The 131,648-nt window shown below is 54.6% G+C and overlaps 43 protein-coding genes across 43 annotated transcripts; 23 read left to right on the top strand and 20 right to left on the bottom strand.

Moving 5' to 3' along the window:
• Nucleotides 1–902: 902 nt before the first annotated feature.
• CGCS363_v008378 (uncharacterized protein) lies at nucleotides 903–1,671 on the top strand (the record flags this gene model as incomplete). Its single annotated transcript, XM_036640227.1, has 2 exons — nucleotides 903–958; nucleotides 1,020–1,671. 2 exons carry the CDS (start codon nucleotides 903–905, stop codon nucleotides 1,669–1,671), a joined length of 708 nt encoding a protein of 235 aa, XP_036494488.1.
• A 293-nt stretch (nucleotides 1,672–1,964) lies between these two features.
• CGCS363_v008377 (uncharacterized protein) lies at nucleotides 1,965–2,771 on the bottom strand (the record flags this gene model as incomplete). The annotated part of the gene is made up of 1 exon (XM_036640226.1): nucleotides 1,965–2,771. One exon carries the CDS (start codon nucleotides 2,769–2,771, stop codon nucleotides 1,965–1,967), a length of 807 nt encoding a protein of 268 aa, XP_036494993.1.
• A 719-nt stretch (nucleotides 2,772–3,490) lies between these two features.
• Nucleotides 3,491–5,148, bottom strand: prlL-22 (MFS transporter prlL; the record flags this gene model as incomplete). The annotated part of the gene is made up of 5 exons (XM_036640225.1): nucleotides 3,491–4,027; nucleotides 4,097–4,530; nucleotides 4,590–4,837; nucleotides 4,916–4,971; nucleotides 5,023–5,148. 5 exons carry the CDS (start codon nucleotides 5,146–5,148, stop codon nucleotides 3,491–3,493), a joined length of 1,401 nt encoding a protein of 466 aa, XP_036494991.1.
• A 1,483-nt stretch (nucleotides 5,149–6,631) lies between these two features.
• Nucleotides 6,632–7,582, top strand: lxr1-3 (NADP-dependent mannitol dehydrogenase; the record flags this gene model as incomplete). The annotated part of the gene is made up of 3 exons (XM_036640224.1): nucleotides 6,632–6,731; nucleotides 6,791–7,212; nucleotides 7,274–7,582. 3 exons carry the CDS (start codon nucleotides 6,632–6,634, stop codon nucleotides 7,580–7,582), a joined length of 831 nt encoding a protein of 276 aa, XP_036494989.1.
• A 2,146-nt stretch (nucleotides 7,583–9,728) lies between these two features.
• CGCS363_v008374 (putative ribose 5-phosphate isomerase) lies at nucleotides 9,729–10,285 on the bottom strand (the record flags this gene model as incomplete). Its single annotated transcript, XM_036640223.1, has 2 exons — nucleotides 9,729–9,818; nucleotides 9,878–10,285. 2 exons carry the CDS (start codon nucleotides 10,283–10,285, stop codon nucleotides 9,729–9,731), a joined length of 498 nt encoding a protein of 165 aa, XP_036494987.1.
• Nucleotides 10,286–10,960: 675 nt separating this feature from the next.
• CGCS363_v008373 (putative fructose-bisphosphate aldolase) lies at nucleotides 10,961–11,898 on the top strand (the record flags this gene model as incomplete). The annotated part of the gene is made up of 2 exons (XM_036640222.1): nucleotides 10,961–11,553; nucleotides 11,628–11,898. The coding sequence occupies 2 exons, from the start codon at nucleotides 10,961–10,963 to the stop codon at nucleotides 11,896–11,898; spliced, it is 864 nt and encodes a 287-aa protein (XP_036494996.1).
• Nucleotides 11,899–12,018: 120 nt separating this feature from the next.
• On the bottom strand, nucleotides 12,019–14,014 carry AHR1 (Adhesion and hyphal regulator 1; the record flags this gene model as incomplete). The annotated part of the gene is made up of 2 exons (XM_036640221.1): nucleotides 12,019–13,843; nucleotides 13,929–14,014. The coding sequence occupies 2 exons, from the start codon at nucleotides 14,012–14,014 to the stop codon at nucleotides 12,019–12,021; spliced, it is 1,911 nt and encodes a 636-aa protein (XP_036494995.1).
• A 1,047-nt stretch (nucleotides 14,015–15,061) lies between these two features.
• Nucleotides 15,062–16,908, top strand: DAK-1 (Dihydroxyacetone kinase; the record flags this gene model as incomplete). The annotated part of the gene is made up of 2 exons (XM_036640220.1): nucleotides 15,062–15,545; nucleotides 15,605–16,908. 2 exons carry the CDS (start codon nucleotides 15,062–15,064, stop codon nucleotides 16,906–16,908), a joined length of 1,788 nt encoding a protein of 595 aa, XP_036494168.1.
• Nucleotides 16,909–17,240: 332 nt separating this feature from the next.
• Nucleotides 17,241–19,681, bottom strand: CGCS363_v008370 (Interferon-induced GTP-binding protein Mx; the record flags this gene model as incomplete). Its single annotated transcript, XM_036640219.1, has 5 exons — nucleotides 17,241–17,960; nucleotides 18,096–18,386; nucleotides 18,464–19,102; nucleotides 19,155–19,259; nucleotides 19,313–19,681. The coding sequence occupies 5 exons, from the start codon at nucleotides 19,679–19,681 to the stop codon at nucleotides 17,241–17,243; spliced, it is 2,124 nt and encodes a 707-aa protein (XP_036494610.1).
• A 710-nt stretch (nucleotides 19,682–20,391) lies between these two features.
• CGCS363_v008369 (uncharacterized protein) lies at nucleotides 20,392–25,390 on the bottom strand (the record flags this gene model as incomplete). The annotated part of the gene is made up of 3 exons (XM_036640218.1): nucleotides 20,392–21,047; nucleotides 21,101–23,415; nucleotides 24,939–25,390. The coding sequence occupies 3 exons, from the start codon at nucleotides 25,388–25,390 to the stop codon at nucleotides 20,392–20,394; spliced, it is 3,423 nt and encodes a 1,140-aa protein (XP_036494846.1).
• Nucleotides 25,391–28,286: 2,896 nt separating this feature from the next.
• On the top strand, nucleotides 28,287–29,886 carry CGCS363_v008368 (uncharacterized protein; the record flags this gene model as incomplete). Its single annotated transcript, XM_036640217.1, has 2 exons — nucleotides 28,287–28,310; nucleotides 28,372–29,886. 2 exons carry the CDS (start codon nucleotides 28,287–28,289, stop codon nucleotides 29,884–29,886), a joined length of 1,539 nt encoding a protein of 512 aa, XP_036494847.1.
• A 131-nt stretch (nucleotides 29,887–30,017) lies between these two features.
• Nucleotides 30,018–31,409, bottom strand: kdm8 (Lysine-specific demethylase 8; the record flags this gene model as incomplete). Its single annotated transcript, XM_036640216.1, has 1 exon — nucleotides 30,018–31,409. One exon carries the CDS (start codon nucleotides 31,407–31,409, stop codon nucleotides 30,018–30,020), a length of 1,392 nt encoding a protein of 463 aa, XP_036494009.1.
• A 380-nt stretch (nucleotides 31,410–31,789) lies between these two features.
• Nucleotides 31,790–33,950, bottom strand: mdv1 (Mitochondrial division protein 1; the record flags this gene model as incomplete). Its single annotated transcript, XM_036640215.1, has 4 exons — nucleotides 31,790–32,065; nucleotides 32,113–33,125; nucleotides 33,174–33,783; nucleotides 33,876–33,950. The coding sequence occupies 4 exons, from the start codon at nucleotides 33,948–33,950 to the stop codon at nucleotides 31,790–31,792; spliced, it is 1,974 nt and encodes a 657-aa protein (XP_036494011.1).
• Nucleotides 33,951–34,953: 1,003 nt separating this feature from the next.
• ARO7 (Chorismate mutase) lies at nucleotides 34,954–35,816 on the top strand (the record flags this gene model as incomplete). The annotated part of the gene is made up of 2 exons (XM_036640214.1): nucleotides 34,954–35,024; nucleotides 35,087–35,816. 2 exons carry the CDS (start codon nucleotides 34,954–34,956, stop codon nucleotides 35,814–35,816), a joined length of 801 nt encoding a protein of 266 aa, XP_036495172.1.
• Nucleotides 35,817–35,870: 54 nt separating this feature from the next.
• BCP1 lies at nucleotides 35,871–36,769 on the bottom strand (the record flags this gene model as incomplete). Its single annotated transcript, XM_036640213.1, has 2 exons — nucleotides 35,871–36,641; nucleotides 36,689–36,769. 2 exons carry the CDS (start codon nucleotides 36,767–36,769, stop codon nucleotides 35,871–35,873), a joined length of 852 nt encoding a protein of 283 aa, XP_036495173.1.
• A 3,808-nt stretch (nucleotides 36,770–40,577) lies between these two features.
• CGCS363_v008363 (UNC93-like protein) lies at nucleotides 40,578–42,154 on the bottom strand (the record flags this gene model as incomplete). Its single annotated transcript, XM_036640212.1, has 4 exons — nucleotides 40,578–41,644; nucleotides 41,693–41,900; nucleotides 41,947–41,986; nucleotides 42,039–42,154. The coding sequence occupies 4 exons, from the start codon at nucleotides 42,152–42,154 to the stop codon at nucleotides 40,578–40,580; spliced, it is 1,431 nt and encodes a 476-aa protein (XP_036495174.1).
• Nucleotides 42,155–45,455: 3,301 nt separating this feature from the next.
• Nucleotides 45,456–45,854, top strand: CGCS363_v008362 (uncharacterized protein; the record flags this gene model as incomplete). Its single annotated transcript, XM_036640211.1, has 1 exon — nucleotides 45,456–45,854. The coding sequence occupies one exon, from the start codon at nucleotides 45,456–45,458 to the stop codon at nucleotides 45,852–45,854; it is 399 nt and encodes a 132-aa protein (XP_036495175.1).
• A 116-nt stretch (nucleotides 45,855–45,970) lies between these two features.
• On the bottom strand, nucleotides 45,971–46,708 carry CGCS363_v008361 (uncharacterized protein; the record flags this gene model as incomplete). The annotated part of the gene is made up of 1 exon (XM_036640210.1): nucleotides 45,971–46,708. The coding sequence occupies one exon, from the start codon at nucleotides 46,706–46,708 to the stop codon at nucleotides 45,971–45,973; it is 738 nt and encodes a 245-aa protein (XP_036495176.1).
• Nucleotides 46,709–47,162: 454 nt separating this feature from the next.
• CGCS363_v008360 (uncharacterized protein) lies at nucleotides 47,163–47,749 on the bottom strand (the record flags this gene model as incomplete). The annotated part of the gene is made up of 2 exons (XM_036640209.1): nucleotides 47,163–47,203; nucleotides 47,257–47,749. 2 exons carry the CDS (start codon nucleotides 47,747–47,749, stop codon nucleotides 47,163–47,165), a joined length of 534 nt encoding a protein of 177 aa, XP_036495177.1.
• A 1,466-nt stretch (nucleotides 47,750–49,215) lies between these two features.
• On the top strand, nucleotides 49,216–50,494 carry csn-6 (COP9 signalosome complex subunit 6; the record flags this gene model as incomplete). Its single annotated transcript, XM_036640208.1, has 2 exons — nucleotides 49,216–49,492; nucleotides 49,542–50,494. 2 exons carry the CDS (start codon nucleotides 49,216–49,218, stop codon nucleotides 50,492–50,494), a joined length of 1,230 nt encoding a protein of 409 aa, XP_036494534.1.
• A 563-nt stretch (nucleotides 50,495–51,057) lies between these two features.
• SORD (Sorbitol dehydrogenase) lies at nucleotides 51,058–52,483 on the bottom strand (the record flags this gene model as incomplete). Its single annotated transcript, XM_036640207.1, has 2 exons — nucleotides 51,058–52,230; nucleotides 52,373–52,483. 2 exons carry the CDS (start codon nucleotides 52,481–52,483, stop codon nucleotides 51,058–51,060), a joined length of 1,284 nt encoding a protein of 427 aa, XP_036494533.1.
• Nucleotides 52,484–58,320: 5,837 nt separating this feature from the next.
• Nucleotides 58,321–60,257, bottom strand: vps17 (Vacuolar protein sorting-associated protein 17; the record flags this gene model as incomplete). Its single annotated transcript, XM_036640206.1, has 3 exons — nucleotides 58,321–59,207; nucleotides 59,266–59,719; nucleotides 59,781–60,257. The coding sequence occupies 3 exons, from the start codon at nucleotides 60,255–60,257 to the stop codon at nucleotides 58,321–58,323; spliced, it is 1,818 nt and encodes a 605-aa protein (XP_036494536.1).
• A 756-nt stretch (nucleotides 60,258–61,013) lies between these two features.
• On the top strand, nucleotides 61,014–61,996 carry Ccnl2 (Cyclin-L2; the record flags this gene model as incomplete). Its single annotated transcript, XM_036640205.1, has 2 exons — nucleotides 61,014–61,238; nucleotides 61,307–61,996. 2 exons carry the CDS (start codon nucleotides 61,014–61,016, stop codon nucleotides 61,994–61,996), a joined length of 915 nt encoding a protein of 304 aa, XP_036494535.1.
• A 707-nt stretch (nucleotides 61,997–62,703) lies between these two features.
• On the bottom strand, nucleotides 62,704–65,874 carry CGCS363_v008355 (uncharacterized protein; the record flags this gene model as incomplete). The annotated part of the gene is made up of 4 exons (XM_036640204.1): nucleotides 62,704–63,171; nucleotides 63,227–65,306; nucleotides 65,360–65,700; nucleotides 65,767–65,874. 4 exons carry the CDS (start codon nucleotides 65,872–65,874, stop codon nucleotides 62,704–62,706), a joined length of 2,997 nt encoding a protein of 998 aa, XP_036494538.1.
• A 3,048-nt stretch (nucleotides 65,875–68,922) lies between these two features.
• KY (Kyphoscoliosis peptidase) lies at nucleotides 68,923–70,959 on the top strand (the record flags this gene model as incomplete). The annotated part of the gene is made up of 1 exon (XM_036640203.1): nucleotides 68,923–70,959. The coding sequence occupies one exon, from the start codon at nucleotides 68,923–68,925 to the stop codon at nucleotides 70,957–70,959; it is 2,037 nt and encodes a 678-aa protein (XP_036494537.1).
• A 277-nt stretch (nucleotides 70,960–71,236) lies between these two features.
• On the bottom strand, nucleotides 71,237–73,239 carry radE-4 (Efflux pump radE; the record flags this gene model as incomplete). Its single annotated transcript, XM_036640202.1, has 3 exons — nucleotides 71,237–72,420; nucleotides 72,472–72,838; nucleotides 73,015–73,239. 3 exons carry the CDS (start codon nucleotides 73,237–73,239, stop codon nucleotides 71,237–71,239), a joined length of 1,776 nt encoding a protein of 591 aa, XP_036494540.1.
• A 1,818-nt stretch (nucleotides 73,240–75,057) lies between these two features.
• On the top strand, nucleotides 75,058–76,531 carry ALG7 (UDP-N-acetylglucosamine--dolichyl-phosphate N-acetylglucosaminephosphotransferase; the record flags this gene model as incomplete). Its single annotated transcript, XM_036640201.1, has 2 exons — nucleotides 75,058–75,474; nucleotides 75,548–76,531. 2 exons carry the CDS (start codon nucleotides 75,058–75,060, stop codon nucleotides 76,529–76,531), a joined length of 1,401 nt encoding a protein of 466 aa, XP_036494539.1.
• Nucleotides 76,532–77,454: 923 nt separating this feature from the next.
• Nucleotides 77,455–80,289, bottom strand: KMT2E (Inactive histone-lysine N-methyltransferase 2E; the record flags this gene model as incomplete). Its single annotated transcript, XM_036640200.1, has 1 exon — nucleotides 77,455–80,289. One exon carries the CDS (start codon nucleotides 80,287–80,289, stop codon nucleotides 77,455–77,457), a length of 2,835 nt encoding a protein of 944 aa, XP_036494542.1.
• A 6,015-nt stretch (nucleotides 80,290–86,304) lies between these two features.
• On the top strand, nucleotides 86,305–87,010 carry NPC2 (Phosphatidylglycerol/phosphatidylinositol transfer protein; the record flags this gene model as incomplete). The annotated part of the gene is made up of 3 exons (XM_036640199.1): nucleotides 86,305–86,513; nucleotides 86,619–86,835; nucleotides 86,891–87,010. 3 exons carry the CDS (start codon nucleotides 86,305–86,307, stop codon nucleotides 87,008–87,010), a joined length of 546 nt encoding a protein of 181 aa, XP_036494541.1.
• A 360-nt stretch (nucleotides 87,011–87,370) lies between these two features.
• Nucleotides 87,371–87,912, bottom strand: vma-7 (V-type proton ATPase subunit F; the record flags this gene model as incomplete). Its single annotated transcript, XM_036640198.1, has 4 exons — nucleotides 87,371–87,511; nucleotides 87,568–87,702; nucleotides 87,761–87,796; nucleotides 87,856–87,912. 4 exons carry the CDS (start codon nucleotides 87,910–87,912, stop codon nucleotides 87,371–87,373), a joined length of 369 nt encoding a protein of 122 aa, XP_036495236.1.
• A 472-nt stretch (nucleotides 87,913–88,384) lies between these two features.
• mug154 (Meiotically up-regulated gene 154 protein) lies at nucleotides 88,385–89,849 on the top strand (the record flags this gene model as incomplete). The annotated part of the gene is made up of 2 exons (XM_036640197.1): nucleotides 88,385–88,630; nucleotides 88,689–89,849. The coding sequence occupies 2 exons, from the start codon at nucleotides 88,385–88,387 to the stop codon at nucleotides 89,847–89,849; spliced, it is 1,407 nt and encodes a 468-aa protein (XP_036495237.1).
• Nucleotides 89,850–90,590: 741 nt separating this feature from the next.
• On the bottom strand, nucleotides 90,591–91,652 carry CGCS363_v008347 (uncharacterized protein; the record flags this gene model as incomplete). The annotated part of the gene is made up of 1 exon (XM_036640196.1): nucleotides 90,591–91,652. The coding sequence occupies one exon, from the start codon at nucleotides 91,650–91,652 to the stop codon at nucleotides 90,591–90,593; it is 1,062 nt and encodes a 353-aa protein (XP_036495234.1).
• Nucleotides 91,653–94,067: 2,415 nt separating this feature from the next.
• On the top strand, nucleotides 94,068–96,053 carry CGCS363_v008346 (uncharacterized protein; the record flags this gene model as incomplete). Its single annotated transcript, XM_036640195.1, has 1 exon — nucleotides 94,068–96,053. The coding sequence occupies one exon, from the start codon at nucleotides 94,068–94,070 to the stop codon at nucleotides 96,051–96,053; it is 1,986 nt and encodes a 661-aa protein (XP_036495235.1).
• Nucleotides 96,054–97,590: 1,537 nt separating this feature from the next.
• CGCS363_v008345 (uncharacterized protein) lies at nucleotides 97,591–97,977 on the top strand (the record flags this gene model as incomplete). The annotated part of the gene is made up of 2 exons (XM_036640194.1): nucleotides 97,591–97,700; nucleotides 97,764–97,977. The coding sequence occupies 2 exons, from the start codon at nucleotides 97,591–97,593 to the stop codon at nucleotides 97,975–97,977; spliced, it is 324 nt and encodes a 107-aa protein (XP_036495232.1).
• A 94-nt stretch (nucleotides 97,978–98,071) lies between these two features.
• LEUA (3-isopropylmalate dehydratase) lies at nucleotides 98,072–100,634 on the top strand (the record flags this gene model as incomplete). Its single annotated transcript, XM_036640193.1, has 4 exons — nucleotides 98,072–98,171; nucleotides 98,256–98,287; nucleotides 98,372–98,446; nucleotides 98,511–100,634. 4 exons carry the CDS (start codon nucleotides 98,072–98,074, stop codon nucleotides 100,632–100,634), a joined length of 2,331 nt encoding a protein of 776 aa, XP_036495233.1.
• A 326-nt stretch (nucleotides 100,635–100,960) lies between these two features.
• Nucleotides 100,961–102,076, bottom strand: rib2 (Diaminohydroxyphosphoribosylamino-pyrimidine deaminase; the record flags this gene model as incomplete). Its single annotated transcript, XM_036640192.1, has 3 exons — nucleotides 100,961–101,676; nucleotides 101,794–101,955; nucleotides 102,019–102,076. The coding sequence occupies 3 exons, from the start codon at nucleotides 102,074–102,076 to the stop codon at nucleotides 100,961–100,963; spliced, it is 936 nt and encodes a 311-aa protein (XP_036495230.1).
• A 1,392-nt stretch (nucleotides 102,077–103,468) lies between these two features.
• MX2 (Interferon-induced GTP-binding protein Mx2) lies at nucleotides 103,469–106,059 on the top strand (the record flags this gene model as incomplete). The annotated part of the gene is made up of 6 exons (XM_036640191.1): nucleotides 103,469–103,579; nucleotides 103,638–103,892; nucleotides 103,952–104,081; nucleotides 104,260–104,356; nucleotides 104,412–105,306; nucleotides 105,364–106,059. The coding sequence occupies 6 exons, from the start codon at nucleotides 103,469–103,471 to the stop codon at nucleotides 106,057–106,059; spliced, it is 2,184 nt and encodes a 727-aa protein (XP_036495231.1).
• Nucleotides 106,060–107,128: 1,069 nt separating this feature from the next.
• Nucleotides 107,129–108,717, top strand: PHYA (3-phytase A; the record flags this gene model as incomplete). Its single annotated transcript, XM_036640190.1, has 2 exons — nucleotides 107,129–107,349; nucleotides 107,415–108,717. 2 exons carry the CDS (start codon nucleotides 107,129–107,131, stop codon nucleotides 108,715–108,717), a joined length of 1,524 nt encoding a protein of 507 aa, XP_036495228.1.
• Nucleotides 108,718–110,608: 1,891 nt separating this feature from the next.
• CGCS363_v008340 (uncharacterized protein) lies at nucleotides 110,609–111,386 on the top strand (the record flags this gene model as incomplete). Its single annotated transcript, XM_036640189.1, has 2 exons — nucleotides 110,609–110,713; nucleotides 110,811–111,386. The coding sequence occupies 2 exons, from the start codon at nucleotides 110,609–110,611 to the stop codon at nucleotides 111,384–111,386; spliced, it is 681 nt and encodes a 226-aa protein (XP_036495229.1).
• A 911-nt stretch (nucleotides 111,387–112,297) lies between these two features.
• On the top strand, nucleotides 112,298–113,257 carry INM2 (Inositol monophosphatase 2; the record flags this gene model as incomplete). Its single annotated transcript, XM_036640188.1, has 2 exons — nucleotides 112,298–112,415; nucleotides 112,485–113,257. 2 exons carry the CDS (start codon nucleotides 112,298–112,300, stop codon nucleotides 113,255–113,257), a joined length of 891 nt encoding a protein of 296 aa, XP_036494221.1.
• Nucleotides 113,258–114,191: 934 nt separating this feature from the next.
• CGCS363_v008338 (uncharacterized protein) lies at nucleotides 114,192–115,808 on the top strand (the record flags this gene model as incomplete). Its single annotated transcript, XM_036640187.1, has 3 exons — nucleotides 114,192–114,518; nucleotides 114,576–114,954; nucleotides 115,123–115,808. 3 exons carry the CDS (start codon nucleotides 114,192–114,194, stop codon nucleotides 115,806–115,808), a joined length of 1,392 nt encoding a protein of 463 aa, XP_036494598.1.
• Nucleotides 115,809–117,014: 1,206 nt separating this feature from the next.
• On the top strand, nucleotides 117,015–118,635 carry mtr-13 (N amino acid transport system protein; the record flags this gene model as incomplete). Its single annotated transcript, XM_036640186.1, has 5 exons — nucleotides 117,015–117,152; nucleotides 117,207–117,468; nucleotides 117,524–117,715; nucleotides 117,770–118,161; nucleotides 118,216–118,635. 5 exons carry the CDS (start codon nucleotides 117,015–117,017, stop codon nucleotides 118,633–118,635), a joined length of 1,404 nt encoding a protein of 467 aa, XP_036494605.1.
• A 961-nt stretch (nucleotides 118,636–119,596) lies between these two features.
• Nucleotides 119,597–120,907, top strand: OXDA-2 (D-amino-acid oxidase; the record flags this gene model as incomplete). The annotated part of the gene is made up of 5 exons (XM_036640185.1): nucleotides 119,597–119,622; nucleotides 119,688–119,822; nucleotides 119,886–119,983; nucleotides 120,045–120,848; nucleotides 120,903–120,907. 5 exons carry the CDS (start codon nucleotides 119,597–119,599, stop codon nucleotides 120,905–120,907), a joined length of 1,068 nt encoding a protein of 355 aa, XP_036494604.1.
• Nucleotides 120,908–131,648: the final 10,741 nt, after the last annotated feature.

Genomic DNA, 131,648 nt, shown 5'->3' with positions numbered 1-131,648 from the left:
AGTTGCTAGGAAGAATACATATGTTCCTTAGTCTTGGCCTTTGGTTCTGCTCTTAAAATATGAAAAGACGGCATCTACTCACCCTTATTTGTCCGTGTTACGAGTATAAGTATCAAAGCTTCCAGCCATGCCCGACTTGCGATCAAGTCGTGTGTTCGTCCAACGTCCACCTACCAAACATCGGAAATGGTAGCGGCCAGTCTTCAAGCAACCCTTTTCGGGGCTGCCGTCACATTAAAAGCTATCGCCTTGAAGGGAATCACCTGTTGTTTTATAGTATTCTTCATCACTCTTCTCCCTTTGCCAAGGACACATGATACAAAAGCTCACGCCGCATCCGTCAAGTTCGACTGGGACCCATCTGGCCCTCCCATATGGACCATCAGGCCAGAAGAGCGCGCGGCATTCCTTTCTAACAAGACTTCCTTCCTCGAAAAGCGTGCCTCGAATCCGTGCGAAGATAGGGACAAACCTGCTGATCTCTATCGGCAGTATGGGGATGCCGACTGCAAGCCCACGCTCAAGTTGCAATCCGACGGTTCGTGTCAAAGTTGGGACAAGGTATATAACGGGAAAGGCACTCAGGTTAAATGCATGAGCTTCTGCCAAATTCGTAAGTTTGTTTCTAAGAACGGCTGTTGCAATCATTGAAACTATCCAGTAACAGAGGGTTCAATTTGCTAGGCACCTACTTCGAATGGAGTCGCGAGCAGCCATTTTCTTACACGAAATGCCATTACCCCCTGGCCTGCAACCTCACCACGAACGATACGGTGCCACTCGGCAGTTGGAAGAAGTCCGGATCCAACCTAGACCAGGCTCTAGAGGTTGGGATATCTGGGGGGTACGGTTCGAAGAGTGATCTGGAGTTTTATGCGCAAGGCCAAAACTGGTCTCTCGACATGAAAGAGGGCCAGTGCGGCTACTTCACTTTCATTCCCGTCAAGAAGATCACATGGTCAGTCTCTTGAGCGAACATCTGCAACATTTTTCCTAGACTAAAACATGTCTTCTTCCAGCGGAACCTTATCTGAGTCCGTTTGGAAAACAGGAACGTCCTGCAGCACGTCCAAGAAAGACGGTGCCAACCACAAAGTTAACTACTGCGTCGACCAGCTCTGGAACATCAGAGACAAGACCAGCGGCAAGGAGGTACCCGATGGCATCACTATCTTCGTCCACACGAACTGCAGCACGCGTGAGCCGCTGGCCATGGAGAAGCAGGACCCAGCGTATGCCGCACCCGGCGTGGCCCTTGACAAGGAAAGGAACCAGAAGGTCCAGCAGGATTGGGTCTGGAACTCGTGTAGCTTCACTTGGTTCCAAGATCAGAAGAAGCTCAAGGTGTTTCTTCGTGGCGGCGGGTTCCGCGATGACAAGATTGCATCCGACGGAGACAAACTCGCCTCCGCGATTACCAAGTGTAGCGGCGACGCCGGTATACTTGACTCGACGTTTCAGTGGTTCTACAACGATTACTACAGGTTCAACACCAAATTCCCTGAGCCTAGACCGAAGGAGGTGGGTGCGTCCTGGTTTTTTTCGGCGATAGTGCCGGCGAAAACTAGCCCAAAATGCGTCGGGGACGCCCTCGTGGGCATGGGAGGCTTCAAGGATCAGTGTGTTGAAGATGAGCATTCTGTCAATGGTAAGAAAGTCTCGGAGTTGTAACATAGCCATTGACAGGCTACCTGGTTTTGGATCGCAGCCGGTGGCAAATGTCATGACATGCTTTCCCCGGCTTGGGCGCGCCCAGACAGCGATGTAAATCATTAGGCGAACTTATCTAAGAATCAGTGGCATGTGATCACTGGCATCGTGGAGCTCTTGAAATAAGCCGGAACTCTTTTCAAGATGAGATCTATTTCCCATAACGAAGTCAACGCCAACGCTAGGCTTGTGTCTCCTTTCCAACCTCCTCGATGTGTACCCAGCAGACCCCCTTCCCTGATCTGCAGACACGACTACATGAAATATGGGCCGACAAGAGGCTGCTTCTCGTGCGCAAAGTACCCAGCCGAGAGATCCTGGTGAGCCGCAATAAAGTCCCCGCAGAGGCGGATCTCTTGAAACTCCTTCATGCCCGACACCTCGCGCATCTTGCAAGCCTTGCAGCGTTTGTGGCCCTTTCGACTTCCGTCGCGACGGTTCAGCTTGAGATGGCTGAGGAGCTGTTCCCGGGCATAGTAGACGGCGACGTCGATGTTGAGGCGGCCCGCCCTGTCGAGTTCCTTTTGGTCTCGTTTGATGATCGCCTCAACTTTGGCCTCTTGCAACGTTTTATCCGTAAGTGTGATTGCCTTCGCCCCGCCAATGTTCTTGTTGTTGCTGTCTGTCCACTTATATTTGATCTGGTTCGCGACGAAGTTGGGAAGGGGCTGAAGCCAGACAGTCGCACCTTGGCGACGCTCTTTTGGAATCGAGGTTGCAGGTGATGGCGCGTTTTCGACGATGATATGTTTCTTTGAGCCTTCTTGAGAAGGTACGTCACGGCTAAGGGTCGCGACTGGAGTGCCATTATCTTGTTGGGGACGAGGGCGAGGAAGGTAGTTGTGTGCGGCAGGAGACGTGGTCCATCGATGGAAGACGGCTTCCCAGAAGGCTGCGCGAACTGCATCGTTAAGGACCTTGCCTGTCCGGTTGATAGTAAGGATGTGGGTGATGATGGGGTCGCAACTGCGCTTTTCATGATCGGTTAGGTCGTCGTAGGAGGCAAGTATTATGGGATCGTTGGGCTGCTCTGTGGCAGAGATGTCTGCTTGGAAGGCCATGGCTGTGATGAGACTTGTCAAAAAAGGTCGTTCGCAATGATGCGCTATCAGAGAAGGATCAACGGGAGGATGTTTCCAATTTGGTGGCCAAGTTTGATCTTGGATAAATCCTTCTTTGAAATCTGGAAGAGGCCGAATATAGCGACGAAGTAGGTACGGAGGGGTCAAGATGGAAGAATAGGAAACAAGCGTAGAAAAGGTGTTTAGTGAAAGAAGGAGCGAATCTTCGAGACTGGCAAGAGCAAAGGTGTTTGTCTGCCTGTTGGCCGTGAACATCGCGTGCAAAGCACGTCTTTGACGATTTGAGAAACATCTCGGACTTTGAGCTAGGTACCTAAGGAGCGGTCTCGTGTTCAAGTTGTAACAGTACTCCTCCCCGCAGCGAGACACGCTCATCTTCCACTAGAACGAGACAGAGAATAGCTAAAGTCCAGTTCATAATGCATACCACGCTCTGCCTAGGTGGCGGACACTATTGTCAGAGCAGTGTCGGATGACAGTTCAACGACTAATACAGGCCAGCTCCAACAGACCGGAGACATCCAGAGGAACACGTCAAAGTTATAGTAGCAGCAAGGTGTTAATCGATCTAGCCATATTCAATGGCCGTATGTGTGATTGGGTATCAACCTAAATAACAACAACGAATCATCCAAGCAATATGGATGTTTTTCCCTTTCCCCTTTTCCTAATGTGGTATTTACACAATCATTCTGCCCCTAGTACTGGGGGTTCTTCTTCCTCAAGAAGATGTGGAGGGCAACGTACGAAGCCACACCAGTGAAGCACAATCCGCTAATGACACCAAAGCCCATGAGGTACTTGGGAGCGTCGCTCGAGGGGAAGAGGTAAGCGCCGTAGATCTGGGCGAGGTTACCCATGGCGTTGACGAACGCAAGGGAGATGGCGCGGGTCTCGTTGGCCATGTCGCCGAAGCTGACGGAGGCATACGACAGGGCGAGACCGTTAGAGGCCCACAGACCGGAAGCCATGATGACCAGGAGGGCGTAGCGGGCCGTGAAGTTGTAGACGACGCAGATGATGATGGAGCAGATCATGGCGACGGCCATCCAGGCGCCGAGGATCAGGCCGCGCCACTTGCTGTGCTGGTCGGCGAAGTATCCGGTGATGGCCGTGCAGACAAAGGCGACGCCGAAGATGGGGATCGTCATGTACTGGGCGGCGGTCGAGGTGTAGCCGAGACCGCTGACAAGGGTGGGGTAGAAGTAGGACAGGGTGGAAGAACCGACGATGGCCTGCGATGGGGGTCTGTGTCAGTTTACCGGCGTTGATAAGTACGAAGAGTGATGATGATTAGGGCTTACCATGTAACCAACGACAAAGAGCCAAGTCTTCCAGCTGACCATGGCAAGCTTGAAGGCAGCCCAGTGGCCTAGAACGGGCTCCTCCTCGCCGCGCAGGGCCTGCTCGTCGCTCTGAAGTCTGCGGATAGCCAGGGCGCGCTCCCTCTCGTTGAACTTGAGCTTGGAGGTGTTGGCGGGGAAGTCGGGGAGCACGAAGAAGGCGATGCCGGCGGCGCCGACGGTGGCGGCGCCCTCGACGACGAACAGCCAGCGCCATCCCGCGATGCCGTGGACCTCGTGCAGACCGCTCGTGATGGAACCGGCGAGGAGACCGCCGAACGCACCGGAGAGGATGGCGGCGGAGATGTAGACGGCGAATCGCTTGGACTGTTCCTCCTTCTTGTACCAGGAGGATAGGAGGAGCAGGACACCGGGAGCAAAACCGGACTCAAGGCCTTTGCGGAGCTGTGAGAAAAGGCAAGAATGCAAACGTGGGATGATGGTTTTTACTTACAACCCATGACAACACGGAAACCAACGAGGGCCTCGTAGGTTGGGCAGAAGGCCATTCCGATGGTGACCGAGCCCCACACCGCCATGATGCCGGGGAGGTAGAGACTGGGACGGGTGCGGGTGAGGAGCATGTTGGAGGGGACTTCGAAGAGGACGTATCCGATGAAGAAGACGATGAGGGCGATCGAGTATTTGCCAGAGTCGAGGCCAAGGTCCTTGTCCATGCCGGCGATCTTGGCGTTGCCGATGCTGAAGATTGGGGGAATAGGGGTTAGCCTTGAGGTGACATCACGGCAGGCAGAGTCACAGAGTCGGATGGCAACTTACTTGGTTCTGTCCATGTAGGAGAGAAGGTACATGAGCCACATCAAGGGGAGGAGATACTGCTTAGGGTCAGCGTCGTGTCATCACCAAATGTCTTGATGCCGTCTTACCATGTCAATCTTTCTCACGAGCTTCTTCTCCTCGTCGCTGCCCGGGACATAATCGACGGCGGGCAGATCGACGTCCTTCCCGATGGCATGTTCATGCTGGTCGCTAGTCATATCGTTCTTGTCCATGATGGGCAAACTGCTTTTGGCGGAAGAAGAGACAGACAGCGATGTTGAGATCGGTGAATCGCAGGCTTGTTGCAGTTGTCTGAGGAAGGAGAACCAACTTGCAAGACCCGACTAGAACAAGGAAAAATAAGAAGGGTTGTTCAACCTGTCAACGAAGAACCAGGGGACTGGAAAGCAAGAGCCAATTGGGGCAACTCAAAGGTTCTTAAGTAGACGTGTTGCGGTGTGTGGTCTGGAGGTTGAGAGAGAGTTGCTCCTTTTGGCTCGGCCGAGGTGCCGTATTACGTACGGTGAGCGTGTGTGTGCGTGTGTGTAGGTAGTAGTGTGGGCGCGCGCGCGCCGTCGGATACAAGGAGCGGTCGTAACGACGAGGTTGCTGCCTTGGTCACAAACAAACGAGTCTCTGTCTCTCTGTACCTACGTCGTGTTCACTCATTCCCCAGCTAATGTGCGTGTGGCTTACTCTGCACATTGGTCACACATCCATTAATATGGAGTGCGGACAAGTGTTATGCCTGGGTTATGCGCGCTGATCGAACCACCACAACCCGAGTCGAGCATTTCCGGTGTGCAGAGGCGGCAGGCTTGGCGTAATTGGTAGAATTTCTCCCGTAAACTTCCCCCAGTCTGGGGGAAACTGGGGTTGAGATGAACTTCCGGAATCTTGCGGGGTCCGGGGAGGAGTCCCGGGTCATGGTGCTGTCGTAGCGGCAGGTTTTTTGGGCAAAGTTTTGGGGATGGCACGAGGTGTGAATGCTTGCTTGACCGCGTGTCGAGGATGGTTGTGGAAAATTGGGTCGTGAAGCCGGCGTGGACAAGAGTCATTTCCCCCCTTTGCCTATCCCGGGTTGAGCTGAAGGGCTGAGCTGCGCTAGATCAAAAGGGCGTAGAGTTGGCGCAGAGCCGCGTCTCGTGGACGTTCAACATCGCGGCTAAGTGGTGATGCGGGAGTTGACCGCGGCTCGCGGGCTTCACTTCTGCGTTGACATGGATCTTGCTTGGAGTGGCGGCTGTTACACAGAAACCAACGCCGCACCTCTCAGCTGACCACCACGACTTCAATGCAGACGGTGCGTCATTGGGAAAGGGCATTGCAGCAACTAATGCGGAACGCTGGTGAAGTATCTCTTTTTCTCTCTCTTTTCCCCGCCGCCTTGAATCGCGCGTCGCGGGCCATCACGGCTTCGGGTCCTGCATCATGCACGGAGATGGGGGAGATGGGGCCCCCACGGGCGTAGCCGCCGACTGCGGATTACGGACGACCTCCAGGAACCCCCGACTGCATACTTAAGGACGCGGAAAAGTTTCCCGTGATGTTTGAAGCCACAGCTACAGTCTCAGATCCAGCTTGGTTTGTACACACTTACAATTATTTCTTCTTTCAACGGACCATTATACAACAGATATACAAGTCCGATTAAACTTCGTTTGAACGTTCTTCTACACCACCTAGTCAAAGACAAATCCCTTAATTACATACACAATGGCTCAGAACGGCAACGGCGAGGCCCCTCAGTTCCTCAGCACCATCCCCCAGGAGGGCCATGACTTCAAGATTTCCCTGAAGGACAAGGTCATCGCTAGTGAGTTTACCGCTCTAAAGAGACGCATACCCAAGAAGGAAACTAACAAGTCCGAAAAGTCTCGGGTGCCAACCAGGGTATCGGTCTGGGTATCGCCGAGGTCTGCCTCGTCAACGACGCCGCTGCCGTCTACAGCTTGGACATCTCCTCCCCCGGCGATGACTTCGCCGCCCTGAGCAAGCGCTTCCCTGGCAAGCTCGACTTCCAGAAGGCCGATGTCACCGACTACAAGAGCGTCGAGAGCGCCATCAACGCCATCGTCGATGCCAAGGGCCGCTTCGACGGCATGGTCGCCAACGCCGGCGCTACCAAGCACCAGCCCGCTCTGGACTTCACCCCTGAGCAGTTTGACTTCCTCTTCAAGCTCAACGTTACCGGCTCCTGGAACTGCGCCACTGCCGCCGCGAGGACGTTCATCAGACTCGGCTGCAAGGGCAGCATCGTCTTCACTGCTTCCATGACTTCCTACAGACCCAACCGCGTGAGTACATTCCATGAATTCCCCCAAATTGATGAACAAGCAACTGACGAAGTATGAAAAGGCCGCCCCCTCTGCGCCTTACGGTGCCACCAAGGGTGCTATCCGCAACATGACGCACACCCTGGCCATGGAGTGGGCTCAGCACGGCATCCGTGTCAACTCCATCTCCCCTGGCTTCGTCAAGACGGCTCTGACCTACTACGTCGAGACCTCTCCCGACTGGGACACCAAGATGAAGTACTACGGCGGTATGCCCCGCCTGGCTCTGCCCCAGGAGCTGGGAGGTGCCTACGTGTACCTGTTGAGCGAGACGGCTACTTACACCACTGGTATTGATATCCCTATCGCGGGTATTGTTGGCGCTTGGTAAGAGAAAAAGAAAAGTGGGAAACATGTGATACCAATTTCCTTGGGCGGGACGGCATAAAATTTCAACGTAGACATGAAGCAATAGACTCAATGATATTTTTCGTTAAATCACAACAACATCATGACCCCTAGTGTTTCTTGGCTGCTATTTTGCAACTGTGCCATGAGTGGTGAACTGTGAGAGTGCCGTTAACTTTCAAAGACTTTGTGTGTTTATCCTCGGACGAATCTACCTTCGTCGTGTGTTTCAATTTTGAGCCACGTTCATTTCATGAAATCACCTCCCTAGCCAGACAGAGTAGGTGGTTCATAGAAGCTCTTAAATTCTAAGTCAGGTTTAACGGCGCGACCAAAACTTTAATGAGGGGATCCATGGCAAGTTGGTAGTTCATGTCATGAGGCCCTAGTCCAGACTCCACGATGATCACATTTGATGCTAGCTTCAATTTGATGATACTTAAGAAAACTCACGCCACATTGACATTATGTTATCAAAACCATCAGTATTGATCTCCATGAAGCAGGGGTCAAAGTCTTCACGTCCCATGTCCATGGCCACGGCGCACAGCGCATGCAGCTACGAACAAGCCGAGCAGCCGGATGTTACACTATCACCCTCGCTACCAGCTTCATTTCCGCGTGGCATCCCGGTATACATGAGGAGCTGCATAAGATGGTTCGCCAGGAAGGCCCGGGGTAGCTCGTAGCACATCGAATGAGGAACGTGAGGACGTGTGGCTGGAGCAACCGGTCGTACGGAGGTCCAGAGTTGGCATAGTCTCCAGGCGACTTGACCAGGGCATGACCTCGGTTGTTCAAGTCATCTGCCAGGCACGGAACATTATATGCACCTTAGAAGTACACTAGGGGTGCTCGGAGATACCGGCTGTTGGCATCTCGTCTCGTATGGATCAATAGCATGACTTCACGCGCTTCACCAGGATCTTGCCCAGGAAACTGAAGAAGGATTCAATGTTTCGATGATACAACGGCATTATCTTCATCACAAGGCTCATTGACTCATCCTTGTGACGAAGGATCGTGGCTATTCATGGTTAATGTGATGAGTTTGGTCACTTACACAGCAACCCCTATTATGTATAATCGATGTTGAAAGCATTAAGCCCTTGACATGAGTAAAACGGCGAAAGGCGCGAAGTAAATCTTATTGTACCAAAGGGTTTGACATGGTGACAGGTTGAACGAGCTGAAAAATAAGAAAAAATGCCCATCTGCTCGTACTGCTTTTCCGTCTTAAGCATTTTATTTTCATCTGCCGCCTATAACATGAGATCTATTTTGTGAAGAATTCTTTTGTGAATTTTTATATAACTAGGGATATATAAGAGGTCCCCCTTACTCTAACTACCCCCTATATATCTAACTACTTTTATTAACTACTACTTTATTAAACTATAGTACTACTTTAAGTTCTACTAATAAGCTATCTTATTTTAAATAGTTTAATTAGTTTATTTTACAATATTAATTATTAATTATTTTATTATTTTTAAATACTTTAGTAATATCTTTAAACTTATTAAATATTTTAAGAAAAGATAGATTATTATAGCTATATTAGTAGAGGATAATATATACTAATAAGTAATAGAAGAATAATACTTCTTTAAATTTATTATAGTTCTAAGAGAAAAAGTATTTATTTTAAAATTTATAGATATTATACTTTTTTTCTCTAATAAGCTAAGTAAAACTATTATTACTTTTAAAGTAGTAGTTATAGAAATAGTAAATATAGTATTATTTTAGTATTTTAGTATAATAAGTTATAATAGTATAAAGAGGGAGATACTTATTTCTTAGCGATTTATGCTCTTTTTATATACCCCTATAGGTAGCTATAGAGGTTTCTCTCCTAAGCTATCCTAGCCCTTAAATATTTCCCCGTGAGAGTTATATAGCAGTTAACAAAGTACGCCTCTAGGCAGCAAACTGCAAAGAAAAAAGTTAGAAGGGAAGAAAGATTAACATGAGATCAAGGACCTCGTCTTCACAGTCTCAAAGGAGCATTCAAGGTATTCCTTAAAAATGAGGGTAGTCCCTAGGACCGCAGGAAATTGGAAGATTGAGCTTTGACAGTATTTGTTTCATTACTTCATTTATAAACTTTTGTTGCAAAAGAGCATCTAAGCAGCAGCCGACACCTTGAATCCCTCCGACGTAGTCTTCGCGTCATAATCATCAATGACCTTGACCTTGGCCGCAGAAGCCGAGTTCTTTTCCTTTGTTAGAATCATATTTCATTGTGTGCCAGAAAAAGGGGAGGCAAACTCACAGGGTCAAACTCGTATCCAAGCCACTCGCTCACCAGCCTCCTCGCGAGCTCGATGCCAATCACACGTTGTCCCAGGCACAGCACCTGCGCGTTGTTGCTCTTGATGGCCCTCTCGACCGAGAAGCTGTCGTGCGCCGTCACGGCGCGGACGCCCGGCACCTTGTTGGCCGAGATGGCGACGCCGAGACCGGTGCCGCAGATGAGGATGGCGCGGTCGACCTCGCCGCTGGCGACCTTCTCGGCGGCCGTGATGGCATACGTCGAGTAGGCCGTCTTGTCGGACTCGGAGTTCGGGCCGACGTCGACGACGGAGGCCACGCGCGGGTCCTTGTTCAGGTCGGCCGTGATGGTGGCCTTGTAGTTGAAGCCGGCTTCGTCGCCGCCGAGGGCAATGCGCAGACCGGCCATTTTGACAGGGGATTTGTTAATGGGATAGAGTAGAAAGGGTGGTTGTGGTTGGGTTGGGTTGGCGGGCTCCTCTGTTCAGATCAGTTTGTCAGGACTAGGCTTTTTGGCCTTTTCTGACTGCACTTCTCTACGCTCGCGCATCTTTATGGCGACATACGCGGTATACGCCCTCTTTGAGATGTACACCTCCAACATGCACGATGCTCGTCACGAAGCGCCATTGATGATGCCCCGGTGCAGAATGCTACCCACCTTGTCGGGACAGGGATTAGGAGTCCGCGCATCGCGGCCCGGTGGGGCGGATGCGGGTGCGGTGACCGCGTGTCGTGCCTCCAACCCAACACACCCCCGCGATTCAGCTTGAGGATTGCAAGCCATAACCATGGCCCATGACAAAGAGGGAGACGCGACGCGGGGAGAAAATCGTCGCGGGGTCAGATCGGATGGAGGGGTAGCTTGGAGCTCCAGATGGGAAAGGTCCGGTGGTTAAAGGTGCCCTTTATGGGAACTGCCAGTAACATGTCCAATATTAGAAAGCCGCTTTGATGCTTCTTCGATCGTGCTACGTGTGAATACCGTTTTCAACCGCCCTCGATCGTCTTGTCAATCGCTCTCCCTCACGCCACGGCTTACACAGTAACACATTCCTAATCACCAGCATATACAACCGCAACAATGGCGTGGGACCCGACTAAGAACAAGACCTATCAGATCCTCAAGGCGGCCGAGGAGGGCCAGTACGGCGTCGTCGCGCCCATCGCCTACAACATCGAGAACATCCTCTCCTTCATCCGCGCCGCCGAGGCGAAGCGCAGCCCGCTCATCATCCAGGTCTTCCCCTGGGCCATCACCTTCTCCGACGGCCTCCTTGTGCGCGCCGCCGCGCTCGCCGCCAAGGCCGCCTCCGTACCCGTCGCGATCCACCTCGACCACGCCCAGGACGAGGCCATGATCCGCCACGCTGCTGACAACCTGCCCTTTGACTCCATTATGGTCGACATGAGCCACTACGAGATGGAGGAGAACCTGGCTAAGACGAAGGAGCTCGTGGCATACTGCCACGCGCGCGGTATCGCCACGGAGGCGGAGCCGGGACGTATCGAGGGAGGCGAGGACGGTATTGCTGATACTGCGGATCTGGAGGGTGCTTTGACGACGGAGGAGCAGGTGGAGGACTTCGTGGCGACGGGGATTGACTTCTTGGCGCCTGCTTTTGGCAACGTTCACGGCGAGTACGGTGCCAGAGGTCCCGTTTTGGAGTTTGACAGGTGAGACTGGCTCTTCGCTGCCGTATTTAGTTCCAGCTTTGGGGTTCCGGTGGCTAACAAAAGTCGAAATGCAGGCTAGAGAAGATTCGCGCCAAGGCAGCCGGAAGAGTGCGCATCGTGCTCCACGGAACGAACGACTTCCCCGAGGACCTGATGCAGCAGTGCATCCGCGGCGGCGTGTCAAAGGTCAACGTTAACAAGTTGGTTCTGGACGACTACCTCGTCCACCTCAAGAAGAACGCGCCCACGCTCAGCCTGACGACACTGATGGAGGAGGGTGTTAAGGAGGCGCAGAAGCTGACGGAGTGGCAGATGGATGTGTGCAAATCTGCAGGCAAGGCATAATCAGTCTGAACTTTTGTATTTGCTTTTGCTTTTGGAAACACGAAAAAACATAATAGAGAATCATGATACCAAATAGACATGGGTATATGTTGTTACACGGCATGATGCGTCGTCAATTCGTCAACGGGTAGCATCTGGGCTCTTTACGTCAGCGTCTATCCACGCCTGTCTGAGGTCGTCTCGCCAGGTTGCCATTGGCGTCCAGCCGACCCTCTCTTCGCTCTGCTCCATCAAGGACAGAATCTTTTCTCTCTTGACCGGTTCTTGAACGCAGAGCCCCGCCCCGTAAAGGCACTGCGCCGACAGAACCTGGCAGCCTTCGTCTTTCAGCTCCATAGCTATGCCGCAAATCATGTCGACGGCCTCGGAAAGGGACCTCTGCATTTTCAGAAATCCGTTGAACCCAGATGGCATTGGGCTGTGGAGAAGGATGAGTATCCGCGCGAAGCAGTAGGCTTGCAAGGCCACGCCGAACTGAGGCGGGTGCACCCAGAGGGGAGCAAAGACGTCGCAATGGTCTGTTGATGTTGGAAGCGGTTTGAACTCGCTGCCCAGATATGCCCTCCACCGCTCCAAGTTCGCGAGCAGCTCGTTGCCAGCGCGAACTCTGCTTGCTGCTGCATCCGACAGAGGTGAGGTCTCGGCCATACGAGAGTCTGCACAGAAGTTCACAGCCTGCGACAGCAAGTAGATGGCCATGTGGGCCAGCTCGTGCTGGTCGAGTTCAGAGTAGTCTTTATACGGCGCCCAAAAACTTAGGCAGCGTCTTTTCTCTCGAAAGGCCGCCCAAATATCTTGCCGAAGCCAGGCCCACCAGACGGCCTGTCGCAGACCACCAGAGCAGCCGTTGACATCCTGGGACCGCTGGATCCAGAAGACGCCCTTGAGGTGTCTTTGCCAGTTGCCTCTGCCATCAGACTCGTCCAGCATCTCATAGGCCGAGATGATGAGAGCCGTGGCGTTTAGTTCTTCCGAATTTGTGTAGCTGGTGTAAGCCAGGGCCTCTTGGACGTAGCGGAGGGTCTCGTAGTAGTACCGTATCCACTCCCCGCCGGAGTCGTGCGCAGGACTCGCGTCGGCCGGAGCCAACCCCGACAGCGCCCCCTCCAGCTTGGAGAGATGCTTGGCAGACAGAGCCAAGATGGCATTCATGAGACCTGCATTCCGCAGGGCTAAGCGCACCGCATAAGTGGAGAAGAGCTTGTGAGGATCCAAGAAATCGAGCCAACGCGACGATCGCTCCGTGAAATGCCGGAAGAGAACGGCCTCGTGGTTGGTCAGCGTGATGGCCCGATCAGCTTGCCAAGTCTTCCGCTCCGGGTCCGAGACCTCGCGCAGCCGAGACGAGAGTTTGCCCGCGTCAGGCGGCCCATGCAGAGCCGCGGCGCGTCGCTGGTCCTCGTCTTCCGGCGCGGGACTGGGAGCCAGCGAGAAGCCGCTGTCAGCTTGGGCGGCGTCCGTAGCGAGCAGACCGAGCCATCGGGTCGAGGCCAGGTCAGTGGTCCACAGCTCGGACGCGACCGTCTCGGGGGAATAGCTGTACACATTGACATCTCCGAGGGTGAGACCCGCCGAGGTGGGCGGCTGGGTGACGTACGGCGGCTGAGTCGGGTTGAAGTCGGATGCCGGCTGGGTGACCGGAGGAGCGGCGGCGGCGGCGGTAACCGTGACCTGCGTAACGAGTGACGCGGGTGTTGTCACCGACTCGGGCACCGCCGCTGAGTCGTTGCGGGTAGCCTCATCTACGCGAGACTGGGTTTGAGTCTCCACGACGCGGCGATAACGCGTCCGCGGGGGCTCGGTGACGGAGACAGATGGGCTCGCCTGTCTGCCGGCGGCATCCTGAGAGAGCTGGGGGAAAACACAGTTCCGGGAGGAGATGCTGCATGGGCCGCATACCGGCTGTTTTTCGTCGCATTTCTTGTGCCGCTCGCGGCAGGTCAAGCTAAGGTTCCGATATCAACACGTTGGTCCCGGACCGAGGAGGGTCGGGGAGGTGGAAAGGGTGGGACTTGATGAGTTGAACTTACCAGCCCGTCTTGGTGCGCAAGCCGCGGCCGCGGGGCTTTCTGATGCGCTTCTTTGGAGGAGCGGCTGCATCCCGTCTTCCGTCCATGAGGTCATGGCAGGCCAGCAGGCAGACCGAAAGACACGCTCAGGTTTGTGGTGTCCCGGTAATGCAGGCAACCTAGGCACCGTGGAGAGCAGCAGAATGCAGGCGTGCAGAAACCCTCGCTAGTGTAAGGTAGTTAGCTGCAGGTGGCCGGCATAAAGACTGCGAGACGCGGCTCTCAGCGGGTGATGAGCTTGAGATTGACGAAACAAGACTTGGGGATCTACGGTTTCAGTCTCCGCGTCCAACGTTGTCAGGTCGCGGGTAAGGTACACGACGCTGGGTGACTTTCTGAATTCTCGACGTGGAGTCTCCGGGTTCTGGGGCGGAGGAGCGGGGCCCCTCAACTCGTGACCTGGAGAGAACAAGAGACTGGAGGTGGTGGATGGCGGTTATTTCCGTGGCAGGGCGGCGGATCTTGACCAACGGTCTCTGTTCGTCCCCAAGTTTTCGAGATGGGCATGTCGGCACTTGTCCGGTTGCTGTCGTGGTCTCAATTCGGCTGTGGGGTCTGTCAAGGGTTGGAAAGGCTCTGATCGGGAATGCGCGCGGGGAAAACGAACCATCCCCAGAAAAGGCAGAAAACTTGGAAGTCTCGCGTGGTGCGGGGACAAGGGCCTTCCTCTTTTCTTCTTTTTGGGTGACCGCGGCTCGGGGGCACTTCTCTCCAAAACTATTCCTTCTTTCCTCCCACATTCACAGACCGCGTCTCGCGACCACGTCCTGACTCGGCTGTCATTACCCGCGGACTAAGCCATCCAAGCCGCGAACGCGGCGTTCCAGAGACGAACGGTCATGGCAATTCGCAAAGAAATGGCATGGCTCGAGGCGCGTTGAAGCCTTCGATGGATTGCTTCCCGATGGATCGTGGGATGGCAATGCGAGACCTCGCAACGATGACACGCACTTCGATATCCGCGCACAGCACCACTCGCACGCGCGCGCTCCTTATATCCAGGAGTTGCAGCCATCTCCGGCGAAAAGCGTAGAGCTGATTGCTTTTTTGGCCAATTCCTCTTTTCCTCGCAAAATATACCCCCTGTCGAAAAGATGGCGACCAAGCACTACTTCCCCGACACGGCGGCGAACACGCTCGTCCCGAGAGCGCTCCGTGCTCTCGTCTCGGCGAACCCTCACCTCGTCCTAAGCGAGGCCGAGCGCGTCGTCGCGAACGCCCAGAACGACCCTTCGGCGGTGAGCATCATCGGCGGAGGCGGCTCCGGTCACGAGCCAGCGTGGAGTGGGTTCGTCGGCGAGGGTCTTCTCTCGGCCGTCGCCTGCGGTGACATCTTCGCGTCGCCGAGCACGAAGCAGGTCCTCGAGGCCATGAGACTGGCGCCCTCGACCGCTGGTACGATTCTTCTCATCACAAACTACACCGGCGACCGCCTGCACTTTGGTCTTGCCGCCGAGAGGGCAAAGGCTGCTGGTCTTTCAGACAATGTCGTTGTTCTCCCCGCCACAGACGATGTTTCGATTGGAAGGAGTAGGAGCAGCAGGGTAGGCAGGAGAGGAATGCCGGGTCACATTTTCAGTAAGTTGCAAGAACTGAAGACGTCGAGGAAAAGACAGCATATTGACCAAGTCACACAGCCATGAAGATCCTGTCTGCGGCAGCGGCCGAAAAGTACTCCTTCGAGCGCTGCGTAGATATCGGCAGAGCAGTAAACGACCAGACCGTCTCAATAGGCTCCGCCCTGGACCACTGCCACGTCCCCGGCAGACAATTCCAGTCCCTCGCAGCCGACGCCTGCGCGCTCGGCGCCGGCATCCACAACGAGCCCGCACAGCAGCTGCTGACCCCCTTTCCGTCCGTCAAGGACCTCGTCGACAAGATGCTGAAGCTCGTCTGCGACCCCACAGACTCCGAGCGCGCGTTCGTAAAGTTCGAGACCGGCGACGAGGTCACGCTGCTCATCAACAACTACGGCGGCCTGTCGGTCCTCGAGCTCGGCGCGCTGACGGACGAGGTCCAGACGCAGCTGGCGGCGACGTGGAATATCACGCCCTGCCGTACGCTCACCGGCGCGTTCGAGACGTCGCTCAACGCCCCCGGATTCTCCATCTCGCTGGTCAACATCTCGGCCGCGGCTAGACAGTCGAGCACAGGAGCGGCGGAGTTGCTGGGCCTGCTCGACCGCAAGACCACGGCCGTCTCGTGGCCGAACATCATCATCCCCTCCGCCGACGCCAAGCAGGCCAACACCGTTGCGGTAAACCAAACCGACGCGAACGCCTCCTCAGCCAAGTCCGATGTCCAGATCAACGTCGACCCCGCCCTGCTCGAGAAGTCCATCAGGTCAGGCTGCGAGAGCGCCATCGCCGCCGAGCCGAAGCTGACGGAGTGGGACATGGTCATGGGCGACGGCGACTGCGGCGAGGCCGTCAAGGGCCTCTGCGAGTCGCTCCTCCGCAACCTCGACAACGGCGTCGCCAAGAGCGGCTCCCTGCTCTCCTTCCTCGAGTCCACCATCGGCGCGGTTGACGACATGGGCGGCACCCTTGGCGCCATCCTCGGCATCCTCCTGTCCGCGTACTCTTCATCTCTCAGAACAAACGCCGCAGCCGCCGGTACCGCCCCATCAGCTGCGCTATACTCCAAGTCTCTGGCCACGGCCGTCGAGGCGCTCAAGTCGCACACCCCGGCGAGGGAAGGCGACCGCACTGTCATGGACGTACTTATCCCGTTCACGGACAGCTTTGCTGCGACGGCTGACTTCGCCACTGCCGTCAAGGTCGCTGCTGAGAAGGCGGAGGCGACGAGGTATCTGAAGGCGAGGTTTGGCCGCGCGACGTACGTCGGCGACGCGGCTGGCCAGGAGTTGCCCGACCCTGGTGCGTGGGCTTTGTATGAGATGCTACACGGAATGGCCAAGGGTCTAGGTATTTCCATTTAGAGAATATAGAAATGACAAAATAAGAACTAATTTCCAATGCACTGGCCAAGGAAAGATCGGTTGCCTGAAGCAAGACTTTTTCCGTGTTCAAAGCAAGACATCGCGTTTCGCAGCAAATGGCTGTCTCTGTCAAGCTAATCATCATTGTTCACGTACACTATTGACCCAGGGTGTCTTCTTTCATCTTAATATCCCTTCACTTTCAGCCATACTCAAAGTCCGGCATCAGCAAATCCAGGTGTCCCTCCTCATCCTACCGCCCATCTTTGTACATTCTGCCAAATTAACACATCTTTTGCAGACATCGCGAAAACACGTACACCATCAACCGCTCATGAGGAACCATTCCTCAACTCCTCCGCCGCGGTTCTCAGAACTTCAATGTTTTGGGCAAGGTTCTCGCGCGCTTCTCTGGTGCTGGAATCTTCTCCCGCAATGAGTCGCAGCTGGCTGTCTTCGAGGCCCATGATAAGATCGGGGCAAAAGATCTGAAGAGGACCATCTTTGGCGTCGAGGAGAAAGTGAAAGACAACCTGTTGGCAGATGACATCCATAAAGCGCTTACGCGCAACCTTGTAGTAGCTGAACAGGATATCGTGAATGTCGACCCGGACCTGTTCGGCGTTCGACCGATCTTGGGTCAGCTTAGAAAGCATCTCTTCCGTAACCCACCACCCTGACTCCTGGGTATCATCCAGGCTGGACTCTTTGCTGCCGATGACCTTCTGGAGCGTTTGCTTGAGCCTCGAAGCCTGGGCTGCTTGGAGATTGCTGTTGAAGTAGTGGTTCAACGTGTAGGGCTGGCCGTTCAGCTCGACGTCAATGAGAAACTCGACATGGTTGATTGCACGTTGGTAAGCGGCTCTAAGCTTGTCTTTGAGAAGTCTGTTGAATATGTTGGTGCGGAAGATGACGTCAGGAAACTTCAGAGCAAGCAGCCGAGTGATGAACATGTGAACAAGCACAATCGCTCGGCTTGTATGTTGAAGAACCAGAGGCGCCCAGCTTCTGGCTTGCTCTCTGAAGACCTCGCCGAGGACAGAGCCACCAAACTGTTCTTTGCGTCAGCACCAAAGTCACATAAGAAAAGGGAATCTATAGATCATTCACAACGTCATAAGGCGGCAGTTGGGGCGACATATGCAATAGAGAAACAGGTAAGAACCACAAGAGAGTATCAAACTTACCGTTCCAAGCTCGGGTCCACGGGTTCTTCTGAAGGCGATCTCAATCTGTACCAGTAAAGAATCCTTACGAGGTTCAGGGCATCCGTAATTGAGCTCTCTCAAGATACCATGCAAATCCTGCATAATGCCTTCCATCTCGCTTCCTTGACAGGATTCGAGTATTTGTAAGACAGGAGGGGTTCCGGAGATTCGCTGTCGCTGCGTTCCCTCAAAAAGTCTGGTATGGCCGCGTTTCTCAAAGGTGTCGTTGAAGGTCTCCTGAAGAGCGACGACGTTGGTAATCAGTCGGAGCTGTTGGTTGTTGTCGAATATCTCCATCCCGCTGTAATGGCCATCCCGCTGTAATGGCCATCCCGGGCTCGACGGACAACGTCCTGGAAGTCTGAGCTCAGCTGTCCCAAATATCGCCGCTGACTCTCAGGCCTGTCTCTCGGTGGGCCCATCGCCTCCAATGCCTTGCTCGTGGTCCAGAGCTGACGCTCGACTTCAACCGCAACATTCTTGAATTCCTTCTTTGAGACATCCCGCAGGAGATGGCGAAGGCGAAGACTCAAGCATTCGACGCCGACTCTCTTGGTGCATCGAAGTCTCGCCCAGGGCGATACAGAGAAGAACGCCTTTTCAGAGGAGTTTCTTTCTCCCAATGTCGACTTGTTGTCGTCTGAACCGCGATTCTTCACGACGCAGTATCCGAGACGCAGTGGGAATCGCTTTCCTTCAACGAGCTCGCAGACAATTTGTTGCGTTGCTCGCTCGGTTGCAAGGTCAGGCTTTGTGAGAACACCCATCGTCCGGATGCCCTCAGGGTCGAATGCTTGTGCCATGGTGAGGATCTCTTGAGTGGCGATGTCGACATTGCAGGGGACTACAGCCAGAATAATGGTTCTCGGGCTTTTCATATAGCTTTGGACCATGTTCTTGACCAAGACGATGTCCTCGTCCGTGGTCCGCCCAGAGGTCGCCGTTCTGAAGATGCCAGGCACATCAATTACGGTCAGATGGTTTTGCTGTATGGAGATTCAGTCTTGCTCGTGAGTTTCCAGAGATAAAAACACTCACATTAGGCCCACTGATCTCGATTTTCAGCGTGTCTTCTGCGAAAGTTGCTGTTCCATCGCCAAAGCCGGAAACGGCTTTCTCTCGGATTCCCATAACCTTGTTTGCCTGTGTTCGAGAGTGTCAGAAAATCCCACAACTGATGCTGTCGTGACACGTACCTCACTCAAGGCATTGGCCAGGTTCACTTTGCTCTTGCCGGTCGAGCATCGAAAACCCAAGAATTTCTCCTTCCGGGCGTTGCTGGAGTTTGCGGCAGGAATGATGCTGATGACCACATTCTCGAAGTCATCACGGCGGCAGGTGATCTGTGTCGCGTATCTTGTGCAGAGCTCTGGCGCACGAGGGAAGGCGAAGCCCGTGACGCTTTCGAGAACGGAGCTCTTACCAGACGACTGGTCGCCGACGACGACAAGCTGCGGCAGCGCTACATGGTCTGCCACGCCAATCTCGCGCAGTCGGTCGATGGTACGCGCGTACCCGTCATCTCCGAGGGAGGTCATGGGTGCAGGCTGGTTGCTGCCTGTCATGGTGGCAGCTCCCTGTCCCTTGGCTCAAGACGTATGTGACTGACTGGGTGGTGGACGCAGGGAAGTGTCCAATCGAAGGCGAGACTGCATTGTTGAATGTTGAAAGAACGATGAATACTGGAGCAGGAAGCAGTTGATGAAATTGAAAAGAGGAGAAAGGGCAGATTTGGGAGGACAAGTCCAGGGGAGAGAGGTGTTGTGTCTAGACAACCTGCCTTGCCTGCTACTGGGTTAATCAAGGATCGTTTCGCACATGGTGGTTAGGTGTAAACAGCAAAATCTGCAGGTAGGTGCTGGCTCAAATGAGAAGAGGAAGGCAGGGCTAAGGAGCCTGGCCCCGTATTAACCTTTGCTACTTCCTCTCTAAAAAGTCTTGATAACTTGAGGCAGGAGCAGGCCGGCCGCGGAAGGCACTTTCAACCTAGAGTGCATGAGGAAGGAACCTAAAGAAAGAAAGTAGGACTGACGTGACTGCTGTCTGGCTGTGAGTTCAATCGAGCGCGGAAGGTCAGCCAGTATCATATAAAGATAATGCAGATGATGAGTGATGAGACGAATTGGATTCGCAGCAGATGCTATCCCAGTCAAGCCCTGTTTGCTCGTTGGCGGCGCTAATGAATATGCTACAATAATAACAAAAAAGAATAACACGGTGTGTAGTGTCGGTACCTGACTTGCTGCACTTTTGCCTCCCGTTCCTGGGTATTTCCTCAGCCGGCTGTGGTCTTCTTCTTGTCCATGACCCCCTTCAACACCTTCAACTTCTCCTCCGTGACTTTGATCGCTTCCTCAATCTCCCTCTCATCCATGCGATCTTCTCTTACCCTCTCCTCTACCGTGATGGGCTCCATCGCTCTCTTGCGTGTCGAGATGTTGGGGTCATTTAACCTCTCCAATCCGACACGCTCCTCAAGCCACTCCCACAGCTCACTCTCCTCACGCCTCCACATCTCATCGTACGCGGCGAGGCGGTCGGGATAGCCGTACATGCGCATGTCGCTCGACGGTTGTCTGCCTGGCAGCCCCAAGCCGAACCAAGTAGCCACCAAAAGTCCAACCAGGAGGCCGTACATCATGTTGCCTGTTATAAGCGGCTTGACGATATCGAGGATCGGCTCCAGGATGCTACGGACGGGCTCCAACGGTCCCCAATCCTTCTTGGGAACATTCTTCGGACGGACTTGCTCGTCTTCGACATCTGTCGATGAGCCTGTAGCCTTGCCCTTCTTACCCCGCTTCTTGCCCTTGGCAGCACCACCTGCTGCACCTCCAGCGCGAGCCTTCGACGAAACGGCCGACTTCAGACTGGCAAAGAGATCTTTGCAGTAAGCGGTCTGACCTTCGTTCGCACCCTTCTCAATTGGGCCTGACGTTTGTTAGCTGAGCACTCGTAATTTCAGACTTTCTCTTGAGACTTACCCTTCAACCAACTCTTGCCCGTCCATTCGATGGTGCAGTTGGTCTGGACTCGGGTGGAGTTGTTCTCAGCCCAAGACAGGCAATACTTCGTCTTGACACTGAAAATGTTGCCGCTAGGGACGTCGGGTGTTTGAGTGACAACGTTCAGGTTGATCGACTTCTCAAAATCCAGACTCTCCAAGGTCTCAGTGACAAGACACTTGGTTTGCCTCGGACCAATAGCTCCGTTCAAAGGCTTGATGTAACTGAAGAAGCGTGACTTGTTCTCCAGCGTCAGACCCTTCTTGTCCTCCATCGTCAGCTCAGTGCACTTGGCCTCAACGGTGAGCCACTTGGACATCCAAGTGACCGATGCCGGACCGAAGAGCAGGTTGTACACCTTGCCGATGGGCGCGGGAATGACATCATCACCAACAACCTTCTCATAATGCGTGCCTGAGTCTCCGCAGTCCGTCGGCGCATGAGTGGCTGGGCCAGGGAAGTCATCGTTGGTGCTGGGTACACCCACAGCGTCCTTAACGACATCGGAAAGCGCGCCATTAGCACCGCCTGCACCTGACACCTTCCGTGAGACGGTCTTCTCTGTCTCGGGTTCGGGATTCATGTCTGTTGGCTGTGTTACTTCCTGGAGGTCTTCGTTGTCGTCGTCTTCATCGTAGACGTCGTCGTCGTCGCCTGACTCGCTGTCTTCCTCGCTTGCGTCGGACAGACTCGCGTCTTCTACTTCCGGGGCCACTACATCCGCGTCAACCTTCTCCGTTTTATCACCGCCAGTACCCTCCAGCTGCACTCCGTTCAAAGAGCTCTTCAGGGTCGGGTGACCAAGTTTCCAGATGTTGACAATTAGGTCGTAGGTGGAGTCTCTACTTGTGAAACTAGCAAAGATGTGTTTCGCATGCAAGGTCGATATCATGAGTCCGTTCTTGAAAACTAGGGCCGTGCTCCGCTTCTCGACGCTTACGATCTCGTCAAAGCTCATGACGAGAGTGGTCGACCAACCGAGGATGTTGCTGCTGAAGCACAGGTGACCTTCGGATACGTATAGACGGCCGTGCGCCAAAATCTCGCGCTGCAAGGCACAGCTGTAATCTTCTATGAGGTAATCGTCATCGGGCACGCTTTTGAACAGTGCGTGGAAATCGCGGTTGCGCTTCTTGCTTGCGACGGCGAATCCGGTGAGTTTCGGGACGCTTGCGTTGGCTTGAGGATGAGCGAGAGACGCGTTAGCCGCAGCAATGGCAGCGCCAATTGTAGTTGCCGTACCTCCAGACACGGCGGAACTTCCCCGTTTACGATGGCGTCCAATGGCGCTTCGAATGCTTCCACTCCGTTGAATTCCCGAATTCCTGTCTTCATTGATGCTGCTCGATGGCGGCGTGCGGTCGCCGCCGCTTCCCGGATCGTGCAAGGATTGGGGTCTCGTAGAGGGCTGTCGGCCGTCGTCCGGTCCAAGGTCTCGGGTCGCAGCTACGTAAGCCGCATCGGTGGGAGCTGATTCGGATCTAGAGCGCGAATCGGTTGTGTCGGGGAACTTCGACGTGACGGGCGTACCGGCGACGCTTCCTGTATCTGTTATTCCTAGTTGGCTGAGGCTCAGCTCGCCAGACCCCATGGTCTTGACGGCGGGTTCCTTCTCCATGGCTGATCCTGTGAGGGACGGCAGGGGAGGTTCGACCTCGGGATGGTCTTCGATCTTGATGTCGGGGGGTCTCTGAGTCGTCTTATTCTTAGGAGGAGTTGGCCCGATGCCTGTGTTCTGTACTGCGCTGCTAAGTTGGGTCGCAGCGTTCTGCGCGGCTGAGAATACCGAGGAAAAAAAGCCGCCTCCTGGAGCGGGGGTGCCTGGATTGCTGGCCGAGTTTACGTCGGGGATGGGTGTCAAAGGAGCGTTTGTGATGTTGGAGAGCTTGCTAGGCCCAATACTACCAGAGTTTGATCTGCCCCTACGATGAGCAATCATGTTACCCTGGGCGGAGCCACCATTCGTGTTGCCTGAGGCGGTCGCAGCTGCATCAACGGCGGGCTGCGGACCGGGCCCCGGTGAGGAGTGTGCGGAAGGAGCGCTGCGGTCGGTCGGGGTCGGCGGCGTGTTGACGATGACGGGAGTGCCCTTCTCGGGTTGGGGCGGGGTCGAGGGGACGTTGGTGTCGATCTTGACAGAGTTGTTCGTGGAAGCTCTGGAGCGGCGTCGCTCAGGAGAGTGAGATGTCGTCGTTACACGGGAGGATGCATTCGTCTTGTTTGCGGGAGTTGGTTGTGGCGCTTGTACTATCGGCAAAGGTGGGACGGGTGGCGCGTCGGTGAAGTCAAAGGACCTTGTAGTGGTGGTGAGGTCAGATGTTGAAGCTGCAGCTCGGCCTCGGTAGGCTACTCCGCGTCCAATGTCTCGGTCGGTGTCAGTGTCGTCACCGCCCGCACTCCTCTCGGGACTAGTGGTGGCACTTGGAGTCTTTTTTGACTTGAAAACTCCCCTAAGGCGGCCGACGGGTGAAGGTGACCGTGTTGTGTTTTTCTTGGGGGGCACAAGACTGGTAAAGCTGCGTTTGGAGCGCAGGGACGAATCTGTGGATTCGGCCGATTGCGTCCGCTTGGCTGAGTTGTTGGATGTGGATCGCGCCGAGGCGATCTCTGACAGTTGTTCGTCCAGTATCTGCGCTTGGGGTTCAGGCAAGTGAGTTGCCTGAACGATCGGGGAAGAAGTTGTCAAGTAACCTATTTGCGAAGGATGCGTCGAGATAGCATTTGGGCGGGAGGATCTAGCGAAGGGGGGGAAGAGAAGTTTAAGTTAGTTGGGTGCAATCATGGACGAGGAGCCTCGATCGAGGTGAGATGCGAGGTAAAGTAATAGATGGAGGCAGCAGTTAAGATGCGAAACGGAGGAGGCAGGAGAAACATGGACGGCCCTGTGTCCGCCCCTCGCTTGAAAAGGAAATGGAACACTCGTCAGGAACACAGCGATTTGCTGAGACTGGACTGGCCTGGCCTGGTACACACACCTCACCTCACTTGCTGGTGCTGGTGCTGGTGCTGGTGCTGGTGCACTCGGTGCTGTGTGCTGATGGGACCCCCAGGCAGCGTCATACGGCGATTGCCGCAGAGAGTGGATGAGGAGCTGAGACCAAGCTCCAGCCATGCTCCAGTCCAGCAATGGAAAAGGGCGCGGCGGCGGCGGCCAGCCCCAACCCCGGGCCAGTCAGACTGTCAAGGCCGGGATGCGCCCCCCAACCTGCCGACTGATCGCTCCCTGAATGCTCTCCCCTCATCACTCCCACTCTCCCACTCTCCTCCCCTGCCATTCCCCTAAAAGCTTAGGGGGGGACATGGACTGGGGGCAGGAGTGAAAGCGAGGGAACGCGAGGAGAGGAGGCCAGGCCGCGCCGCGCCGTTAGTAGGTTCATCCAGCAGAGCGGAACAGCGTAGCAATCCGCCTCGTCACTCGATGGAGCCTCCCACGACGACTTTTTTTTAAATGCGCCACGCGAGAGACGTGGCCTTGCCAGGCAGATGAAATGCGGCATCAGTGCGTCCGGATGCAGATGCAAAAGGGTCCGGTGCAGAACAGCACATGAAGCTGCCGCAGCGCACGGAGTTGCATCAGACAGACAGGGAAGGGGGAATTGGATATTAGGATTGGAGATTGGAGATTGGAGATGGGCATTGGGGGACTGAGAGAGGGAGAAAGAGGATAAGAACGACAAGGAGGAGGGAATAAGCAATTAGATGCGCAGACAAGCAACGGCTGCCAAGAGTGAGACCCGAGATCTGGAGACTTGACACTCGTGAAGAAACTCGCAAAGAAGCAAGCAAGCAACGGGACAGAAACAGACACACTACTCACTTCTCCTCGGGTGTCTCGAGGGACAACATGCTGGCGTCGTCGCGGGCGTAGTTGGTGCTGGCACCGCTGGGACTGGGTTCGTAGTCGCGATCGTAGCTGTGTCTGTAGTCGCGGTCTGGGTCGGGAATGCCTGTCGAGCCGTCTCTTGCGAGGCTGTCCGTGTCATGCCCGTGGTCGTGGACGTAGGAGCCGCTGTCGCGTCTATGGGACGACTGGCTGACGTCGTCGTCGTAATAGTCGTCTTTTAGTGGTGGTGCCGCCGAGAGTGCTGAGAGCGAACTTGTGTCTGCTGGGGCCGTGACATCCTCTCCCTTAACTCCCAGCAGCAGTTGCGCCGTAGCTGCTGCTGCGTCTTCCTCTCGCGCTTCCTGCTTCCTGCGCCGGCGCTTGGCTGCGATGGATTTTGGTAGCAATTTCGACAACGCCCCTCCACTCTCCCCAGTGCTGTCCATCGTGGTTGGCTGGCTGGTCCGGCAGGCTGGATATCTGGGTCCTGATCCTCACTGCTCCTCCTCAGCTCCGGGTTCGTAAATACCGTAATGTCGTACTCTTTACGAGGGTTTGCGGGTTCGGTCCAGAGACTCCAGCACAGGCAGGCAGGTCCCGAGGTTGGCAGTTGACAGGCTGTCAGGAGCAATACGCGCACCGGACCCGACAAGTGGGCTCGAAGATCATGCTCTGAGGCGACAGGGAAATAAAGGTATTTCAACGAAATTAAGGTCGATGTGGTAGGGGTTCGGGTTGTCCTGTTTGGTGTTTGAAGTGTTTGATTCGAGGTTGTCGTTTCGATGTGATGTTGCAGTGCAAGGAAGGCGGCGATTAGTGCAAGGTACGGGTGAGGCAGAGCAGAGCTGTTCAGGTTTCCGGCCGAGAAGGTTCCTGATCCATGGATCGAATTCTGGATCTCGAGTTCCTAAAAAGAAGCAACGGGCGGCTTCATCTATGAATGACCTTGGAAGAGACCCGGGCAAATTCGTTCAAATGCAAGGCAGTGGCCCAGACGGTCGACCGGTCCCACCTTGTATGCTCGCTTGCGACCTGCCCAGTCTAGACGTGGACGCTGCAGCAGACCACCTCGAGGTATTACGGTACGGCTACAATGGAAGCTTGGCCAACCCAAGCCGGAGCGCTCTCTCCTTGCGCGAGCGTCATCGTCACCGAAGGCGAAGGCAAATGCCTCGTACGGGCGGGCTGGGCCGGGGTAAACGGCCCCTACCTTACGGGAGAATCGCCTTGGCCCAAAGTGGGAGGAGCAGCTTAAGTGGTCACCGTCTGGAGGCAGGTACAAGTCCCTGTTAGTGGGTCACAATTCCTACGACCTCCATGTATTCTACAGAGACGGACATCTGCATGTTATTGTGCCACAATGCCGTTGCACCCGGCGGAATCATGTCGATTGTTATTCGCCGTCCGATCTGGTGTTCTGCTGGTGCATCTGGGTGCACTCCAACCTGCATTGGTCCATTATTACGAGCGGCCTGGACTCCTGAAGAATTGGGAATCTGGGGCCGTCGACCGCCACTTCAATGTTGCGATGGGTCCCTCAGGTGGTAATATTCCTTCCTCCACCCAGCCAGACCAAGTTGATGCTGCTATTTTTGTTTTTAATAGCTTCTTTTCGCTTGCTTGGGTCATCCAGAATGCGAGTGCGGCTGCGCAGATTCCACCATCTTGGTAGCATTTCTCCCTCGCACTCGCTTGGCTAGATCCTCTAGAGTCGGATCTCTCGAGGAGCGCCGCTTTCTCACCCCCTTAACAAGATCATGTACCGCCTCCGTCTTGGCCTGGATCGCATCTCACCTCATTCGCGAACTCCATTCTATCCGAGTGCGCTCGCATCCCACCTGCATGGTCTGCCGATTTACCCTAATTAGTGGACAGGCCGGAATGTTAGGTCGGGTATTCGTACAAGTAGGTGGCAGCACGCTGTCACACTGATATCTCGCGGAGCATCATCCTCGTCGTCCTAGGTTCCCATCAATAATTCAACGACGGCCATCCGCGGCTCACGGCAGCCTCGGGGCGATGCACCCAACGCTCATCCCACCTCGCCACGTTATCCCTCGTCCCTCCTGTCGATAATGGTCGATGTATGCAAGTCTGGCAGATGGAAAATCCCAAGAGGGTTTCGATGGCTGGCCCGATCGGGGCCTGCTGTGGCCGCTGGGTTCCCCGTTTGGATCACCTGCTGGCTAAGGAACCCATAACGACGTCAGGGGCTCTGCAGGTTGCGAATAGTGTCTTGGGGAGGCCACTGCGACTCTTGTGATAGGCCAGATCCTCCTGTGACAAGACAGACAGGACGCCGCGCCCCCGGGCATTGGACAATGTTAGAATCCTTCCATCCTCCGTCGCCCGGCGAGGCGCATGGCATGTACCTGTCTCTGCCATGTCTCTGGCTAAACTCAGAGGCACGCGACTGCCGTCACTTCAGAGGCTCTTACGCTGGGCTGATTCAAAGTCAGCCACATTTGTTTTCCCCGATGTTCAGCCCGTTGCGTCAAGTGGTGGCACAGGCATATCTCAGGGTTTGACTTTGAATGCTTTGCTGGCCAAGAAGCAAGCAGAACAGTCGACAGATGTCAATTGAGAACATATTGAACCGAGGCAGTGGTACGCATAACGACGTCTTCGCTGTCAAACTACGAACCCCGGAAGCGCCGGCCTAGCAGTGGAAAATTGACGGCCTCTCTTAGCTTCAGCATGGCTTTTCGGCTAACAGTCATAATTTGATTCAAAACTGCATCATGAAAATGTCACCAGCAGAATTGACTCTGGACTTGCTGGTGACGTGGGAAGGGTGAACCTTGCTGCTCGTCATAGGTTGGCAGCGACCTGCCCTGCTTACGTACTGTACCAGTTGCGCTCAGGTACTTTCCCTTGACCGACCGCTCCAGGCCCCCCATTGTGGCCACACGGCAATGACTTGCCGCTCCTGCACGCAGCACTCGCAGCACTGAGCAGGGCCACTTCCACCAGTCCATTCAGTGCAGTGCACCTGTTGGGGTTTCCACCGCGAGAAAGAACAAGCGGGGAGGGAACAGGTGGAAGCTTCTTAGCGAAACTCTGGGGAAATCCTCCGTGACCGCAACCGCCAACCACCCAACATCCCAGCCCGCCGTCTGCTTGAACACCCACCGAGCAGTAGTGCTATCCCGCCATCGGCACCTCCACCGAACGACCTCCCTGCCACCGTTTTAGATGCTCCGTGGCGGGCGCGTGACCTCCGGATCTTAGAGTCCCGTGTATGCGACGCTACGAGAAAAGTATTCACACAAGCCCGATCGAAACGTTTGCCCGTCATCCCAAGAACCGCAATCGGCAACCCACATCGTCGCGGCTCCAATCATGGACGAGTCGCCGCTGGTCAAGGTAGCCTCATTCCCTTCGCATCATAATGTCTCTCCATGAACTGTCCTAACATGATATATAGGCGCATGACCATGCCAAAGCCGCCTCCAACGCGACGCACCAGTCCGAGACTACGGTCGCAATCAACGAACATGCCCTCGCCGCGGGAGAATTCGCAAACGCCGCTCGTTCCACAGCCAGCCTCGAAGCGCTGCGCACCCTGAGGCTGCTGGAACAACACCACAAACATCTCTCTGAGCTCCTCAAGATCCCCCTCGACCGCCGCACGAGCCAGGCCTCCAATATCGACACCATCGACGAGAAGGCAGAGTCGCAGGCCTCCGAGACGACCAGCATCTCCGCCTCGGACGATGCGCCAACCAAGTCAGAGACCGCCGGCAACCCGGCCGCGGCGGCCAAGCACCCTCCGTCCCTGACGCAGCCTCGTCGCTACCCCAGTCGCGAGATGACCTCGTCCATCGCGAGCAACCTCGCTTCGGCGCGCGGTATCAGGGGCGGCAGGAACCGCAGCCAGCCTATTCCGCCCAGCGTTACGAACGACCAGGCGCCGGGCAACATGGAGGGGCAGGTGAGGCGTGAGGGTTCGAGGGCCAAGATGCAGAATGTCTTGGACCAGTCAGGAAAGCCAGCTTGGATACCGCCGACGCACGCCGAACCGCAGCGCCAGGAGCCCAAGAAGACGGAGGAGGTCGCTTCTCCAGCCAGCGACGACGGATACTCGCGCTTCTACAATACCTTTGGCAGCATCATCAACCGTCTCTCGGCCCCCTTGGCCTTTGCCGGCCTGCCCTTGATCTCCGAAGAGTCTCCCGCCCCTGAACCAGTCGAAGTCCCCGAGCCAGCGCCCGTCAAGCGCAACAGACTCAAATCGCCAGCGACCACGGCCGAACCCGACCTCTCAAAGATCTACTCCCGTAACACCCTGCGCGCCCTCTCCGCAAATAACCCCAACGACTCCTTCTACGTTGTCCCCACGAGCGGCCACACGGTCTCCTACGCCAACATTCTCAACTTTGCCGACAAGGAAAAGCGTCGCATGGAAGCCTCCCTCCACGGCGTCGGCAGCCTTATCGAAGACGACGAGGACGATTTCGTCGATGCCCGCGAGACCCCTTCCGCCCCGGTCTCCCCCGGTGCGAAGCGCCGAGGCGGCAGGACCCGCTCCGAACGCGACCGGGCCGAGGAACATCGCCTCGAAAACGAGTGGCTGAAAGACACGCTCGACAAGCTCAGCAAGCGCCTCCACGCCTTCGAGGCTAGTGCTCAGAGCTCCAGTATGGCTCTGGCGGAGAGCATGCGCCTGCGTCCGCCCGCATCGCCATCGGGACTCGGCGGGGCTGGCAGCGGCGCAAGTGACGCGGTGTTGCGAGCACGTAACAAGGATCTCGAAGAGCAGCTCGCGCTCGCGATAGAGCGCATGGAAGCCCTGGAAAAGGAGAACAAGACGATGGCCCGCACGTTGGAGAAGTATCGCGACAAATGGGACAAGCTCAAGGCGGGCGCGAAGGCAAGGCGGCAGGCGCAGGGTTCGGCTGAAGTCGCCGCTCAAGAGGCGGAGGAGACGGGCGGTAGCTAAAGGCGCGGTATCTTTCATGAACTTCTTGATTTTGAACGGCAGCGAAAAATAGGATCGACAGCGTTGTTGTACATAGCGTTTATGCTGGGGTATCTACCTCGACACTTTGAATTTTAACATCAAACAAATCCTCACCCTTCTGCCTCAACGTGATTTCCGTTCCACCAGAAACTCACACTAAAACTCACACTCAGACTCCTCACATAATGCCACCACCCCATCGGCATATACAACACATCCCCCTTCTCAAGCACGCAGTCCCAGTGCCGCAGCCCCCGGAACTCCTCCAGCTCAATCGCGTCCCGCCCCTCCGCGTCCTCGTCCCACCCCTCCACGGCGCCAACGTCAAACCCGCTCGTGTTCGACATGTCCACCTCCTCCTCCCCGCGCGGACACAGCGCCTCGGAGTCGTGCGGCGCGTACAGCCGCAGGTACTTGGCCCCGACGACCTGGCAGAGCAGGTTATGGTACCCGTCCGTGTGCAGCGGCGTGATCGTCCCCGGCGGGCCGAACCACGCGTTCACCAGCGGCAGATCCAGCTCCGGCTTGTTCTTTGAGTGGTCGAGCGGGTGCGGCGGCGGGGCGGTGAAGCAGTGGTCCGGCGTGAGGATGTCGTTCTGCAGGTGCGGGAGCTGCGTGAAGAGCTCGTGCTGCGCGAGATACGTCGTCTTCCCGTTCTCGCCGGTGATCCGCCTCAGTAATTCTTTGAACGGGATGAGCTCCTGTGTCCATCCCTCGTCGACGTAGCTCCGTCCGACCTCCACGGGAACCAGCCGCCGCCCGCCGCAAGTCCTGCTCATCAGGTACGCGGGGCTGTCCCATGGCCGGCTCGACAAGGCGGGCCACTCCGTCAGCAGCCCCTTCAGCACCAGCGGCTCCGGCCCGAGGTCCCCCGCCGAGTCAAGGTACCGCTGGAACCTCGCCATGGACATCCCCTCCACGACCTTAATCGGCCTCGTCACAGGCGGCGTGAAGGTCCTCGTAGTCGGGAACGTCTCTGGCAACGACGTAGCCTGCGTCGGGGCATCGAGATACGAAAGCAATTCCTCGATAACCTTCCGTCCCCTCCTCCTCCCCGCGCCGCCAGCGAGAATGAGAGCCTTATCCAGCACCCCGACCAGCTCATCCAGCAGCTCTTCCTTTCCCGCATCGTCGCTTGCTGCGCCCGTCGTGACTAGGACGACAAACTTCATCAGGCTCAGCTCCGTATACAGCACCCTCCAACAAAACGGCAACTCCGCATACACAAAGTCGTAGAACCGCTTATATGTCCTCCCGAGCTCCTCGTCAAGCAGGCGGGTCATCTCCGCCGTTTCCTCTTCAGCGGGCAAGCCTGCCAGGGCCAGCGTGCGGCGCGCAAGCTCGCTGTACCGCGTGAAAAGATCTTCGGTGAGAGCGTGTACGCCGTCTGCCTTCAACGTCTCGTCGTCACCTGCGGCAAACTCCTCAGGCCGGGAGGACGCCATCTCGAGGGCTAGGTCTGTGCATTCTTTGATGAGGGCAGGGTTGCTGAGGGTGTTCATATTTCTGGGGCCGACGAAGCCATTCAATAAGCGGATGAAGGTTATAATGCCTTGCTCGTTGTGAAAAGTGAGTTTGTGGATGAGAAGCAGCGTATGATGTGAGTGTGTTGATGGTGAGATGTAACGGGTTTGAGTTGCGCCAAGCGGGTCCGTCTGAAGAAGGTGCTGGTGAGCTCGTGCCAGATGGGACGAACTGTCAGCCAACGGCATTACACCCCTCAACCCATCGACCAAAACATCAAGGAGAATTGGTTATGCAAAAGTCAATTGAAACGTAATTCATGCGACTTTCGGTCTTACACATCATCACAAGCTTCGTAAATGCCGTATCTCGTTGTATTGCGTTGATTCGCTCTGTACTGAAAGGGGTTCTGTATACTCTAACATGTCCATACTCCTACAATACCGTCTTGACGGCCCTCGACCAGGTACCCGTCCTTAACACGTACACGTTCTACAACGGCAGGCGTCTTGTTGTCGTCTGCTTCCGCAATGCCGGCGCCGCATTCCCACTGCCGGCCCTCTACCTTATCGTACACTTTCACGACGTCCTCGCCAGCCGCGCTGACGATCCTCCTCTCGTCAAACATCATGCTGGTGACTGCGTTATCGTATGCATACGCGTCGTAGATGGATCCTGTACGGAGATCCCATATCTGGTCTGGTTAGCCAGGTTCTCTTTTGCAACCATGGAAGAACTTACTCTAATGCTTCGGTCCATGCTACCGGTAACAAGGTGAACGTCGTCGAATTGCAAGCATGTCACCGGGCCGGTGTGTCCCACCAAGCTTCGGTGGACCTGGCCGCTTCGCAGATCCCATAGACGAACCATGCCATCGGCGGTACCACACGCCAGAGCTGTCTCAAACACTTGCAAAGCCCCAATAAAGTGGGCCGTCTGCGCCGGCGCTCTACTCGTTTGCCTCCAAGAGCTGTCGCTGCCAAAGTTGGCAGAAGCCTGAGCCGCTGCCCACATAACATCGAGAGTTTGCACGCAACGACCGTTTTCAAGATCCCACTGCCGCAGAGTTTTGTCTGCTGAACCGGAGACAAGGATATCGTTTCTGAAGTGAAGGGCCGTAATTTCGTCAACATGTGATTGCAGGGTGTAAAGAGGACAATCCCTCATGCTTCCCGCAGGAGGTTCAACCGGGCTGTCGTCGGGGTTCTCAAATGCGATTCCATCTTCATCATCGTCGAATTGGCTGCCGTGAGGGTCGTAGTGAGCCTTGCTAAGATCCCACAGACGAATTGTAGCGTCCATTCCACCGGTCACCAAGAAGTTGTCTTCGACCTGCAGCGTTCTTACGGATGCAGTGTGACCCTCTAGCAAACCGATGCAGCGTCCCGCGTTGAGATCCCAAACCTTTATCGAGTCGTCCATAGCCGAGGTAACCATAGTTCCAAAGGGTGCGTCAAAGTCGAGAGCCGTAATAGTGTCCTGGTGGGCGCGAATCTCCCTGATGGCGGTGCCCGGTTCAAAATGCTCGTGCAATATCGGCATAGATTTTCGACGAACAACCTTCTTCTTCTGTTTTGATGCCGGGGTGTTGGATGCGGACGGTAGCTTCTCGTAGACGGATTGCGACATGAAACCGGACTCATCCTGATCGCCGGCAAGGTCCTCCTCAGTCTTTGTAGGTGTGTTGATAGCAATTGATTCCGCTTCGTCGAAGAGCTCTTGCGCTTCTTCTAATCGAGCTTCGGTGTCCATAACTGTGACGGGTTAGCTGAAGACCATAAGCTGTCCGCGATTCCACCTACGGTCGTGTTCCAGCATTGTCTCTTCCTGCTCCAGATTCGCTAGCCTATCCAGAATAATCCGTCGCATGCCGTGCAAGTTCGCAATCTTGTTGTCAATGTCACGAATCTCGCTGCTAGCCATGTTCTTACGAACACCCAGCATTTCGAGCTCGTGCATCATCGACGCCTTGTCCTTTTTCAGATTTTGCAGCTCCTGGGGTGTGCCGGGGGTATGTGCCGTCTCGTCCAGCAACTTCCTGCCCCTCGAAACCCGCCTCCGGTGCTTCCTGCCCTCTTCCGTCAATTCGGGGAAGCTAGCTTTGAAGCCCTGGAACAGAGAAAAGGAGTTGTCGCCCTCGGGAATGTTGGCCAGGAGCTCATCGGGAAGGTACGTCAAAGCGCGGTGCTGGATCTCCGTCTTGGAGAGCTTTGAGCGCACCAAGTCGGTCGGGGTGGTCTTCGCCATCGAGAACATGCTGCGCTGGACATTTGGGCGGCGCAGCTGTTTGTGGACCTCGGCAAGGGCGCCATGGTAATGGCCGTGGCCGTTGCCACTCTGCTCGGAAAGAGGGCCGATCAAATGGCTCGCGGTGGTGGTGACCTTGCGCCCGAATGCTTCTATGCCACGGGTCTGAGGGGGATTATTATCAGCACTGGATCAGGCCACGATACCGGCCAAGTCGATGCCGCCGGGGGGTCACGCGAGTGGCAAGCGTGACTTACAGACAGGACCGACTGGTCGTCTCCGGCATCGTCGTTGAAGCCATACTGGTCGTTATCCTTATCCGAGGCGGCCATGCGTACGTATTCTCCGGGTCAATACGCGCGACAATGGTGGCACAAGGGGGATGAGGTCGAGGTCGGAGGGAGAGGAGAAATGGTGTAGGTTGCAGAGTTGTGGAAACAGCTCCGGGTCGGTGGTGGTTTTCGACAAGGTCAAGTTTTGTTGTCTCGGTCAAGAATCGACTACGTATCCACACACCAGACAAGATCCCGGCAATGACCCGGTTGGGGTCGGTTGTGACCGTCCCAGGCCCAGTTGTGTGTGTCCAGTGCGTGTGCGCCCGCGAATGACGAAGGCGCTAAAACCCGAGGAGCTCCCTGCACGTAGCAGGTGCACCTCTCCCGTCTCTGGTGCGGTGCGGCGTGCCCCCTCAGCTGGATGGACCTGGGCCAGTTCCAAGGCCAGCCAGCAGGTCACCTCAAGGTCGGGTGGACACTCCGACTTCTGGGCGGGCTTCCGACGTGGCTCCATGCCTCCAATCCGCTAAGCTGCTTTTCCATTAGCGACCACAAGGCTCGAAAACACGCTCAAGACGCTGAAGGTAGCAGCGCCCGCACTTTTGGTCCTTGGAGCGGCGTGGATGGTCCGGGCTTTCTTCCAGCGACCGGACGGGACCTCCTGAGCAGTGAACAGCGAGCAGCTGCTGGAATTGACATGTCGCAGGGGGTCCTGATTGGTGCCCGCCGGAAGCGACCCCTGTGCCTGTGCTGCAGGTCCTTTTTCCCGTCAACGAGATTGGCACAGCCTTGTTCGCTCTGAAGGCAGTGCTGAGATGAGATCTTTTTTTTTTTTTTTTTTTTTTTTTTCTCAGTTGGCACCTTTCCCCTTTGGCGCCGGCGTCATCGGCCTTGGCTCCTCTTCAAGCAAATCTTACCCCAAGATTTTGTGACTCGACGATAACCAGTCCGGATGCGTTTCTCTCACCAGCCAGACCCCCAACCGCCAATTTTGCGCCAGAACAATCCTCACGGCCCGGTCTACAATATCTCTTCTGGTTTCCAGTCAATTGACGACGAGATGGACTCCCTTATCGACTTATCGGACCCCTCCAAGGCGCTGGACCTGTCCCGCATCCGGTACCAGTTGATGTATGTCAACCCCAAACTCCCCGACAAACAATATCTATGGCAACAACTGACAATGTACCCAGCCGTCTTGAGGACACCATCACCTTCCACCTCATCGAACGAGCCCAATTCGCCCTCAACAAGACCATCTACGTCCCCGGCGCATTGGATATCCCCAACAGCGAGCTGAGCTTCATGGACTGGTACCTGCGCGAGCAGGAGAAGCTGCAGTCCATCATCCGCCGCTACGAGTCCCCCGACGAGTACCCCTTCTTTCCGGAGGCCCTCCAAAAGCAGATCCTCAAGCCCCTGCACTACCCGCGCATCCTGCATCCCAACGACGTCAACGTCAACGACAAGATCAAGAAGTTCTATGTGGATACCTTCCTCCCCGCACTCTGCCCCGATTTCGGCCGAGAGGACCGCGGCGAGTCCCAGGAGAACTACGGCTCCTCGGCAACCTGCGATATTGCCTGCCTGCAGGCCCTGTCGCGCAGGATACACTTTGGAAAGTTTGTCGCCGAGAGCAAGTTCCAGTCGGAACCGGAAAAGTACACCGCGCTTATCAAGGCCGAGGACCGCGACGGCATCGGCGCCGCCATCACCAACGCCGCTGTTGAGAAGAAGGTCCTCGAGCGCCTGCGCCTCAAGTGCCTCACCTACGGCACCGACCCGTCCATCGGCGCGGGTCCCGAGAACCAGGCCAAGATTGACGCCGACTCCGTGGTCGCCCTGTACAAGGATTTCGTGATACCCCTGACCAAGGAAGTTGAGGTAGAGTACCTGATGCAAAGACTAGAGCCGGTAGAGTAGACTTTTAAAATGGAATGCTTGAAATGATTCATGACTTTTATTTATATCCCCCCTCTATTGGCCGGGGTTCATGTACTTCTCTACCGCCTGGACCGCGCCCTCCCACTTGCTCGCCTCGATCAGGATCATGTAACCGTGCGACTTGACGCCCATCTCCTGGAATGCGCGCTTACTATCCGCGACGGCCTGGTCGTCGTTGGTGTAAGAAAAGGAGCCGTGTGCCGTCGCGTGCTTCACGAAAACCTCGTCCTCGGGGTGGAAGTGCCACATGGCGGCGTCTGCCTTGGCCTTCTTGCCCTTCCTCTCCGTCTCGGTCAGTGTTGACTCAATCTCCTGGTACGTCTTGGAGAGGATCAGGTAGTGCGTGAACTCGTACGGCTCCTTGTCCTCGACGGCAGCCTCAATCTCGTCGACGAGCATGCGGTACATCGGTGGGGCGATCTCGGAAGGCATGTTGATGAGTCTCTCGCCGAGAATCAGGCCGACTTGAGCGCCGCCGTTGATGAGGTTGGGGATAGGGGCCAGGGCCTCATTCGTCTGCGCCTTCTGAATAAGGTACTTGGCCAGGTCGGCCATCTCAGGCTTCTGGCTGTGCTCCTTGATGTTGAGCGCCGTGATGAGAGCGTAGGCGTCGTTCTCCTTGCTGTCGACCTTGACGGTTGAGCCGATGGTGGGTTGCGACAGGATCAGATCGGCGAGGCCAGAGATGTTGAAGAGCGTCGCATCGACGTCGAGGAGTTGGCGCAACAGGGTCTTGGTGCCGTGGAAGTCGACCTCTGGGTCGAAGTTGAACCACTCGAAATCGACGTTGACGACGTCAAAGTCCTGATTTTGTGAGCTTCATTTTAAGGAGAAAAGATGAGGTCTCCCACCTCATCGTCGGAGGAGTCCTCGTCCATTCTGTCGGCGACATCGTCGGCGGGCTTCTCCTCTCTTTCTCTCTTCTTGCCCATTTTGAAAACCTGTGTCAAACTGCTGAGCGTTGGAGGGATATGCTCGGTGGATTGAGGCCGCGGTCTTAGACTTGGCGCAAATGTACTTGGAGCTGATGAGTGTGAGAACGCCACTGGCACCCAGATGCCCAGACCTGGTCGGTGAAGATGAAATTTTTGGTGGGGGTGCCCCTCACTAAGCCCTTTTGGGATAAAAGCAGCTCTTATCGATAACAACTTCCTTGGTATTGAGTAGTGCTTCATTTTCTGTTGTTTGATCTGAATGAGAATCGATTCGCTCATATGCAAGTTACCACAGCGCCCGCCATTCATTGGGGCGATGAGAGGGAGGAAAAAATTAGGCATCTAGACCCCCACCTCCGGAGACGATCACTGCAGCCCGAGATAGTCTTGCCTCGGAAGACATGCGACTGTGGTTGCGCCGCCTCGTCCATCTATTGGTGAAGCGTGGCCTACGATTTGCACATTCAATGGCTGCCCAACCAATGCGGCCGATGAGCTGTCTTATAGCATCCTGGCTGCGCACTTGCGCAAAACAGGGGCTCGCAAAGCCACCGCTACCGCTTTGTTGGAGCCCTCTTCATTATCGATGTACTTATTGTCGGAGGCGGCCCGTTGAACGCGCAGACACCATGCTTCGTGGTCGGAATTCGTGCTTCTCTAGCCAGGACTGATGCGATGGCAAACTACAACGTTCCCTTGCGCCCCAACATTCTTTCTCCGGATGAACCCAACCCATACGACGTCGCAGTGGGGTCTACGGCAAGTCAATCTTGCGAGAAGAACACCGCCGGGCCTCCTAGAAGTGAATCAGACTGGAAAACGCCAGCTGCAGGATTTGAGGCAGGCCTAGACTGCCGTCGTAAACTCGAACCCATACACCTCCCACAAAGACAGACAGCGAACGAATCCAAGGGAAAGCTGCATGACCTGGTTCAGCGGTGGACTCGCAGAAGGCAGGCTTCGGACTTTGGCCAGCCTTTGCAAGAATATGATGGTTCGTGGGGGGAATTCCAAAAATGTACCTGTGGGGGGAACGGGGAGAGACGACGAACTGGGAGGTATAGGTCCTTGATTCGCCGATTCACCAATCAGGGTCAGTCCCAATCTTCCATCCCGTCTTTTTACTCAAACGCCTGGGAATCTTTACCCACGTCGAGGTACTTGGTGGAATTGGAAGGAGACTCGGATTTCCACGGATTTGGAGGAAGGGTAGAGTTGCCTGCGCAGCCAATATCACCACAACGACGCTCTTGCCAACAATCACAGCCCGACACACCACGGCCTGAAACGCCACTACAGTCAGTTTCGGGACAGCCGGCTTGCTTCGGAACCCTCTCCTCCTCTCGTCCAAGAGTAGAACGTACGTTTGAGGGAGTGTCCTTGCGGCCAGCCAATTGCCCAAGCAAGCTCACAGCGCCTTTTGACCCCAGTCTCCCATTATCTCTTTTGCCTCCGATCGATGTCGAAATATATAAGTTGTTTGAAGACTCGGATGGTCTGAATGAAGACTCGAGCAGCTATTCTCCGGTTTCTTGGGAACACGCCGACGGCAAAACCTTTGGTGAGGTAAAAGTAACATGTGCAGGCAACTTCGGTCAGAAGGTAGTCCACTTCCTTCATTGTATTCAGAATTCAAAAGCTAAACAACATCTATAGTCAAGTCTGCCGTCCCAAAGTGTCAAACCGACGGATCATTCTGATAACAACTTCAAGTCATACGTCACAGAGGAGCAGCCTCAAAACGCTAGTGAGATACATTATCTAGATGAAGTTTCGAGAAGCCATTCGCCGGCCTCTTGGAAGTACGATGACGATGAGAACTTTGAGGTAGCAAAGAAAAACACGTGGAGTGGATCTACTAATGTCCTCAATTCAACGGTTAATCTCGGCACCAACTTCCAGCTGAAGGCGAACAAAAGACAAAAGAAGGGACACTTCGTCGGTGACTCGGCTCCCCGTCTCCAGTCACCAGCAGCGACCACGCCAAGGCGTAATTATCGTATGGACTTTTCCTCCGGGTTAAACCTGTCTGGGTCTTCCCAAGTATCAGGGGTAACATCACCTTCCTTCTCTCCACGGTCTCTCTCAGAGAGGGATCCAGGATGCCTAGACCGATCGTCAGAGGCTGAGACCGCCTCGAGCTTGGGTTCTCATGTTACCTCTGACAGCAGCGCCTATTCTGGATCTTTCTCTACTAGCGGGGAATTGACATACGAGGGTAAAAGGCGCTTGCTACTCGGACAGCTGATGCGGGAAGTCTACTCTATCATTTCTCCGCGTCTGCCGTCTCCTCCCGTGAATCAATTGGGTAACGAGGATTCAACCAACGCCAGGTGGAAACCATCTTCTGGGACAACAGTCAAAGCAACAACATCGAGTAATTCTGGTTCTTCTGGCCGAGAAAAATACAAGAGACTGCCAGATGATCCAGATGGTGGTCGTTCGGGAGGTGGGGATGGCCAGAAGAGGGCACGCATGGATATACCCGACGAGGAAGGGACTGCACGACTTGCATGTCCCTATTTCAAGAGGCATCCACAGCGGTATTGCACTTCTAAGTGGCGATCGTGCCCAGGACCAGGTTGGAACACTGTTCATCGTGTGAAGTACGTATCTTGCTGTTCATTGCACATGTGGTCGTGTACTGATAAACGGCAAGAGAACACATCTATAGATGTCACGCGCTGCCCATAACCTGCCCACGCTGTCATGAGCAATTCCACGATGCAGGAAGTCGAGATGCTCACCTCATGGCAGAAGAGAGATGCCAAATCAGGGAGAGGCCCGCGCTCGATGGATTCAGTCCTGAGACAGAAAAGCAACTCCGTAGCCGCAAGAAGGGAAGTAAACATCTAACAGAAGCTGATAAATGGAGAGACGTTTATCTCATATTGTTCCCTGATACCGCTCTTGAGCAGATACCGAGCCCATGTACGTTTTGATCGAGCCAACCCTTCCGATGCCAAGGCTAATTTTACAGATCTCGAATTCGGCTCCGGCGCGAACACCGGAGATCCAGATTCTGCATTTGAAAGATACGACCAGTATCTGAGACAAGAGCTTCCGAGCAGAGTTCGAAAAGAACTCGAAAGTAAGATCGACAAGGCTTTGGCCCCGTTAGAGGAAAGCTTGAAAAGTCAAATCGTTAGTATTATCAGGGACGTGCAACTTGAGTTATTCGAATCATTCGTTTCGGAGCCAGCAAATCCCTTCAAGGCGCAAGAACAAATGTGCTACATGGATGAAAGCGCTTCACGGGCAGGAAAAAAGCCTGTCTACAACACCAATGAGTGGCTCGAGGGTGAGCTTGAGGCTTTCAAACCTACGCCATACCTGGAAGAGAATGTTGAGGATTTGATTCTGAATTGGTCGCCTGGAAAATATGTATACCCTGAAGCACCAGAAGATGATGGGCTCTTCAGCATGGCCGGATTTAATGGTGGTCCGTCTTCTGCTCAGCAGAGCGCATCAGCAAACTTGCAATTGTTTTCTTCACGAGGGGAGGATTCGGCGTACGCTTCTCTTTCATCTGGATCTTACTTTAATCCTTATAGTGCAAGTCGAGCACATAAATGAGGCTAGGTGGATTACATTCTTCTTGTTACTTGACAATTTAGAAATCCCATCGGGTCCTCAACACGCTTGCATCACGGCAACACGCCGTCTGTTCTACTTTTGGACTTCAAATCTACAACTTGCCGGCCTTCAATTAGATAGGTGTCTATTAGAAGTGCCTGCTCGGCGGATTGCCGCCCTAGCTGATTACAATGCATGATATCGATGATTGGGTCAATCCTCCTTCAGGCTAATCAACCATCTTCTCCTCTGCCTTCTCCTGAGGAACCTCTCCGCCAGTCTCTTCCAGAACACTCGTGCTCTTCGTGACCGTCAACACAGTCGGCAACGCAAGAATCAGAGATCCGATACTTAAACCCCAGTTCATAGCAAGCTGCGTCATGGCACTCGCACGCTGAGCATTGATCCTCCACGCCATCGCACCTCCAGCTGCTTGGAACGCCTTGTAAGCGCCAACAAGAACAGCGGCCCGGCCGGGGGAGTTGGATTGTGTTCCCATAAGCCAATAGCAGTAGGACTGCCACAAAGAATCGTAAGCGCCATAGAAGATGTACAGGAAGATCGGTCCGGTAGAGAGGGAGCCCTGCGTGTAGTCGATGTCTTGGATGAGACCTTGAGCGTGACGAGCATCCTGCCACTTCTGGAACGCATATCCACCACCCCAGATCGCCATGCCAGTGACGAACAACACAACCCATCCGAGTCTGGCACGTCCAGGGCGCTCCAGCATAGGCAGATCGAGAAGAACGCCAATGACAAGGCCGCCGACCATCTGCGCGAACCAGTACAAGGCTCCGTTCAGCGATCTCGTCCTAATATTGAACGTCATACCGTTCACATCGTTCTGCTGGTACGAGTAAAACACATTGGCGCAGAAGAACAACGGCAACATGCACAGCACCCTCCAATTACACAGCGTCGCGACAGACATCTCCAACATGCCCTTCAGGCTCTGCTTCTCCGTCTCGGTGGCGGCGTGCAGCTGCGCCAGGCGGATGCGCTTCGGCGAGCAGATGAAGAGCCCCAGGACCCAGCCGACGAGCATGATGGTCATCAGCGCAATGTACGTAGCGTCGTTGACGGTGCCGGTCGTGGAGTGGAAGTTGAGGCCGAAGGCGGCGAGGGAGCCAACGCCGCCGCCGAGGTTGAAGATGATCCAGAAGACGGCGATGGCGCGGCCCTTTTGGGACTCGTGGACGTAGGTGGTCATGATGGCGCCCTGGACGATCCAGATGAAGGAGGAGCCGATGCCGAGGACTGCGCCGGCGGCGATGACGAAGGCGCCGTTTGCGTTGTCTGGGATGGTTAGCGGGCCTTGAGGGGTTCGGGAAGTAGTTGGCTTACGGTTGAAGCTGAGGAGACTTCCGCTGTATAAAGCATAGGTCCAGCCGCCCATAAGGAAGCAGATCTTGGGGCCGACGAAGGAGAAGATGGGGCCGACGATGAAGAGGGCGGCTACTGCGGTGGTTGAGAGGAGAGCGACGTTGGCGTTGGCTGCGACGGTTGAGTCGACTTGGCCGGAGCCTCCCAGGCCTGAGAGCGCATTGAACATCTACACAATCAGCATAAATCCCCGTCAGACTAATGTAGAGACTTACGCCTGGCATGCAGAAGCAGATGAAGCTGATGAGGAGGATTCTGTGGCGAAAATTAGGACCAACTGAAGAGTACTCGAGTGCTGCCAACTCACTGTGTCCATGGATGGGAGTACAATCTCATCATTGCTGATGATTCCTTGTTGTCGACATCCTCATTGCTCTCGACTTCGTGTGGCGTCGCCACGGAAACTTGGTCTTCGCCGTTCATGTTGCTGACTCTCCTTGACTGAAATCGACTGATCGAGTCTTTGTCAGGGAAAGCAGTCGCCGGCGCGTGACAGAAGGTAGATAAATCCTCAGAAAATCACAACGAAACTCCAACACTCATGCTCAAACAGGAACCTCAAGATAGATAGGCAGATGACACGAAACAGCAACGTTGAAGTCGGAATTGACGTTCCACGGTCGGTCCACCCCTATCTCTCTCGACAACAAGAGTTTCCCTCGGGAGAACACGCGACCACCGCCACTGGTTAACCACCCGGCCCCCTTTTTTCTTACACCATTCAGCACGGTCACAGCGGGGAAAATCTTTCTCAGCAGCCAGCAGAGATAAGCTGCGGGTGCGTTCGTGTTTTTCTCCGCACAATCCGATCTTCAACCAGGGATCTGTGCGGGTGAGCTGAGGTCCCAATTCGCCTTCATGATTCGTCGGGCACCCAGCCATTGATCCCGGGAAACTGGGTCTACCCCGTCGAGCGGTGCCATCCGCTGCAAGGGACGAGCGCGGTTTCCGGTGGGAATGGGCGCAAGAAAAAAGTGCCAAAGGAGGGAGGGTCCCTGAAGTTGAGGCTCCGCACGGTGCCCGGTGTTGCATGCCGCTTTCCTCACCGATGGAACGTGACATTGAGGCTTGGTGGTGGTGGTGGTGGTAACGACATGACGTCCATCGTCCAGTATGCCGGCGACGACTTCAAATGTGCGGTTGCTCTTGTTTGAGAGTTGTTGACTCCGCCATGAATTGCCTTGCTTGAGTTGACAAGATGATTAGAGTAGTCTTCGACACTTTGCAACATGAGATGGTCCCGTCGGTGGCGTTACCGGATCATTGATTGAGGCGTTCCGACTTTGACCTCACGTAGCAAGATGGGAACATACATACTGCCATCACAATGCCACCGCGGAAGACTCATGAAAGATACCTAGTACTCAATTGGAAGATGTCACTCGCTTATGCAACTGCCGATTTGCAAGGCGAAAAACAAAAAAGCAGACTCATTACATCAGCGCTGAGCGCTCTTGCCTTCCGGGTTACTTACACAAAAGTGGGGCCCATCAATAACTCTCACATCAACCACCAAAACATATCACGATACCTCGCAACGCAGGCCTCATTTTTCAACTGAGCCGCCACGCAAAAAGCACATTTAAGAGATCGAAAAAAAGAAAAAAAAGAAAAACTATTCAACGCTCATTGTGTTACTTGGTAACACAACCCGCGCCACCCGAGTTTGCCGACCACAGGATAATGAGGACTCGAACGGTGGTACTTGTGATCCTCATATGCGGATAAGGGGAATGGGGAAGTGTTCCGCTTTGACCAACTGAGCCAAGTGGCTCGCATCAATGCTGAACCTGTGGTGATGGAGAAGCTGTCCTTTTTCGAATAAGTAGCTCTGGGCTCTCACTTGGGAGGTCTGGGACCGTGATGGGTGAAGAGAACTGTCAAGGTCGGTGGTGGTCTTAGGGAAGACAACAAAGGTGAATCCGAGTTGGGATGAAAGGTCCTCACCGAGTCGTGGAAGGTGCGGTTCGCGGTGGGTGGGTCCAGGCATCAGTTTTCCCAGGTTGATTTTTCCATTGGGAAAGTGCGGGCCTTCCGGGTTAGTTGTCTGCGGTCTCCAGGAGATAAGAGATGTCGAGAATGGGAAATCCAATGCCTGATGGCCGGAGAAGAGGAAGAGGATCGTTGCGATTTCGCGACGACTTCGGGGGAACGTGCCGCGTATTAAGGAGACATTTTATTTGAACGACTATGTTATGGGAACGTTACCTTGGCCCCGAATGATAGTGTGAGTGGACACATACTCAGGTCGATCGGGTTAAACCCTACAGCCATGACTCTGCTACCCCGTGGGGACAACAACGTCGCACTTAGAGCACTCCACTCCTGATACTTCCAAATCAAGCACTTGGTAATGTATCATGAACAAGATCGTGTCAAAAGAGACGTAGCCAACAGAGAAAAAGAAACATTACCCCAGACTTCGGCCGCGTTCCAGAAAGACACGGTGCGGATGACCGGCAGGAACACTCACTCCCGTCCCCTCGGAGCCGACAATGACAGCCGACCACGAGCCGGATCCGGATGTTAACGGGTGCCAAAACGGTTACATATTGTTTGAATGGCATTGGAATGACATTGTCACATCTCAAGACGGTCTGCAGAAAACGGCACTTCCAAGCGAGCAGACTCCTCACATATCAACCACTCAATAGATCATCGCCGCTACACCTGCATCGCCTGTCATCAGACCATCCAACAACCTGCACCAACGGCCGATCTCCATACGCTCACTCCCCGCCGTCCAAAACCGCAAGGACCAAAAAAGGTGAGTTCTGACTTCGTTCCGCCCCGGATGCATGCCGTCCGACACGCGGCTTACCCATGCTACATTCCTCGCTCACTACCAGACAGCGAGACAGCCCATACCTCGCACCTCCCCTCCAACGGCTTTCCGCACGTGGGATGTCCGCTGCGGGAAGAGAAATGACAACATTGGGTCCTCAAGGAGGGTGTGACAATCACCTTGCATTTGGCGACGAGCATCCCTGAAACCGTCGAGGCCAGCTTCATCGACCTGTTCTTAGATGCTCTTTCAGCATTGCGGCCGCTGAGTTCAATATGTTTCCGCCGCTTCATATGCGACTGGCGGCCCGGCGGCTCTCGAGCCGGAGCCGCTCTCTGTTCTGCTGCTCCAACATCCCTATTGGTGGGCAAATTCGATAACATCCCTTCGGCAAGGCTTCCCATTCGTCGATAAGCAAGATCCTGTCAAGTATCCTATCTCCCCGTCAAGATCGTCGGGGGAGCGATGTGCGGACGGTAATACACAAATCGAGACGCGTGGTTTCTCTCTTCCGAATCACTATCCGTAGCAGATGGAAGGCAGTCCTGAATCAAGGTAGAGTGAGAAGCATTGTCCAGAACCAGCTTCATGGATTGGAAGTCTCGACCATTTCCTGAGGACACTGAACACTGTTCGTTGACGAACAATGCGGATGAGTCGCAGACGAACAAAGAGCGTCGTTATGTACAAGATTGACGGTTTCAACTACGAAACATATCGATGAGACAAGAACAATGTCGCTAATACCGCCCAGAAACATCTTGAGCGAGAGCAAAATAAAGGCAGGAAGCCATCCATAAATAGGCGCCGCCTTGTAATGCGGAAGAAACAGAATTGTAGGTACACAACCCTCTCAATCACGCACAAGGCAAAAAAAGGCCGCCCGGTAAGTATTCCACACTGCAAACGGACACAATGTGCGAGGGAACAGCAACCACAATGTCCTGCGGTCACACCCTCCGCTCTCGCCTCCGAGACTGCGGCAAGGGGGCCGACTGCAAAGGCGAGCTCTGGAAGCCCGCCTTCATCGACGACAGCTGCGCCGCGTGTCATCGGCCCATGCACCTCCGCGACAACCGCGCCCTGCACGAGGCTGAGCATGCTATCCTGATGGCTGACTATCGCCAGGCGAAGAACGATGGTAACGGCGAGGAAATGCTGCGTTTGCACCGCGCCATGATGGCACACACCCGTCTATCGCGGCTCCGGAACTTTACTGTAAGCTTGACGCGCGAAGAGCCGCTTGGCGATGTCAAGTGGCCCAAACCAGAGGGAGAAACCGGCAATAATGCACACAATGATGGTGCTGGCGGCTCTGAATCAAGTAGCAGAAGCTGAATGAATTGCGGACTGGGTATAGATACAAAAGTCACAAAACCGCCGAATGAAGAATCAGAAACGCCTTGCTCCCTTTTGATGCCACGTCTTGACGCTCCGTACTCACAGTATCCCAGTTACCAAGGCCCTGTGAACTGGTTGTTGAACATCCCTAGTCGTACGTCACTTGGCCCCATAAACTGCGCCATCTCCCACGCCGATGGCATGTATGGACCCTGGGCCATGGCGTCCTGCTTTGACTGGTTCGCGCTGACCTGCGCCTGCGCGTCCTTCTTCGCCTGGTTGAACTCCTTGACGCGTGCCGTGCCCAGCTTGCCGGCCCTCCTCTTGTCGGTGTTGCACCGCAGCAGCGGGACCTGGATGACTGCTCCGAAGATGTCTCTGACTTTTTGCTCTGGCTGGTTGTGCCGTTTCGCCACCTCTTCGAAGGGGAACACGTTGAGACAGGTGTCGGCGATGTCGACGATGATGTGTTTGGTGGTAAGCTGCGGTGGGTCTGTCGCCTTCGGGGCGGCGGGTTTGGCTGGATTTGTAGAACTGGGTGTTTGGAGGTAAGGATTCCTCTGGCTGGAAGAATAGGTCGGAGCTACCGGCTGCGTTGACGTCGGTGCCATGGGAAGCATGTGCCCGGCTGACTGCTGGGCTGGCATGCCATGAGAATATTGCTGTTGCGGGAGAGCGAAAGCGCTGTTCGGGCCCGCCATCATTGATTGTTGCAGCAACGGGCCGTACATGGCGCCAGCCATCGGGTTGGCGTAGGGGTTAATGCCGAGCATGTGTGGCCAGTGTTGCTGGATTGTGGAAGATGGCATGGAAGTTTGCGCTGCTCCTGAAACATTGGCGGTAGAAGGCATCGCGGCTGTGGCAGTCAGGTTTGCTGCCTGGGCTGCCTGGCTCGCTGCTTGTTGCCGTAACCTCGCCTCCAAACATTGCCGACAAGGTCCTTTGGCTCCTGACGCAGGTCGATCGCCGCAGGAGCCAGCTTGAGTCGTGCCATGGGCGGAAGCATGCGCTGGGGTATGGGCTGGAATTTGGGTAAGAGGTGCCACCGGACTAGGGTGAGGAGTGTGATGGTGAGTGTGGATGTGAGTATGAGGCTGCACTTGTGGTGTTGCGGTCGTGTTTGGTGTCTTTGCCGGGCTTTGGCCTCTCTGGAAATCCAACAATGGAACAGTTGATGCTGGTTTGGGGTCAGCTTGAGCACAAGGTTGGTTATGAGTGACTGTTGTCGTCACGGTTCCCGTCGTGACCTGCTGCTGCCCATTCGTGGCATCTAACATTGAAGCAGCATCGGGCTCAGGGATGAAGTCAACAGCGCCAGCCAGAGTTGAATCGACGGTGCTTGTGTCCTTTACAGTCTCAGTTGGCATTTGTATTTCCGAACTTGGTTGGGTCGGCGTACCTTCCGCTCTCACTGTTGGCGGTTGAGAGCCCATACGGGCCGGGCTGTTAGTCGGGTGAGCCGATCCGGGAAAGCCAGCACTGTTCACCACCGCTCCACCGCCACCACTCAGCCCATTCGTGGGCCCAGGCGCCGGACCGTGATGCTCGTCGAGCCGGAGCATAGACGGTTGGACGTGCTCCGGTAGTGTCTTGGGTGATACCGGCGGAGAGCACTGTGGACCAGATGACGGCGCGGTCCAGAACGACTCAAGATACTGTGATCTCTCCGGAATCGGGACCGAGCAGCCTCGCGTCGGGTCTATGTCCATCGCGTGTGATGTTGACGACGGATCGACCATGCCGGTGCTCCCTCTTCGCTCCGGTTGTGACTGCACCGCAGTGACTGCTGCATGCTTGGGAGGCTCGGGTGGCTGGTGGTTGGGGGCGGGAACCGGTTGATTATCCGCGGGGGGCGGTGAGTGTGTTATGGTTGGTATGGTTGGAGGTGGCATGATGGGTCGATAGGTGTCAAGCCTCCTCTTCTTGACCGGATTAGAAGACACAAACTGGACATCATCGTCTTCCCTCTTGGCTGGCACGACTGGCTGAGTAGCAGGGGCGGGCGGTGGTGGCGGTGGCGGTGGAAAGACTTGAGGAAACATTGGAGGAAACATCACGCCTTGATGGTGGTAGTATGTGCCGTCCATCCTGAAGAGAAATGAGAGAATTGGTGTCTTCAGAATGCGGGTGCGGGAACGGATGCAACATTGATGAGACGGAGGGATGCGGGTAGTTTAGTTGATAAGAATGGCCAAGCATCCATATTTGAACCCTGTCCCGAACAGCTACAGCTCTTGCAGAGTGTGCTGAGTACGCATGTTGGAATGACGGGGCCCAGCACGGTTAGCATTAATTAGCAGGCCATGAACAGCAAAGAGAGAAGCCAAGAGAAGAGTGCTGGCATGTTGCACGGTTTGTCTTTCAACTCTTGTCTTTGGCAGACAGCCGGACGCTAGCCCGGTAATAAAAGGGAGTATTCACACCAGCTCTGCGTACTGTGACAAGCACCTTGAATCGATGCCACTTTTTTTTTGGTGGCCCTCAGCATGCAGATTGCCACCTGGGCGGTGGGTAGGGAAGCAGCATCAGGTGGGTGAATGGGCCCCTAGCTGTGCAGAAATACTTTGCCAGCTCGCCTCAGATAAAAGGTGCCTTTTGGGCTGTTGTTGTTGCCAGCGCCGCTGCTGCTCTCTGATTGTCTGTAAAACTGCAAATGTCGATGCTGAGAGCAATGAAAGTGGTGAATGCATCCTTGTGCAGCACCAGACACACACCCCATGTCGTTTTGGCTAACCGAAGACCCCGAGTTTGAAGGGGCTGACTGTGCACATTAAGGGCCACTGGAGCTGGAAGGGGGAAAGCGATGGAACATCGAGATGAATCCACTTGGTTCAGTTGAGAGAGATGTTCAGGGAAGATGATGGCTGCAGACGGAAGTGCGACCGAGAGTCGATAACGTTGCCCAACACTGTCTATGTCCTGAGTGATGTGAGGGATGCAACATCCCTCCAGAGGCACAGCATTGAGCAATGAATGGAGCACTGGGTGTAGGTTGGAAATAGGAGACCCACAATAGCTTCCAGAGCTGATGTAATTGGCCTGAATGCGCAGCCAATGACTGAAAAGGTGGCTTGACCGTTTGCCTCAGCCTCATGGTCAGCCTCAACTGTCTTTCAAGGTTGGGGCCGGTAGCTCCTGCCTACCTTGACTCCCCACATCGCGGGGCACCTTCCATTGACACCCGTGGACGCAGCTACCTGCAACCTTGCGAACTCAAACAGCGATTCCGGCAACCGAATCTTTACATCACCTCTCGAGAACCATCGACGACACCTACCGCCGCATTTACAGACTTCGCATGGTCGCGACACCACAATAGCAACACAACATCACGGCGACGGGCAGATCCCCGCCCAGCATGGCCTCTTCCACCGAGAACCCGCTCATGTCGAGCCAGAAGTCCTCGGAGCTTCAGGCAGTCCTCCACCCCCTCGTTCTCCTCACGATATCCGACTACATCACACGCCACACGCTGCGCTCCCAAGAAGGCCCCATCGTCGGCGCCCTCCTGGGTCAACAGAACGGCCGCGAGGTCACGATCGAGCATGCCTTCGAATGTCACCTTAAGCAAGTGCCAGAGGTCGACGGCGGCTACCTGCTAGATGCCGACCGCTTCGGCCGAAGATTAGAGCAGAGTACGTTTGGTTTGATATTCTGAGATTGCCACTGCTGACTCCCTCCTAGTGAAGCTTGTCCACAAAGACCGCGGCCTCGACCTTGTTGGCTGGTACACCCTCCTCCCCTCCACCGGCCCGACCCCGACCATCCTCCCCATTCACAACCAAGTGCTCGCTGATTTCAACGAGTCCGCCCTTATTCTTGGCTTCCACCCACAGGAGGCTCTCTCTACCACAGTTGGCGGCAAGCTGCCTATGACGATTCTGGAGTCAAACTACGAGGTCGACGACGCCTCGAAGGCTGCCAACGATGGCGAGGACAAGAAGATGGAGGACGGCGACTCCAACAAGCTCAAGCTTCGCTTCCGCGAGCTTCCATACACTGTCGAGACGGGCGAGGCCGAGATGATCTCCATGGACCACGTCGCCCGTGGCGCCGGCAATGCCACCGCCATCGAGGCCCCCAAGGAATCCAAGCCCAAGGTCCAGCTCGTCGAATCAGGAGGCAAGCGTCGTGTCGTAGTGCCCGAGAGTGCTGACCAGGACATTGATGGTGCGCTTTCTCCTGAGGAGGAAGAGATGATTGCCTCCCTCACGGCGAAGGCCAACGCTGTCAAGATGCTTCAGGGCCGTATCCGCCTTATCACGTCTTATCTCGAGCGGCTACCCTCAGAATACCTTCCGGGCGTGGAGCAGCAAGAGCCAGCAGGTGAACACACGACGCCATCACACACCATCCTGCGCCAGATCCAAGCTCTTGTCAACCGCCTGGAGCTCGTCGTCCCATCCGACGTTGAGAACTTTGAGAAGGAGGTTCTCTGCGAGGAGAACGACGTCGCCATCGTCTCGCGCCTCAACGACCTTATGCAGAGCATCAGCGGCATGCGTGATCTGGGCAAGAAGTTTGGCGTTCTGGAGGTGGCCAAGAATAGGGATCGCAGGGCTGCTGATTTCACCACAGCTTACTCCGTAGGCTCATCTGGGTACAATGTTTCTGGTGTGGGCGACGTCTTCATGTAGGCCGGGAGGAAGTCGCAGGCAAAAGAAGCGGATGGACAGAAGCTTGCTCCGGCGGGACAGAAGGGTTAATTCATTGAGAGGCGTTCCGGGGGTAATGTAGACATGATGATACGCGCAGGGGTCCATATCAAGCCCCGACGAATAAACACCATACTTCTCATGCTTTTGCTTCCCTATTGACTGCTCTGACATTCCTCTATCTCATTGCATGACATACATTTGTCGGGTTCAAGTTGATTGGTGTGTAATGCTTCAAACAAACTGCATTTTTACTATACTCATTTACCCAGGATTATTTTCCATTTTGTGTCCCATCCAGCCTGAACCACTTGAGAAATCTATGACCAACGCTTATTTCCACTCCACTCGCTCCTCAACCTCGAATCCACAATCTGGCCCCGGCCGAAAGACGTCGTTTTGAAAAGAAAAAAGTAAGCAGAAATGTCTATCTTGGTATCAATCATTCATATTCATGGCCGTAAACTTGAAGCAAAGTCTGCAGCTTCAGCTGAGGAATAATACTCCTCAAAGCAGCAGCTTCATCTTTCTCTTGCTGTACCTCTTCAGGCCTCGATGACAACCTTCAAGACGAGGTTTCCTTCATCATCGCACGTCCTGCTGGCCAGCTCAAACGCCTTTGAGGCATTCTCAAGGCCCTTGAACCTGTGCGTGACCATGTCGTCGAGGCGGGGAAGGCCGCCGTTGCCCTTGGCGCAAAGCAGCCGGACGCCGGTGGGATAGGTGTTGGCGTAGCGGAAGATCCCAAGGATATCGATTTCTCTCAAGTGTGCGACGGACAGAGGGAGGGTCTGCACCGGAGTGCCCATGCCCACCATGACGACCTTGCCGCCGGGTCTCGTGGCGTAGAGACTGGTGTGCATGCAGACTTCCTTACCGGTGCACTCAAACGTGACGTCAACGCCGTCGTCCTCTGCGTCCATCTCCAGTTCCTCGGGCACCTTGGTGAGAGCGAGGATGTCGGCGGCCAAGGCCTTGGCGCCGTCGAATTTGCCCTGGACGCTTTGGACCGAGAAGATGCTGGCGGGCGTCATGACGCCGGGGTCTGCGGGGGTCGAGGTCCCGGAGCTGTTGTTGTAAGAAGAGCCGGGTGCCGGGACGACGTAGCCGTGGGTAGCAAAGCCCTTGGAAATGGCGTAGTTGACGCGGCCGGCATCAACATCGGTAATGGTGACTTGAGCACAGCCAGCTTGACGGGCCATGGCCGCGGTCAAGAGACCGACTGTGCCAGCCCCAATGACAAGAGCTGTTGATCCAGGCTCGGGCGTGGCTCTGTTGACGGCGTGGATGGCGACGGAAAGGGGCTCGAGGAGGGCGGCCGCCTCGTAGGACACGTGATCTGGGATCTTGTGGCACCAAGCCGCGGGGTGGTTGATTCTCTCTTGCAACGTGCCTTGGTAGTGAGGAACACTTTTGGCGCTGGACCTGAACTTCATCTTCTTGCAGAGGTTGTACCGACCCTTGCGGCAGATGGTGCACTGTCCACAAGGGACGCCAACTTCGAGAGCAACACGATCGCCGAGCTTGAAGCCGGTGACGAGGGGCCCGATGGCGACGACCTCGCCAGAGGACTCGTGACCGAGAGAGAGCGGGTGGCAGGCGCAGAGGTCTCCATTGGCGAACTTCTTGTAGTAGCTGACGTCGGAGCCGCAGATGCCGGTTCTCTTGACAGAGATCTGCAGCTCGCCAGCGCCTGGCTCTTCAATGGTTCTCTTCTCCTAGACATGTCGTTAGATTTAACGTCTCAAGGCGGGGCGAGAGAGGACGACAGGCGTAGGGATACGACGTGATCAACGTGGGGTCATGTGTAACATGCCCGCGTTCTCCACGTCACAATACCGAGAGGAGGAGTGAACATACCAATCGCAGATCTCGCGGACCATGCAAGACAGACGCAGTGACGGAGGAAGATTTGGACTTGTAGACGGGTAGTTGCATTGGTGCCGCCTCGCCTGTTGCAACTGGAGCCATCTTGAAGGTAGATGACGCTTGCGGCGTGGGGTGAAGCGTGGGATGTTGGTCTGATGATGGGTTAGGGTGGTGAAGGGGCTTGGCCCAACTGCCTATTAGGGAGGGCTAGTAGAGTGGGATTGGCCCAGGTACCGACTGAGGGGCGCCGTCAATGGAGATGCTGAGGATAGCGAGGCACGGCCCTGGGATTCTAGAGGGGACCGGCGTGGGATGTCTCAAGGACTGATAGGTTGACTTTTTGGGGGTCTCCGTGGCTGGGAGTAGCAGGACCAGGAAGACGTGGAGGATGTGGCAGGGTCTCCTCGTGGGTTGGGAAATGTGAGAACCGAATTAAAGGGACGAGACCATGTGGCAACGAAGGGGGGCTAGATCTTTATCACTTTATAGAACAAAGTGATAGTGGGAAGAAGGGTGCGAGTTTACGATAGAGAGCAGGAGAACTTTGGCCCGTAACCGCCCTCCCTTAAGTAGCTTTGCTGGTGAGCGCGGCTCCAGACGTCTTTGATGGTGAATAATGCTCATGGTGGTGTCAATCAGTGATTAGCAAGTTGTCAGGGGTTTCTGGGTAAAGGAGGAGACGGAAGAGACCTTGAGCCTTGGGCAGATCGAAATGGGGTCTTGACGAGCAGCGCAGCCAAGTCCACCCAACCAAACACCGCCCAGTTATCAGAGCCAAGCTAAGAGCTTCTTCGTACATGTAATTTCGGGAAATCATATGCAAGAGACAGCTGGCTACGGGCCCGCCTCAGCCTGTGCCAGGACAGCCCTTGACTGGTATCGGCCTGGGATGCAACGAGAAGAGATGAAGGGGACGACAACGTGTGAGAAGCACACAGCAGTGTGGACGGTACATGAGGCGAGTCGGCAGGGGACGGGAGGCGGGACGGCGTGAAGGTGGCCGCATTTGGGCAGCATTGTTGAAGCTGGGCAAGCAAGCAGGCGTGAGGGCATGGTTGGAGGTGATGGACTGATGGACATGCTTGAAGAGGAGGTCGGACGGAAGTAACTTTCTCGTCTCTTGCGGTGAATGGGGACGTCCCGCTGAACCATTCCGAAACTCTCCAGATATGGCATGGATGGACCGCCTGCGAAGCAGACTAGCGGCTGTCGATACCTAGGATGGTCTGGATGGCATCAGTGCGGTGACAGTTGTCGGCATGCATGGCATCCAGCAACTCTGCGAGCCACATGCACGATACCCTGTTTGAAGCTTTCGCAGCCCGCGATGACGAGCTACGTCTCCCTTGGGCTCGCTAGTCGATGTATTGGGTGAAGACCCAAGTAGCAAATTGCAGAAAAGTTCGCTTGTCATTGTCTCGAGGCGTGTTCAAGAAGCAAAGGCCACATGCATGTGTTAGGGCTCGAGGGAGAGGTGGGCAGCTAAGGCATGGTCGTTGAGGTACCCGGGAGGGAGGGCCCGAAAGAATATGGAAGAGCCGGGATCATGAGGTGGTGGGAGGGGTAGCAAGGAGGGGAGTCACTGTAACGGAAGTGCGTGGTCAAAGAGGGAGAGAAAATGGCGAAGGTGTGAACAGGGTAGAAGCCGCAGGCGACCTATGATCTGCCAAGGGGTCTGGACATGACGGGACAATCGTGGGTGAAATGCGAGAGATGATGGCAAGCTGTTGCGGCGGATGTGCTGGAGCAGCAGGTGAAAGAAGTTGAGAAGACGGTGAAGATGGCGAAGGTCGGCATCCAATGGACGAGGTGGCCCGGTTCCGAATGGCGGAAGAGAGACAGGCCTGTCCATGTTGTAGGTTCACGGGGAAATAAGGGCCGTATGCGCTGGACGGAAGAGCTGTGAACAGCGCCGTTGCCGACCTTGGTTGCCACAAATACGCGGTATCGACAGAGAGGATGCCGTTGCCCTCTACGGATAGCCTCCGTTGGCCATCGTCATGGATCAGGGACCGGGTATTCGAACTAGGCCGCCGGATGATGCAGGTTGTATGCGCTCTGATGGAGTTTCTCAGTTTGAGCGAGGCACCGTTGGATGGCGTAGAAGAGGGGAGGCATGAATTTTGAATTCTCCCAGCGACTTATTGAGCCGTCCGCCTGCCGGTCTTCTGTCATTTCGTACTGTTGAAGAAACAACGTTCTTACCCGTACCTGCCTTGCAACATTCAAGGTTTGCAACGATGATGGATGCTTTCCAGGTCGTTGAATTACATAAGCAATATCGAAGAGGGTGTTCATCCCGTGCAGGGAAGGAAACCCCTGCTAATCCTGGCCCGGTCAACTTTCTTTTTCCCCAATCCTCGGTTCCAACGTCCGGCTTCAACGGCAGCAGAGCGACAATTCTTCAATGCCTTGGGGACCCGATTCTATCAAACACGAAGAGTACATTATCACGACGAGCCCCAGGACCGCATCGCCCAGATTCTTGCTCGATGCGCATACGGGCTGTCTCCTCTGATAGGAACAATCATCGAGCGCATCCTTTTTTTGCCGCCGGCTTCGCCTCTTTCTTGCGTGCCCTCTCAACCGCCAACCGGCGTTCTAGAATTGGGGATCCCGCCCTTGCACCATCACGCATACCGTCGTCACCTACTGCGTCTCGAAGGAAGTGGTACAGCATGGTTAGGCATTCTGCCCCGTATCAACCACTTGCAGCGCACAATGTCTCTACCTTACCTTCCGCGGAACGCTTGCATGCTTCCAGTACTTCAATGACATTCGCCCGTCTCTCCCAGGCTGCCACCCTTGTTATCAATATCGAACGATGTTCCCACTTAGTCGATCAGTCACAGAAGCACAACTGCGAGATCTTCGCTGCACCCACCAATATGCGAAGCCTTCCAGCTACGCTGTCCAACCCTGGCTGAAAGCTAGCTTTCGAGGTTTTCAATTGCATACACTTCGGGCCTATCTGTTTTCAAGGACGTTTTACTTGGCTTGTTCCCATTTCATGCCTCCGAGGTGCCCAGAACTGCAGGCAGTACCCCACTGTGACGACGACGCAAGGTCCCTAGCCGTTGCAGCTTGCCCCTCCTGACCCTCGCAGCAGTGGGTTCGGATCCTGGCAAGCCATCCTTGGGAGAGCTTTGGCGAGCATTGCAGGGTGCTTCGGCGGATAAAGACCTCAAAAAGAGCTTCGTCCAGCTTCAAAGTTTCCCGCCCAGGCTCTGAACGGAGGCAGAGGCTCAGTGCTTTCGATGCTCCGTCGGAAACGTTGCCGTCTTCGCCGACATTCTCCAGATGCGTAAAACGCAGGTAGATCAAGAAGGTTCCCAAGCGCTGAGGACTGGAACTGTACGGTAGCCTTGGACGGCACTCAACGATAAGTTGCAAAACCCTGTCCTGTCCTGTTCGAGACGAATAGCGAGCCATTTGCGGATGCACCGCATCTGCAACTGTCATTTTACCGGCCCTATGGCGAGACATCTGCACATGGCTGGTGCAGGGAAGACCTCTCCCACCATTGACAGCTCCTCACTAAAAACGACAGTGGAGATCCTGTGCACCTTAACACGCACCTATTGCATACCTACAAGGCGCTGATGGACCTAGACCGTATCTACAATCATGGCACAGACGACCTATCCGCTGCATCGCCGGCGAGCACCTCTCTAGATGAGGTGTTCTACTCCTTCATCCGGAGAGCTCAGGCCTCTGAAGCGAAAGCTGTGTCGGCGCAAGATCCGTTTCTTGGGCGTCACTCCGTTGCGACTTGACCAGACTTTGGCCTGTCCATTACGATGCGGCTAGGACTTGGGGGAAATCGAGCAACTGCAAGGAATGCCTTGTAACCGACCTCAACGGCACCTCGCAAGCATCATCCTCAAAGAAGTTGGAGAACAACCAATCTTGGAGAAGCCCCTGTCTGGTCTCACGCAATCGGATCACACAACAGCCACCGCAACCTGGGACCCTTGCAAGTCAGGTCCCTACAGAGGAGAGTGACATCTCTCCCAGGCCGATGTCAGTGAAGCCATATCTGAGATGTACGACTTGAGAATTGCCTCCGTGATACGCACCGAACCCTAGGCCAACCGATCAGGTCGTCTGCCATAGATTCAAAAGGATGGACTGGTCTGGACAGCTCAATTTTTCATCTTTGACTTATTCGTTAAGTTGACTACAGAAAACAGCATGAAAGACGATCAGGGTAACCAAACAACCAACCAAAGAGGAACCATAGGAGTAGCATTTGGTGTGCGTCGCAATTTGCCATTGTTCTTTTCCACACGACGTTTGAGTCATACAAGGAAGATGCGCCATGCCTACACATCAGATGAAGGATTGCAGATGCCAGCCAACATACTCGACTGCCGAGAGTATGGCAATAAAAGAAGACAGTACATATACTTTTATACTGGCAACATGCAGGGCAAGCGTCAGAGCCGAAGCCGGCAATGTACTCAGCACGAAACGCACCTGTCGGCTGCCATACACACAGATGCCTTGCTCAAGGGCCAAGTCAAATCAAGCGGTGAAGGATTCATCGTCATCGTCGATTCCCGTTGTCTCGCTCGCTGTTATTGCGAACCTCGGCTGCATGTCTTTCATAGTGAAGGAAACCCTACCATATCATCGAACCGACATTGAGATGCCGATGCTACTTGGGCAGACTAGCATCACTCCGCAAACGATAACCTGTGTCAACCTAGAGGAAACTCTGATGTTGGGGATCCAACTAACACATGCCCATGTTATTTACACAGGCTTCATCTTTCTGGCCGTAGATCTTACTTACGGTTCGTTGTCAAAAGAGATCCCAAGACTACTAGCCGGCGATGTACACTTCTCCGTGAGGTGCCACACCAGCCACAAACCATTTCACATTCAAAAGCCGCTGCGGCCTGCCACATTGCGTAGGTAGCTGCCTCATGCTCACGCCAACTCATCGCGAAACACAACACACCAATCCCGAGAAATCAAGTTATCAAATGGCTACCACATGCCAAAAGTCGATGCTGCATATCATGGCTTTTTTCATGACAAAATTCCCAACACCCTCAAGAAATCACGAAAAGCAGTGAAACAATATCTGCGTGCCATCATCTCACCCGCATCGCAGCCCTCATCAACAAAAATTCTCGTTTTCTCCCTCCTCCTTTCCCCTCACACTAAAAAAAAGCCACAAAACAAAACACATGTGAATATTGTCCCCTCGTCACAGCAAATCAATGAACATATTCATCACGTCAAATCCGTTCCCCGTTTGGTTTTAATCTCACCGCCAATCGATCAGGCAAGTACTCTTCGAATTGGAGGGGAGCACGACGGGATGCGCTGCAATGCAGTCAATAGACAGACAAGATATGGGAGACCGGAAACAAATAGCAGCGAGAGAGTGTGTGCACGTATGTGTGCCGCACCACCAAGCAGACCGTAGAGAGAGGCAAGTACATCCGTTCTTGGACGATGCAGTGCGCTGGGTGTCCCATTGCGCCCACCTTTTCCCCTCCAGCGTCACAATCATGGGCTGGCCTGGCCTGGTTGGAGGTGCCGCCTCCAACACCATCACCACCAACACGATCAACACCACTACCACCCGGCAAACGGACACCGAGTCGCCCAGTAGTTGAAGCCATCTCCATGTCGCCATATGCCGTGACTGCTATTTGCCGGGCTTCATCTTCCGCACATGTCGGTGTCATTATGAATGCCTGAGGACGAAAAAATGAAGAAGACAAAAAGCAAGGCTCATACTTGGGAATCTATATGTATGGGAGCACACATAAGGCGGTTACAACATTACGAGGGGTTTTGTGTGAAGGGTAGCCTCAGTCCATGGCCGTGACGGTTTGGGGTTCGAGGACATGCCGCCCCCTCCCCTCCTTCGGACACGTTTCCGTGACCCGTCCTCCGCAAATACCAGGTCGCCCAGTTCACTAGAATGTGCTCGTCGCCAATCGGCTCGCCGCGTTTCTCGCATCCACCCGGTCCTCGTCGTCTTCTTCCGCCACACCGGCCAGATTCGCCCGGCCAGCCGCTGCGCCAGCGCCACCCTTGTTCTGTCCTGCACCCTGCCCGTCGTCATTCTCTCCGTCCTCGGGGACGCCAGCCATAAGACTGCCAGACACGCTGCGGCTGAGGGCCTGGTCTGAACGTCGTGGAACACCGCTCCATGCGTCGCCCTTGGGACCCTGGCTGGCCGCCAGGCTGGCCCGCCGGACGGTTGGGTGAGCCTCGCGCCCGAGACGGCTCAGACCGCCGGATGCGTCAATGGATCGGATATCCGGTCTCACGCTCTCCAGAACGGCAAGCGCGCGACGTTCCGCCTCGATCTCGCGCAGGACGTACTCCCTGATGCTGAGCCGCAGATCCGCCGCGGTCCTCGCGAACCACTTTCGGCGCTCCTGCACGAGGTTCTGGGTGACGCGGGTCGTCTTTTGGTACAGGTAGGTCTCGTTCTGGCGCGCATCATCGAGTGCAGTAATAGCCTCATCGACCTTTTCGCGTCTGACGTTGGAGCTCGCCTTGAGTCGGTCCGCGGCGTTGAGCTTGCTGCGTGTTTGCTCCTGTGCTTGGAGGAACTCGCGGATGAGAATTTGGCGGTTGGTCAGAGATTCCTTGACGACAAAGGCGTCCTGGGAGTGATACTGGAATGGGTCACCAATTGTCGTAGCTTCTGCAGTGGCTTGTGCGGCGTGGTAGTCGCCAACGGTCTGTACGATCTTGCCGAGCTTTCGGTAGGCGTTGGCGAGTCCTTGATGGGGCTCTTGGATGGTCATGGAGCCAAGCTTGACGCCAAAGTCGGACTCAGCCAATCCGAGTCCTGCGCTATGTCAGACCGGTGAAGGGGATGCGTTATCGGGTGGTTGACGTGGACTTACCGCGACGAGACTTGACCAGCTTATCGACCTTGTGGCCAGCGTCCATAGTCCCCAGGTAAAAGAGCTTGACGATTGGGCGAGCTTCTTGCAGCTCCGGGGTGTCATCGGGTGGAGGGGCAAACTGCTTGAGGATCTTTCTGCGGACGCCGGTCGCAGGCTGCTTCATCTTAACCATGGGGCTGTAACCAAAGTCGCTCTCAACAAATAGCACCATCTCGTCGTCCCTCATGAGAACCTCGTTGCTGCACACATAGTTGAACCATCGCTGAAGAAGGGCCTTCACCCGAGCTTCGTCTTCGTCCGTTCCTGCGCCGGCCGATGTCACCGCGGGAGGCACGGTAGGTACCAGACACTCGGGGTTCGCTGAGATCAGATGTTCGGCAAGCTTGACGAATTCGGAGTGGAATCGGCGGACATCGCGGTACTGCGTGGTGCGGAATCTCGGGAGGTTTGTCTGCGGCCGCAGGTTAGTCAATCGTCCATCCACAACCAATGTGCTACTGGGCATCTCCTACGTGAACATCGAATCGCAAGATGGGGTCCTTCTTTCCGGTCCTCTCGAGACCCGTGATCTTGGCCTGGAGCCTGTACTGGGGCTGCTGAGGCTTGCGCTGCTGCTCCTGACGGGCCTGGCCACCCGCGCTCTGTGCAGCTTCTCCTTGTTCTTGCGACTTCTGAGGCGTCTCGGGTCCCGCCTCGCCGCTTGTCCGGGCTGAGTCGACCTCGGTCCTGGACTCTTGCGTTTCCACCTCGGTCGCGGACTCGGTGCTCGTCGCGGTGTCGGGTCTCCTGAACTCGCCGCCGAAGCCTTCCTGGTCGCCGTTTCCGGGGTTGGGGCTGTAGCGGAAGGGGGAGCCGGGCTGCTCACCACCGAGGTCCCCGGCGATGGAGCCAAAGGTGGTTTGATTCGGGTTGGGCGAGGAGCCGGGAGAGTTGCCCCAGGGCGATGCGCCGCCCGGGTTGTCGTCGTGGGAGATTGCGCTGTAGTCCATTGTCGGTGGGCGATGGTCCTCTTGTCGTCGTCGTTGTCGTTTGTTTTGGGGAGGATGCGTTTGCGTAGTTTACGGGGTTATGCGTGGAAACGGAATCACGACTGGCCGACAAAGCCGATGCGGGGAATGCGGGAGTAGACGTCAGTTGGGGATTCCAGACGTCAGGCCATCCATTGACTGGGCCGGCGACACGGATTCACTGAGATAACTGTTATTTGGGAACAATTCCGGATACACGATGGGTGTGTGTAAGCTTTCGCTCGACGGTATCCGTTCGGGGGTAGGCGGAGAGGGTCGAGGGAGCGTGTGATGTTGCCAGACCGGGGAGCTTTTCTCCACGCAGCTGCCTTGAATTGGCTCTTACGAAGCCGGCGGGCAGCAGAACCTCAGGTACCTGACCCTACGATTAGGCTGCGCAGTACCGTACCCAGCAGGTGCAGGTGGTGTAGCGCCGACCTCCGTGAAAGACAGGACCTGTCGTTGATAAGTGGGGCATTAGCGATCGCTGAACCAAAGCTCGGGCCCGCTCAAGAAGGCCTGGAAAGTGACGACACACACGCCGTCTCGCCGTCGCGCCTAACTCATTCTGACAGCTTCAGCTCCGACCAATAGGGACTTTGCGTGGCACGACGAACACGACCAACTTGATCAGCCTTGCGCGCAGGACAATCCGTGGTGCGAACAGGAAGAGGGGGAGGGAACGAGCCGATTGACGCGCCGAAGAGAACGACGACTGCGAGCGCACATCCACACACAATGGCGCACATGACCAACCCGCTGGCCACCGCCGAGCAGCTCTACAAGCGCAACACCTTCAGCTCTCTGCCGGCCGACCTGCAGGATGTCATCTTCTACGCGACGCAGATCTTGACACAGGCGGCCGGCGTCCTGCTGGACCTCCCGCAGTCGACCACCGCGCAAGCCAATGTCCTCCTTGCGCGGTACTGGCTCGTCGAGTCGCCAATGGCGCAAGAATTCAGCGTAAGCCATTCACCACACTGGCTTTGCTACTTCTCGTCGCAGAGACGCTAACACACTGCCTTCGCCAGGACATCTCCGCCGCTGCAATCTACCTCGTCTCCAAAATAGGACCCCTCCCACGCTCGACGCGCGACCTATCCAACGTCTACGCCTACCTGCTATCCTCCGCATCACCCCTTTTCCGCAGCGAACAACCCCCAGATCTCAAGACCAACCGCCCGGACCCGACGACGTATTACCAGACGGACGGGGAGTACGCCGCCTTCCAGACGCGGATGCTGGCCGCCGAGGCGCGGCTGCTGTGGGCCCTGGGCTTCGACACGGCGGTCTCGCTGCCGCACTCGCTCGCCGTGACGTACCTCCAGGCGCTAGACTTCCTCGGCAAGCCCAAGGCCGAGGTCGCGGGGCGCGTGATTGCGCACCTGAACACAGCGCTGCTGAGCCCGCAGATGCTGTACCTCACGCACCAGCCCAATGCCCTCGCCACGGCGGCGGTGTACATCGCTGCGCGGGACGTCGGAGCCAAGATGCCCGAGGTGGCGTGGTGGGAGGTGTTCGATGTCGAGCGGGAGGAGCTCGGGTTCCTCGTCGTTGGCTTCCGGAGTCTGGAGGGCTGGGTGAGGAGTGTAAAGGAGACCGGTTTGCTGAGTGCTGGCATGATCACGAGGGGTGTGATCGAGAGGGAGGCCAGGCGTAGGGCCGGCGAGGGAGATGAGGAGGATGAGGTCATGAGGCTGATGGACCAGAAGACTGCATAGAGATTTGCATGGCGCTTTGAAATAATCTACTGTGAGAAAAATAGACTGATACCCATTCCCATTCAAACTTGACCGCTAGAAATGGCCCTCTCTGGGTGTTCAGGGGTAGGCTTAGGTAGGCTGCGTCCTGTTGGGGTGAAGTTCTCAGATGGCTAATCAGAAAGGCCTTAACGATCCGGGATGGTATAAATGCAAAACAACAACACCAACAGGGCAAGCAAAAGCAAAAGATTCGATTCGAACCTTCAAGCTCCAGCAAGTAGGGTTAGTGTGATGACCAGGGCGCTAACACCGCTGTAGATCTGACCACTGGGCCATTTCGCCCTCTCGGTGTTGAAAACGCTCACTTCAAATATCACTAAGTCTCCCCAGCTGGTGGTATTAGAAATTCATCGCTGCCTTTAGATAATCTCCCTAGTGCTGGACCGGACGAGGAGCCAACCAAATGGAAGGAAGGAAAAGGATCACCAACAGGGATTGACTGGAAACCCTCCCACATACTAGAGCAGCCAAAAGCCTGCGAAGAAAATGCTGTTCGATAAATTCGTTGCCGTGATGAGGCATTGGCTATCCGACGTTCACCGATGAATCCCCTCCCATATCATTGACGCCGTGTCCGAATAACTTTGCCCTGCTGGATATTGCCCAGCTGCTCCTAACCGAAATGTACCCATCCATGACTTCATCCAACTCCATTTGTCGCTTGTCTATAGCCGTCCGGCCATGACTTCCTTCTTGAAAATACGCACGTCCCAAACGTCATAAAAATGCACTCCCTCGACAGTCTCAAGTTTCGTGTTGGCAACGATGTCGGTATCCTCGTCATCGCTGTCACTGTCCGTGTCCCAGCCCGGCATTGGCAAGGGTGGGAATTGCTCAGTGCCGAGTCCGCCAAATCCTCCTGGGACGGCACTGGCTTTGGCCTTGCCCTTCTTATTCTTCTTCTCTTCCTTCTTCGCAGCGGGGGTTTGGGGAGGAGGACGGATAATGCGCTCGACCCTGTCGTCATCGATGGAAATCCACTCCAGCTTCAGGTGCGGGTAGTGACACAGGTTGTCGACGATGAATCTACGGGTCTCGCGCATAACCCAGACGCAAGTATCATCATTCCTGAACTGAGTGACATTCAGTGCTCGCAGATTGACCAGTCCTGAAATGTGCTGCATGAATGTATGCTTTTGAAAGTTAGCTCACGCCTCAACCTGTGAGAGGATGACAGGGGATACTTACGATGGCGCGGATTCCAACAGCCGCCGCCAACTCCTCGAGTTTTCTTCCGCGATTGCAAATCAGCAGCATTGCTCTCTCATCCACATCCCAGCTTGATCCTGAGTCGTTCTTGATCATTAGCTTCGTTAGAGTCGGCATGTGCTTCTTGAGTACGAGCCTCCGGATTTGGTCCATAATGACATTTGTCTTGGGCGCAAAGCTCTCTGGTTTGTACTTGACCGATCTCTCCAACATGAATAACTCTGTGATTTCTTCCAGTTGTGCAGCAAAGGTGAGAAACGTGCTTGAGACATTATCTGTGAAAATCTTGCGCAATGGGAGTCCTTGGATTTTGTTCTCCTTAGCCAGCATAGTCCAAATAGGATTTTGGTTGCCAACATTGAGCAATGTGAGCCTTTTGAGCACACGCACGTCAATGGCTGCTTTGAGAACTGATGCCTTGACCGGGATCAAGTGGACACTGAAAGACCGAAGGGCCAGTCCCCTGGTTGACCTGATATAGTCGCTGATGCGCTCATCTTCGCCGTGGGCCGTCGTAGCTATACCATGAACCTGCTTTTCCACATCGCGAATCTCAGCCTCGGTGGCATTGAGTTCGACTCTCACATTCTCAATATCCCGATAGAAGGAATGCAGCTGCTTCTCAGAAGCACGGATGTACTCCCGGTCATATCCATATGCTCCGTTTCTCAAGCTGTCGAGTTTCTCTGACAGGAGAGTGGCTTCGCTAATGAGGTGCTGCAGGCGGGCGACAAGTGTTTCAAAGTTTGCTCTTTGCTTTGCCAAGGTTGAAATTGCTCGAAGTTTGGCTGGTGATTCGCCAGTCTCGGGTTTTGATTCGGTCTGCTTCAACACTGCCTCCGCGACAGCTGGAGAATCATCCTTGACTTGATCGTTCTTGGGTTCTGCTGAAGGCTCCTCGACCTCTTCGGTCGCGATCGGCTCCTCGACGTTAATATCCTCGGGGTTCGCATCCGTGCCCGATTTCGCCTTCGACCTCGAAGTATCATCAGCTACATCAGCCGCGACAGCACCGGCAGTGGCAGTAGCAGCAGCGTCAGAGCTTTCAGCAGGTGTGATTTGCGTTGTATCTGTGGAAGCAGCGCCTGGGGCCGCAGAGGAACTCTCGCCCGATGATGCCTGGGTTGTCTTTGACGCCTCTTCGGCTGTTTTTGCGGTCTCGACCTCCTCAAGATACTTCCTGCTTGCTTTCTCAATGATTTCCAACACCTCTTGCTTGGATTCGTCGTCGGCGTGGAGGTTCATGGCCATCAGCTTCGAGGAAACTTCCCGCAAGCGGCTCATGTACGCTTCTCCGGCTGTCCCAGATCTGGCCATCACAGCGTCCGCTGACGCAACCTTCTCTTTACCCTTTAGACTCTTTCGTTGCTGGGGCTTTTTGTTCAAAAAAGGCTCAACGTCGAAGATCCTTCCAAGTACTGACTCTTGGCTCTTTCGCTCCTCTTGAGCGCGAAACGCCTTCGCAGGCCCACTTGCTTCGTCCCAGCCAGGCGCTGAAGGCATGGGCACTACTTGAAATTCGTCATCTTGGTCGGAGTCGTCAGGATCTGCATCAGGAGGCGGCTTGCGAGACTGCGCAGCAAGACATGTGGAGAATGACAGTTTCAACTTGGTAAGCGTTGAGGCTGAGTTACGAACGCATGACTTGATCTCAGTAACTACGTCCAAGTTGTCGATATCAAGCACAGCGAGTGTGTTTAGCTTTCGGAAGCCGGATAGAGTCGCAGGTTCATTCGCGGCGGAAGTCCTCTTCTTGTTCCTAGGTGCAGGCCTAAGAGCAGGTGGCAAGGGAGGTGGAGGACCAAGCACAGGATTGTACGGAGGAGGGACGGACAACGGCATGGTTGGAAACGAAGGAGGAATGGCAGAGAAAGCGGGCGGGAGAGGATCCCAGTGTCCTTGACTGGTGGTAGGCGGCAAGCTCGAGGTGTACGGGAGCGGAGGAGGTATCTCGAACAACGAAGGGCCGGCTTGCATGCGAATGTGGAGGTTCTTGAGGGGCGCGATCTGGTGTAATGTCCTGTAGACGGGCCGGCTGAGTTCGACTCGAATGTTCCACCTGTGTTGCACAAAGTCAGCGTTGACCATCAACGCAGCACGTACAAGACTGACCTGAACGTCTCGAGAGACTTGGCGTGCTGGAGGGTCATTTGCAGCAAAGTGTTCATAAACTTGCCGCAACTTGCGCTGTACAAGTAGGGCTTGTAGGCAGCCTCGGCCTTGTCCCCAGCACTCAGGGTATCCAGGGATATGTCTCTCAGATGTTGAGCGTAGTCATAGTCGCTTGACACGAAGGTCTCAAGTCCACCGGCGAGACTATCGATGGGGGAGTCGAAGGACGGGTCATCTTCGTCGGGGAAGACTATGTGGAAGTTTCGATAGAGCTGAGCGGCAGCAAGTTCGCGAAAGTGCTTGGAGACAAGGGCGAGACAGATGAGGTCGCTTTGGCAGCACTACGAAGGATGGTCAGCACATTGTTGTCGCATAGCGCCGAGAGGATTTGGGAGGCGGGTTCGTACGTGGCTAAAGATGTCCTTCTGGGTTTCTAGAGGCAGCTCGAGGAAAGCAAGAGGTTTGCGCTGAGGGGCGACGATGGTGGCCTCGTCGCAAGGCTCGACAGAGGCCATGCTGGGTGAGGGCGATGGTTGGAGACGTGGAGGATTGGAATGTGGCGGCGCAAAGAAGGAAAGCGATTCGAAGGTAAGGGTCGTCGATGTATTCAGCAGGGCGTGGCGGGGTATTGCGCCGGCGTCTAAACAAGCCAAGTAAGGTGAGGTGAGGTAGATGGGTATTATTGGAATACGTGACGATGTAGACAGGCAAGGCCAGAATACCTGGAGGCAGCAGAAAGATGTCGATTCCGTCTCGTCGAAATTCAAGGAAGGGTCTCTGCCTCGTGCCCGCCTCGTTGAGTGGAGGGTTGGCGATTGGGGAAGGCAAGACACATGGAAGACCAAGACAAATGCAGGAAGACGTGGACTAGTGCCGCTACCGCTGCCGCTGGCTGGTGTTCGGTGCCAGTGCCACAATACGTACCTAAGGTCCCTACCAGCCAAGCCAAGCCAGTCTGCACACTCGTCACCTCACTGATGGGTGCAGTCTCCCACCACACCTGAGAGTGCGGGTGGCAGACCAGGCCGCCCTCTGGACGAGAGAACGATGCGCCCGCCCTCGGCCCACCGTGTGCTCCAAGAATCCAAGGACATTCCCCGGCCACTCCCTGCTCATTGTCATTGTGGTCCGCCCCGGGCCCCCATCTCCTTGCGCACGGGCGACGGGACAGCTGGGCTAGTGAAGAGGCGCGGGTATTCGTACAGATGCAGGTGCAGCTGCAGCCAGTAGGTAGGTAGCCACCACCCAGTGAACAGTGGAAGATGAGCTTTGCTGTGGTCCATTCGCTGGGAGGCGAGGCGCTCTGGCGGGAGAAAAGAGTTTAGCGCCTCAGCATCTCTCGCAGCAGACGGGACACAGGCAATCTGATCCGGCTCCACCTGCCGTTCCATTGCACCTGGAGGCCTTTGGGGACCGTCTTCCCCCACTGTAATGATCATGGATGTGTGTATTTATACATTTGTTCCCAGTTTGTTCTTTGTCTTTACTCAGGGTAGCATTTGAAACGGGCTTGGTGAGAAACACAACCATGTGCTTTGAGTTGGACGCTGGTGAGTTGGGGTATTAAAGCAACTACTCAGATTCAACGGCGACAGCTCGTAACTACTGCAAGACTCGGGATCGACATCAAAACAGCAGCATGCGTAGATGTGTGTCTATGCGCGAACGATGCAAGGCTGGCAATGACCTAGAAAAGACACATAATTGTAGAACATGTTCCGTTGGCCTTGGTTTCCATTGGCTACCTACCTTTCCTAGGTAAGATGCTAATGACGGGATCTCCCTCACAGCCTGGGACATGCTCCAAGTGCATGTCTTAGCAGTGGCTGAAGTCTGAAGTCGACATGGGTCGTCTAGTCTTGGCTCAGTCACGGCAGCTTACGTTTGTCGTGTTGTTAGCGTCGCCATAGGACTTCCTTGCCTCGTAACACGGCGCAATGACGCCTCCGTGGAGAACGAAGTGGGCAGATGGGTTTCTGACTGTCTGTTTCGGGACGTTCATCGAGTGGGTTGCCAATTCGCAAGTCTTGTGTCAGTTGCACAAGATGAAGTCTAAGCCCCGCACGTCTTCAACATGGCAAGGCTCCCTCTGAAGACCTCAATCAGATTGCCATATCTTCAACGCAACTGTCAACTTCTCTGACATTATTCCATCATTACGAGGCACCCAAGAATACATAGCGGCGATCGCCCTTAGCGTGTTCGTCCAGGGGGAGATCCCCACAGTTCCCCCACTAGCAAGGCTGGGCTGTGCCGACTGATCCAGACCGAGACGGGACCAACACAAAGGGAACCAAGGGACGCGACCCCACCAACATGGCCCGGGGCCTCGATGGGAAAAAAATAAAATAAGACGAAATCAGACGGCCGTGTTCTGTGCATCTCGTTCTCTTCCTTCTCTGCCGCTAGGTGTTCTTTTTGAAGCAGGGCAGGCAGCCAGAGACATCACGCCCCGTCTTTGATCAATCCATCCCATCTCTCATCCTTCCGCCGTCCGACCCCTGTGCCGGCGATTTCATGCTTCTTCTGCCCTCGGCTGCCCTGGCTGTTGGTGTTTGCTCCCGTTGCTTGCTGCAGTTTGTCTCTTGGGCCTGCAACCTGGGGTCATTTGCAGCATCCATTGGACAGTGCGGTGCAACGCGAACCTTGACGTCCAGTTCTTGTCCCGTCTCGTTCCCGTTCCCTGTCACAGCTTAAGCCTTAAGCTTCAATCTTTCTCGCGCCCCGAGCCTGCCAGACCCCGACGCGACCAACCAGACCTGCCGCTGCTGCCTGCCACTCCCTTGCCCGTCCTCCGTCCTAGGTACCTAAGGTACCTACCACCCTACCAGATCCACCCATTCGAGGCGAGGTACTTGCGGCAGCCACTTTACCTGATTGCAACGGCAATCCAACCCGCAGACACAGCGCAGCGCAGAGCACCTCTTACCACAACAGAGCAGAGTAACAGAGGCTGAGAGCATCGCCACAATCCAACCAACCTCGTCTCGTTCTCACTCTCCCTCTCTCTGTGACACCACCAACTGCTATTCAGCTGTTGGTGCCCGTGGCCGTGCCATCGATCGATCATCCTTCGCTTGTCCAGCACTTGTTTCTGCCTCCGTCCGTCCAACAGCCACAAACACGGCACGGTGCTGTCTGTCCTTTTATTTCCATCTGTCACGTCTTTACGATCCATTAATACGATTATTAACTTTGGCATCCCCCCTTCCCCCTCCTTTGACCTGCAAATCATCCCCCTTTTCAACTACTCGGCAACCACACGACCAGTCAGTCTCTACGGATCACCTATTTAACCCCGCCGTGCCACAATCCCGACACTCGTGAAGGAGCCGTGACTCGGGCGCCGTCTCACTGCCTGCTGCCTATTGCTCAATTGGGTTGGCTCGCCGCGACCAGACAAGGCCTGGATTGGTGGGGAGGAATCCCATACCTGACACCAACAATACCCATTCGCTCAGATCGTCATATAACATCCCACCCGTTCGCGCTCCGACTCGCGACGCCAAAATCCCCCCTTCTCTCAATTCAACACCGCAATCCCAATTGACTTAGTCTTCGCCATGGCCGATGTCGAGGAACCCAAGTTCAACACTCTCGCTGAGAGAATCGCCGCCTTGAATTCCCAGAAAAACTTCCAGGCGCCAGCAGAGACCAAGACCAAGAGGCCGCCTCCTCCACCGCCGCCGAATCGCCCTGCAGCTCGAAGCCAGACACTGCCCGTTGTTCACACCAACGGACAGCCGACTCCTCAAAAGAGCCCGACGATTCCTCCTCGCCCGACCAAAGCAGCAGCTGCAAAGCCCGGCCCACCTCCTCTCCCGCGTCGAACCACCGATTCCTCCCAAGTCGAGCTGTCGACATCACCAGCTCCCAGGGACCGAATTGCGCCTCCCCCTCTCCCTACCCGCTCTAGCACCCAAAACATCTCACCCGCTCTGCCCCCTCGGAGGCCTTCAACCCAGCAGTTGGAAGTCCGTCGCAACTCCAACGCCTCTGAAATTTCTAACCTTTCGTCCTTGTCTCTGAACCAGACAATATCGTCAGCTACCAGTTTTACGTCTGATGGACCCGGACGAAAGCTGCCGCCTGCGTTTGACCAAGCCAGTTTACCAGCATTGCCACCCACAAAACGGGAGCGGGAGGCTCAAGCAAGAGAAGCTGCCGCTCGGGACCCTCCTCAAGCCAAATACCCCCTCGTTTCCATAAAGTCAGCTCCAGTCGTCCGACAAATCGAGGCGCCGCAAAGACCTGCGTTGCCCCCGCGTCTGACGTCCAAGTCAACCAACCAGCAAGTTCAACCACAGGCTTTGGAGGAAGAGGCGCCAGCGAAACCGAGGCGACTACCACCTGCCCCGGCAGCATATGTCAAGCCGCAGCCACAGGCAAATGGCCATGTCCAGGAGCAACAGAGAAACATCCCACCTTTGCCCACTAGGCGACCAGGTGCTGCAGATGATGCACCTCCTCCGGTACCCGTCAGTTCGCGACCCAGCGTAGCACAAATCGAAGCTGTAGAAGCCAAGATTGTGGCCCGCGCCAATGACTGCTTGATATGTCGCGACTTCTCTGGTCCAGATGGTGTTGCAGCTCAGTACCCGAGACAATCTGTGCCGAGGAACGACCCAGTGGGTTACCTAGCCCAAGTACTTTGCGGCCCCTTCTCGTCCCACACCGACAAGGCTAGAGCCATCTTCACCTGGTTCCACCACAATATCGCCTACGACTGCGCCGCTTTCTTCGGCAACAACGTCAGAGCGCAGGGCGGAGCCGAGACCATTCTTAAGGGCAGGGCTGTTTGCGCCGGCTATGCGGATACGTACAAGGAGATTGCCAACCGCGCAGGTCTCGAATGTATTACCGTTGGAGGACATGGAAAAGGTTACGGGTACACGGCCTTGAAGAAGGGGGAGCGTCCTCCGCCTAAGAAGGCCGACGGCCATGCTTGGAACGCTGTGCGCATCGACGGCGGGGAGTGGAAGCTCCTCGATGCTTGTTGGGGTGCCGGAAATGTCTCTGATGTGACGAAGGAGTTTACTCCTGACTTCAAGCCACACGAGTTCACGAGAAGAAACGACATCTTTGGTCTCAGTCACTACCCGTCAGACAACAGGCATTTCTTCCGTCCTGACGGTAGAGTACCAAGTTGGGAGGAGTACTATATTGGCCCCGTTCATGGCGACACTCCCGTCGTCTACAACAATTGCCATGAGGAGGGTATCTGGGACAAGTCCATTCAGCCTGCGGAGCTCCAGATTCCAGTGTATAGCGGCAAGGTGGTTCGCTTCCAGTTTTCCAAGATTTGCGAGCATTGGACTTCGGAGAAGCACGGCTTGGGTAAGCCACCATTGCTCCTGCTGAGCATCAATGGGCGTGATGGTCGCAAGCAGGACATGGTTCCCATCGAGACTGATGGATTCTGGCATTGGGCGGATGTCAATGCAATCGACCTCGGCGCACCGGGTGGCAGCATCAGTGTCGTCATGATCACCACAATTGACGGGCGCGATGCCAGAGGTGTGACAGCGAAGGAGTACTTCTCGAAGAAGGGGAAGGTCGGCATGAGCTGGACCGGTATCATGAAATGGGACCTCATCTGAAAGAGCACACAGGGAATGGTTATACACCACCGCTGACGAATGCAACGGCCGACATATAATGATAATATTTCTCCACGGATACCATTTCACGGTGATTTGGATGGCTTTTAAACCGGAATAGAACGAACTTCAATAAAACATCAACACCATCTCATCGAAACGGGCTTGTATGGTGAAACGGATATTGGAAATAAGCTAACAAACAATCTATGAGGGTATATGCATCACCTGCCTGATTGGCCGCCCGATCTATCATACTAAAGCACGACCAAGTTTTCTACAACACCAGCTTCTGCCACTTGCGCAGACGACCTCCGTAATGGTATATCAGAGTCGGCACCGGGATGAGCGCAATAGCAATGAAACCAAGCAAACTGTTTCCCCAGCCCAAACCTAGAGCGTCGTACATGGGAGGGCCCGCAATAGGCAGGAATGCCGCAACGATGCTGCGGAAAACCGTGAAAGCAGCCAGGCCACTCGCGGCGAAAGTTGGGTACGCGTCGATGATGTACAACTGTATAGGCTGCCAGATACCCAGGATCGCGATGCCGAACGGCAACAGCCCTATGACTGGTGCCGCCCAGTGCGTGTGGTACTGGGTCGTCCAGCCGTACCAGAAGAAGGTCACCGGGAGGAGGCAGGCAAAGTATATGCAGTCCGGCAGGCGCATCTCGGGCTCGTAGACGCCGCCGTTGGCCTTGGTCATGCGCACGACGGTCCTGTCCGAGAGCATCGTGAAGGCGGCCATGCCCAGTATGTATCCCAGGCCGAGCGGGATGTACACCAGACCCGTGATGCCGATCTCGAAGCCGTAGTTGTTGTGGAAGACGAGCGGGATGGTGCTGAAGAGGAGGTACAGCGTGCCGTACGCGAACGCGATGTAGAGGCTGACGCTGAAGATGATGGGCGACAGGAAGAGCATCTTGATGGGCCTGATGAGGCCGCGCACGAGGACCTGGGAGTTGGACTTGGGCGCGGTCGGGGAGGTGTCGAGGTACACGCTGCGCAGCTCGGGGCGGTTCAGCTCGCGGCGTAGGCGGGCGACTTTGCGGTCGATGAGCACGCGCGGGTTGGTCTCCTGGTTGAAGACGGCGATGACGGCGGCCATGGGCGTCGCGGCGATGAAGGCGATCCAGTTGGACCAGCGCCAGCCGATGTCTTGGGCGATGAAGGCGCCGAGGATGGGCGCCAGCGTGGGACCGATCAGGGGGCCGACCATCCAAATCGTCAGCGCTTTGCCGCGCTCCTGCACCGGGATCATGTCCGCGATGACGCCGCCGCCGATCGCGAGACACCCGGAGCCGCCCACGCCGGCCAGGAAGCGGAACACGATGAGGGCGTTGAGAGACGGCGCGAGCGCGCATCCGATCAGCCACGCGCAGAAGAAGAAGTTGGCCGCCGAGAGCACGGGACGGCGGCCGTAGATCTCTGAGAGGGGAGCTAGGAATAAGGGGCCGACAGCTACTCTGTGTCAGTGACATAGCTAATTCTGATAATTCTTACAACACTCACCATAACCCAACAAGTAGATCGAAACCGGCAACGTGCCAAGCGTGAGGTCGTCGTTGCCAAAGTCGTCGTTGAAGTACTCGATCGCGGGCGCAAGGATCGAGGAGGCAAAGGGTGTCATGAAGGTGATGCCGGCGAGGAACCAGATGATGATCCACTTGCGCCGGCGGTCAAAGTTCATGGGTATGGCCGGGTCGTCCTGGGCATCCCAGCCGACGATGCCATTGTCGAGGACGGAGAGCGGGTGGACAGTGGGCGGGAGCTGGTCGCGGGGCTTGCTGCGGCGCGAGGAGACGCGGCTTGCGATGCGTGAGAGGCGGCTGCGGGCGCTGGCGTGGGTGTGTGTTGTTTGTGTGCGCTCGATGATGTCCTGTTTTTGCACAGAGTTTCAGTCATGATGTTTTTTTCCCCAAAAAATTCCCATACTAGACACAATTGAAGCTCCAGACTGAATGGAGTAACAAAAACAAGGATTGTTGGTTGTATCGCACTTCAACATGAAGTCTTGGCGCACGGGGCCTCAGAACGACTGAGCGGGAAACTCACCTCTTGGTACGGCTCACTGTCGGCCGTCTCTTCAACGTCTTCGAAACTCTTTCGCTCCTCCGCCATCTTGGTCTTTTCTCCCTTCTCCAGTTCATCTGAAGAAGCAAAAGCCTGCTCGGCCTCCTTTTCCGCGAGAGTGCCCTGTTCGGATGAGGAGCCCCCTCGGAGCCCGTGGGCGCCGCCGCCGGCGGCCGTGGTGGGATTCGTCTCCACGTCCTTTTCCATGACGGCTGTGGCGAAGTATTTAGGGGCAGAGATGTGGGTTCTGAGGACTTGGCAATCTGAGGTTGGAAGAAAATAAAAGATAGGTTAGGCGTGAAAGAAGGAGAGAAAGAAGAATGCAAGGTGAGTGTAGGTTGAAAGGGAACGATGAGGACCCCGGACAGAGAAATGAGCAAAAGGGTGGTTGATGAGACCGTACACTACAACCCCCCGGCCTCGGCAAGCATGCAAGGCAACGGGCAGCTTGCCATTTTATCCATTTCTAGCCAAAGGCACACATTACTCGGGAACAACGTCAACTGGGGAAATAAGAAAAAGGGTGCTTTAGTAATTCAAACCCCAGCTCCAAAGTGCAGTAGCTTCCCCTTCCCCCTCACCTTCCCACCCCAAAGCCGCATCTACCCTAGGTAGGCAGAGAGGGATGGATGATCATCGAAGAAGAGGGGATGGGCTGGCGGCACGTAGACGTAGAGGTGTAACATGATTTGGCAGGCTTCTTCCTGTCTCTCCCCGGAGAGCCATAAAAATTCCATCATCGCCCGGAGCGGGTGACCTGCAGCGGGTTAGCTTCCGCCTCCCGTTGGCTTGGCCTTAACTCCACGTCTTTATCTCCGCAATTGGTTCCGTTCGGAGACGCCCTTGGCAGGAAGAGGATGAGGAGTAGTAAAGGCCCCCTGAGGGAAGAATCAACGGCAGCAGCCAGCCCCAGACAGACAGGGTGGGAAGAAAAACATTGGAGACGGGTTGCTTGGGGGAGGAATTGGGGGAAAGACGGGGGAGTGTGGTTGGCTCGGAGGGGGGCCGTGGATCTTCCTCGGATCTGAATTCACCGATTTATAACGGAGGCGGTGACTAGAAAAATGCGGGATTCGCGGGGAGATGCTAGTCGCGGAACGAAATGCGACGATCTTCGAATGGCACGCCCTTTCTTCGATTGGTGCTGACCACCAAGTTGACGGATAAACGGCACTTTTGTTGACGGACAGGACGGGTAGAGGCTGCTGGCGTGGAATGCAGCTTAAATCCGTCTCGATTCTTGTGTTGTAGTGCATGCCTTGAGAAGACATGGAGGAATCAATTCCGCAGTTTGGGGCAGGATGACATATCAGGAAGCGCAACGGCTGTCATCTGATGATGAGGCTCTCGTCCTAGTGCTGATATATAGTGCGACTCCTTCGTGTAATATCAGAAACGGCAACTAGAGACTTAGACTTTCAGTTGCAGAGTTCTGAGTTGCGCAGAGACCGAGAGTTGAGAAAACACCAGAAACAAGTCTTTCCCATTCGCCCAGGATGGAACTCTGCCAAGGAACCCCCCTCCTCCAAAGAAAAAACCATCTGCACAGACCAGCCAGGAACAGTTCCCCGGCTCCACCTCGGCTGCCAAACTTAGGTGCAGCTGCCCACTCCTCACTGCCCCGCAGCTCCCGGCAGCCCACAAGTGACATGGAACACTCCGCCCACATGGGAGAGGAACAAGCCTCACGGCAACGCGGCCAGTGGGGAACCAACCCAGCCCAACTGCGGTGCAGCAAACAGGACCCTTTTCTTTCTCCAATCTCGAAGAAACCTCCAGCTGCAACTGTGTCCCGTCGCAAAACCCACGTCGTCACCCACGTCGTGAAAGCCTCAACTCTCCAACCCCAACACCCGCGCACCACTCAATTAGCGCAGCACACAATGAACTTCGGCCGATCATAAGCACGCAAGCAAGAAGAAGGAAAGAAAAGGAAAAAAAGGGGGGAGACAAGCAGCAACCCCCAAAAGAGAAGTCGCGCTGCTGCCGCCCCCGAGCGCGCGCATCGCATCGCAACCCGACAAAATGGCGTCCCCAACCCTCACCCGAAACGAAACCCTCTCTCTCTCCGCCCTTTCCCTCGCGGCCGTCGCGGTCCTCCTCAACACCTTCTCCGGCGATGGCGAGCCCCTCATCGCCTCCCTCGCCCTCTCCGTCCTCGCCTTCGCCCTGGCCTACTCCATGGTCCGCTGGCTCGGCCCCGTCTTCGTCCGCGCCGGCTTCAAGGGCCGCGACCTCTCCAAGCACCACCGCCCCGAGCTGCCCGAGTGCATGGGCGCCGTCTGCGCCGCCGTCTACCTGCTCGTCGTCATCGTCTTCATCCCCTTCCCCTTCTACAAGGACATCGTCGCCGCTACCAGCGGAGGAGGCAACAGGGACGTCGTCTTCCACGTCGAGCATGTCCAGCAGGGTCGCTTCCTGCACCGCTTCCCTCACAGCAAGGTCGGTTGTCCTCCTTTGGCTTCACAGCCCGCAACTATGTAGTATATACTGACACCTTCTGGTCCGACAACAGCTCGCTTCCTGGCTCTCCGCCATCATCGCCCTCCAGACGACCGCCCTCCTCGGCATCGGCGACGACCTCTTCGACATCCGATGGCGTCACAAGTGGTGGATCCCCGGCCTGGCCTCCATCCCGATCCTCGTAATCTACTTTGTCGACTTCGGCGTCACCTCAATCGTCATGCCCATCCCCCTCCAGCCCTACCTGGGCGAGCTCTTCGACCTCGGCATCCTCTACTACATCTACATGGCCTGCGTCGCCATGTTCTGCCCCCAGTCCATCAACATGCTCGCGGGCATCAACGGCATCGAGGTCTCCCAGTGCATCGTCGTCTCCCTCCTCCTCGTCCTCAACGACTGCCTCTACCTCTTCACCCCCTACCCCCACCCGGCCACCGACTCCCACCTCTTCTCCCTCTACCTCCTCCTCCCCTGGCTCGGCGTCTCCCTCGCCCTCGTCGCCCACAACTGGTACCCCGCAAAGGTCTTCGTCGGCGACACCTACTGCTACTTCTCCGGCATGGTCTTCGCCACCGTCGGCATCCTCGGCCACTTCTCAAAGACCCTCGGCCTCCTCCTCGTCCCCCAGCTCTTCAACTTCCTCTACTCCACCCCGCAGATCTTCGGCCTCGTCCCCTGCCCCCGCCACCGCCTCCCCAAGTTCAACGCCCGCTCCGGCCTCCTCGAACCCAGCGTCACCCCCTGGAGCCCCGAGCGCCAGCCGCACCCCCTCGTCGCCCAGGCCCTCCACCTCCTCGGCAAGCTGCGCCTGCTCAAGGTCACCACCGACGACAAGGGCCGCTTCGTCGAGACCAGCAACTTCACCCTCCTCAACCTCTGGCTCGTCTGGCGCGGCCCCCTGAGGGAGGACCGCCTCGCGTGGGAGGTCACTTTCCTCCAGGCCGGCGTCGGCCTGTTCGGCCTGTTTGTGCGGCACCGCCTTGCCCTGCTCATCTTTAAGGAGGACAACTGGGGCATGACGACCAAGCGATACTGATTTTCCTCCGCCTCAAGTTGGGAGCGAGGGTCATTTGCGCCTCTTCTGTGTCTTTTCACGCATATATGATGTGCCTTTTGCTATAAGATGCATCCCCCTTCGACCGGACTGGACTTGCATGTCCATCCGGCTTTTCGTCTTTTCTTGATTCATGGGACGGCAGAGTGGATTTGGCCGTTTGTATCATACGATGGAAAACAAAAGATACCCTGTAAAAGTAAAAACAGACAAAAAATGCCACTTCCGCAGATAGGGCGGGCATATAGACGAACAATTGAACACTTCAAAGAACGACACCCATCTAAGTTCGGATGACACATCGTATCACAAGTTAGAAGGGACAGAATTGAGCCGGGAAAGCAGCGCCGTGGCTGCACAAGTTCATCCATTTGATCCTTTTCGTCGTCGTGGGAGCCCGGGGCGATGCCCGGTGCAAAGCCACTCTCACTGGCTCTGCTATCAAGCCTAGAAATACATAAAGAAAAATTTTTTTGCCACGAGGCAGGTGGAAAAAGTAGAATCCTCTTTTCAACCCCGTTTCCCAAATATCCCCTTTGAAAGCGCTTGTCTCCTTGCCTTGCGTTACGCCAGAGTTCCCACCAGGAACAGAAAAAAAAAGAAAAAGAAAACGCTTCCCATCTGGTTCGACATGAAAAGAGTCGTTCATCAAGGCGGGTGTATGTTTTCGTCCAACATGCCGTGCGTGGCGGTTTTTCCTCTTTCGTAGCATCTCCAAACAGAAATAAAACGCATACAACTGATATCTCCGAAAAGCGCTGACCAGACCGTTTCCCCTGTCCGTCGCCGCCGTAACGCCGAAATGGAACCAGACCGTCCGTCCTTGGGTTTGTGGTATTTAGAGGGGAATGATAAAATGTGGTCGTATCGTCCCGAAAGCATACTTCAACACCGGTCTATATATGTTACAAGGAATTGTTCGCTGCCGCCACTGCCGGAATAGAGTTGACCGCCTTGCCCTGAATAGGTGGCAGGGTCTCAGCGCTCTTCTCCGTCGCTGGCGAACCAACAATGGAGTCCAGATTTGGCTTGGACTCTTCGGTTCCCGTTAGCGACGTCTTCAGTCCGCCAGCTGGCTTCTTGTTCATTCGACTCTTGGTGTAATCGCTCAGGCTCAGCTTCTTCTTGACTGGGCTCGGGTGTGCCGCGACGCCGTTGACAACTGACGGTGCAAATGGGCTGGGAAGGGTGCCCGTGGAGAAAGGCGACTGCACCGTGGTGCTGGCCGAAGAGGGCGTTGTCGCGCTCGCTGGTCCTGTTGTGGGTCCGTTGAACGCCGGAACTGGTGGCATTTGTACCCTGAGCTCAGGCGACTTGGTTTTCAGTGGGCTACTGGCTCCATTGACTTGGACATCAGCAGATGGCTCGGCTTGGACTGGTGACTTTGCTGCAGATGGCGAGCTTGTTGGCGCATCAGTCATGGGAATGTCACTGGTCGATGGGGCCAGGGGAGAACTGTTGGGCCCTTGCTCATTGGTATCCTTCGATGGTGTGGGTGAGCTGACTGATGTTGCTTTCTGGTCCGCCGTAGAATCGATGTCCATTGGTGTCGTCGAAGGCTCTGGAACCGAGGGTGTCGGGAGTGATTTCCGTCTCTCGGCTTCATCGCACCGCAAACGATGCCTGTTGTTCAGCAATCGTTGAGAGAGAGAAATGATTCGGCGGCGAGGCTTCGGCGTCAGAGCTGGTTCACTGTACCACTCTCCTTCCACGGGATCGGTTTGAACGCCAGCGTCGCAGTAGACTGGACGAGGCGCCGAAGACTCACGTCCCGACTGTGTCGCGATGGACCCGTTTCGGGATGCAGGTGCCTTGAAGGGGTTTTGCCCCGGAGGGGACGCCCCATTGACAGGTGAATTTGACTTGCTGCGTGAAGTGCCAGCGTCCACGTAGTTGCCCGTGCCCGTCGAGGCATTGCTGGTCGTGGACTTCTGCTTCGACTTGGTCGATCCGGTTCCATCAGAAGTACGCTTCTTCTTGCGGGGCGGTTGTTGCTCCAGTCGGCGGAATGAATCTTCTACCATCTGGACCTTCCTCTTGTCCCTGTCTGTAGGCTCGGTGAGTATGCCCGGTCGATCCAGTGAGCCCTGGCGTGCGGGGGTACGATCTCGGCTGGGAGGTTTGCTGCGTTCGGAAACCGACTTGCCATCAGCCTCGGGGTCGTCTTGATGACCTTCACTAGCCGCTCGGCTATTTGTAGCCTGACCAGTACTTGTTGGGGAGATAGTATGTGTCTTGGCCTTCCTCTTCTTCTTTGGGGCAATGGGTCGAGACTGCATCTTTGCGTGGTAATGGCGGTGGAAACGGGCGAAAGCACAGTTGGCACCCAAGTCGCACGCACATCCACCGTATTCCGAGAGAATTCGATAGACCCAACCGGAAATCCGCTGGTACTCGACGTCGTTCATATCAGGTTCGTCGCTCGCGCGGGTGTCGTCGTCGCCCAGTCCAAGGAGATGGAGAATGCGTGCTTTTTCCTTCTTCGGAAGTCTGAAGTCCCACGGCAAGGTGATTTGCTCATTCGCTGCGATATAGCGATCGCTCACGAGCCAAAAGTGGTATTCCGATTGACCGTTCAGGTACGTGTCCAAGACAGCGTTTGGCTTGCAACTTCTGCGGACAAACCGGGCCTTCGATCCCTCTCGCCTGGTGTCGATGTAAAGCGGAAGCATCGGGTGGAAAAATACAAATGGCAGAGGGGAGGACAACTCCTCCCAAAGGTTGGCTGGCTCCGCGCAGTAGTCCTTCTGAAATCCTATTTGGCCGTTGAGCTCAATCAAAGGCACGTCTTTTTCGATAGCCGCGGGAGTTGCCAGATATTGCCAAGGCAGAACCGTGTCGGGTCCAAGTGAGAGCTTCTTGCTCTCAACTTGTAGCGGACGTTTCCGTGACTCGATATCGGCAGGAAGTTTGGCGAAGACGTCGTTGAATTCTTCGCCAGTTTCTTGTCTCATTCGTTCGGGCTCGCGGAGCCAGATGGACATGGTGTTGGAGATGTTGAGGCTAGCAAAGGAATTTGTTTCAACCTCTGGGGCGTCGACCTCCTTCTTGGTGAGGTTCAAAAACCCGTCGGAGTAGTTGTGTATTTGAAAATCACTCGGAAGATCTGGGGGCGTGGTAGCTGGACTGGGAGGATGGCCGTTGGTTTGGGCACGTCCGTTTCCGTACGAAGGGCTCCGCTTCGCACTCTGCGAACTTATCGAGTGTGAAGGTCGATGGGATGATTTCGTTTTTTTGGCTGGGGGAGGAGGATGGTCGCTCGGACTTCCGTGCTTTGCATTTTCTTGGCCCCCTGGGTGGCCGTTCAATTGCAATTCGTTGGGCTTCGGTTTTTTCTTGTGGCTTTTGGTAGGAAGCCGTTTGGTCTTCTTGTCTGGCGTTTCTCCCGAAGCACCGCCATTCTTCAGTCGACGGGTTCGCTCGATAGCCTTTTGCCGATCCAAAGGGCGTGGTTTGCAGTCAGCACACGAATGGGCAAAGTCCTCACGGAGAGCCTCCTCGCGGCTATTGGGGTAGAAGCACTCAATGTGCTGCCAGGTATCGCATGTCTCGCAGTAAATCGTGTTTCCGTCATCATCAGAGAAGTGACAAATACACTTGATAGTGTAGGGCTCTTCTTCCTCTACTGTCTCGACCTTTCGTGGAACATCGTGGGTTGAGACTGGTACACTCGGGGGAGCGAAGAGGGTCTGACTAGGAGTCGCGAGCTGCGTCGACACTGGCTGGGGCTTTTCTGTCATAATCTATGATTGCCTCGGAAGGGAGCTTGGAGTCGAGGTATGCGTGAGCTGATTACCGTAGCGGCTTGGGTAGCATGACGACGCCTGTACAGACGCGCAGGAACTAGTCGTCGAGGAAGCCGAAGGAACAGCGACGCCAGATGTTGTGGTCATTCGTCGGAGAATAGGCTGTCTCAGCAAAGTCGAGAGTCGTAGCGAAGATCGAGGGAAGGACTCGAAGAGCGGACGAGGCGGGTTCAAAGGGTAAGCCGTCCAGGAAGCCGAAAATCGAGGAATCGAGTTGGTCTCCGAGTCTCCAGCTGTGTCTAGGGACCAAATACGCCTTGTCGACACGTCACGAGGTTGTGTCGTGGGCGTCGGGTGGAAAAGTTTTCGAATGATCGCGAAGTGCGTGTGGCCACGGGGAGGCGTGGAAGGGCAGACGAAGTCGAGGTAAAGGGTTCAGCGGATGCGCCTCGTCGACGGTGAGGGATAGGACGGGTCGAAAGGGTGTATCGAGTCGAGGGTAGGTAGGATGATGAGGAATCCGAGTGGTTTCGACCGAAAATGAGGGAGAGAATGGTGATTTTGGCGACGAGGGTGAAGAGGGAAAAGAGATTGAGAGAGAGGAAGAGAGGGGGCACGACACGAAGGACTGGAAAGGATGGATGGATGGATGGGTCCCCAAGGAGAGGTAGCAGCAGCAGTACCAGCAGTCCCAAGCAGTAGCAGTGCGGTGCAGTGCGAGAGCGTGTGTGTGCGAGTTGAGCGAGACAGGTACCGGTGCAGGTGCGTGCGGACCAGAGACCAGGCCAAGCCGAAAAGAGAGAGGGCGAACGGGTAGGGGAACAGTGACTGCACTGCTCCTGTTCTGCTGGTCGGAACTGACTTGGGGTGTTGGGGGGCACCAGGACTGGGACCGAACCAGGACTGGCTGGGCTGGGCTGGCTGGCACCTTGTGCTTTGGTGCGCCGCTGCGGACTCGATGGGGGGGATGAGGGAGGGGGGGATAAGATGGGATTTTGGGGTGGAAGGAAAAGGAAGGGTGCCCGCGCAGACCCGTCACTCACCTGTGACCTCAGCTTCACCCATTGCCCTGGGTTGGTGCAACAGGTGGTGGGAGCATCGAGTGTAAGGTATGCGGCCTATTGCTGAAGGAGGCTTGTCGCTGTTGGGGAACACTGGCTCGACCACAGCGACCAGCCAGCAAACCCTGGGCCAGCCCGGTGGGCAAGCCAGCCGGAGCACACGCTGCCTGAGAAAAGAGAAGGCGAGCAAGAGACAGCCTAGAGGGAGACTTCTCTTCTCTGTGGCTCTCGACGGGCTTGGAGGGAGGAGACGACGGGGGACTCGAAAGCCAAAGCCCGTGGGTTCAGGAAAACAGGGTACGAAGGTACCAGTACTTACTTGGAGCTAGTCCCGAAAGGCGGTGGACACTTTGATATGAGTGGCTACGGCAGTCCAATCAGCCCTTTAGCGCAGAAATGCGGGTGCCTCAGGCAGACGCGGTTTCAGGCCGCAACCAGACAAGAGATGGCCCGTCTGATGAAGGACTGACGACTGCCTGTTAGCCCTCCGCACCAGAAGGTCAGCCAAAATATGAGCGGGGGGGAAAGAAGCAAAATCTTGGTTTGGCAGGAAGAGACTCATCCAGGCCAACAACGTATGTCCTCGAGAAAAATGTGTTTGACGAGAAGATGAGATGCTCTGATCATCTTGATGAGAAGCGGGCTTGCTGCCAACGTTGTAAACAAAAGGGAACGGCCAGTCTCGTCGGCCGCGAGTGGAGGGACAAGAGACGGCATGCAAAGATTTAATGAGTAATAAAAGAGAAGAAATGGGCGGCAGAGAGTGTGATTGTTGGTGTGCGTTGGAGGTGACCCTCGCTGGGCCCTAGTAGGAACGGGTGTGACGGGAACGGCGGGGGGGAATGGAACGGGCGGAGGAAGAGGAGACGACTGAGAGAGAGAGAAAGAGGCGGCCGGAAGAGAGGGGGTGAGAGACGGTGACCCGCGCGACGGTAACGGTAAGGTATCCGCCAGACGGCGAGGCAAGGGACTGTGCGGACGCATTCTGTCCTTCTGGCTGCGAAAGGCTCAGCAGGAAAGAAACGGGATAGCAGCAGAGGCAAACGCAGCCAGCCAGGCGAGTAAGGGCGTACGTGCAGACGCCAGAAGCCCCTAAAGCAATAACAAAGTGTGCGTATAGTATGTCTGGCCCGAATGTGTGCGAATGTTTGCGTGTGTGCGTGCGGGAAGGCGAATGAACGAACCCAAGACGGACGGCACAGGAGAATGAGAATGTCAGCGTGGTTTGGTCTCGTTGATCGGGCGGTGTTGTGAGAGTTCCAGAGACGGGGAGGCGAGGATTGAGCGGCTTGGAAAACCAGCAGAATCTGCGACCGAGAATCGGGGGTTTCCATGGCTTTCATCCCGTTAAGACGACGACATGAGGCCAGGCAGATTATGCGCAATTTTTTAAAAATAGGAGATGCCCGAGTGACATGGCAGCTTGGTGTTGGCTGCCTGTGGCCGCATGTACCTCTCGCCTCCATGTGGCCGTCTTTGCCTGCACTCGCACCACTCCCGTGTGCTGCCTGGAGGCTACGAGTGGACATTCTTTTCTGATCGGGGAGCGAGCCAGGTCACCATCCAGTCTCGGGCGCCAGGGCTACGGCCACACAGCGTGCGCGATGAGAGACAAGTCGGAGGACCCTCAAGGACTTGGAGCCTGGAGGACGAAGGGACCAAGGGAGGATGGCCCAATGGGATCGGTGCAGGCCAACCGTGACGGCGCCCCTCGCCTCCACTCACCAGAGAGCGAGTCCAGCCGGGCCGCCCACAAGTCGCCTCCTACGCAGCCAGTACCTTGAGCCAGCGCTCGAAGGAGAGCTTCTGGCCTGCATTCTGCGGTGTCTATGAAAGCCTGCCTGGGCAAAGGCAAGATCCAATGGGACAAGGTTCGGCGAGCCGGTAGAGTTAGAAGGGCGTCTAGAGTTTGTACCAGTGCACGCTACCGTGTTAGGTAAAGACTTTGGGAACCTAAGGTTAGCACTACCTACCTACCAAGAGAGATACATACGGGCAGGCATCCACTGACGAGAAAAAGGCTGAGGACTCGGGACTCCGACTTCGAATTGGCTCCCCGCTGCGCAGCGTCGCGTCGCTCTTGTCTCGAGTCTCAACTCAACCCTCGCGCTCCCTTCTCATTGGCCACAACAGCCATCTGAGAATGGCCGACGGGGTCTTACGGCAAGGGCCTAATATCATCGTGCATGGAGCTATTCTGTTGTCGCTGCTCCTCCGCCTGCTTCTCCCTCCACTCCCTGCAGCTACACACACCTCACAGTCGGTCCGCCCAGTCATGGCCCACTGGCCTTGCTGCCTGCTACTTACAGACCTGCATTTTGCATGCGACATGTCGTCGGAGTCGACAAACAATTCGGCGATTCAGATGGCAATCTTGTCGGGATTGGTGCCGTCGCCAGACTGAAAATGCCGTCTCGCCTGCAAGCCGACCACCGCTGTCACCCGCGAGATTGATGACTGCAGCAAACCAGACCTCCACGACCATCTGCCACCATCACCGCTCCGTCTTCATCATCATGCTTCCGTCATGCGTCGCTCTCCAACGGAAACGCCTACGGTTTGCAACAGGGCATGTCATCATCATCACCATCGCATCAAAACGTCGGCAATGAGTGCCCATGTTCGCCCCCTCCAGATCGCCCCCTCAAAAAGCGCTGCGACCTCAGCAATCCCACGCCGCCCTTACTGAGTAGGTAGACTCTTTCGCTGCGCCCATGGATGTCGATGGCTTTGCTGGCTTCCGTCTTCTCCAAACCGGCTCACCCCTCATCTGGGAAAGCCAGGTCGGCCTCCAAATGTTTGGTAAATGGCACGCTGCCTTAAACTTTACGCGACATGGCGACAAGGGGTATTGCCTTTTGGGCTGCTTAGGTGTCATCAATCTGCCTCAGCAGTCATAGTTATACAAGTACCGGTACTTGTATCAGTCGTATCTTGTCAATGCTTCCACCCAGCGCAACTGCGCACCTTGAAATGCGACTACGCGCGGCGCCTTTGCGCATCTTTCGCTTTTGCTCTCACCATCTGGCGCTGCTATTGGAGCGACACGCCTCGGGTCCTCGATCCAGCAACGCCCTGGCTGATCCAACTGCACCTGTACAACGTAAAGGAGACAGTGGTGCACGCAGCGAGAGGCCTGGCCTCGCCTCGCCTCAAGTAGCCGTCGTGTGGAGGTTTCTTTTCTTCCTGCGCCCTGATCAGATCGACATGGGAAAGGGCGCTACTTGGCTTTTCGCCCCCGCCCGTCCTCCCTCCAACAACTGACAGTCAGCAGCCCAGGCAAAACAGACAAACAAAACAAAGAGTCGCGACTCTCGAACGCCCATCCGCCTCCAGCTGGCGTCAGGACTCCCGACATGATTCGCGGCCAGTGTTTTGTTGGCTAGGATCTCCCTGTCCAGCAATTGCATGCTCGAGGCCTAACAAAAAAGTTTGCGACACTGATAGCCCAGGCGACATGCTGAAGTGTCCGGTACTTGAAGCACCTACGGCCGGCCTACAGTCCGTAGGTACGGTGCCCTAATTTTCGTCCAAGAAGCAGGTTGGCCCATCCCTCGCACGTCTCTCACCATCGTCCACTGCAGCGGAAGCCCTTCCTGCGCTGGCTTCCCTGCACTCGACACACCTGTGATTGGGTCGTGGCCGGACGGGCGACCATGCGACCCCTAAAAAGAACAGCTTCCCATCGTGGGCAATGCATAAGGTGGGTGTGGCTCCTGCTGTTGTGGCTACCTTTTCCTCAGGTAATCATCCATGCAGCAGTACGCCTCTTGAATCGCGGGAATCTGGCTGTCCAATCACGAAACCTGCGCACTCGGGACTTGGAGATGGTTAGATCGGAAGCCGGGCCATGCTGCGCTGGCCCTGACACCGGAGAGCTTGAGGAGGACAGAGCTTGTGACTGGGGGAGAGGGAGGGAGAGACGCCTGTGTAAAGAGAGGTAGGGGGAAAGCGTAGGCGGGCCACTTGGCTCTTTATGCTGATGTCGTTGACTGCCTGCTTGGACCTGTCCACGGGACCAGGACTCCAGGGATCTTCCAGCGATACCTGCACAGTCGAAACGGCCCAGCTGGTTTTCGTGACATGGCTCCAGCTGTCGCAAGGGCGAGCGCGGGTGGAGGCGAAAGCTGGCTGCTTGGATGATGATGAAGAGATTTCAATCGCGCCATCTTTGTCGCCCAATGCGGCTCTGACAGGTTGATAAGGATTCATGCTTCAATTCGAACCATTCGCCGTGACAAAGTGCCATCCGCACAGAGGCTGCTTGATCGTCCTGGAGATCAACTTTGAAGCTGCGCTGATAACGAATGCGATGTGGGATTTGAGGGGACATACAAAAAGTGGAAATTCGAGATGGCTCGAGCGTCCCTGGCGTGCACCAACAAATCAAGGTACATGTTGGGGGATTGAATGCCATTGTTTACAGTCTTTTCAACTGTCGGAAACTTGGAAAGGCGTCGATGTGAAGTGACCGAATGCGCCCCGCTGATGTCTGGCAACTTTTTGTCCATAATGATCACGATAATCACCACATCTCTCATCAAAAGAGCTGCTCTGTCGCAATCTGGCCCATGTATCTGCAGCACTCGTACCTTCATGTCGCCATGGTCGCTGTGGAGGGAAACGGCGCTTGTGCCAACCAAGGTCCACCCCGTGCGGCGAATCAGAGGCATCCTTGATTGCCCCCATGACGTTCTCCCCCGAACCCAGCCCCATTGCTCACCACCTGCCAACCACAGCCTCTTGCAGGAACTACTCCATCCATCTATCTACCCGCTACCTTGCTTGCCTCGCCAGCCATCTCTACAACGCTAAGCTTCGAGCCTCGGACATCGACGACTTCACGCCGAGCCATATTGCCAAACGTCGATTTCTCTCCCGTTCGAGCACTCGCAATTCTGCTCCCTTAGCAATCACCTACCGAAATAACATTCAACCTCTATTCGCGATGAGATTCGCTACCGCCGTCATCGCCTTCCTCTCCGCCGGTCTTGCACCGGTTGGTGCCAGCGTCCTCGTCCAGAGAGACCAATCCGTCATCGTCAACGAGGCTTCCAAGGTCCCTGGCGAGTCTCCTCTGGAGTTCTGCGATAAGGACCACAGCAAGGACGTCGTCTCCATCGAGAGCGTCGACCTTTCCCCCAACCCTCCTCAGGCGTACGTCCCGTTTGCCCTGCGTACATCACCCAACGATGTTGGTGATGATGACGCACTACAACCACCCGCATCGTGAAACAATCGTTAGCTAACATGGCGTTTCAGTGGTAAGGAGCTCATCATCAAGGCTTCCGGTACCGTCAAGGAGACCATCGAGAAGGGCGCCTACGTCCTCCTGCAGGTCAAGTACGGCCTGATTCGCCTTATCAGCACGAAGGCGGACCTCTGCGAGCAGATTGAGAACGTCGACCTCGAGTGCCCCATCGAGAAGGGCGTCCTGAGCATCACCAAGTCTGTCGAGCTTCCCAACGAGATTCCCTCTGTGAGTTTGACCCTGCTTCTTGCTTCTGTCGCCCCGTTGCTGAACGAACATACAGGGCAAGTACACCGTCTTTGCTGATGTTTACACCGCCGACGACGAGCCCATCACTTGCTTGACCGCCTCTGTCGTCTTCTCCCGCAGCCAGAAGAAGAGCTTCTTCAGTCTCGAGCTTTAAAGTAATAATCACAAGCATCACGATGGTTTCACGATGACGGAGTATGAGCATGGGTTACAGTTGCACGTAGCGATACGCATCCAGATTGACGTTGAGGGGACTTCCATATCATAGCTCGGCCTTAGCATTAGCACCTTGGAACACACTGCCACTTAAACAGGGTGCTTCTTCTGCCTTTCAAATGGTTTTTCTGCGTAGGAGTGTCGGCATAATGAGGTACAAAGGGTAGCGAGAGCTAGACTGATAGCTCTCGATTTATTTCATGACAGACCATCCTGGTCCGTCCGTAATCTGCATTCTCTACCCCCATAACAACGATTCTTCCAATCTCGATTACCCTGAGGTGACGCAAGCGCACATTTACTCGCCAAACAGCCTGCGCACTCTGCGCAGAACACTGTCCTTCTCTGGATCGTACGGGTGGTCCTTGGACGGAATCTCGAGGATGGTCGGGAATGCGGCAGTGTAGGTATCGATGCGGTGTCGTATGCGGTCGGCAACCTGTCCTCCTGTCAACTATGACCTTGCGAAGCCCTCCTGTTCTCGATGCAACTGACGTGCTGGTTAATCAGAACGATGCCAATGTCCTTCCTTGTGGTGAACGACTCGAACGCGGACTCGATCGCAGCGGTGTCGGTCTTGCTGTCCACGACCAAGAAGTTCTTCTCCTGGTCGGCTCCCGTGCTAACGTGCTGCACAATCCATCAGTAACCGTCGAGCCGAAGCTGTCGCTCTTGCGAGGGGGCGTACTCCAATGCCTGCGAGGAGGAGGCCGGTGACCGAGTCCTGTCGAGGCCGTCAGCAAAGACAATCGTAGAGACATCATCGGTATCGGTTCATCTGACCTCGTCGCCAATGACGGCGAGGAACTGCCGGTCCTTGTAGTCTGCTTGTGAAGCCATCCTGGCGGGTGACTTGATGCGGGTTGTAGGAGAGCTTGCGATGCCCAGGAGTCGGCGAGCGGATTGACGTACTGCCTTGATTACCTACTGCGGCGGCGGAACAGCCACAGACGGCACCTTGCGTGGAACTGTTAGCGCTTCGCCGCCAGGTACTGCCTGCTGTAGCACAGCGCTACTAACAGCCACTGAACCTTCCAGTGAACCCCACTGCAGCAGATACGTACCTGCCTCCCGACGTGGACATCCAGATTGGGGCCTGCCTAACAGAGGGTACCTTACCCCTGTCAGAAGCTCCTGCCTGGCGGGACAACATCCCCAAAAATCAATAGACCCAGACTTCTTTGTAAACAATTTCAACCAGCGACAACAACCACCTTCGGCCTCGTCGCCCCCTCCCTTCGACCCCTTCCAGACCATCAATCATCAGATCGACGGAAACGATTTTGCGCGCCGCAATCGCGAACCCGCCGAGATGCCGCGCCTTGTGAGGAAGAAGCCGCTTTCCGAGCGCGTGAAAGCGTGGCTCAACCCAATGGATACTCTGCTTTGGCTGTCTGAGGAGTTGGAAACAAGAGACTGGGACTCGAAGGCACTGGGGACGCAACTCGGGCTTGGATTCAACTTCGTCTTTCTTCTGTCCAGAGCTAATAGCCTCACGTCGGAAGTTGAGGACGATGTATTCAACGACGCGGGTTCCGGCAGCTTCATCACCTTCGTGGTAAGTTACAAGTATTACCGTATGACTGCCGCATCGCACAGGCTAACATGTCTCCCAGATTCGCCCGCTCGTCTGGATTCTGGGCGTTCTTTCCTTTGCCAACGCCTTTTACGCGATGACCCGAACGAGGCAATACCGGCTGTTCCAAGTCAACGTCGATGACAAGCCGCATACTCCCTCCGCGCAACGAGTCAAGGCCAACCTGGATCCGTCCGCATCCTCCCCTCTCCGAAAACTTGGAAACCTTTTGGTTCCCGAGACTGCTGAGTCGCGAGCTCATCCCGACCAAGTTCATGACGTGTGGGAGCTGAGCGTTTGGGACCCCTTGCCGGTATCCTTGCAGCTCTTCTGCCTCTTCAGCCCTGGTCACGTCCTCGTATACATGATGTTCCTGCCGCTGGTTCCCTTGGATCCTCGGCCTAGTGTGACTGTCTTCAACTGCATCGTGTTGCAACTCATTCTCTCGGCACAGCTCCTTTTCGTCCAGTCTCGGTACGCCCAGCAGATCAAAGACACGGCCATCATCCACAAGGAAGTCCTGCACGAGTACGATACGAAGTTTGTCCGCCCGCGTCTTCACCCGGTCGTTCGCGATGTTGGTACGCAGTGCTCTCCAGAAGAATCGAAGGATGAGGAGTCCTTCGTCGAAGTCGGCACTCCTACTACCCTCATCAAGAAGGAATTTGTTACGACGCCCAACCCCCACGTTAAGCAGGACGAGCCTGTGTACACGCCACCGACCAGCAGTTTCGCTTCTCGCCTGTTCACGCCCACGACGAGCCGCCGATCTGAGGCCTTTACGCCAGTCCCCAGCACGAGATCGGTTCGACAGAGCCTGCCTACCGGGTATCAATCCACTTCCACCTCCACGTCGAACATGGCCGCAAACACCGGATCGACAAACTTCGGAGGCAACATGGGGGTATTCACCCACGCAAACTCGCCCTTGAAGAAGGCAACCAGCCTGCACGACGTGAACCAGGCTTTCATGTCTCCTCGCAATTCGCGGGAAATGGCGGCGCTAGAGCAGCGCAGGGGAGGGAGCCCGGTGAAGGCTGGAAGTCCGCTTAAGCAGTCTGAGACAAGAAGGTCCACCGGCTCCGATGCTCTCGAGAATAACATGAACTCGGCTTCATACAACCCGTTTGCCAGCGCGAAGAGGAATAGAAGTCTGCAACAAGGAGAACGATACCCGTCAAGGTGGTCAGGGTTTCACTAAGGGAGACTGAGAGAGGGACATACACTGCATACATGGGAGTGAAATTGCTTCAGTGGGCTTTGCTTTTGCTTGATGGCTCCGAGTTGTGTATACATTAGCAGCATATGGCGGCGTTGGGTTTGGGCGGCGGGCGGTCATTCCGGGCTGGCGTTTCTTCTTATTAAACCCGTAATTCAAATTTCAGATTATACATAACCTGGCTTGGTTTGCGTGTCATACTCTCAGCGTTAGTGATGAACAACAGTCACTGTCGGGTTATTCTAATATGCCAGCTCGGAGAAATCTCATGCTGTTCAAACTGTAATTCAGTGCGGGCTCTGTCTGTTGTAGCAAGTGTATTAATCTGAGACATGTCCCCTTTCCATGATTCGTCCTCGTCGTCGTGAATAACAAGTGTTTGCTGCAAGATCTCGTGGCCCTCGCATCATTGCTCGTCGTCCATTCAATCCCTTATGTCGTCCTGACCTCGTTGCCACTCGTCCATCCAATCCCCACGTTCCGTCTTATCAAGTTCCTAAACCAACACATGGTAATGTCGTCCCATCATCCAAGTTCATTTCTGGTTGTGCAAAGTACGATGACTTGGGATTGCCATCTGGATGGGAAGCCGTTAGCCCACAGCTCCATGAAATAGGAAAAGAAGACATGATAAAAGAAAGAAGATACTTGCCCTGATGCAAAAGTCCAGTGTTTGTCTGGATCTCCGAAAGTTGTAGCCATGCAGTTTGCTTGAGACACCCTTCAAAGTAAATCGACCGATTGGTCGTAGACGTCGCGTATGGCTTCATCAAAATCCCAAGCGGAGTCGTAAGTCGGTCCAGGCACAACCTGCACAAAGTCGTCGGGGTTTGCCTCCAAGTCCTCGAATTCTTCGTCACAGTCTCCGGTCTCATTCTCTGGTTCTTGCAGGTGCCAATCTTCCTGACGCGGCGCCAGCAGTGCGTCAGCCGGCAGCTTTCTGTTGCAGCACTCCTCGGTCCAGTTGCCAGCTTCATACTCAACGAAGATCTTTGCATATAGCTTGAGACCAGTGAACTCCTTCAGAGCAGGGTCCCAAGCGTTTTCCTCGTACTCGTGAGGACCGCGTGGGTATTCCTCTCGGAAGGATCTTCGTCCATGTATGTCGAGTTCTTTGCGGAATCTCTCCATATACCACTCCACGTGTTCAAGAAAATCATCGCCCTCACGCCATCCAGTGATTTCTCTCTGCCATGCAGGAGTGTGAATAAGATTGCGCAGCTTGCATCGGCGCTTAGGGGCCTCAAAGGCCTCTTTGGTCCAACCATTGAAGTCGTCTGTCGAAGAGCTCACAAAGACTTGCGTGATGGTCTCTAACTCACGGAGGACGTCGAAGATGGTGTCCGTGATTATGCCGGGGAACTCACGAGTCGCAACAGCCAAATGACGGACTTCCCAGAACATTGAGTCCAGACCAGGCTCATGGGCCAAGCAGTCGATGACAAGATTGCTGTCATGATTGTCCTGTAAGTTGGCTCGAGTGCAGAAAAGAGTATCAAAATCCGGCTGGAAAAAGCGGAACGGGACACGCGCAGTTGTGCCTTGGTGAGTGGTGAATCGAACACCACTCAACTTGAAGTTCTGGGCGAATGCTCGGGACTCCTGGCATATATGCATCAAGGCCGGGTAAGCTGTGTACACAATGAAGAGTTTGCGTGGGTACTGCCAGCTCTTCTTGAGCATGCCGGGGTGCGCAATGCACACTTCCGGTTCATCCTCCGGAAGGGCGAACTTCCAGATGGCGTCGCGCAACTCCGTAGGAAGCCTCTGAAAATACGTAAACATTTTGTTGCTCTTGTTGAGAGGCAGGTTCTTGTTGTTACTCAGTTGTAAAAGCGCATGGCTGGTGAGATGATTTGGGTTTGGATGGTGATGGTAGAGATTTGTGTGGGAGAAGAAGTGTTGCGAATAGAGAAGGTGCAGAGTGAAGATTGAAAAAGTTCGAAGGGTGAGGGAGAGAGAACAGCCGGTTGTTTGTTTGCTGTTATAAGTCGCGGCAGCCACAGAGGAGGAAGGCACAGTTCCAAGGGGAAGGAGAGAACGCTCCGTCCCTGAGCATCAGCCCTCAGTCCAAAGGCCGCTGGGACAATGACCAGAATAGTTGAAAATCAGCTGCCAGTTATTTGGTAGTTGTGTTCCATTCATATTTATTGCCATCAGCTTCGTTATCTTCATACCCCTGCAGTTGAGGCTATCGTTGTCTGGGGTAGTTCCTGCCACTTTGGGAAACCGGGATATCCTTCACTCAACCTGGTCCTTGCACACGGGTTGACGACGTCTCTGCAGGACATCCCCGGCGACATTTACATGGTTCTGGGGACACCTCAAAATTGTTTGTTTACTTTCTATCCTACAGCATTTCTATCCCGCAGCACCCCCGGCCAACGATGTCAGTCCACTCGGCCCCAGACTCTGACCAGCAAATCTCACCATCGTTTCGTGTCTTTCCTCGACAGCCTGGGAATGAGCGGTTAGAGGACTCGGTTCACAAGCCGACTTTTAGCTCTCGTCTGAGGAGTCTTTTGCCCAGCTACCGGGCTGAGAAGGGCGGCACTCTTCGAGCCAAAGGATACTAGGAGACCAGCGAGACGCAGAAGACGAAGACTCGTCGCTCCCAACGCGGCTCGTCTCGAGTTGATCAGGGCTCCGACCACATCTCCAACTTGAAAACCGCGGAGACATTTTCTCATGAGAAAGGCCGCTCTGTCGAGTCTCGTCGTGAGGAAGGTGGTACTAAAGCAAATACCACGGCAACCAGGACGACCCGAGCCGAGAGAAGCATCGAGGAACGCCGTTTAGTCCATTCTCAGCGGAGACTCCTCAAGGAAAGCGGCGACTATCTCGGGGTCCAGGGATTCAACCCAGACACAGGGGAATTGGACATCATCACACCCTCCACGAGTAGCTCCGCAACTTGGGCACTCGACCCGAAATTAGCCTCGTTCCAAAAGACGCAAAGAAAGCCCCTCGATGGCCGCAGAGGAGCCACAGTTCTGACGGAAAAGGACACGAAAAGCGTCTTGGACCGAGAGAAGGAACGATTTGCGCGCAAAGATCGAGAAAAGGAGGAGCTTCGCAGAGCTCAGGAGAAAATACATTGGAATCGAAATCGTCAGCAGTGGTCATCTGCACAAGAACCCAACCTCAGTCCTATAGCGCAGTCATCGGCCGGCATGTCGAATCACGGTAAGCCATCCGTGACCCGACTGCACTGAGCTGAGGGTGTCATAACATCGTCTTTTGCTAAATCGAATGACAGGCTCAGACAGGAAAGACGAACGGCCTATGCCGCAGCCACAGAGAGTTCAGGAGCTCCTCGAACCGGTTCGGAGAAGTCCTCCATGTCCTCTGGTACCTTCAGGCCCTCCCGGTCCGTCAGGTCTCAAGTCTCACCTGCCGAAGCATGTACTCATTGACGACGATGCCGGCTCTTCAGATACAGTACTGCATGGCGAGGGGAGCAACCACCCTTTCCCTGGTGCCCGCCAGCTTAGAGGCAACGAGATATCCGTTGGCTTAATCAATGCTGAAAGACCTCTTCCCGCCCTCCCGAGAGAGGACCAGCGCCAAAAGTCCGGAGTGCCCGAGTTGCATATCACACCTCCTTCAGCCTACCCAAGGCCTCGAAGTTCTACCCAGACCATCAGACCGGGGGGTTTCAGCAATGTGCCCATTACGGATTCTTTTTTAGGCCAACGGCGCCCGGGGCCAGTCAAACCGGCAGACGAGCAAGTACCCCTGGGCGCTTCCAGCCAGACGGCGCCATCGAGCGTCGAAAAGAACGTTTCGCCAGGACACAATCCCTTGGGAATTCTCTACCAGGAACATTCGAGACCAACGGTACCAGCAGTCGACACACAGACAACCCCGGAAGGCAAACAGGCGGACAAAGTCAGCGCCAGGCCCCTATTGACCAAGAACAGCGAGGCGCGACTCAATTACCTCCAGCCATGGCAGCAACAAGGCGACCTGAAGAAAGAATGGGATCCCCTGGAATCTTGCGAACTGGCGGATCTTCAAGAGGGCAAGATCCTGGCTTCACTACAGCAAGAGACAGGAGGACGGGCTCACATAACCGCAGCAAATCCGTCCGATTCGAAGATGAACAAAGTCCCGTCTCCCACCAACAAAGCTACAGTGACTTCGTCCCGGTTAAAGTTATGGTCGATGTACCAAAGTCATCCGGCAAGCCCAAAGACCATGAGCAGGGAAGAGAGGGTCGGGGCATCGGTTCGGGATCTGCTGGACAACCATCTTGGCGTGACAGAGTTCAAGTCAACTCAAGAGTCTCTGACAACACAAGCAAGGCTACAAGGCGACTTGGCAACGGAAGTACATCCAGTCTGTCCCGCAAATCAGAAGAAGGCGGACGTGATGGCCGACGCTGCTCTCACACCCATCACCACCACTATTGGCTTCGACCAAAGTCTTGGTACGCCGAGCCAGTGCCAAAGGCCCACAAACCTCGAGGAGACACCAGAGAACGACAATTGGAGCGTAGTGGCACATCGACACTCAAGTCGACAATTCGACGATCAGATGTCAACGTCGACAGAAGACATATCAACGACATCAATTCATTACAGATTCGACAGCCAAGCGCAGGTTCTTCGAAAGGACCTCCCAACAATGTCCCTTCGGTACCAGCACAAAAGCCCGACGCCAGCGCCAAGAGAGAACACAGCCCTTCAATGCCAATTCGATGGCCCAGCGGAGAGCATGACAGAAGAGGCCCCGACAAGTTCGGCACGCCACCAAGGCGCGAGTCAAATAATGGCAAGAGAGAAGGCAGTGGGACCAGTTCGTTGCCGACCCAGCGAGCGCACCTGCAAAATCAAGACAGACCGCCCATCAAGACCGGACCGCCACCAATCCAGCCTCCCCGTAATGAAATCGAGAAAGGACGGCCCAAAACTGCTGAGAAGTTCCCGAGCCAGCAACCCAACGCCGTCGCCGAGAAAAGAAGGCCAGACGGCATCAGTTCGGTACCGCCTAGGTTTCCAGGGGCTCAGCCAGGACCTGCCTTCGACAGACCACGGCTTCAAGAAAACTATACGAGGGCCTGCGACCCAACAGGCGGCCGGGAAATCGCCTGTGAGCAGTTCCCCTACCAGCGAGAGCCCTCAGGCAAACTCAACGGAGAGCTCTGTCACATCACTCACGTCCACGTCTATGTCACCCCCGAACGAGTTGAAGGAAGCCGCCCAAGACAACCTCAACCAAACCTTATGCCTGGAAGCGGCCAGAACCGCAACGGTCGAGTCGGGCAACAAGATGGTGGAAACTCTGAGAGACCATCGGTTGAACAAGGACAACAACTCAAAGAGTTCCGGCCTGAGGAACTTGCCCGTCGATGGCGTACTCAGGACGAGGTTGAGAAATGGTCTCCACCTCGCCAGAGCAGCCAACAAGAGCAAGGCAATTTGGAAAGACATCATGTCGAATGGCGCGGTTTCGGACATGGTCAAAGATGCAAAAACACTCCGGCTAGAGACGCGAGGCGATTGCAACATGAGCGGGGCAGTTTTGAACAGCAACGATATGCGGGCCGCGAAAACGGAGACGGTGAAGAACAGGACCCTGCTCCAGTTGGACGGGCCGAACGACGTCGACTATACATACCAATTGAAGACGGACCAGCACGAAGCCGACGTGATCAAGCAGAAGGAAGTGAACAACTACAGTCAGAAACAACAACGAATTCTCATCGACCAACCGAGGCCCGCCAACGTCAATCCGAAAAAAGCGTGCGATTCCAACCAGACAGAGGTCTGCAATACTCTCAGAACGACACAGCTACGCAGTCCTGTCAATCAAGTCGATCCAGCCATGTTGAAGACTGGCTGCAGCATGTCGACAGCCCACGAGGTCGACAAGTCCGAAGACGGCGTCATCGAAGGTCGTTTGCGAAGGGAGGAGTGGCATAGACAGACACGGAAATACGCCACTCAAGGCAAGCAGCTCGCGATCAGCCTAGTTCAACTGTACTGGGAAGTCATATCACCATGCTTCGTTCCGACATCGCCTCTCCGGCAGAGACTAGACAGCAGCAAATCCACATGGACGGACGTTGGAATACTTGTGCTGGCGTTGATCGGCGGTTTCATGTTATTGGCGGTAGCAATCCGGCTGTCACAGGGAATAGCATGGATGATGCGGATGATGCGAAGTATCCTGGGGATTTGAAAGGCAAGCTGGGGAGGTTTGATTGCGATTCTCGGTTCCTGGCAGCCGACCATAACGAAAAAGGGAGGTTGTGGAGAGAAGCTTGGCGTTCGAGCCCAACCAACCGCCGATCGGCGCAGTAGGGACCGGGTTGGGTGTGCGGCCCTGCCACGCCGTACATCGGCTGGGTTGGGGGAGAGGGATTTGGTGATAAGGCAAGGCCGAAAGCGCAGCGCTCAATGATACGAGACTGACGGCCGCTGTTTGAGCTCGTGTGGGGTAGCGGTGCAGGACAAGCATGCATCGGGATAGGGGAGTGGTACGGCTAACCAGTAGTGTTGAGGCAGATTGAGGATACAAGTATTGATATGTGGCATGGCTAGTACTCATTAATCAGTGTTGTGCATCTGGCAGCGGGCGTCCGGGAGTGCGAGGTGCATGATCTATTCGGCACCTCGGGTGTAATCGTCGAGTTTTGTCGCGGCCTCCGGTTTAGCCTGGGACGGGGTGTTGGGATCACCGCAGGAGCCGCCGCCGATGCGGTGAGAACTTGATGCTGGGCAGGCAGCTGGCAACCTGCAAGTGGCTGCTGAGAGGCCGTCCGTCACCGTTTGGTCGGCCGGCGCCGATCTAGGCGTTCGGCGGTGGTTGTAATGCAGTTCTGCAGCGTCATCATCGAGTAAGCGATGAACGTCGGATGTTGCATCCATATGTGGGATGGGATTGTTAATCCGCGCGTACACAGCTGTTTGCCAACATATCTACAGTAGTGTCCTAAGGACGAGACAGGAATACGTACCCTACTGCCACTGCCGGTACCGCTGGGATTGTGACTGCGACTCCCGAAAAGTGTTGTTGGCAAGTAATGCGTAGGCAGTTGACAAGAACCGGGATTAAGATTGGGACCGTTTGGTTTTTAAGCCTCTCAACAACGATCACGCACATGAATCTTCAAATGAGACCAACGCAACGACGGCAAAGAGCGGACGGCAAACGACGGATGGAAACGGGGGCGCAGCTGGGTCGCTCCGACTCAGAGATACAACTTCGGACACATGAGAATTCAAGTAGTTGCTGTTTTCGGCGGAACTGAGCCCATGCGAGCCCATATTACTCGTCAGATTGCGGGCTCTTGCGGTCTCAAGTGCGGGTTTGTAGTCAACCAGTGGCTCCCGTCTATGGATTCTAGGTAAGGTACCTAGTAGCAATAGAAAAAAAAAACTGCTCCGGAGTCCCAAGTGAAGACTCATCGTAGAGGGGCGGCGCGCGTTGATGGCAGCGTTTGGAAGGTTCTGAGCGGACCCCTCGGTGCAGGGCCTCTGAGGGCTTCCTAGGGGGCGACGGGCCAATCCGCGGGCGCCATTTGCAAATCAGGGCGCTGTACCCCGCGTTCCGGCGACCGGACCCGCAGCTGGCTGGAGCTGACGCCTCCGATGATCGGAACAGAATTCGTGCCAAAGCTTCACGGCTTTGGCCAATTTGTTTTGCCGGGAAGGGTCAGGTACCTGGCATGGCGGGCACTTTTGTGAGGGCGCGGGGCAATGGGCTCGTAGTGTCCATGCTTGCTGCTGCGGTATCGTTGTTGATTCAGCGCGCCAACTCTAAGAGACTGGACTGGACCTTGGACCGGAGGTCACAGGAGGCAAGGTACCTGACGCAGAAGCAAAAGTAGGTACCTGGCCATGTTCCTCCTCTTCCATGTCTACCTACCTACTCACCTGCCTTACCTAGCATTCTGGCTCCCTTTATTCAAAAGCCAGATACGAAGGCCTCCCGGTCCGGCAGATACATATTGAGCTGCTCGTCCCCCACATCCTGCCACAACCTCCGACACAGGAATTTTCTACTCTTTCTTACACTCTTCCCTCTTTCCCTTTACGCCTCTTGTCTCGCGACAGCCTCTCCTGCTTTTGACTTCAGACTACTTCCTTACCCCCACCCTTGATTGAGAGCACCGGGCGAGCATCACACCAACCGGTCCCTTATCGTGAGGACGCTGCCTGCTTTTGGAATTCGCTTTCGCATTCGAGTCGCACACAATGCCTGTTGCCGAAGGAACCCCGCAGACTCTCTACGACAAGGTCCTCCAGGCCCATGTTGTCGACGAGAAGCTCGACGGCACAGTCCTGCTGTACATTGGTGAGTCTGCCTCGCGTTGAGCCCGGCACTGCCTTGCCTGCCATGGCCTTAGGGAGTAATTTGCTGACGTGGGTTGTGCGACAGACAGACATCTTGTTCACGAGGTTACCTCTCCTGTACGTGACGCTTTTTTTGCCCTGCATCTCGGATGACGTCGGTTGATCGACCCCACCATGACGGCTCGCTAACAAAGCCTGCAGCAAGCCTTCGAGGGTCTGAAGAATGCCGGTCGTAAAGTGCGCCGTCCGGACTGCACTTTGGCGACGACGGACCACGTAAGTAACCAATTGGATTTGCAAAGTACTCTGAAATACCCAATCGCTAACTCTGCGCCAACAGAATGTCCCCACCTCATCGCGGAAAGGCATGAAGGACATTGGTTCCTTCATCGCCGAGGACGACTCTCGCGTGCAGTGCGTGACCCTCGAGGAGAATGTCAAGGACTTCGGTCTCACCTACTTTGGCCTCGGCGACAAGCGCCAGGGTATTGTCCACGTCATTGGCCCCGAGCAGGGCTTCACCCTTCCCGGCACCACGGTTGTCTGCGGTGACAGTCACACCTCCACCCACGGTGCCTTCGGTGCCCTGGCCTTCGGTATCGGTACCAGTGAGGTCGAGCACGTCCTCGCCACCCAGTGCCTGATCACCAAGAGGAGCAAGAACATGAGGATACAAGTCGACGGCGAGCTGGCTCCTGGTGTCAGCTCCAAGGACGTTGTCCTTCACGCCATTGGCAAGATCGGAACTGCCGGCGGTACCGGTGCCGTCATTGAGTTCTGCGGTTCCGTTATCCGCAGCCTCAGCATTGAGGCGCGTATGTCCATCTGCAACATGTCTATCGAGGGTGGTGCGAGAGCCGGCATGGTTGCCCCTGACGAGGTGACCTTCGAGTACCTGAAGAACCGCCCTCTGGCTCCCAAGTACAACTCCGACGAGTGGCACCGCGCCACCAAGTACTGGAAGTCTCTCCAGTCCGACCCCGACGCCAAGTACGACATCGATGTCTTCATCGACGCTAAGGACATCATCCCCACCATCACCTGGGGTACCTCCCCCGAGGACGTCGTCCCCATCACCGGCACCGTTCCCGACCCCGAGACCTTCCCCACCGAGGCCAAGAAGGCTGCTGGCCGCAGAATGCTGGAGTACATGGGTCTCACGGCCGGGACCCCCCTTGAGGAGATCCCCATCGACAAGGTCTTCATCGGCTCCTGCACAAACTCCCGTATCGAGGATCTGCGTGCAGCTGCCCACGTCGTCAAGGGCAAGAAGATTGCTCCCAATGTCAAGCGCGCCATGGTCGTCCCTGGCTCCGGTCTCGTCAAGACCCAGGCTGAGTCCGAGGGTCTGGACAAGATCTTCACCGACGCCGGCTTCGAGTGGCGTGAGGCTGGTTGCAGTATGTGCCTCGGCATGAACCCCGATATCCTTGCCCCCAAGGAGAGATGCGCATCCACCAGCAACAGAAACTTCGAGGGTCGCCAGGGTGCCCTCAGCCGGACGCATCTCATGTCCCCCGTCATGGCTGCTGCCGCTGGTATCGTTGGCAAGCTCGCCGACGTCAGGAAACTGTCTCAGTACAAGGCCAGCCCTCACATCGAGGCAGCCATCACTCCCATCGAGCCTCACGTCGATGAGCGCGTTGAGGAGAGTTCTGAGGAGAAGGAGGCCATCGCCGATCAGCCCGAGGACAACCAGCCCCACACCAACACCTCCGCCTCCGCCTCTGGCAGCTCCACTGGTCTCCCCAAGTTCACCAACCTGAAGGGTATCGCCGCTCCTTTGGAAAAGTCCAACGTCGACACCGACGCCATCATTCCCAAGCAGTTCCTGAAGACCATCAAGCGCACTGGTCTCGGCAAGGCTCTCTTCTACGAGCTCCGCTTCAACTCGGATGGCTCCGAGAACCCCAACTTCGTCCTGAACAACGACCCTTACCGTGCGGCCAAGATCCTCGTCGTTACGGGCCCCAACTTCGGATGCGGTTCCTCCAGAGAGCACGCGCCCTGGGCTCTGAACGACTTCGGCATCAGATGCGTTCTCGCTCCCTCTTTCGCCGATATCTTCTTCAACAACACCTTCAAGAACGGCATGTTGCCCATCGTCATCCCCGACCAGGCCGTCCTGGAGAAGATCGCCGACGAGGCCCGCGCTGGCAAGGAGATTGAGATTGATCTGCCCAACCAGCTCATCAAGGACGCCTCCGGCAACACCCTTGCCAGCTTCGACGTCGAGGAGTTCCGCAAGCACTGCCTGATCAACGGCCTCGACGACATTGGTCTGACCATGCAAATGAACGACAAGATTACTGACTACGAGCGCCGCATGTCCCAGCTGACCCCCTGGCTCGACGGCACTTCTTACCTCAAGAGGGACCCGAAGACGGGCCAGCTCCTTGCTAAGGCGGTTCCCGTCCCCAAGACCAACCGGGGCGAGACCAAGACTGAGCCCCTCGAGTGGTAAAGCAAAAAAGAAAGAAAGAAAGCAAAACAAACAAAAAATGGATTGGTAATCTGGAGTTTTGACTTTTCAAAGTTAACGTGTCTACGATACGATGGGTTCAACTGGCTTTTTGAGCATGTTCATATGCTGGCGGCGGCGATTGGGAAATCAAACTAAGGGATTTGGTCACGTGGCTTTCTGTATGAAGCCGAGAAAAAGTTTTTCTATATCGATGTAGGGTAGATGTGCAGCATAACACAGCTTTTCGCAAGACTGAGCTTTTGCGCCGTACCAACACCAACCTCTCTGTCACTCAAAACATCGTGAGATGCATCCAAGGCATCATATCAAGGTTCAAACTTTGACTCTCGCAAGGTACCAACGTGGACCACGAAACCGGACTCGATCCTCAACCCCTCGGGCAACAACTCGTCCGGGACCCTCCACATGCGGAACTGCTTATGAAAGCTCTTGGCCCATTCCTCAAACACGTCGGGGCTACGTAGCTGCTGAGCCACTATGCACACGCACGGCTCGGACCGCTCCGCCTCCTCCGCGTCGGTTTCCTCTTCCTCTTCCTGGATGCGTAGGCGGAGCCGAGCGAGGTCGGCGGTCGTGGAGACGAGGGGATCGACCAGGGCCTCGTTGTAGATGCAGTCGCAGCACACGACGGCGTCGAAGGAGCGGGTCGCGGGTGAGCCTGTGAGGGAGGGCGTCGGGGTGTCGAGTTCCCAATCCAGGGACCTGAATTGTATGCTTCCCGGGCTTGAGGATGCTGAGGTGTTGCTGGCAGTGGAAGTGGTCTTTTTCCGACGGGAGGAGGGTTTTGAAGCGGTGGAGGATGGGAGGGGGTTCGCTTCGAGGTTCTGGTGGATCATGCGCGAGACGTATGGCTGGTCTGTGAGGATGTAGCGGGATATTCTGGGCGCGAGGAGGAGGGCTGTCAATGGGGAGATGCCACAGCCTAGCTCTAGGACTGTGGAGGTGGGTGTGAAGATGGGGTTGAAGGGGGATGTTGGGGAGGAGAGGTAGGTTGCGAAGAGGGGGGTGATTTTCCAGAGGACTGTTGGGAGGTGTGTTAGTACGACATGGCAGATTTGATGGTTTTTATGAGAAGTGAGATGGATGTTCTCTAGGGCACGGGTGGTGAAAGATGCATTGTTGCATGAGATCAACTTACCAGCGCCGGTTGTGCCGCCTGCCCGGGTTGATGAGAGGACCGTCGGAGATTGGTGGATGGTGAAGTCCCGGTCCGCGAGGGTGAGCGATAGCGTCGTCGCTTTGGGGTCGATGAAACCTAGGTTTGAGGACGGAATATCATGGGAGAACAGGAAGAATGTTTCTAGGTGTCTTGGTAAGCTGGAAAGCCTCAGGATACTTGTTGGCCATCATCTTCGAGATGTACCTTCTTCAGGATCAAGGATTTCATCCTCCAGAGTGGAGATGAGGGCTTTTACAGCCATGATCGCTGAAAGTTGTGATGGGCTCGTGAGAGATCCAGAGAAGATTGATTATATATGAATCAATCTGGACAGAATATCTCAGGCTAAAGGCCTTATGTGTGAGACCTCAGTAGTGATGAGAATGAGGTGAAGGTGTGAGGTTGTGAGTTGGTGTGGTGGGTTTAGGTGGCATGCACTAACAATTTTTGTGCCTCTCGACTCAAATCCAACGACATGTCTTTGCATTGGAGATATGGGTCTGTGATACCAATATATCTGCGCCGCTAACCTGAATAGCTTCATAAAATAGGACGAAATTCACTCGATTGATGGCAATTCCCAGCGTATGTTTGAGTGATAGGTTTGCAAACGCAGCTGATCGCGTAGCTCAAGCCGGTCCTCAGCGGGCCCCACATCACAACACCAGTCACGGAAACCTGCGTCCCTTGGAAACTTCGACCCTCCCCAGGCTCCTTCCTGATTCTCAACTGCGGCAGACTATTTGTTGAAGTTCTGCCTAGTAGTTGTCAACAGCGAGCGGGCCAATTGGTCCAGTGGTCAGGTCAGCAGCAGTGCAAGCGCCTTGGATGATATACAATAACCCAGCTTGTTGGGGTTCGAATCGAACCTTTTGCATTTCAAAATATTCTTTTTGTTCCAAATCTCAATCAATAGGTAAAATGTGACCTTATACAGCCAGAATTCATTGGTCAACATAATCACACCCAAATATCCATGGCCCTCTTGAGGCCTGCGTTTACACTACCCTTCCACACCTGCCACTTCTTCACGAAGCTACATGACTCTGAACCACGAATATCTTTCTTTTCTCTTCCTCTGCTGATACTTAGATCTGCCCATGCGGGAAGGCGATGATATCGCTACCTGCCTTAGTGTTTCCGGCCCAGGTCTCGCGAACCGTTTGTCCTCATTGCGGTGAGGCGTTTGCGTCCCTTTCCTGATTCAGAACCCATGCATCTTATGATTAGCCTTGCTGGTACATCAATAAAGTCCCATGAGAGAGAATTTGTATCATGACGTGGAAAGAAATCCGTTCTAGACCATTCTCCCAACTGAGACCTGAAGCTAAAATCTTCGCTTGATGCCTTGTGCTTGATTACCTTAATTGACGTAGACAAGGACGGGGCACTTCTGAAAGTAGGCTTTGTTTGTTACCGCATGCGCGCGCCTGCATCAAAAGCAGGCTGCGGCATCGGACGTAATCCGATGAAAGACAGGAGGCAGACATGCAGTAAAACGCAATTTGACGGGCCTCCGGCATGAAAAGACCTGCCAGCATGTCGTTCTCTTATTTCCTGGCGTGTTCCTCCATCCCATCTTCCTTTTCAAGTTCATCGCACCTAGACTTTGCTCAGTTAATACAAGCCCACATCTCATCGTTAGAGCATTACCATGGCTCCCGTTCAGTCGACTCCCCAGACGGGCCTGGGCAATCGCCATCTCTTGGACAAGATCGACAAGCTCAGAGAGCTGGGAATTTCCAAGCAGGTCCCTCTTCCACAGGTATGAACCATCGATCAAACCACTTGGCCATTATCTGACCCGGTGTCTCTTCTCTCAGCTTGTCGTCGTCGGAGACCAGTCCTCCGGAAAGTCGAGTGTTCTGGAGAGCTTGACCGGATACTACTTCCCTCGATCGGTCGGACTCTGCACCCGCCATGCCACCGAGATCGTTTGTCGTCGTGAGCCGACGACCAGCATCGTTGTGACCATTCATCCTTTCGATGCCACCGCTCGGAAGGCTGAGCTCGCCAAGTCTTTCAGACATGTGCTTCAAGACCTCAGAGGGGGACAGTTTGCGGAAGTTCTCCAGATGGTAGGTTGAAGGAGAGCATTAGATATTGAGTCTTTGCTAAGTTTTGCTTTTCCCATCAGGCCTCTACTGTCATGGGATTGAAATCAACTACCGATGGTTCCTCTGAGGGCGATGCCTTCAGCAAGGATATCCTTCGTGTCGAGATTTGCGGCCCAGACGAGGAGCATCTTACGATTATCGACGTCCCGGGTAAGTGAGGACTGCGTGGTCTCGTTCCTTGTCTCGCGTTTCCCCATGTCTCTGTTTGTTGTCTTCACTATTTGGGCCCTTGTTCCGACTTCCCTTGCTGTTGATCTTTTTCGACATGTGTGTGACATCGCGAGACCCTGGTTCTCTTTGATACTGTCATCGACTAATTTGTTCAAAGGCATCTTTGAGAACGTCCAGGAGGGCTTCTCCACGTCCAGAGACGTTGCTCTTGTCAAATCCATGGTGAAGGATTACATCAAGGATTCCAGGACCATGTGAGTGCCATCACGTGTTTCCTCCTGCTGCAGTGGTACTGGCTAACATTAACAGCATCCTTGCCGTGATCCCCTGCAATGTGGATGTGGCTACGCAGACTATCCTCACCTATGCTGCCGAAGCAGACCCCGAGGGTAAGCGCACTCTGGGTGTATTAACGAAGCCGGACCTCGTTAGAGAGAACGCCACTCGAGAGGCGGCCATGGACCTCATTAGAGGCAAGCGGCGTGACATTCAGCTGGGCTACTACGTCGTCAAGAACCGAGGCGCTGACGACACTTCATCGAGCAAGGACGAGCGGGACTTTGAGGAGAAGTTCTTCTTCGACGAAGAACCTTGGTGCAGGCTTGACAAATCCCGGCTTGGTGTCCCCGCACTTCGTAGCCGCCTGCGGGAGTTGCTTATGGACAGGACCAAGAGCGAGTTTCCCAAGGTTAGGCGTGACATCAACGAGCGCCTTGCGGATGCGAAGAAACAGCTTGCAGCTCTCGGTCAACCCAGAAGCACCGCAGACGAACAGAGACGGTTCCTCGGCGAGATCGTGAGCCGCTTCGTTGAACTCAAGAACTTCGGCCTGAACGCCTACTACACCGGAGACCCGCTCTTTGACAAGCACCCAGACCTGAGACTGGCCACACGAGTCCGAGAGGCTAACACAGCGTTCTCCAAAATGTTTTTTCAGAACGCGCACACTCGGCAGTTTGCTGATCCTGCTGCGAGCAAAAGCGAAGGCGACGACTCGGACGAGTCTTCGGAGAAGTCTGACGATGACGATGACGCGAGCAGAAACGACCTTTACCCTCTTTCATTCTCGATCCCCTCTGACGAATCCGGTGAGCTCGATGGGGTTCTGGCGGAGGCTTGCAAATGCGCCAAGCCAGGAACCAGTGGCATCATGAAGCACCTTGAGCAGTTGTATCTGACCTCTCGAGGCTACGAGCTGGGCACTGTAAGTACATGAAGCGTTTGATTTTCTGTTGAAGTGAGCCAGCTGACAGCTTTGCAGTTCAGCAGTCACATGCTGCCCACCGCCTTCAAAGAGCAATCCATCAAGTGGGAGGCCACGACTCTGGCTCATGTGAGCAATATGATTCTCATCGTTCACCACTTCATCTACAGCGTGGTGAAGGAAGCGTGTGTAGACGCTCAGGTCCGCGACGCACTCTGGTCCTCGATTCTGGATGAACTCTTGAAGCGGTACCAGGTTGCCATGGATCAGGCGAAGTTGCTGATCCACGTGGAGCGGGAGGGACGATCCATCACTTACAATCCCGCCTTCGACAGGGCCCTCAACCAGGTCAAGACGATGAGATCGGCGAGCAAGTTTGAAGACTCTAAGATTACTGTGCAGAATGGAGAAGAGTCCCTCGAGTGCGTCCTGTGGAAGGACCTGAAGCGAGAGACTACCGAGGCTGAGGGTCTCAACGAGACTTGCTGCACCATCCACGATGTCCTGAGAAGTTACTATGATATTGCCAGCGCTCGATTTTCGGATATGACTTGTACCCAAGTTGTGGACTACTTTCTTCTCGGCTCCGAGGACGGCCCCCTTGGGGTCTTGTGCCCCAATCGCATTTTTGGCATGACGAATGAACAGTTGGACATGGTAGCGGGTGAAGATGCCGTCAGCAAGAGCCTTCGCGAAATGCTGAAGAATGACATCAAGCTGTTCCAGGATGGAAAGAAAATCTTGCGTACTTGAGACTTGTCGCGCGATGTAGAAGGCCTAGATAGCATTATGACTGTCGTTCGCTGGTGGAAATATTTCGCAGACTGGATATGATTGTGGCAGAATTGAAGAAAAGTCAGTTGCCGCACACACCCAACTATTTTGCGACATGAAATCTCTCTCTGTTACTATGACTTCTTGTCAGTGATGCCAATATAGTTCGTATATCAGGTCCGGACCGAGTGCGTATGAGAGTTTCGATAGTGTTGAAGGCCCATCCTAGAATCGCACGTGCTGTCTGAATCGACAGCAAAAGATCCTGAGTCAACTTCCGGGATAGCGCGCGTCGAATCGGTTGTCCATCGTCCATCCAGGTCCCGGTCGCGGCCTATCAGCGGCATTTGGCACGGGTTGTTCGGCATGAAGAAGGGAAGAGCCGCTGTGAGGTATTTCGGAGGTGGAACCGCAGGGGGCCTTAGGGGGGAGCTGCAGGGAAGGCGATCGCGAAGCTTGTTCCAATTCCAACGTCGCATCGACCCACGTGACTGCCCCAAAGACATGCCGTGCCTGTCCACGTTTGGGTCTAATGTCCGCCCGACCTCCCACCTTCCCCCGCCAGCCCCCGAAGACGCCCCGACCGCCAACCGGTGGCATCCAGCTGTGCTTAAGTGCCCGTTGAAGGTTGAAACTCGACATCGCTAAGGAAACGTCGCACAGCCGCTGTCCTTCATCAGCAAACACACCCGTCTATTTTTCTGCATGGTATGAGAAAAAAATCAGGGGTTCTCCCGGACTATATCCCCTGAAAAGCGCCGCGCAACTGCCGTTTGTTTCCAATTCACCTTCCGCACTTTGGGAAACCCCTTCAACCGGCGGAAAACCAGACACACGAGACAACTTCGCTTCTTAGCCCGTTAGCCTCTCTACCCACCTTGCATCACACCTCACTCGCATACGCCCAAAAAGAACCCCCGAACGAGGGGAACAGGGGTGCTGCAGCGGGCGGACCCTACGTCGTACGCAAGCTCACTGACCTGGGGAACTACCCAGGCACTCTAATTTCCATCTTTCTCCTCCTGGCACCTGCCTTCCATCTGCCGCGATGGGTCGACTCTCCGATGCCGCCACTTCGGCCTACAAGTCAGTGAGGGGCCTCTTCGTGGGCAAGACACATAAGTACAGCTCCATCCCGGAGGACGAGGACAGAGGAGGCACCGAGACGGAGTACGAGCCCTACCGGCGTCAACCGAAGCCTACACTTGCCTTGCTTATTCTGGGAGCCATGTCTTTCGCCGCTCTACTCACCTTGGTCGCTGGCTTCAGGTAAGTTCATACGATATACTTGATTTCTCAGTAAAAAGTCGACGGGCATTCTAACGCGATAGCAGCCTTGTCAGCGGCCAGAAGCCGGACAACGCCACTGGTGAGGTCTCTCAGTTCTGGGGCCAGTACTCTCCCTTCTTCTCGGTGCCGTCCGAGATCAGCACCGCCACCCCCGACGGATGCACGATCACCTTCGCGCAGGTGCTTCACCGACACGGCGCTCGGGACCCCACCTCCGGCAAGACGGCCACCTACAAGGCACTCGTCGACCGCATCCACCAAACCGCCACTCAGTACGGAAAGGGCTTTGAGTTCATCAAGGACTACCAGTACACTCTCGGTGCTGATGAGCTCACTCCTTTCGGCCAGCGGGAGCTTGTCGAGTCGGGAGAGGCCTTCTACAAACGCTACCAGTCTCTGGCCGCCAGCGCTGACCCGTTCATAAGATCATCGGGTCAGAACCGCGTCGTCGAGTCTGGTCTCAACTGGACTTCTGGCTTCTTTGGAGCCAAGATTCAAGATGGCCATAACGGACCTGATGGAGGAATCAACTCACAGATCATGGTCATACCTGAACAGGAGGGCTTCAACAACACGTTGGACCACAGCCTCTGCACGGCGTTCGAGTCAGGCAACTTCTCCAAGGTCGGAGATGACGCCCAGGTTGACTGGCGCAACACCTTCACAGGCCCCATTGTCAGCCGTCTGAACACGAACCTGCCTGGAGTCAACTTCACATCCGAGGAAGCTGTCAGCTTCATGCAGCTGTGCCCATTCAACACTGTGGTTAACGGCACACAGTCTCAGTTCTGCGACCTCTTCACGTTGGACGAGTGGAAGGACCTCGAGTACTACGAGACTCTGGGCAAGTACTACGGCTTCAACGCGGGCAACCCTATGGGTCCGACGCAGGGTGTCGGCTTCACTAACGAGCTGCTCGCGCGATTGACCAAGCAGCCCGTCGTGGATCACACGTCGACCAACTCGACTCTCGACGCCGACCCCGTGTCGTTCCCGCTCGACAAGGTGCTCTACGCCGACTTCAGTCACGACAACGATATGATGAGCATCTACGGGGCGCTCGGGCTCTACAACTCGACGGCGCCGCTGGACAAGACGAAGCGGACTTCGGTGCAGGATGCAAAGGGCTTCACGGCCAGCTGGACGGTGCCCTTTGCAGCACGCATGTACGTTGAAAAGATGAAGTGTGGATCGGACGAGGAGCTGGTTCGGATCCTGGTCAACGACAGAGTGGTGCCGCTCAACGGTTGCGGCGCAGACGACCTGGGACGATGCAAGCTGGACGCTTTTGTCAACAGCCAGACGTTCGCGAAGAGCGGCGGACTCTGGGACCAATGTTTCGTGTGATACCCAAGAATAGGTTTCGTTGGTTGCATTTTGGGCACTCCTGTCTTGAGGAAAAGAGGATAGGTAGACTATTAATCAGCCACAATAGAGAAGAGGATACGATCGCCAAGCCAAGTGCCGCAATAGAGGTGCCGAGTTGTCAGTGTCAAGTGTTTGATTGGGAGCGCTAGGTTTCAGTGACAGGGGCCTAGGAGTCCGATCTCTCTCTGCAGCAGCAGGTTGCGCAAGCTTGGGGGCAATTGTTTCCAGCAAAAAAGTCAGAGAGTCAATGACTAGCGTGCGAAGCGTGAAGCCAAGGCCGTATCTGACAGTTGTCACAATTACCCAACCCGCAGTCCAAAGCGCAGCTACTAAAAATGCAGCATCACGATGTGCGTGAGAGTCCGTTCAGGGGGGGTAATGGGGGAAGTGGTTGAATAGTTGTCTCAACTGCAAGGGGGAGTCGCTATGAATAGGGACAAAGCCATGCTAGGTGCCTCGTACACTTGGTAAAATGGAGCGATGGGCAGCGAGCAGGGGTTCAAAGCTGGTTTCGTTTCCCGGCTCGCCAAAACATTTTGGACGGGGGCAAGCGGACCAAAGTGCGGCGGGCACGGAAGCTCTCCAAGAACGAACGGGCGGGCGGGCCCAGGCAAGGTACGCACGTCATTGTGGGAGAGTAGGTACTTACACACTAAGGTATGTAGAGGTCCTCACCAACGCTGTGTGCGTCCCGGCCAGGCAGAACCGGTGTCCCGGGACACTGCTGCCGGACCTGGACCTCGTGGCCCTCGACAATGAATGCGCTCCGTCGGGGCCTTGGATGGAATGTGCGCCGTCTTAGCACCCGCCCGCGCGCGGTGCCGTTCGTTGTCAGTGACGGCCATGACATGATTGGGCACCACTTCACCACCAAAGCGCACCAGCACCGGTCTGACTGGGAGGAAATACTGAACCCCAGAAAGATGGAGGGGAACGACCGAAGAAACGAACCACTTGCGGCCTTAGTAATCCACTGAAAAAGCAACAAGCTGTTGGCCAAGCTCTGTGGGAGTGGAGGTCGGGTGCGGCACGCCTGATTCGGGGGAGCCTAAGCCTAAATCCATGGCCCCCAGAAGACGGGCAGACAGACAGACACAGAGAAGCTGAAGTGGGCTCGAAGCAGCAGCAGCAGCAAGTCCGACTTCCATGCAGAAACGCTGACGGAGCGCGCGGAGCTAGAGAAACCGGGCATCGCTGTAATTGGCAGCTGCCTCGCACCCAAAAGGCACCCGACGACGCTATTTGCGCATCCTCCACCAACTTGCAGATGCAGCCTGCCCGAGCTTGCCTTGCTGCTGCTCCTCCTCCATCGTCTCGTCATCCTGCCTATCCCGTCTGTCTTCGTACCACCACCACCACCACCACCACCACCACCACCACCACTACTGTCTAGGTTGCCTTTTCACTCACCACCCACTTGGCTGGCAGCTGAGTTCCGTCACCTACAAGCAAGGAAACACCGACTCAAGCTTGGGTGCTGACCTGGCCTTGCGCACCGCCTCACCTGTCTGTCAAACAAGGTTTCGCCGGGCTTTGCGTTCTTTAACCAACTCATCTTACTTTTTTTTCTGTTCCGCTTCTCTGCCTTGCCTTGCCTGCGCCGTACTCGTGCCTTTCCAGGTTCCTCGAGCCCTCGCGCGCGCTTTTCCTCCATTATCCGTCCCGTCGCTCTCCCGCACACACCACAGCCACAGCTCCGGCGACAATTGCGACTGCGACGAACACCATTGCCGCTGACCACCCACGACCATCTTGTCCCATGAGCCGGATTTCCATCGCACACCGGAGACTTCCAACCACACATCATTGAAGACTTCCTGCCGCAAACCCTACTCAAGACGACGACACCCGTCGCCTCTCAATTGCAGCCATGGTGAACGCCGCTGGAGGCATCGTCATCGCCATCCTGGTGCTACTGCTTGTCGCTGGAGTCGGTTGGGTCATCTTCACTCAGCTGCGCGCCCGCAGACTGGGCGTAAGTCAAGCCTCCCACTTCGCATCGTCGTTCCTTCCTCTCAAAGAGGCAATGGTGGAACTGCCTCAATTTTTCCCTGCTAACCTCATGTCAATAGCTCCCGCCGCCCTCGCTTTCCTCGTACATACCATTCCGAAAATCCGAACCACCAGCTTACGGACCCCCGCGCCCTGCGCCCAGCGGCATCGTCGGCTGGTTCAACGACAAGATCACCGGCTTCAAGAACCGCAACAACCGATCCGCCGCTGGCGCCTACGAGCAGCCCTCGGCCGGTGCACCCCGTCGAGGTTTCGGACCCCTCGACCCCGACGAGGCTTGGGATACTCGCGTCGGCCACGAGGCGGAGACCTACGGACCCTATGGCAATTATGAAGAGCAGGAGCTCGGCTACCGGGGCGGCGCTGGCGGAGGCGACAGCTACAACATGAACATGGCCGCTACCCCCAACGTTCATGATGAGCCCGCGAGGGGTCGCAGTCTCAGCCGACCCGGTGACGACCTCACTGTGCCCAAGGGAGGCAGGAATCCTTTCGATGACGACGCGGAGCCAAGCAACATCAGCCTCCGCGGCGTAAGCCCGCGGCCAATGGTCGATACTGCGCCGCAGCAACAGCCCAAGGAGAATGGTGAGAGCCCGACAGAACGGAGGTCCATTTTCAGAGAGAACGTATAAGAAGACTACGACCAACAAGATGCGCCGCCGCAAGTCAGGCGATGGATACAAGTAGATATTGCGGTCTCTAGAAGGGCCCGACAAAACAGAGCGATTACAGCCGAGTTATAACGGAGGAGGATGATCGAGCAGAACGGAGGGAGCCCGGCTTGCCTTTGGGCAATCCTATGGAGATATGATGTAAGGAAAGCGGGCCAGAAGGACGGGCAGGGCACCGGACATGTCACGAATGGGATGTGCAATATTGTTTTCACGCGTATCCACGGCGTTGGGTCTTTTCGTTCTTTCTTTCATCCGACTTATTCTCTGCGAGAGCAATAAAATTTTACCATAAGCCGTGATCGACAAACCGGCCCGCCATTGATCTCCCTGCGTAGTATCTCCCCGGAAGAGTGCGAACGCCGGACATGCCGCTCCCGGCATCCCACCGGGCAACCAATCTGTGGATACCGCCGCAATGTAACGGAATCCTCACTAAACTTGGGGGACAACCACAGCTTTTCCTCTCCCGTCGCCTGATGTGAACGTCCGTCGCATGCTCCTTCCGCAGGCGGCGATTGGTCGATGTCTCTCCGGGTCCCTGCCCGCCCGCCTGATCCGAACCCGCCAAGACCCGCCCGAGAAGAACCTGACCTGACAACCGTGCCGGGGTTGACATTGAAGGAAGGGTGAGAGCCGCCCGTTGGCAGTTCCCCACAGTCCCCCCAAGCTGTGACCTCATTCTCCAAACCCCGCCATCATTCCGTTCCCCTCCCCCTCTGCCCCTCCAAAGCTCGCCTTAGACTCCAAAAAACAGTGATCGACAAAGACAATTCTCCTCACCAGGAACACGCCCACGCCCTTGAAGACGAAGACGAACCAGTGCAATTGAGATAAATCGCGTTCAGGGACTTCAGATACCAGCAGCAAAGATGGCGGGCCTCAACCTCCAAGAGATCCACGACACCCTGGTCGACATCGCCAGCGAGGCCGGCAAGATGATCATGGCCGCGAACCCGTCCTCAATCGACCAAGGGACCAAGCTCAACTGTGAATGCGCCTCTCATCCCGCAGCATTCCCACGCAAGCTCCGAACCCCAGCTAACTGACCCCTCCCAGCCGTCGACATCGTCACCGAAACAGACCAAGCCGTCGAGAAGATGGTCTCGACCCGCCTCCAAACAACATACCCCAACATCTCTTTCATGGGCGAAGAAACCTACACAAAGGGCACCCGCCTCGGCCCCGAGCCCACCTTCGTCGTCGACCCCATCGACGGCACCACCAACTTCGTCCACTCCTTCCCGGACGCCTGCATCTCCCTCGGCCTCGCCGTCGCCCACGTCCCCGTCGTCGGCGTCATCTACAACCCCTTCCAGGACCTGTGGTACACCGCCGTCAAGGGCAAGGGCGCCTTCATGCGCCGCGCGGGCGGCGCCCAGCAGCGCCTGCCCCTTGCCAAGTCCCCGGTGCCCCTCCGCGGCCTCGACAGCGCGCTGCTCGCGTGCGAGTGGGGGTCCACGCGCGACGGGCCCAACTTCGAGCTCAAGGCGGAGACGTTCAAGAAGCTCGCGGCCACGAAGGAGAGCGGCGGCGCGATGGTGCACTCCATGCGCGCGCTGGGGTCTGCGGCGCTGAATCTCGCTGCTGTCGCGGCGGGGCAGTTGGATGCGTACTGGGAGGGCGGCTGCTGGGCGTGGGATGTCTGCGCCGGGTGGTGTATCCTGAACGAGGCCGGGGGTATCATGGCCGGTGGAAACCCGGGTGTGTGGGAACCTGCTGTCGATGAGAGGGTGTACCTCGCTGTCAGGGGGGCGCCAAGCGGGCAAAAGGAGCTTGTTGAGGAGTTTTGGGGCGTTCTTGGGGACGGCAAGTTGGATTACTCTGTTTAAGAGTTCGGCTTGTCAGGAGGGTGATGATCGAAAAGGAGGCTGCCTCGACGTCCGCTTGGTCAATCTTTCGAACGTTGATCTGAAGGGAGAAGGAAAATATGCACATTTTGCATTTCAAAACAATTTTATGAAAATATTCATAGACGTGGATCTCTATAGACACGAGGTAGTCGCTGACGATGGGCACTGGAATAGAGAGGCAACTGTTGATAGACGAACTACCTAGATCGCGGTTATCTTGACCCAGACATGCTGTCGTATTGGCGTTTGTCAAACATCGTAGACCTAACGCGATTGGGAGCGGTTGGTTGCAATTTAAAAGCAATACCAAGCAAACATAACATCCCACTTCATATTCATGTTCAACAGGTTGGAGACTGTTCGTCCCATATGTCTGCAGGTTGAACCTGAGCTTCAGATGAACACAAGATCTATGGCGAGAGTTGCATGAAATCCCCCGCTTCAATCCTCATGCAGAGATCAGATGGCTTATGTGTTTCTCTATATCATATTCTACCTTCAGCAAACCTCGGCAGGACCTAAAATACAGTGGCAGGCGACTCAGTACCCGTAGGTCTCAAACTTCACTTTTTTCAAGTACGATTATGAAGGGCAGACGAGGATGTTTGTGTTTTGCAGGGGAGATGGAAGGATATTTGGAAATAGCCTCATGGCCTGAATACTTGACATGTGATATGATCCACTGGCGAAGAAGATGGCCCCTTCCTGCGATGTACCTCAAGGTTGTTATGGTCTAGGGCATCACCAAGGACATTTTCCGCCATAGCCCTTAGCAGATGAACCCTTGCGGCAACAGGGCGTAAAGTACCATCTTTGAGTGGCAAAGACAAAGCCCATTCTACACTTTGCTTCATTCCGCTACTTGCCACGTAGGCAAATTGCAGCGTCGTCGGTCGTCGTCGCTATTGTCGAGATGTCCAACGCCAATACCTCCTGGGCTCGTCTTCCCCCCGAACTTCGGAATGAGGTGCTTAGCATTCTGTCGGGCCTCCACGGCGCTAAGTACAGCCAGCTTGCTACCATTTCGCGAGAATGGCATTCCTTCTTCGAAACGTTGATTTTTGCCGAGATCAGCCTAACGCCATCGCGCCTGTTCGATCCTAACTCTACTGCTATTCTCTTCCGCAAGAGAAGTCTCATCCGTTACGTATGGTTTCGCGTGGAACTGGAGAGTTACCATTGTTACAAGTGCCCACTAGATGTCGATGAAAATGGCAACGACGAGGACAAGGACGAGGACGTGGACGTTTTCGGCGAAAACCCAGCCGATGACAATCTGATCGTGTATGCTTTCTAGAGCTTGGCCACGGCCCTCAGCATGTGGGAGCCGCGTAGCCACTTGGTTCTCGACATCAGTGTATACTCGCCAAGCGATGCGCTCCATGGCTTCAAGTATCTCAGCTTCCGCCCAGACACCCACCTTGGCGAGTGCTCGTCGCTGTTACAGCGCAGCAGCGGACATGACCAGCGAGAAATCACGACCATCCACGACCCGCTTCACTGCTGGGTCGCTGGGCAGCAAACGGAGGCTCCCCACGAGCGCTCTATCTACGACTCCTTCGACGAGATCATGAGCCAGGCATCATTTCTAGACGAGGAACAGGAGATGCGCTGGTGGCGGTCGCTGCCCCTCATGCCTGCGGTCACGGCCGTGCTCCTCCGCCAGCAAACCCGTCGTCAGTGGTGGCCAGCCACCCTCGCAAACATGCTCACGCGCTTCCCCAACATGACGAAGCTTTGCTACGAGCCTTGGAGAGAATGAAGCCAGTCACAGCAACTGAATGATCAACGTTAGTATCGTGCTGACACAATGTGACTTGGACTCGCTGACCAAAACTCGACAGTTACCCAGCAATTCATTGACTCGCTTCACAAGACGAAACTATCGAAGCTGACAATTTTCGAAAACTTCTATGAGGCGTACACGCAAAGCTTTCCCTCTTGTCCCGCTATCAGGGTGCCAAGTCCTGTTGTAAGCCATAAACTCGCGAGAGCTAGTGTGCACCTCACGGAGCTTTCAGCCTCATTCAAGGTCAATGCTAGCTGCTTCTTCTGGGCGAGCAAGAGGTTTTCATTGGAGTGGAGAAACCTCACACGTCTAGCTTTGACAGCGAGGGCACTCACCGGAGATGCGGACTTCGAAGGCATCAGCAGCATGCTACGAAACGCCGCAGGTGCTGCGCCGAAGATGCCGAAGCTTGAGACGATGGAACTTTGGAATGGCAGGCAAGGCGTGGCGATGCTGTTCCGCTACCAGAAAGCTCGGGACGGGCGATTGGCAGCCATCAGCGTTCGGGGGACGTTCGAGCTTGCTCTGGGGTCTGCGGTTACCGAAGCTTGGGAAGCGGTCGCCCTCCGGCATCGTCACGGCAGGGTTGTTGTACAGAGCTCATTGATCAACCCAGATGTTATCCGGTTCCATGGTGATGCGATACGCCAGCTGGGACTCTCTGTGAAGGTTATCAGACCTGTCTCGCTGCAGCAGATCATTGAAGAGCATCAGATTCGGGAAGGGCTGACGACGATTTGATAAGGGATAACTCAAAGGACTTGATTTATCTCGCAAAAGCCATAAATCCGTCAACATCAGATCATAGAAAATCATGTTCCAAGACTTCAGGGCTCTGCACTCCTGCTCACAAGCTATTTGAGCAGGGTGTACTTGGCTTTTACGTGCATAGAAAAGTTAGAATAAAAATTTTCAATGCCCGTTCTGAATCGATCTGACGTTGAAGTAGCGTATTGGCTGAGTCTGTATTACCTTCTGTTCCTCGTAGATTACTTACGCAGGGTACAACGTCAAATGCCCAGCTAACATCTCGAGCTAGGTCTAATTAGACTCGGCATGTCTACCCTAATCACTGGCTAGAGAGAAAATCACACGAAGTACACGACTAGATGAAGGTGCTGTGAACAATAATACAAAGCTTGCAGAGATCAGACCGCCTTATGCTCCTTTCCCCCACAACGAGTCGCTTCTGCGGTATGCCTTTTGGTAACAGCAAATGTACCCCTTACTCCTTCGTCAGCAACCCCGCTCGTGTTGGAACCACGTCATCCTCGCGGAAATTCCCAGGACCTTTAATAAGTGGTTGGAGCTTTGATATCATCCCTGAACTGAATGGAGTAGCATGATAGACAGGCTTATGAACGCAAGTGTCATAGCTGGACAATCTGGCTGGGACCACAGACCAACACCGCTCTTGACGTAGGCCATCCGACACTCTTTGGCATCAGGCAATCTAGTCATCGTCTGACAAAACCGCTCGGGATGTGGGATGTGATAACGACCAATGAGGTCTGAAAGCCATAGCAGGCCGGTTAGCGATGTCATTTTATCGCCGTACAGATGCTTCGTGGCAGCACCACCCGAGGACCAGGCAAGCCAGCCGTGGAACGCAACATCCCGAGGAGATACATCCACCGCCGATGGCCACAGTCTTTTGACAGTACGGCGGAGCGCGCGGGGTACGTGAATGTGGCGGAGACCGCGAAGCAAGCCCCCCTGCCTAGTGACTTATCTCAAAATCCCGGGTAGCTGGTCATCACAACAAAACTGGCAGTTCTCCACGAGCTCCCTTGCCTCGCTGTCTCAGGTACCGAAAACAGGTAGACTGCGGCCAAGGGGTCCTTTATACAAGAACTAATGAGACGTCTTGGGGTTGCTCTACGTTCATTGCGTCCGCCATCGATACTCATTAATCTGGAGTTTTGTTAGTGTGAATCTTTTGACAACATGACGAAGGACGTGAAGAAGTCGTCGGCCGACATCAACGGCAATCCTGAAGATTTGCGCGTGGGTGAAACGTTGACAGACAGAGAACATGACGCCGTCTTTGGAGACATGTCCAAGGACGGGCCAAATTACCGTGATGTAAACATTCTTTCTCCCCTCCCTCAGTATCTCAACCTATTGACATATTCATAGGTTGGATGGTTTGGAACTTCGTGCTTGATGATGAAAACTCAGATTGGTCTTGGTGTCTTGTCATTTCCGGCCGTCTTTGACACTTTGGGACTGATCCCCGGCGCGATTATCCTCTGCACCATTGCTGGCATCACCACTTGGTCGAACTACATCGTGGGAGTGTTCAAAGTCAACCATCGCAGTGTTTATGGCGTCGATGACGCCGGGCAGCTGATGTTTGGTCGTATCGGAAAAGAACTGTTCGCGGTTGCGTTTATGGGCCGTGAGTATTTTCGTAGATGAGTCTCGATCGATATGCTGGGACTGACAGTGTTTAGAATACGTGATGACGGCTGGCTCAGCTATGTTGAGTCTTTCGATCAGTCTCAACGCCCTCTCAGACCACGGCGTCTGCACCGCCATCTTCGTCGCCGTCGCGTTTGTTTTGATCTTCATCTTAGCGAGCATTCGCACCCTCGGTCGCATCACCTGGCTCGCGATAGTTGGCGTCGTTTGCATTATTACGGCAGGTCAGTTCATTCTACGTTTGGCTGTCCATTCGCAAGATAGCTGACAGGCTTCAGTGTTAACCGTGACCATCGCCGTGAGCTTTCAAGATCAGCCCCCGAACGCTCCCAAAGATGTCCATTGGGAATCCGACTTCAGGCTCTTTGGCAACCCAAGCTTTTCCGAGGCTGTCTCGGCCGTGTCGACGCTCATTTTTGCGTATGCCGGCACAGGTGCATTTTTCCCCATCGTATCTGAGATGAGAGACCCTCATCTCTATCCCCGGGCACTGGCGCTTTGTCAAACAGTCGTTACCATCATATTCCTGACTGTTGGCATCGTCGTGTATTACTATTGTGGATCCTATGTTGCCTCGCCAGCTCTTGGATCTGCTGGTGTGACTATTAAGAAGGTTTCGTATGGCATTGCGTTCCCCGGACTGCTTGTCAGCGGTGTGCTTCTTGCCCATGTACATATTCCCCCTGCACTCTGACAGAGAATTTCCCGCTAACTGGGTTCAAAGGTCTCGAGCAAATATCTGTTCGTCCGATTTCTGCGCAATTCGAAGCACCTCGCATCCAACTCATTTGTGCATTGGGCCACATGGTTAGGCTGCAACTTTGGCGTCTGCCTCCTTGCCTACATCCTTGCGAGTGCAATCCCTGTCTTCAACGGCATCGTCTCTCTTTCTGGGGCGCTATTCGGCACGCTGCTATCATTTCAGCCTATGGGATGTATGTGGCTCTTCGACAACTGGGCTCGTAAGGAGAATCCTACTATGCGCTGGCGTCTCATGGTTGCTTGGAGTGTCTTTGTAATAGTGGCTGGCACCTTCATGATGATTGCTGGCACGTATGGCGCCGTTATAGGCATCATCGATTCTTACAAAGCTGATGGAGGCTCGTCTGCTTGGTCGTGCGCGGACAATTCCAACTCTAGCTAGAAGTGAAGATCTTTCTAATTGCCAACTTTTGCTTTTCCTTAATCAAACCTCATCACCTTGTTGAATGTTTCATGAAGATACTAAGACCTCGCCTTATTATCGGATGTGTGTGGACAAGTTTGCGACGCCTGAATACCTCGCTATCGTATGAAATTGTTTCTCAAACAGGTGGGAAACTACCATTTTTTGCATTGATTCTTATCAAATCCTGCTGTTCAATTCACACAAGACTTGCTATTTCGACCGCCGGTGCCAGCTCTGCGGGCGACGCCTTCCAACACCTTCCCCCATCCGCTCCAAAGCGATTGATCTCTTGACCTGTCTCGAGAATATCGAGAACTGTGTAGCTAGGATTTAAGACTCACTCTTGTTCAGTTGGCCAGATTTTGAGGCCTCATTCCCCCGCGCAGAATGCAAGTGCTGTACCTAGCTCCAGAGTCGTATGAAGTGCTGCGGATGACGCTCAACACGCCCGATACGCTCAACTCACGTCACGCAGTAGAAAATCCGCAAATCCGCCATTTGCGGAGGCGGAGCTCCTCAACGAAGGGCGGCTGAGGAGCTCCGCACGCCCCTGGCTGGAGTAGGTCAAGCAGGGGCATTGATTGCATGCCACTAGATCCCCCGCAGTATGCTAGCCTTCCACGGATACCAAACCAGGAAGGCCTCCGCGACAGCAGGCAACTACCTTCCACGCCCTGTCATCTGGCCCCCTTGACTGTCGATAAAGGGGATCCACTTGCCTGACCTGCTCGCGTGTTTGGCCGATTAAACGATAGGCCGTCACTGATGGGACAGGCTCTCCAGAATCAATGACTAAGAGTAGGTTTGAACTAGAAATACAACTCTACGCGGGATGGCAAGCCATGGAATGCCATCACTCAAGTCGATCGCGTATCAAAGTAGGGCTTTGGAGTACGCAAAATTTCATGTTGAATTCTCGTTGCCGCTGCCTATTACAATGTCCAATACTGTAGTTGTCGTTGGGTAAGTCTTCAGATCGGCCTACACAGAACCTTAAGGATATTGGTACTAACGAAGACTTCTTTCAGCGCTGGTGTGATTGGCCTCACCTCCGCGCTATTGCTGGCCAAGGAGGACAACAGCGTAACCGTGGTCGGCAAGTATATGCCCGGCGACTATGATGCTGAGTATGCCTCGCCTTGGGCCGGGGCTAATGTCATACCGTGAGCAGACCCCTTTCTTATCGAAATGGTTCGCTTTCTGATGTGAGTGCGTTATCTGTGCAGGCTATCACCTGAGGAACGGAGTCGCTGGGAACGACGAACCTGGGTGGCACTCAAGAAGTTAACTGAGGAGAACCCTGAGGCAGGTATTCATTTTCAGAGTAAGTTACTGGTCTTTTCATATCCCGGCGCATTGTTCTGTTACTGATGATTCGGGTACAGCAACACACATCCTTCGCCGAGACATAGACATGGCGCGTGACGCATCTGGCTTCTCGAACCATTTCTACCAGCAGAACCCATGGTACAAGTCTATCTTCAACAACTTCCGAGATAACAATTCTTCTGAATTAGCGCCCGGCTATGACTCTGGATTTCAGTATCAGGGGGTCTGTATAAACACAGCCATCTACCTCCCCTGGCTTCTTGGCCAATGTCTAAAGCATGGCGTCGTGGTCAAGCGCGGTAACCTCAGAAACATTAATGAGGCAAAGATACTCAGCCACACGGGCAGGACAGCCAACATCATTGTAAATGCAACCGGTCTTGGGTCTTTGAGACTTGGGGGTGTTGAAGATTCGACGATGGCTCCATCCCGCGGTCAAATCGTTGTTGTGCGGAACGAGACGCCAAAGAACTTCCCGCTATTGATGTGTTCAAGCCCTTTGGATGGTAGTGGCGAGGAAATTTACGCAATGCAGAGAGCAGCTGGCGGCGGTACCATTCTGGGCGGCACATACGACATTGGCAACTGGAACTCACAGCCCGACCCGAACACGGCACTCCGCATCATGCAACGCATCGTGGATCTGTGCCCAGAGATTGCCGGCGGAAAAGGTATCGCAGGGTTAGACGTTGTCCGGCATGGCGTTGGCTTCCGCCCGTGGAGAAAGGGGGGCTTGCGGCTTGAAGAAGAGAAATTGGATAACCAAACCTGGATTATTCACAACTATGGCCATTCAGGTTGGGGTTACATGGGGTCATACGGCTGTGCAGAGGGTGTTGTAGAGATGGTTAACAAGTTGGGTGAGAATACGCGAGCGAAATTGTAAGACAGTTATTGTCTTCAGCCTAGCAGAGATTAAATGGTTGCCTGTGAACAGTTCGCTGTTGTTCATACGAAGGTGAGTGAAGGTTTGATCTCAACAGAACACAGATCAGCTTTTATATTAATGCGTGGCATTACACCTACTTATTTCATTGAGTGTGGTGTAGCGTCGAAACGTAAGCTTGCGGTTGCGGTGGAGAGGTTTAGTCGACAATTCTGCGGGCCACAAATCATCATGCACTGAACTTAAAGAAAGACTGACTGAATTTTGGAGCCTTTGAATTCGCTAGTTTACTTTGTTCACTAAGCAGAAACACTTACTTTCCTTTAGCCTCAAGCAACGCAGATCGTTCTGGCCGCCGATGACGGCAAACCTTGAAGTTTTCATAGGACGCACAATTCATTGTTATAGACGCATCGTTCCATCACAACGTGTACATCTTCTCACAATCCGTGGTCGCGTCAATGAGTTGATCATTACTAACACAACTACTAACATAACTGAACTACCTACCTGCAACCTGGGCGAGGAACTTTGCAAAAAGCAGAATCATGCCAGAAATCAATGATCCAGCAGCAGACCATAAACCACCCCGAGTGTTCTTTACAGTTTTATGGTCAATGATTCCTGTAGCGCGAAGAACTGTGTCAACATGGGCTCTCCCAAGCTGCTTTCCCTCCTGGCAGGCGAGTAACCCTGCAACTTTGATAACGTTCTTGATCTCTCGTCCGTTCATCGGCAGCAGCGCAAGCTCTTTGACATCACTGTCAGACAGATTGTGATTTTCTGTTACCAATCGTGCGAAGCGCCCGAAGAGCTCAGACTTTGCTTCAGGGGCAAGGTCAGGGTAGTTCAGTGTCATGTGGATTCGACTCTTGAAGGCGGGGTCAATGGTGTCGTTTCGATTCGTTGTCATGAAAAGAATTCCGCGATAGTATTCAAGCTGTCTAGCTAAGCTTGTTATTTTCATTCTTTTGAAGCAGCAGAGATAGAGTGAAATGGCTAACCGCAGGAAGACAGCAACAATTTCGTTGTGGGCAAGCTGAGCAGTTGAACGTTTCTGTAAGAATACGTCGCACTCGTCAAAGAGAAGTACTGCATCCCATTTTGCAGCAAGTTCGAGGACCGTTGTCAATTTCAACTCCAGATGCTGTGCACTTTGGCCGAGTTCGCCAGCACTCAGTATGTAGAGGGGTCTCCGAAGTTTGTCAGCCAGGGCCTCGGCAGTCAACGTTTTCCCGATACCTGGGTTGCCGACCAAAAGCATGATGTTACCCAATCCTTTCCCTTGGATTATGTCGTCGAATCCAGACTTTCTGATACCTTCGATCAATGAAAGCATGAGTGATTTGTAACCATGAGGTAGAATCATGTTGTCGAAGGCGTCGCTGTTGAATTCGATGCTGACAATGCCATTCACTCTGAACTCAGCCCAAACTTTCCATTTAAAGGAGTAACCTAGAACATGTGTGTTGCAAATGAGCAGCTGCTCGTTTGTCAAATCTTGCTCAGGTACTTGTTCTAAATTGTCAGCAAAGGATTCTTGTGCGGCTATGTTAACATCCGTAGTAGTTCCTTACCCGATCTTTGTTCTGTATGGACTTCCTTGCCCGCCGAACCAAACACCCTACCATAATGGCGATTTAGCAGAGATCTGGATGCCCAAGGAAACCGGTTCTCGTGCTCGTCGTGCTCGTCGCCTTTGTCCGATAATCCAGGCATAATAGCCGTTGAGGTGAGTGCTGCAAGCCTTTGACGGGAACCGGGGTTCTCGCAATAGTATGAGCTAGCATCTATGATGATACGGCCATCACCCTATGTCTCATTTGTATTAGACCTGGCCCCTTTGTCTATATATAGTTATAAGACTCGACTTACGTTGAGTTGAATTTGTTCTTGTCTTCTTTGGAGTGAAGAATCGATCCTCACTGGTCCGGAGTAGGCCATGTAATGGAATCCTCGAAGTTCCCTGAACTTCCGTCCTCTCTCTAAAGCCTTCGTTGCTGAAGCTTCAAAGTCTTCGTGGAAGTTCACCGGATATAGCCCAAGACCATTGATAGGTCTCATGCCGGCGTACTCACCTATGCGGAACGACACATCAGAGTACCCGAATCGTTCGCCGTCCCAATCGACGAATCTGGCATGGATATTGGCGTGCTTCTTTTGTTGGTCGTAGTCGCAGCCGGTAGCAATGAAGAAGCGTTCGTCGTCTTCCTCATCTGTGGTCACCAGAAGCACTCCTGGCTCGAACAGGGTCCAAAGAAGTGGATATGTCATGACTCGATTTTCAAGCAGATCCTTGGCCTCAGAGACAACACCGTGCAATTCCTTTTCGAGAACATCATAAAGTAATTGTGTGTACTTTGCAGCACCAGGGTCTGATGTCTTTTGCCGTTCCAGCACCTTCTCCAGAGTTTGCCATCTGTGATAGAAGGGAGTAAAGGGGGCTTTGAAAACCAGCTTTTTGAGAGATGGTACGATATTATCGAGCCCTCTGAACACTTCTCCAAGAGTCTGCTTAAGAGATGAGCTGTGCACAACAACAGAGTGCAGAGACAACACTTGGTTATTTTGATGGCTCTTTCGCATTCGGATGATGAGGGCCTTCAGTTTAACATCCGGCTGTTCCTCAACAAGGATTCTCAAATCATCGGGATAGTCCTCTACCCAGTTGATGCAACAGCTGCATTTTTTGGGGCCCTCATAGAGTGTGTGGACAGCACATTCGGACTCTCCTGGCGTAGGGATGGGGCCCACATGTTTGATCACCCTCTCAGCGCTCGCCAGTGAGAAGACGTCCCACTGGCTTTCGTGGTTCGATTCGTTTGTTTGTTGAGTCGCCATCAGAAGCCAAGACTGCTGAAAAAGTCTGAGTTGAAAATGCTGAGACTGCTCTGAAAAAGGTCCTGAAAGTGCACGGCACTGCGCGAGGATTCTCTTATCAGATTTCAACATGGCGGTCCTGGTTGCTATCCCGTTTCACATGAGCTTGCAGTGTGACTTGAACATCGGGCTCAGGTACTTTGTAACATTGCCCTTGATGCGACATTCGTTTATCGATGACGTCCAAAAATTATTGTTGAATCATCATCTGACAACATGATAGGGTAGTTTACGTGACCTCCGGTAAGGCATCCGACACCTGCTGCGTCACGCAGAAAGGGCGTAATTGCCTTACGGCTTTGTGTAACCGTCAGACCTTGGGGGTTCAGCTTTGCTACGTTGTTTTATCCTGATAGGCCAAAGCTGCGCTGATTATTTAGAAATCACGCCATGAGGCGTCCACATGATGTCTGTTTATGACACATTCGCAGACTTTGGTATAGCATACCAAGCCCCATTAATCTATCTGTAGGTACTTTGTGGACTTGGCTGACCGCTTCACTATCTCACTGGCTATTTGATGCATCAGGCAGGCAAAGTTACTTGGCATGCCGTCGTCGCCTGAAACTAGGCTGAATCTGCATCTGATGGTCATAACGAAATAGAATGATACCGGCGTCATGACCCCCTTGTTTTCAAGCGGAGTTTGCAGAGCCAAATCTCCTCGACCCTTTGAAGTAGAAAAATGTGTAAAAGAGAAGGTGCGGCATTCCAAATGATCACTACGAGAACAACAGCGGCGATTACTTCATACTACCTTTAGTCAGCTTTTCTTAGGTCAAGATTCTCTAAGACGCGTCATGGTGATAGTCAAGGAGCCAGACTATCTCTTGAGATTTCTTGGAAGCCTGCGGGATGATTTCGAGGACGCAGATGTCGAAGATCTCTGGCGGCATCGTATCTTCCCATTGATACATACCGATGACTTTTCGGACAACTGGAGGGCAGTTCACGACTCGAATGGCATTTTCCATGTTGGAACAGACACTGTCGCTCGCTATAGTGTTGAACCACAACCACATCACGTCGGTCTATGCGAAGTAACGCTGGGCAGTGTTTTAAATCCTTCACCAAGGACAGTTGTATACGAGGCGATCATCTTCGCCAAGTTACTCTACTCTATGTCTCTTGATAGTCCAGGACAGATCTCAAGAGACACGGTTCAAGCCAGAGATCGTCACTTCGTCAGTCATTATGCACGAAGACTGCCAGTCAAATGGCGAGGCTTAATTATCCAGAACAGCTTGCACTACTACGGCGAAAATGATCACCGACATCTCTCAAAACCGGAGAATATCAGGATCTTGAAGCTACTTCCAAGCTATGAGTCTCACAGCCCTATCGAGTGCGCCTTGGAAGAAGTTGAGATGGAATCACAGCCTTTTGAGGCACTCTCGTATGTGTGGGGCCCTCAAACTAGCCGGAAGATCATTACTCTCAACGGCCGATGCTTTCCGGTTGGGAAAAATCTTGAGGCTGCACTTAGGCACCTGCGATTGAGGGATACTAGAAGAACGTTATGGATCGACGCCATCTGTATCGATCAATCCAACTTACAAGAACGGGCCGATCAAGTTGCTCAGATGGACCGCATTTACGAGAGTGCATCCAAAGTCATTGTCTGGGTTGGTCGCGAGTCGTGCACAAGCATCTTCGTCTTCGCGGCTATGGAGATATACAAGCTTAACGGAGGCAAAGAGTCCCCAACTTGCGTGGATGACTTCATAAGCTTTCTGGTCGATGCGCGAACAACTTGTCTCTTCTGCGAGGGGTCCTTCGACTCAGCGCACCAAACAGACCGAAGTTCTCGTACACGCCTTGCGGAAATTCAGGAGCATGCAAACTCGTGCAAGTACGCCGAGTTAAGAAAGAATTTCGGAATTACTTCAACATCCCTCGATCTTTCATTGCTAAGTATACTCCAGGCCTTCGCTCAGCTCTTTCAGAGGCCTTGGTGGCAGCGAGTCTGGGTCTTGCAGGAGGCTATTCTTGCAAAGAAGGTTGTTCTACAGTGTGGACTCCGAGTCTTCGACTGGCATCTCCTTCGAACAGTCGTGTTCGCTCTAATTCAACTCGGAAGAAGAAGCATTCATTTTGGCGACAAACAAACTCGAGCTATGACATACATAGCTTTTGTTCACTTCGCAAAGAGCAGCTTCCCTTTTTTCTTTCTGGAACCCTCATATTCTTCGCTGCGCAAAGACTCTAACAATATCTCGATGGCAAATCTCTTGGGCTTGACCCCAAATTGTCAAGCCACTGATCCGCGGGATGTGCTCTTCGCACTCGTTGGTTTGCTACCTAAAGACAGCCCCGAAAGAATAGTTTTCAAGCCGGACTACAAGACCAGCAAAAGTTATCTATTCATTAAAGCAGCAAGGCATTTCCTGGAAAGCACAAATACTCTGGAGGTCATCACTGCACGGCCATCACTTCCATCTGACTTTGAGCTGTACCTGGGCAAGCCGACACACGGAGCACAGCCACTACCATCGTGGGTGCCAGATTGGCATTTTCCAAACGAGTGGAGGCATGGGTCAATCTGCCTCACCAGGTTTTCTTTCTTCCATACACTCAGCTTGTTAATGCGAAGAAAAGACAAAGAAACTCTTGGAAGTTCCTCGTCAGAGAACACAAGTTCAGTTACTACGAATACGCTGCAGCTTTATAATGCTAGTCAAGATCATGCTTCTCAGATTCCCTTTGAATTTTCTGAAATGAATAGGGTATTACATACTTGGGGAATACGGTTCGATGAAGTCGAGGAAGTGGGCTTGAGTTGGCTACCTAAACTTGAACATAACGCGATCGACTATTTCATCGAACCAACGAAGACACAAATCCGCCGCGATGGGGGCTTGAAAACTTATTTCCAGCAATGGAAATCGATCGCATCCATAAGCAGCAACGAACCGTATCCACTTACGAATCAGTCGAGAAGAACGGCGTTCTGGAGGACCATCCTACTGGACAGGTATCGAGATAGGAGCGATGTTGGCGGCGAAATTCGCATCTTGCGCATCCCGCCCTGGTGTGGCGAAGACAACTCAGCGCAAGACTTGCAACGAAGCGCCTGGTGCCACCTCAACATGCCACCAACGTGTGCTGAGGATGAGCTCCAATTTGAACGGTACATATACAACGAATCGGAAGATACGGGAACAGTTGCTGAGGTCAGCCTGCACTGCACAGGCCTTCGGTTCTTCCGCACGAGAAATGGCAGTTTCGGATTCGGACACCCAAACGTACAGGAGGGAGATATCATCACTGTGCTTCTTGGTGCATCTGTTCCTTTGATTTTGAGGCCCTCTGATAAAGGGAATGTGCTGATAGGACAAAGGTATGTTATCTTGGTCGTTCGGTTTTTGAGGTATACTGACTCATGTTGCTGAAGCTATGTTCATGGTATTATGGATGGGGAGATAATCCAGAAAGAACGCAATGAAGGCCGAGGATTTGCAAAAAATGATTTCGAAGAATTTCGTATCATATAGCGCATGGTACAACGACATACATTGGTCATCCAATCTCAACAGCATGGTTCGATTGATGATAGGAGGACTGGAGAGACCGCCTTCGCAGATTCCAGAAAGAAGCAAGAGCGAAGATAATGCTCCTCTGTAAATATAATGATAGTTGATGGAAGGTCTCAGTGCTTTATCAACAGGAAGAGGCGAAAAAGTAAGTTGCGGGCAGTGATTTGTCATTTGGGAGTTTTAGGTTTTGTAAACTTGCGTACAATACAGCTAGTACAATGAAAATACTTTCCGAGAGGACGTCTTGATACCACAGTGGCTTGTTCCAGTTGATTCTGACTGACATGCTTTACTCATTCTAATTGCAGGTGAAACATTCTGTCTCGAATAATTTCATGTGGCCGCTGAACCTTCCAACTCGTTCTTTATAAATCATTTTTTGCAGCTACCATTGCGCTACTAATCACACTCAGGAAGATTTTAGGTTCACCCGAAGACTTCGCAATGAGCAGCCACGTTCTCCTGAGGCTAACTTGAGGAGGGTTTGTATCCCACCCTACAGGAGTATGCATAGTAGCTAGGTGTAGTAAGAAAACCTGAACCATTGTTTCGTCCAGTCAGAGAATCCTAGTATACTTACTAGGGGTCCGGAATATATGCCCGCACCGACTCCTGCGGTGGCCGCCATGCCATTGAGACTCTCCTGCCCAGACAAATTGATATGCCCTACGGAGGAGTTCGGACAGAAAAACGCAGGCGCATCAGCTGTTATTTTCTGCCGGTGCAAGGAAGGAACGAAGAAGGAACACCTTGGTAATCCAAGCGGTTTCTCGAATGAGGAGTAAAAGATGGCGTGGTGTGTTTGACTGAGAGCCGTGAACAACCGGATATCCCGATGAGACTGGAAAGGCGCTGTCAATACCTGACTGAAGTTTTCAAACCCAGTAATAAGTTGCGAAAGACAATTACTTCCAAATTCAAAGACGATTTGTGTATTATAAATAAGATACAATAGTCTGTGGATGCTTAGTTAATGAGTATCATAGGATGTCTCAAAGCGGAATTAGGACCAGTTAATCGAAAAGAATTGGGCGGTGACTGAAAAGGACAACACATGAGCGACTAAGCATCTTGACGCTGCGAGAATACTACACCCAGCGCAAGTACCGGCCGCAATGTCCAGATCCAATGGCAGTAAGATATCACGCTTGGATCGGTATTTGCAAGTATTATGGCACAAGTTCTGTGGCATTTTCTCGATTACCACAGCACCTACGGTCTGCCTCAGTCATTCCTTTGACATAGCTTGCCTATGAAATACTATGATTATGATGCAGATGATATTTGAAAATAGACTTACAGGAAGTCATCTTGTTTATCTTGTCTACATTCTTTAACATTTTCCAAATGTTTTTCTTTTCATTCTAATCTTTCTTTTTCATATTGCTCTTCATTATTTTTATAGTATTCTCCTTTTTTTTATTCTTTATGAATCCAATAAGGGGTGGAGACGAGAGTGAGTGAAGGGATGGCAGCCTTCCTCTTTCCGATCAGATGCTCGCCATGATCTTACCTGGGAGAGCCTTCCGTTCTGGTTACATTCTTTCGTGATTTTCCCCCATCTCTGGCGTCATGCTGTTTCCGCGTCTGATCATTCACTATCATCAATCTTGGATAACCCATCAGAAAATTTGCAATCATTCCCCTCAAGCCGCCGAAAGTCCGTCTGGTCATACCAAGCGGTATTCAAACTCGCCTGAGGGAGACTTGCCAGAGGTTCTGGAATTCTCGCAGCCGGTATGTGCCTTAGTTTCTGTCAGTCTTCTCGACAGCGCCACAACCACAGGGCCTCGCTGTGTCCATGCAAGTCAACTGGCGGTACTGACGCGCACATAGCATGTTTGTGGCTTCGGCATGAAGAGCTTCTGCTAGAGCTTGGTCCGTAGAATGCATCAGACTTGGGAGAGATGACCAATTGCGTAATGTCGGCCAGGCTATAAACAAGCAGCAACAAAGGCAGTGCCGGGAGAGATCAAGAAGAACCGAAGAAGCGATACAGAGATAAAAGGGCAAGGCAGTACAGGTAGTCAATGAATGAAGTTGCCTGTGAGCAGGCGGGAGACTCTGAGGCAACAAGCCTGGCAACATGGAACGCTGGAAAGATAAATCGCACCAACCATCTAGATCCAGTATGAGGCATTAAGGGAGATATGACCGTGCCCATGACACGACGACATGGATTGTTGTTCGTTATTTCCATTCCTATCGCCATCTCATTCGGCTTCCCTTCCACGCCGTCTTCTTCGTCCGTCGTCCTTAAAGTCGTCAACTACCACCATGTAACACAACCCATAGAAGCTACGTCATACAATAATCCCACGTCGCACACAATTTCAAATGCAGCCCCGTCAACCACACGACACCTGGGCGCTAAACATATGGTCCTAGGACTGGCGCAAGCCGAACCGACATGCTTCGGCGTGGGAAGAACAGCGATCGGCAACGTCAATGGCACCTTGCACCACGCTATCTACTAGGTATTAGCACCAGAAATATCGTCCAGCATTCTACAACCTGTGTATCCCATCAGGCCGCGTGAGAGGGAAGAGCTAGTTGCTGTGCTTTGGTCGAAAACAGACGATGATCGTGCCCGTTTGGACTAGATTGGCAGTAGAACTCCCAGCAGTGGCAAATTGGACGAGGTGACATGCAACGGCGCTTGCGCGGAGTCGTGTTCCCGATCGACCCGACAACACACGACTAAGAAGCAGTGGCTCGTAAATCATGTTTCGAGTCAGGTGTCCGCTTGGCATAAAGATGCCTACAGACGCGACACCGAACACTGTGATTGCGAAGGAGGATGCAAATATCACATAGAATATCACAGAAACGCCAGAAACGACGCAAAGCACCTTAAATAAGAAACATGAGACGACGTTGAAAGCGGCTCTTTGCGACGACGTAAAGGCGTGGGGGTTCGCGAGAACGTCAGAGCCTTACAGGATGGCGTGCGCGGGGGTGGTGGAGCACAACTTCAGGTACCATGGCACACCCTTGTCTTTGGCCGTTGAAGGGCGTCTTAGTCCCGAATCAACAACTGATCTCGAAATGCCAAATCCAACGGCAGCTTGCGGGATTTCTGATTCGGTCGGTATTTGATTGCGGATGGGTTGCGTGGAGGTGGCGACTATTTTGCATTGCCGCAACACACACCTTTTGGGTGACAACAAACCACTTGGTAGTTGGGGCGTCGACAAGATCGGCGCCAACCGAGAGACGACGTTGGAGCGCAAGCTTGCCGCGCTCGTGTCGCTTAGAGTCAAAAATAAACATGTTTCGTGGCTTTCTTTGAGCAACCGCCAGCTTGAGTCTTTGTTGACTAGCTAGTTAGGCGGTGATCCAAAAGTGTTTTCTTCTACACGTGCGGGAGGAGCCAAGTCAAAGAGTGTCGTTGGCGGCTGAGTGCCACCCACCCCACTCGCCACGGGCTTCACACCCCCCAAGGATCCCAAACGGGAACTAGCGCAAGTTCCCATAAAGAACCCTGTCATGGGGGTCGGCCGGAACATGATGCCTGCAGATGGAGCTGCGGGGCGGCGAGAAACAGATTCAACGTCGACGAAAGGGGGGTGTTTTGACGACGTTCTTGTCTATGAAGATGGTTTTAATCTGGAGGAGAGAATGCGCAGTTGACGTGAGTCCGTCAGATGGGTGTGAGGGCGTTATGGTGGGAGGGAGGACAGGTTGGCCAAAAAGTCGGTGGAGTTGGATGGTCGGCCCAGCACTCGTGTTGGGAAAAGGATGGAGGAGGTTCGGCGAGCGTGTTCCCGAGGAAAGAAAAGAGGATAAGCCGTAGATGCAACTAAACGGTATTCTGGGACAGCTTTGCATGTGGGCGCTCCGTCTCCCGTCTCCACTCCGCTGCGGGCAGCGCTAAGAAGTGGTGCGTGAGTCGACCAGGAGGGAGGGCCAAAAGCATAATTTCATGCCGGTCGAACGAGATGGGTGAGATGTGAGATAAGGCCCGAGGCGGTGCTGCCGTGCGTGATGTTGATCAGCATTATCTAGCAGGCGACCAGGACGGAGAAGATATTCACGCAGCAGGCCCAAGTCCTGGTGATCTGATCTGTCGGCAGGCCACTCGTGAATGGAAATGAGGCGACTGCTTGCTTGCTCTGCTGGTTTCACTGCAGCATGGCCGGATGCAGGATGCACTGCAGCCGGTTGGCGTTGGAAGAAGCTGCAGTCCGGGAGATTTGATAGCGGCGCGTCGCATCCACCTCGCAGAGATTTGTGTGGTGGTGGCCGTACTCGGGAGAGATGCAGATAGAGAGAACGGAGAGGGCAGGACGAGAGGCAGAGCAGCAGGGAGTGCGAGCGTGCAGGCTGTCAACAAGGACAAGATGCGACGACCAGGA

Source organism: Colletotrichum siamense (assembly GCF_013390195.1).
Source record: "Colletotrichum siamense strain Cg363 chromosome Unknown KSG_Cg363_contig05, whole genome shotgun sequence".
Classification (NCBI taxonomy): Eukaryota; Fungi; Ascomycota; class Sordariomycetes; order Glomerellales; family Glomerellaceae; genus Colletotrichum; species Colletotrichum siamense.
This window is presented reverse-complemented; position numbering and strand designations above follow the sequence as displayed.